The sequence below is a fragment of the Equus asinus genome, chromosome 17 (genome assembly GCF_041296235.1).
Source record: "Equus asinus isolate D_3611 breed Donkey chromosome 17, EquAss-T2T_v2, whole genome shotgun sequence".
Classification (NCBI taxonomy): Eukaryota; Metazoa; Chordata; class Mammalia; order Perissodactyla; family Equidae; genus Equus; species Equus asinus.
The window spans coordinates 49,487,354-49,627,681 of NC_091806.1; the positions used below are offsets into that span (position 1 = coordinate 49,487,354).

At 57.6% G+C, this 140,328-nt stretch overlaps 3 protein-coding genes and 1 pseudogene across 8 annotated transcripts; 1 reads left to right on the forward strand and 3 right to left on the reverse strand.

Moving 5' to 3' along the window:
• Nucleotides 1-4,671: 4,671 nt before the first annotated feature.
• On the reverse strand, nucleotides 4,672-26,822 carry LOC123277946 (tumor necrosis factor receptor superfamily member 22-like). Of its 4 annotated transcripts, none has more exons than XM_070488436.1 (9): nucleotides 26,538-26,822; nucleotides 21,474-21,594; nucleotides 18,939-19,067; nucleotides 17,032-17,143; nucleotides 15,479-15,552; nucleotides 11,941-12,045; nucleotides 11,382-11,407; nucleotides 10,725-11,004; nucleotides 4,672-9,592 (listed from the first exon to the last, which is right to left on the reverse strand). In XM_070488436.1, exons 1-8 carry the CDS (start codon nucleotides 26,580-26,582, stop codon nucleotides 10,747-10,749), a joined length of 870 nt encoding a protein of 289 aa, XP_070344537.1. In that variant the 5' UTR covers nucleotides 26,583-26,822; the 3' UTR covers nucleotides 4,672-9,592; nucleotides 10,725-10,746. The 4 variants fall into 4 exon arrangements, with proteins under 4 accessions (XP_070344537.1, XP_070344535.1, XP_070344536.1 ...); XM_070488434.1 differs by having other exon boundaries at nucleotides 11,917-12,045; nucleotides 26,538-26,756; XM_070488435.1 differs by having other exon boundaries at nucleotides 4,676-7,937; nucleotides 11,917-12,045; nucleotides 26,538-26,813.
• LOC139040850 (twinfilin-1 pseudogene) lies at nucleotides 22,827-25,203 on the forward strand (annotated as a pseudogene).
• Nucleotides 26,823-28,862: 2,040 nt separating the features above from the next.
• On the reverse strand, nucleotides 28,863-117,743 carry OSBPL5 (oxysterol binding protein like 5). 3 transcript variants are annotated; one of them, XM_070488432.1, is made up of 22 exons: nucleotides 115,563-117,743; nucleotides 68,112-68,268; nucleotides 65,704-65,786; nucleotides 60,137-60,217; nucleotides 59,782-59,883; nucleotides 58,443-58,646; nucleotides 57,549-57,633; nucleotides 54,699-54,870; nucleotides 54,168-54,360; nucleotides 51,745-51,929; nucleotides 51,048-51,129; nucleotides 49,463-49,561; nucleotides 48,960-49,056; nucleotides 47,874-47,972; nucleotides 36,711-36,808; nucleotides 36,144-36,233; nucleotides 35,910-36,046; nucleotides 35,260-35,445; nucleotides 34,825-34,951; nucleotides 32,963-33,101; nucleotides 32,263-32,365; nucleotides 28,863-30,068 (listed from the first exon to the last, which is right to left on the reverse strand). In XM_070488432.1, exons 2-22 carry the CDS (start codon nucleotides 68,245-68,247, stop codon nucleotides 29,930-29,932), a joined length of 2,637 nt encoding a protein of 878 aa, XP_070344533.1. In that variant the 5' UTR covers nucleotides 68,248-68,268; nucleotides 115,563-117,743; the 3' UTR covers nucleotides 28,863-29,929. The 3 variants fall into 3 exon arrangements, with proteins under 3 accessions (XP_070344533.1, XP_070344532.1, XP_070344534.1); XM_070488431.1 differs by lacking the exon at nucleotides 115,563-117,743 and adding an exon at nucleotides 101,373-101,501; XM_070488433.1 differs by lacking the exon at nucleotides 115,563-117,743 and adding an exon at nucleotides 80,927-81,056.
• A 21,159-nt stretch (nucleotides 117,744-138,902) lies between these two features.
• Nucleotides 138,903-139,857, reverse strand: MRGPRG (MAS related GPR family member G). The gene is given in 2 exon segments (XM_014833275.3): nucleotides 138,903-139,281; nucleotides 139,283-139,857. Coding segments are annotated over 2 exon segments (954 nt in total).
• Between the last annotated feature and the right edge of the window lie 471 nt (nucleotides 139,858-140,328).

Sequence of the window (140,328 nt, forward strand, 5' to 3'; positions counted from 1 at the left end):
CTGGCGAGGAGCGGGAGGTGGGGAGTCTGTGGGGGAGGATGCGGAAGGAGCGCCAGGCGGTGAGGCGATGGGGGACGATGGGGACAAGTGCGAAGCGATACGGGACGAAGGGGACGAGTCCGATGCGACCCGGGACGATGGGGATGAGCGGATGCTACGAGGGACAATGGGGACGAGTGCGATGCGGTGAGTGACGAGGCAGAGGATCGCGATCCGATGGGGGACGATGGGGACTAGTGCGATCCTACGATGGAGGTTTGGGACGCCTGGGATGAGATGAGGCTGTGAGGCGATGAGTCACGCTGGGGAGGAGCGGGAGGCGGGGAGTCTGTGGGGGAGGATGCGGAAGGAGCGCCAGGCGGTGAGGCGATGGAGAACGATGGGCACCAGCGCGATGCCTTGGGGGACGATGGGGACAAGTGCGATCCTACGATGGAGGTTTGGGACGCCTGCAATGGGATGAGGCTGTGAGGCGATGAGTCACGCTGGCGAGGAGCGGGAGGCGGGGAGTCTGTGAGGGACGATGGGGAAGGAGCGCCAGGCGGTGAGGCGATGGGGGACGATGGGGACGAATGCGATGCGATGAGGGACTATGGGGACAAGTGCGATGCTGTGAGGGAAGATGGGGACCAGTGCGAGGCGGGGAATCTTAGAGGGACGCTGCGGAAGGAGCGCGAGGCGGTGAGGCGATCGGGACGATGGGGATGAGTGAGATGCGGTGAAGGACGATGGGGACGGCTGCGATGCGATGAGGAGGTGAGACGAGGGACGATGGCGACGATTGCAATGTGGTGGACGATGGGGAGGCCTACGATGCGACGAGGCGGTGAGGCGATGAGTCAAGCTGGCGAGGAGCGGGAGGCGGGGAATCTGTGGAGGAGGATGCGGAAGGAGCGCGAGGCAGTGAGGCGATGAGGCGATGGGGAGGAGTGCGATGCGATGAGAGATTATGGGGACAAGCGCAATGCGATGGGGACGATGGGGACAAGTGTGACTCGAAGAGGGACGATGGGGACGCCTGCGAAGCGATGAGGCTGTGAGGCGTTGAGTGAAGATAGGGAGAAGAGGGAGGCAGGGAGTTTGTGAGGGACGATGCAGAAGGAGCGCCAGGCGCTGAGGCGATGGGGGACGATGGGGAAGAGCGCGATGCGGTGAGGGACGATGGGGAAGAGCGCGATGGGATGGGGGACGGTGGGGACGCCAGGGATGCGATGAGGCTGTGTGGCGATGAGTCATAATGGGGAGAAGCGAGAGGCGGGGAGTCTGTGAGGGAGGATGCGGAAGGAGCGCCAGGCGGTGAGGCGATGGGGACGATGGGGACGACTGCGATGGGACCCGGGACGATGCTGACGAGGGGATGCGATGAGGGACGATGGGGACGAGTGCGATTCGGTGAGGGACGATGGGGACGAGTCCGATGCGACCGGGGACCATATGGACGAGCGCGATGCGATGAGGGACAATGGGGACCAGTGCGATGCGATCGGGGACAATGAGGAGGAGCGCGATGCGGTGAGGGACTATGGGGACCAGTGCGATGCGATCGGGGACAATGAGGAGGAGCGCGATGCGGTGAGGGACTATGGGGACGAGTGCGATCCTACGATGGAGGTTTGGGACGCCTGCAATGGGATGAGGCTGTGAGGCGATGAGTCACGCTGGGGAGGAGCGGGAGGCGGGGAGTCTGTGAGGGACGATGGGGAAGGAGCGCCAGGCGGTGAGGCGATGGAGAACGATGGGCACCAGCGCGATGCCTTGGGGGACGATGGGGACAAGTGCGATCCTACGATGGAGGTTTGGGACGCCTGCAATGGGATGAGGCTGTGAGGCGATGAGTCACGCTGGGGAGGAGCGGGAGGCGGGGAGTCTGTGGGGGAGGATGCGGAAGGAGCGCCAGGCGGTGAGGCGATGGGGACGATGGGGACGACTGCGATGGGACCCGGGACGATGCTGACGAGGGGATGCGATGAGGGACGATGGGGACGAGTGCGATTCGGTGAGGGACGATGGGGACGAGTCCGATGCGACCGGGGACCATATGGACGAGCGCGATGCGATGAGGGACAATGGGGACCAGTGCGATGCGATCGGGGACAATGAGGAGGAGCGCGATGCGGTGAGGGACTATGGGGACGAGTGCGATCCTACGATGGAGGTTTGGGACGCCTGCAATGGGATGAGGCTGTGAGGCGATGAGTCACGCTGGGGAGGAGCGGGAGGCGGGGAGTCTGTGAGGGATGATGGGGAAGGAGCGCCAGGCGGTGAGGCGATGGAGAACGATGGGCACCAGCGCGATGCCTTGGGGGACGATGGGGACAAGTGCGATCCTACGATGGAGGTTTGGGACGCCTGCAATGGGATGAGGCTGTGAGGCGATGAGTCACGCTGGGGAGGAGCGGGAGGCGGGGAGTCTGTGGGGGAGGATGCGGAAGGAGCGCGAGGTGGTGAGGCGATGGGGGACGATGGGGACGAATGCGATGCGATGAGGGACTATGGGGAGGAGTGCGATGCTGTGAGGGATGATGGGGACCAGTGCGAGGCGGGGAATCTTAGAGGGACGCTGCGGAAGGAGCGCGAGGCGGTGCGGCGATCGGGACGATGGGGAGGAGTGAGATGCGGTGAAGGACGATGGGGACGGCTGCGATGCGATGAGGAGGTGAGACGAGGGACGATGGCGACGATTGCAATGTGGTGGACGATGGGGAGGCCTACGATGCGACGAGGCGGTGAGGCGATGAGTCAAGCTGGCGAGGAGCGGGAGGCGGGGAATCTGTGGAGGAGGATGCGGAAGGAGCGCGAGGCAGTGAGGCGATGAGGCGATGGGGAGGAGTGCGATGCGATGAGAGATTATGGGGACAAGCGCAATGCGATGGGGACGATGGGGACAAGTGTGACTCGAAGAGGGACGATGGGGACGCCTGCGAAGCGATGAGGCTGTGAGGCGATGAGTGAAGATGGGGAGAAGAGGGAGGCGGGGAGTTTGTGAGGGACGATGCGGAAGGAGCGCCAGGCGCTGAGGCGATGGGGGACGATGGGCTCGAGTGCGATGCGATGGGGGACGATGGGGACGAGAGCGCTGCGATGGGGTATGGTGGGGACGTCTGCAAAGCGATGAGGCTGTGCAGTCATGAGTCATAATGGGGAGAAGCGGGAGGCGGGGAGTCTGTGAGGGACGATGCGGTGAGGCGATGGGGACGATGGGGACGAGTGCGATCCAACGATGGAGGATGGGGACGCCAGCGATGCGATGAGGCTGTCAGGCGACGAGGCAAGCTGGCGAGGAGCGGGAGGTGGCGAGTCTGTGGGGGAGGATGCGGATGGAGCGCCAGGCGGTGAGGCGATGGGGGACGATGGGGACAAGTGCGAAGCGATACGGGACGAAGGGGACGAGTCCGATGCGACCCGGGACGATGGGGACGAGCGGATGCGACGAGGGACAATGGGGACGAGTGCGATGCGGTGAGTGACGAGGCAGAGGATCGCGATGCGATGGGGGACGATGGGGACTAGTGCGATCCTACGATGGAGGTTTGGGACGCCTGGGATGAGATGAGGCTGTGAGGCGATGAGTCACGCTGGGGAGGAGCGGGAGGCGGGGAATCTGTGGAGGAGGATGCGGAAGGAGCGCGAGGCAGTGAGGCGATGAGGCGATGGGGAGGAGTGCGATGCGATGAGAGATTATGGGGACAAGCGCAATGCGATGGGGACGATGGGGACAAGTGTGACTCGAAGAGGGACGATGGGGACGCCTGCGAAGCGATGAGGCTGTGAGGCGTTGAGTGAAGATAGGGAGAAGAGGGAGGCAGGGAGTTTGTGAGGGACGATGCGGAAGGAGCGCCAGGCGCTGAGGCGATGGGGGACGATGGGGAAGAGCGCGATGCGGTGAGGGACGATGGGGAAGAGCGCGATGGGATGGGGGACGGTGGGGACGCCAGGGATGCGATGAGGCTGTGTGGCGATGAGTCATAATGGGGAGAAGCGAGAGGCGGGGAGTCTGTGAGGGAGGATGCGGAAGGAGCGCCAGGCGGTGAGGCGATGGGGACGATGGGGACGACTGCGATGGGACCCGGGACGATGCTGACGAGGGGATGCGATGAGGGACGATGGGGACGAGTGCGATTCGGTGAGGGACGATGGGGACGAGTCCGATGCGACCGGGGACCATATGGACGAGCGCGATGCGATGAGGGACAATGGGGACCAGTGCGATGCGATCGGGGACAATGAGGAGGAGCGCGATGCGGTGAGGGACTATGGGGACGAGTGCGATCCTACGATGGAGGTTTGGGACGCCTGCAATGGGATGAGGCTGTGAGGCGATGAGTCACGCTGGGGAGGAGCGGGAGGCGGGGAGTCTGTGAGGGACGATGGGGAAGGAGCGCCAGGCGGTGAGGCGATGGAGAACGATGGGCACCAGCGCGATGCCTTGGGGGACGATGGGGACAAGTGCGATCCTACGATGGAGGTTTGGGACGCCTGCAATGGGATGAGGCTGTGAGGCGATGAGTCACGCTGGGGAGGAGCGGGAGGCGGGGAGTCTGTGAGGGACGATGGGGAAGGAGCGCCAGGCGGTGAGGCGATGGAGAACGATGGGCACCAGCGCGATGCCTTGGGGGACGATGGGGACAAGTGCGATCCTACGATGGAGGTTTGGGACGCCTACAATGGGATGAGGCTGTGAGGCGATGAGTCACGCTGGGGAGGAGCGGGAGGCGGGGAGTCTGTGGGGGAGGATGCGGAAGGAGCGCCAGGCGGTGAGGCGATGGGGACGATGGGGACGACTGCGATGGGACCCGGGACGATGCTGACGAGGGGATGCGATGAGGGACGATGGGGACGAGTGCGATTCGGTGAGGGACGATGGGGACGAGTCCGATGCGACCGGGGACCATATGGACGAGCGCGATGCGATGAGGGACAATGGGGACCAGTGCGATGCGATCGGGGACAATGAGGAGGAGCGCGATGCGGTGAGGGACTATGGGGACGAGTGCGATCCTACGATGGAGGTTTGGGACGCCTGCAATGGGATGAGGCTGTGAGGCGATGAGTCACGCTGGGGAGGAGCGGGAGGCGGGGAGTCTGTGAGAGAGGACGCGGAAGGAGCGCTGGGCAGTGAGGCGATGGGTACGATGGGCTCCAGTGGGATGCGATGGGGGAGGATGGGGACGAGCGCGATACAATGGGGAGGATGGGGACGCCTGCGATGCGATGAGGCGGTGAGGCGAGGAGGGACGAGGGAGACGAGTGCGATGTGATGAGGGAGGACGGAGACGCCTGCGTTGCCTTGAGGGAAGACGGGGCTGAGTTCGATGCGGTGAGGGACGATGGGGACGAGGGCGTTGGTGTTAGGACGGATGGGGACGCCTGCAAAGCTATGAGGCTGTGAGGCGATGAGTCAAGCTGGCGAGGAGCGGGAGGCGGGGAGTCTGTGGGGGGCGACGCGGAAGGAGCTCAAGGCGGTGAGGAGATGAGGCGATGGGGTCGATGGGGACGAATTCGATGCTGTGAGGGTCGATGGGGACGAACGCGAGGCAGGGAATCTGTGAGGGACGCTGCGGAAGGAGCGCCAGGAGGTGAGGCGATGGCGGACGATGGGGATGGGTGCGATGCATGAGACTGGGAGGGGACGAGGCGATGACTCACACCTGGGAGGAGCGGGAGGCGGGGAGTCTGTGAGGGACAAAGGGGAGGAGTGCTGTTGGTGAGGAGTCAAGTGAGGATGGCACGGAGGGTGAGGCGGTGCCAGGAGGAGCCGGCGGAGGCAGGAAGGATTCCCCCAGGGCCTCCGAAAGGGAGAGAATGAATTCCTGTGGCTTCAAGCTCCCTGTTTGTGGTCATTTGTTCTGGCAGCTCCAAGAAGTGAGCAAAGCAGCCATCCTGGCTTGTCCCTGCTGGAAGGGTTTCTGGGACAGGGGTGTTTCAGTGCTAAAAGCAGGAAATCCGCGGAGAGCCCAGATGAGTTGGGCTCTCCAGGCGCCCCTGCCTCAGGCTTGAACTTAGCATCTGGTGCGATAAGGAAGCAGGGACCGCCAGGGTCTGTCTGTGGGCTAGGAGCCTGTGCCCAGGTGGTGACCACAGTGCTCCTGACCGGGCTCTTAGGGGCAGCAGGCTGCAGGCCCTTGTGTGCAGGGCTGGCAGGGTGGTCGTGCAGGGCGTGCCATCCACACCTCACCTGTTCTGCGGTGTGAAGCTGACCTTCATCCTCACTGAGATTCTCCAGCCTGAAGCCCCAGCAATTCTGCCAACTGGCCGGTAGCACCTGAAGGAACGTCCTTCTGCTTAAATCGGTTGTGGGAGGAAGCTGTGTCTGCAGCAACCCTCTGGAACGAGGGGCCTGCCCCGCAGTGGAGAGACCGGGCCCGCAGGACACAGCTGCACCAGGGCGCATGGTACTGCCTTAGCACCGGGCACCTGCCACAGGGCGTGTCTTGAACCACATCAGGCCTGGGCAGCCAGGGAGGTCTTTTCCAGGAAAAGAATTCAGCCTCAGGAAGCTCCCACCCTGTCTGAAGGCCCAGATGGAGAGGAAGAGGCTGCTCAAATGATGAAATCACATCAGATCTGGAAGCTGGCTAAAAATAACCCAGGAAGGAGAACGGTAAAGAGATGGGGTGTAAGAGAATCGAGCTGCCTCCCTGATCTGGCACCTTCCTCAGACTGCCCCGTCCCCTGTCCTGAGGAAGGAGACGGCTGGACACCTTGGGTACGGGTCCCACACCTGCAGGCCAGAGATGTCATTCTCCTTGGTGCCACCAGCAGGAGCCCAGCCTGCTGGGGCCATAAGCTCCCTTCCCCTCTCCTCCCCACGGATCCACCTGAGAAAGGGAGGCTCTGGTTCCCTGCCAGCTCCTCCCTCCGGGGCAAGAGCCCAGAGCCACCCAGAGGCTTGCTTGGCCCCAAAGGTGAAAAGGGGGTCTGGCCAGAGGGGGCCCACGGCCTGCCCATGGAGGACACTTTCATCAACAGATGTAGTTATTTTTTTTTTGAGAGAAGCCATTCTGAGTGTTTTATTAATGATGCGTCTGTGGGGAGGGCTTTACTAGATATGAACTAGCGAATGCTAATGCTAGGAACAGAATGATAGAAGCATTTTCCTCCCTAAAAAGTTCTTCCTTTCAGGGGGCAAAGTTTTTGTAATACAAACACCTTTTGGCTCAGTTAAATTCGAGTAATGAGGAACTTTGATATTTCTGAGTTAATAATGCCTTGATTAATCCGTATCTGCATATGACTCAGATGTACTGATTTCTGCCATTTCTCGCTCAGCATGCTAACTCTGAGCAGGGGGTCTTGTTCACACTCAGTCGTTTTTCTCAGGAACTCCAGGGGGCAGTGACTTCACTGGAAATCGATATCAAAGCACCGAGTGGAAAGTGTTCCATCGCAGAAGCTCTTTTTAAAAGTTTTCTTTTTTCTTTCAGTTTTATTGGCATATAATTGACATACAGCATTGTATTACTTTCAGATGTACAACATGAACATTTGATTATGTACATCTTTGAAATATACAAAAGGGCGATATTAAATATACAAAATTTATATGTAAATATACAAAATTGACTATATTGAGCACACTGTGCATTAGAGTCCCAGAACTTATCTTATAAATAAAGATACCTTGTACTTTTTGACCCCTTTACTCATTTCCCCCCTCCCCCACCCCTTCCTCTGGCAGGCACCATTCAATTCTGTTTCTATGAGTTCATTTCTTTAAGATTCGACATATAAGTGATATCATACAGTATTTTTTCTCTGTCTGAATTATTTCACCTAGCATAATGCACCCAAGTGTATCCATGTTGTTGCAAATGCCAGGACTTCCTTTTTTATGGCTGAATAGTATTCCACTGTCTCTCTCTGTCACATTTTCTTTATCCTCTTGTCTGTTGAAGGTCCCTGAGGTCGTCTTCATGTCTTGGCTATTGTGAATAATGCTGCAATGAGCATGGGAGAGCAGATGTCTCTCAGAGGTAGTGATTTGGTTTCCTTTGGATTGATAAACAAATGGCTAACAATAGGATCTGTTGGAGTCTGTGAGGAAGCCATTTGGTCTAAACCTACTTCAGCCTGACATTGTTTTTTTCCCCAAAAGGTCCTAATATGGCCGTTGAGCATGCACTGTATGCCTGCTTTAAGCATTTGCTGTGTCCCAAAGACAAGAACAAGTGGCCTTAAGATAAAGGTGCAACTACCCCCACATTGGCATTTCCTTAAGGATGAGCATCTCTCCCTAGGCTAGAAATTGTTTGCTGTGCCCAGCCAGTGACCACCCACATTGAGACAAAAGTCGGGCTACCTGCTGTGTCCACCGAGACAGCTGACCTACTACCTGCTGTGTGAATAGCTGTGCTCACAGGGCAATCCCGAGACTCTTGTGAAAGGTAACTGTCAATCATATGTGATAGATGCTCTTTGACGGTACAGAACCACTCTGTACACTCCCTCTTCTTGGGGGCCCTTCCTTAGAGAAGGAAGGCCCAGGGCTAAGCTAATCCTCAGATCTGGCTCACAATAAACTCAGCCCAATTTTCATTTATACATCGGCTATGGATTATTTTCGTTGACATTTCTTGGCGTGATCACAGCAGGATTTCAGAGAAACCCACCGGAGAACACCCGGAATCTACACTGAACTGGCATTCGGTACCAACAGGGGCCCATTGAGCCCCCTGGATCACTGCATTCTTCAGGTGACCCTGGAGCGTTCTCCTGAAACCCGGATGTCCCTATTTCAGGTTGATGGTCCAAGAGGTTATATGAGCTGTTTCAAACCTTAAGACTAGGTGTCTTAGGGGCCCCAGGACACACCCTCGGTGAGAACCCTGAGGGAATGCCTAGGCCAGGGGAGCCTAGTGGGAACTTTGGAGTGAATGGGGCAGGCTGACCTGTTCAATTTAGCTTTAAATTGGAAAGAATTGTGTTTATCAAGTCTGAACAAACTGCTTGATAAAGAAATGAGAGTCTGAACGTGTTCAGCTCTGAAGAAAAGGGACACTGCTCCTCCAGGCTGAGAGGCGTTCTCAGGCAACTGAGGGCCTCAGCAGGAGGGCTGGAGGATCGAATGCCCCATGACGTGCAGCGGCCCCATAGGGAATGCCACCATCATTCACAGTAATTTATGACGGCTGGTTCAGGAAAGTGCACATAAGGGTTGGTCACTCACGCTCTGAGGCCCCACTGAGGTGCTAGACTGCCCGAGGGAGAAACCGAGGCACATAAGAGAGCGTTTATGACCTTTCTGTAGGGAGTAACACTCACAAACAGCATATTTCTGACCCATTACACTGGCCCTAGAAGTTGTTTGGACTTTATAGCAAAACGAAAATTTTCTTTTTTTTTTTAGATTGGCACCTAGGCTAACAACTGTTGCCAGTCTTTTTTTTTTCCTGCTTTATTTCCCGCAGGATAGGCCCCAGAGTCGGCCCTGATAGCAAAACAAAATGAAAAGAAACGCAGGAAATCGAGCTTCTAAAAAAGCCCGACCGGTTCCCCGAATGGGAAGCCTCTCCTCCAAACTCTGGTTGGCTTCATGCCCAGAGTTGCAAGTGCTTGACAAGAGTGGGAATGTTCTCATCCCAGAATCCTAAGACTGAAAGAAAGAAAACATGGGAAAAGAAGTTTTTTTCAGAAGCCATCTGCTATGAAAAGACCCCAGCCCAGAAATCTAAGGCTGAGAATCACAGCCCAGAATCACAGATGGGCCGATGGGTCCCAGACTCACAGCCACCCTGCACTCTCTGGGCTCCCACAGGGGGTCCCCCATGGAGGGCTAACGTCTAAGGCCCTGTGTCCGGCACCATGGGCTCCCTTCACCCTGCTCCCTGAGGGCCCATCTTGTTGATAGATCCATCCCCAAGCGCATCTCCTTGCAGCCCTCCAAGGCCTGCACAGCCAGCTCCCTCTACCTGCACTGGCCCTCCCTCTCTGCCCACATAACCAGTTTCTCTTTCTCCTGGAGGACCCTATTCCGTGGTCCCCACATCTGCAAAGACTCCTGTACTGGGTTGAAGAGTGTTTCCCCAAAATTCACGTCCACCGGAACCTCACAATGTGACTGCAGCTGGAAACAGGGCCTTTGCGTATGTAATCAGTTAAGGTGAGGTCACACTGGAGTAGGGTGGGCCCTAACTCCAAGTGACAGTGTCCTCATAAGGAGGAGAGAGACACACAGAGAGGAGGAGGCTGTGTGTCCATGGAGACAGAGAGCGGCGTGATGCATCTGGAAGCTGAGGACTGCCAGCCACCGTCAGAAGCTGACAGATGGGAGGACGGACACTCCCTCAGGCTCTGGAGGGAGCACGGCCCTGTGACACCTTGATCTTGGACTTCTGGGCTCCACACCATGAATGAATTCCCATGGTTTTAAGCCACTCACTTTGTAGTCATTTTTGACAGCAGCCATGGGAAACTGACACTCCTCCTTTGTACCCCCAGCCCTATGGGCGATGTCTCCTGGAGGACTGGCCGAGTGCCAGGGTGCGCTGTGCTGTGAGAGGAGGGCAAGTGCACACCTGGTCCAGGACCAGCTCTGGCGCTGACCAGTGGTGGGTGGGGCCGGCACAGGTGACCTCTCTGTGCTCAGGGTCCTCACCTGAGATCGGGGTACTGGTCCCCCCCACAGGACGCTCTGGTGACTAAAATAATGCTGGGCGAGGGGCTTGGCTGGGAGGGGCGATGTTGTTACTATTATTTTTCAGACTCACTCACAAATGACCGCCTACCTGTTCCAGATCTGTCAGGATCTCAGCGGGACCCTCGGCCCCAGGGGGACACAGAAGGGCCAGCTTGCGGTGACTGCTCTGGTGCCCGACTTCGTTCCCCTGCCACAAGCTGCGGGCCACAGACATCCACTGGGTTCTCCGGGGTCCTGGTGGGGGTTGAGGCCTCCGACACGATGTCTAGGCTGTCGTTACACAGGCTATGGTCTGCCATCGTGGGAAATGGAGATTCTGCATCTGGGTTCCCATTTAGTGGTGTGCCAGGGACTGAGTTCTCAGGCAACTAAACCAAGAAGAACATGGTTGGAGATGGGTGATTCAGCACACGAGCCCTGGGGAGGACAGGGGCCGAGCAACCTAAGGTGGCACCAACTCTGCCCTGACCGCCGGCTCGGCTGGCCTTGGGCAAGATGCCTTGAGGCCCTTTTGGTGCCTCAGTTTCCCCATTGTGAACCGAATCCTCCAGAGCCTGAAGCTCCTCCAGCTCAGGGCCCTTGGCTCCCTCTTGGCCACAGAATAATTACTGAGCTAATACTCAGGCAAGGACAGGGCCTCCTGGAGCCGGCCCGGCCACCTCCCGACTTGGGGGCTGGCTGCCCCTCACGGGGAGGCTGCGACAGGGCCACACTTCACGCCGCCTGTGGCCGTGGCTGCACTCACCATGCTCTCTCCTCCGTCACTGTATCCTGTGAAGACAGACAGTAGAGTGGTTAACGGTGGCAGGAGATCATACCCTGTGATGCTGCGGCTGGGGCAGCACCTGCACCCGGCTCCAGGCCAGGAAGCAGCAGTAGCAAGCCTGGCTGTGCCCCACTTCCCACATTATCCGGTTCCACAATTTCTGGGACCTTCCAAGAGGCCTGTGGCTCTCTGCACCAAGAGCACCACCTCTTAGCCCCACACTTGCTCTTCCCACCGAGCCTGTGGACACACCCTGCCCTGAGCCCAGGTCTGCCTCTAAGGCTGACCCGGGACTCTGTCACCAAGATGGCTTGGGGACCCTGTAATCTACCCAAGCCCGTCCCGCAGCCTCAGAGGCGGGCACTCAGCCGCCAACAGCATTGTAATCACCCCAGGCCGATGCCCCGGGTTACGAGGAGCCTCAGCTCATGAGGACCAGGGGCCCCCAGGAGCTGCCCCCCAGCCCAGGCTGGCGCTCGCTGTGTCCGGTGGTTCTCACGTCAACACTTCATACCGACAGCGAGACGATGGCACGCACCCCAGCATCCTTTTTCTTCTCGTTTTCGAGCATAAATATAGGTGACGATCATAATAACCAGGGAAGTTAGAAAGCTTCCAATCACACACCACCGGTGTCTCCCGCCTAAAACAGAGAAAGAGAAAATGTCTCCGGAAGGTCAACTGACCTATTTTCCCAGCAACCACAGGATAGAGAACAAATGAACACATCCAGCAATTCCACTTAAGGGAATGTACCTGAAGGAAACAAAAATACTATGCTGAAGAGAGATTTGCACACCCCGCGCCCCGCACCCTGCCCTGCCACGGCATTATTCACAACAGCCGTGACATGGAAACAAACCTAGGTGTGCGTCGACAGGTGCGTGGGTAAAAAAGATGTGGTCTATACATATAGTGGAATATTACTCAGCCATCAAAAAGAGCATCCTGCCATTTGCCATATGGATGGAGCTTGAGGGCACTATGCTGAGTGAGTTCAGTCAGCCAGAGAAAGACAAACACCGTATGATCTCACTCATATGTCAAATCCAAAACACAAAACAGAAACCAAGAAATCCAAACTCACAGAAAAAGAGATCAGACTTGTGGTTCCCAGAGGCAGGGGGTGGGGGTGGTGGAAACGGATGAAGGGGGTCAAGAGGTACAAATTTCCACCTATAACATCCTAAGTCCCAGGATGCAACGGGCAGCATGCCGAGTATGGTTAACAGTGCCGTGCGGGATATTTGAACGTTGTTTACACAGTAGATCCTAAGAGTTCTCATCACAAGGAAAAAAACATTTGTTTTCCTCTTTTTCTTTACTGTGCTATCCACATGAGACGATGGATGTGAACTAAACTTGCTGTGCTGATCATTTCACGATATATGCACGCCAAGTTAGGATGCTGTATGCCTGACACTTACATGGCACTATGTCAATTATATCTCAGCAAAACTGGGGAAAAAAACAACAAACAAACATCTCTGCTGGCTGGCCCGGCAGACCTTGCGCACCCCAGCGAAGAGGCCCCGTGAGCAGGCCTCCCCTGGCCTGGCCTGGCCTTTCCTGGAGGCTGGGCCCAGCACGTGGTGGGGGTGGGGAGGAGAGGCAGCCCCAGGCTGGCACGGCTGAGGGCAGGGAGTCGTGACCCCTTCCCAGGGTGTGTGCAGTGGCAGGTCTCCGATGGGCCTGCAAGATCCATTCTGCCACACGGGAGTCTGGGGCAAGGGTGCTCTCATGCCACCCCCTCAGGGGAGGTCCTGTGCCCGCCTGCCACCTCGGGACAGTCCCCTTAGGGGACAGGCATCTGGACAGCTCGGCTGGCATGGCTGGGCAGAGCCAGGCCATGCCTCTGGTGGCCAGTGAGGCACTGAAAGTCCTAGGCTGCAATATTAAGAAATGTGTGCCTCAGTCTCTGTCCCCGGTTCCTGTGAATATTTGGTCTTTGACCCCAGTTCCCGACACAGAGCTCCTAAAAGCTTGTAATTCCCCGAGTGATGGGAACATCTTGGCTTCCAATGAAGCGACGACTCTGGGTGGCTCCTGGACAGGGGCTGGGCACCAGAAGGGCCAAGCCTGATTAGAAGTTGGAACTTTCAGCCCCACCCGCCATCCTCCAGGGAGAGGATGACCCATCATGCCCACGCAAGGAAGCCTCCATAAGATTCCCAAAGGCGTGGCGTTTGGGGAGCTCCCGAGTCGCTGAACACAGGAGGGTGGTGCCCCCGCATCCATGGGGAAGGAAGCTCCTGGGCTCAGGACCCTTCTGACCCTCAGCCGGTGCACTTCTTCACCTGGCTGTGCACGGGCATCCTTTGCCACATCTTTCAGAATAACCACTGAGTCTAAGCAAGGGTTTCCCAGAGTTCCGGGAGCTGCTTTAGGAATGACCAAAGCCAAGGAGGGGGTGGTGGGAACCTCTGATTCGTAGCCCAGTCGGACAGAAGTCGCGCGCAACTTGGGGACCCACTACTTGCAATTGGCATCTGAAGTGGGGGGCCGTCTTGTGGGACTGAGCCCTTCACCTGGGGGGCTCTGGGCTATCTCTGCTTAGTTTCAGAATGAACTGAACTGCAAGACCCCAGCTAGTGTCGGAGAATTGGTCAGTGTGGGGAAGACCCCACAACTCTGGTATCAGAAGTAGTGTGAGAGCAAAGGAGAAACGGGCTTTTCCCTAGACCTCTGGGGAACCCATCGGCCTCCAGCCCACAGGACAGCCACGTGTGTCCCTCCCTTGGACACAGACCTAAGAACAGAGGCCCAAGGGGGTCACATAACACCTGGCTTTCCAATGCCTCGGCCCTCCAGGGATGAGAGGAAGCACGTTTCCCTCAAGGGTTTATTTGCTTGTTTTTAAATTGTAGCGAAATATGCATCACAGAAAATTGACCGTTAACCATTTTAAGTGCACAGTTCTGCCTTCTGTCTATACGTTTGCCTCTTCTGGACGTTTCATACAAATGGATTATATGACACGTGGTCTTTTGTGTCTGGCTTCTTTCACTCAGCACAATGTAGCATGTGACAGCACCTCATTCCTTTTCATGGCTAAATACTATTCTGATATGCATATATTGGAATATATTGCATTTTCTTAGTCATTCCTGCTAATAGACTTAATTCTTTTTTAATAACAAGCCCTTGAGCCAAGACCATGCTACGGGAAGGACAGTTTTTCAATAAATGGGGTTGGGGAAGCAGACTTCCACACACAGAGAACGAAGCTGGACCTCGCACCATACATGAAAATTAACTCAAAATGGATCCAAGACCCAAACACGAGAGCTAAAACTCTAAGAAAGAAACTATTTGAAGAAAACATAAGGGAAAAGCCTCATGAGACTGCATCGGGCAATGATTTCATGGATATGCCACCAAAGGCACAGGCAACAGAAGAAAAGTACACAAACGAGACAATCAAAATAGAAAACATCTGTGCTTCGAAGAATGCACAGCCAACAGAGTGAAGAGACAACCCACACAGTGGGAGAAACTATTTGCAAATCACGGACCTGAGAAAGGGTAAAGAACTCCTACAACTCAACCGCCACCACCACCAAGCCACACAACTTTTTCTTTTTTCTGAAGATTGGCACCTGAGCCAACATCTGTTGCCAATCTTTTTTCTTCTTCTTCTTCTTCTTCTTCCCCCAAAAGCTCCCAGCCCATAGTTGTATATTCTACTCATAGGCAATTTTTTTTGGTATGCATTTTGGTGAGGAAGATTGGCCCTGAGCTAACATCTGTTGCCAATCTTCCTCTTTCCCCCTGGCTGCTGAAGCGGAGTGTGGGAACTTAACCACTTAGCCAAGGGGCCTGCCCCCTGCGATTTTTAAAAGGTGTGTCTAGAGACAGAAGGCAGGTGAGTGTTTGCCAGGGGCTGAGGGAAGGAGAGAAGGGGCGCTACTGTGTCATGGGTACAGAGTCCTTTTGGGGGCACGTCCATGTTTTGGAACTAGATAGAGGCGGTGGTCCTAACTGGCACTAAATTGTTCACTTTAAAATGGGTGATTTCATAGTATGTGAATTTCATCTTAAACAATACACGTACTTTTAAAAAACAGCTGTCTTACCTGGACCGGCCAAGCCGCACACCGTGTCTGCTGTAGCGTTGCATTTCTGGAGGACCACGCTCCCTCTAGGACACCTGGGGGAGAGAGGCGCCCTCAGTGTTCCTCCCCCATGAATGCCCAGGGCCACCGGCACCCAGGTCCATGTCGCCATCAGCACATCATCTCCCTGGGCCCAGAAGGGGCCTGGCAGGCGGACGGGACACACCCCCAGCCGGCATTTGGGGAGCACTGCATGCTGTGGTCAGAGACCCCACAAAGGGTCCTGGCCACACAGAGAGCCACACGCTCTCCCCGCCCTGCACCAGCTCCTCCGATATCCTTGCTGTCACTTGGACCGAGAGGAAGGTGTCCTTATTTTCCTCCTCTATGGAGACCGATGGCCTGGTTGGTAGGCACGCGGACTGAAGGAAAGGCCTCTGTCTTGCTTCGAGCAGAGGCTCAGTAACTTAGGTCCCTTCCTAGTTGCTGCGGGTCTCAGCTCAGCGTCCCCTCTCATGCGTTTCATGGTTCTGAAGTGACAGGCAGGTTTGTTCAGGCCCAGGAGGAAGTATTTACTCACTAATGTGCCTCACAGACTCAGAGCCCTCTGCACTGCACTGAAGGGTGACAACCACAGACGTCCCTAAGGGCGTTTCATCAGCCCCATGCTTTCCACCATCACCCGGGGTTCGCCACCCTCTTCTGGGAATGAATGAGGTCTAGTCCAGAATCACAAAGCAGAAAACACTGGAGACGTCTCCGCCTCAGCCATCCTTAAAGGAAGAGAAAGCCCTGTCCAGCCTGTGGCTTTGCTTTCTTTTGACTGAACGCAGCCTCGGAGATGGTGGGCAGGCAAGTCCTGGGCCCCGGAGTGAGCCCTGGTCAGCAGCTCGGATGCCAGAGGACGCCACTGTGATGCCTCCAGAATTCTGAGGGGGTGCGTTCCCACCCTGCCCACAGCCGGTCCACAGAACGTGAGGGAAGGAAAAAGCCCTTTGAAAGGGCAATGATCCAGAGTGTACGTCCTGCATCCTTTCCTAGGGTGTGATATGAGGATGTGCTCCAGCAAAATGAAGGAGCAGACCAAGCCGGGGCACAGGGGGCAGTGCACAGAACCCAGGAGAGTGGGGACGGGAGGTCCCGCCCTGGCTGCTGGGAGCAGACCTTCAGGGCAGCGAGTCCATCTGGGGACTGCGGGATACAGGGCAGAGACGATGGGCAGAGGGGCAGATGGAGAGCTCAGAAAAAGCGAGGTGTGAAAAAGAAAGTGATGCATCAAGACAGGGAATGGCAACGGGGAACCTCTAAAGAGGAGAAAAGAACTATGTAAAGTAGAATCTGTCCAAATAAGAAATAACCTGAAACTTGGCATGTTTCTCCGGGCCTGGAGAGATAAGAAAAGAGAAAAGAGAACCACTCGGCTGGAGCCAGGAAGGTCTCTGCGCTGGAGCAGGGCTGTGCTCACCTGGTCGATGGTCACACGTCCTGCTGGTTCTCAGCCCCTCAAGAATAACCCCACACGAGCCCAGGGCCACCGCTGACCCCCCGAGGCACCCGCGCAGAGTGTCACCTACGTGCTGCACCGACTGCAGAATTCCAAGCCCCCCAGGGGGCGGTAGAAACGGCCCGTTTGGCACTGGCATGTCCGGTCTCGGGTGGAAGTGCACTCCGCCACCATTTCTTCATCTGCGGTTCAGGGAAGAGCGGGTCAGTGCACAGGGAGGCAGCGTGTCCTCGGGCGGACCCGTGGACCCACATCGCCATCCGGAACGGAAGCCCAGTGTGCGGAAGGAACTCAGCCGGCCACGTGGAAGCCCGGAGATGGCCCCAAGTGGCAGTGAACACCGGGAACACTGAGGGGATACCCTGACCATGTCTTCACACCCCCGTCTCCCACAGCAAATGCCTAGAACTGAGGTGCAGGCTCAAAAGGTTTGCACGGATAAATTCTGAACCACAGCTTCACCGTGCCCTCACAGGCCTCTGTCCAACATGTCTACCCCACTGCCAAGGCACAGGCCGCTCCCTGCCACCGCCTTCTCCATGGCCTGGCCACATGGCTAGCCATCTCCGGCGGCCTGTCCGTACTTAACTCATGTTTTCATTTGCTCCATCAGGCTCCTAGGGAATCTTTTCTTTTCTTTTCTTTTCCATGAGGAAGATTAGCCCTGAGTTAACATCTGTGCCAATCTTTCTCTATCTTGCCTGTGAGTTGGGGCCACAGCATGGCTGACGAGTAGTGTAGGTCTGTACCTGGGATCCAAACCTGTGAACCTGGGCTGCCGAAGTGGAGTTTGCTGAACTTAACCACCACACCACCAGGCCGGCCCCCAGGGAATTTGAACACCTTCTCACTCACTTCAAGGGGCCCTCCGCTCAGACTGCTTCCTTTCCTTAAACTAACTTGCCAGGCTTCTCCTCTGAATTGGCATTGTCACCCTCGGTGGCTTACAGAGAAAATGTCAATGTTTTTCCCATTGGGTGGTTCTCCTTTTAACCTTGTTTATGGAATCGGGGCCAACAGGAAACCCAAAGTTCTAGACGTCACATGTGGTGTAGCTCTGAGGTTAGGTACCCATCGTCTGACTGTGTGACAGAAAAATCTAGCCTCAGCTAAACCTTACGGGCTAAGGACTGTGGGGCCCCGTGGGGGCCGAGTTCTCGTCCTGTTCTCTGCTGATGGAGAATAGGGGAGATTTTCATGAAAACCGGATCACGGTAGATTTGGATATGGACCGGAGGCTAGATCATATTGGGGAATTACGCTTCATCTCCAGGATGCGGTCCCAGCACATGGTTCCGGAAAGGAATGTCTTGATTCTCAGGAAATGCACGCTGCAGTGTTCTGGGGTGAAACACTATGACTTCTGCAGCGCACTTGGAAACGGTTCATCCGCAGGCACACGCAGACACCCCCACGAACAAATGTGGGAAAACACAGGGATTGTTTAATCTTCGGTTGGAGACTCTATTCTTTCAACTCTTCTCCAAGTTTGAAAATTTTCATAATAAAAAATTGCTTCTTTCTTGAGGGGTGACTTTTATATGATGAGTTTGCTGTGTGCATGTCTTAAGTTTTCTAGACTGAATTTACTAATTTGCAATGTGAAGAAAATGATTAAAAGTGAAAAAAAAACTGCTGAGAAGTTTGAATCAGAGCGTAATCACAGTTTTCGTCACTTTTTTCTTACTCTCACAATACACAGGGAACAGTTTTTTATACCAATCAAGGTTCTCCAGCTACTTCTTTCTAGCACTTGCCTAGCTCTGGGCTTTGTGACCGCACCGTCTCTCCTCTACCCAAATGCTCGGTTAATATGCATCTGAGTTTTCCTGAATCATCATGGCTAAGCTGCAAACATCATTGTGGGGAAATATTTAGGCTCAACGTTAATGACATCTTTAGGGAACGTTCCGGGCCTGGTCACTGCCAGGTCAGGGGTTTCAAGGTCAAGAAAGGTGCCTGTGGCCGCAGACTCACTCTCAGAGCAGGTGGCACACACGTTGCAGGAATCCAGGCCGTTGGCGTGTGCCGTGAAGGTCCCTCTGTCACACGGCGTACACTTCCCACGGGTGTGGTGGCTCCTGCAGTGTTCCTCGACAAATGAGCCTGTGGAGGAGATCGGTGCTGTGGTCAGATCCCACACCAGGGCACACCTGGGGTCCCGGGCTGTGCAGCCTCCCTCCCAGCCCCTGGGGGCTTGCCTCTCCAATGAGCAAATACAGATGCTTATGTCTTGGGGTTTTAGATCAAAATAATCTCTGGATTGTTATGACCCCTTGGAGATGATAAGCGCCAAACTGCCATGGCTCCTGCCTCCGAGGGCTCTGGTCACCTGTCCTGCATTTGCTCCCCTAGACAGCTATGCTGGGGGCACGACAGGGGGCCCGAGCCCCTCTGAGCCCTCAGATACAGATGACGAGCACCTTGTCCAAGGTCAGTGGAAGGACTGGGACAACAGCCCCGCTCTCTGCCTGCCCAGCCCGGGCTCGCCACCCAACTGCCCCAGTGGGAGACAAGAGCGAGTGATGGGTGCATGAAGCTTCAGGGCTCGACGCCCTGCTGTGCGAGCACTGCCCAGCTTCCTTCTGAGGGGACTGGAGATGTGACACGTGTTCCATTCAACGTCCATAGACTTCACTCAGCCAGCTCGGGTCTCCTTTGCCAAGTTTGCTAAGGGCAGGTTGGTTCTTCCTTCTAGGTTTTCCCTCATCAGCCCTCTGCTAGCCTCCACCGCTGCCATGTGAGAGGCATTTAGGCGGCCCTGGGAACTGCCTTTCATGTTAACAGATCTGTGTTTATTCTATTGTATAGCCAGAAATATTGACAAGCACAGCGAACGTGTGACCTCACGGATGTGGCTGCTCGGGCGAGGCTGAAGGAGGCTGTGCAGAGGTTTGTCGATCTCCGCAGATGGCGGGGGTGCAGGTGCAGGACTCAGGAAGCCCACCCAGCACACCTTCCACGGCAGAACCGTCCCCCTCACCTCCCACGCTCAGCCCTCGGGAACTGGCTGGGCTGTGATGTGGCCCGCAAAGCCTGGTGCCCACTCATGGCGCTGTGCTCTTTATAAAGGCCCTGAAGGCCACTTCTAGAAGCTGACAATCGTGTAACATGCAAAGTCCACGTGAGAAGAGAGACCTGGGGGGAGACGGTCCTGAGGTCTGGCTGTCTTCTGTCATAAACAGGACTGAAAGCATCTGAAGGGACGTGGAGAGGGAAGCGTGATGGAATGGCTGACACGTCTTCGGTGGGTCTGGAATGAACGAAGCTAACACTTGTTCTGAAGCTTGGTTTATGGCTCCTGTCGCTTTACCATCATTGATACCGATTTCTCATTGATAGCAGCGATATACATTTCTTTCTTGAAATAGACTGATTTGAAATTTAAAAACAATTCAGCCTAAAGAATAATCTTAAAATCATTCCCTAAATGCCATTTCCATGAGTGGGCAACTTTTGGGGGCACAGAGCAGTGTCCATGTGGGTGACAGACCCCAAGTGGACATCCCTTGTCCAAGGCACCGTGTTCAAAACCTGACGATCCAGGAGGCTCAGTGTTACTACTGCTCTTACAGCTGAGGAGAGGCCATTGGTGGGGTGGGGGTGGGGGGGCAACTGAGGACGTGCCCCAGTCATCTGGCTGGTGAGCTGCCAATAGGACTGGTCCAGGTTCTTGGCTCTCCTCTCCTGGCAGGCGAGGACCCGCGGCCTGGGAGGCCGATCTCCCAGGCAGGGCTGTGCCCAGCCTCCCGCCATGCCCTCACTGCCCTGTCTGGGAGCTTGTCTCTTGGGAGGTGGCGGAGCCCAAGGCTTGGGGAACCCGTCTTGGAGTCTCCCTCTGTGCAGCGAAGGGTTAACTCAGCAGGTTTGGGGTGCTCGAACTCTGCACATCCCCAAGGTCTTCAGGACTGGCCCTTGACAACCTCCTGGGAGGTGCCCTCAGAGACCTCAGACCGTCCTGCCTGGGGCCTGGTAAGAGTGTCCTTACCTACCTGATCTTTATTTACACTGACTGATTTTAATCTTTCCAAAATCAACCATAACTGTGAATGGCACAGCTTTTCTGGATCCTGCAAGTCCTTCCAGACAACGTGGGTCTTGGGGACCCCCAACATAGGGACGCATGCCCGCTGCTGGCAGAGTGTGATGGGACTAGGATGGATGAGCCCGGGCTGAGCCACTAACAAGTGGTGTGACCTTGAGCAAGCCCCTTAACCGCTCTTGGCCCGACTTCCTCACCTGCCAGAGGAGACCCTGGCCTCTGCGGCAGGCGCCCAGGGAGTGATGGTAATCCTCCCGGTCCCCCTCTTTACTTCCTGTGCCCTCAGCTGGGTTCTGGGGCTCATCCATCATAGGGTGGGTGAATAGGAGACCCCAGATCGGGAGGAGCTTCTGGCCACTGCTGCCCACTCGGTACAGACAGACACACAAACCCTCTTTGTGGGGCGGGGTAGAGCTGGGGGACGTGGACGGGAGCCGAGGGCCCGCGTGTGGGATCCCGCCAGGACTCACCGGCAGGGCAGAGCTTGCAGCAGTGGCCGGCAGACCAGTACTCGTCGGGCCCGCAGGACTCAGGGCCAGGGGGCACCTGGCTCTGCTTGGAAACCAAGTTGGTCTCGGTGGTCACCTTCACCTGGAAAAGGACAAGAAATGTTTACTAACAGCCCACATTTAATGTCCCCTCTGACGTGGTGGGCGCTTTCTCAGCCGTCGCTAAGTTCTAGCTCAATTAATGTCAATGTTCACCCCGAGAGGCAGGTGCTATTAAAGCCTGGCTTTACGACACCAGCCCAAGGTCCCGGCTGGTCGGCACTGGGCCAGGACACTGTCCCAGCCCGGCTCACTGGAGAGCTGGGGCTCCTCACCATACATGCCCCAGCCTGCAAAGAAGACGACCACGCTGCGGAGGGCCCTGAACGCTGCCCTCAGGCTGTGCCTGCTGGACCGGGGCAGGGGAGCGCCACAGACCAACTGGCTCTATGGGTGATGAAATGAGACATTTCTCAGTCCATCTTCTGGGGCTGAACATGTTACAATGCACAGCTTTTACGGGTAGCAAGAATTCAGTGACAATAACACCAAGAAGAACAAAGAAACATCTGGGCTGGCGAAACACAGAAAGTGAGACAGCAGCCACCCCCTCACACTGGGGAATGGACAGGGGCAGAGGCGTCCTGGAGGAGGAGGGGCTCGGCCAGACATGGCAGAAACAGGAACAGATGGAATTGTCCCGAGCTGGTCAGAGGGGCCCCTCGAGCGGGTCTCCACCCTGCTGTTCCCTCTGCAGAGAGCAGCAGCCTGGGGGTGGCGATGGCATTGCTGCTGGATGGGGGCGGCGGCAGCAGCACGAGTGAAATGAGCTGCAGCCTGTGAGCATCCAGAGGGTCTCTGGGGATGCGACAATATTGTTGGGGGGCAGCATTTGCGTGGTGACTCTTCTCGGGCTTGATTTCAGGAGAGAAGGTGATGGGGGAGAGTGGCCATGAGCACCTGGATGCCCAAAGCTGGCGGCCTCCGGAGAGTATCCTAGACAATATCATGTAATTAAAATACGGAATAAATAGAGACGTGTGAATGCACTCTGTGATGTTCACACTGATGAAATTGCCTGACAACGCATTTCTCAGAACGTGCCCCTGACATTGGTGTTAAGCTGGTAGAAATTCCAGTCAGAGTGTAATAACTGTAGGATGTTAAATGTAATCTCTAACATAACTACAAAGAAAACAGTGATATGAACAAAAAGAAATGAGAAGGGATTTAAAACTTTTCACTACAAAAAGTAAACTAAACACATAAGAAGGCCGTGATGCAGAAAATGAGGGACAAAAACCGCCATTCGGGACATAGAAAGCGAATAGCACGATGTCAGAGGTAAGTCCTCCTTACGGCAATTCTTAAAATGTCAATGGATTACACTCTCCAGTCAAAAGGCAAAGACTGGGAGACAGAATTGCAGAAAATGGCCCGACTAAATGCTGTCGACAACAGGCTCACCTCAGATCCAAATCCTTACACAGGGTGAAAGCGAAAAGATAAACAAAGATATTCAAGGCACATAGCAACCAAAAGAGAGCTGGAGTAGCTATGCAAATATCAGACAAAATAGGGTTTAAATAAAAAACTCTTTCAGGAGACAGAGAAAACCTTATATTGATGAAACAGTCAATATAGCTAGAAGATATAACAGTCATAAACATTGATGCTCTAATAACAGGCCTTCAGAACTCGCAAAGCCAAATTGACAGGATGGAAGGGAGTAATAGACGGGTCTACTGTAACAGCTGGAGGGTTCAACAGTCCACTCTCAATAACGGACAGAAGAACCAGACAGAAGACGAGGAAGGAAACAGAGGACTCCCCCGGCATAGGCCACCACTCGATCGAACAGATACATGCAGAACACTCCACCCGACCACGACAGAATAAAGATTCTTCTGTAGTGGACACAGGATGCTCTCCAGGAGAGACCATAGGTTACGCTACAAAGAAGTGGGAAAGTGGGGAATCGCTATTGATTCCACAGACATAAAAAAGATTATCCGACTGTACTGTGAACAATAGGACAGCAACAAACTGGAGAACCTAGACGAAATGACAAATTCCTAGAAACACGAAACCTACCAAGATCGAATCATGAAGACATAGAAAATCTGAACGCACCTGTAACCAGCAAGGACATTGAATCAGCAATCAAAAACGTCTCCCAAGAAAGAAAAGCCCTGGATTAGATGGCTTTTCTGGTAAATTCTATCAAACATTGAAAGAAGAACTTACATCCATCCTTCTCAATGTAAAAAACTGAAAAAAATCCTAAAAAATTGAAAGGTGAGAACACTTCGTAATTCACCCTATGAGGCCAGCAACACCTGATACCAAAGATATCTGCCAGAGCAAGAAACGGAAAAGACAGGCTTCTGAAAATAGCCATTGGAAACGAGAAGCTGGGATTGGCTCACGTGGTCAGCCTCCGAGCCCTGGGGTGAGGATGCTGATTCCTCTGTTTCACCCCTGTCGGAGGACAAACGACTGTGCTATATTTGTCCAGCTTCGATTCTCAGAATGCTCGGGGACATGAACAGATACTCATTGCGTGGTCTCCAGGTCATTGTCACGTTCGTCAAAAAATGCTGTATGCCGTAACAAGGGCAACTCTGACAAAGGAGTCTGGAGGGGGCCACATTAAAGATGAAGCGTTTGGCCCAGTAAAGGAAGATGTATCATCGATCGCTCCACTGTCTGCAGCTGAGGAAGAATCAGGAGAGATTGTAATGAATGAGGTACCTACTGGTGTGGGGGTGGACACCCAGCATCACACACTACAAGGTGTAGCATGTTCTATTTCTCGAGAAGCTTTTTAGGCTTTGGAAAAACGGCACTCAACTATGCGCAATTGGAAATAGACTAAATTATGGAAAATATGGAAATAGATATAAAAGATAAAATTACAATTTTGGCCAACACAACAAATACAGAACTAAAAGATTGGCTGAAGAGGATTCCCAAGGATTCAGCACCCTACCGTCTCTCTCTGTATCAACGCTCCCATGAAGGAGACGGTTTGGAGCCTGCAGTTTTTACTTAGTCGATGCCTGGATACACACGCAGTGTGAGAGAACAGAGGCTGTGTTCTAGCTGCAAGAACTCTGCCAGAAAGACAGCTACAAACGGGTGTAGTTAGAAAGAAGGGGACAGAATGAGGACGAGTTGACGGCAGACTTCCTTTCTGAAGGAGTCCACCTCAAGCTGCAGCACGGGAGCCAAGTTTTGCAAAACCACGAAAGAGGAATTTGAAGACTAGTGAGGGGTCCAGCTGAAAGTGAAGCCACTGTTGATTAAAATCAGTATATTAACTACCACAATACCAGTGCAGCTGTGAGTACAGGAGAACGGAAATCATTTCCTGTTGATACAAAGTAGGGAAAAAAACCGTACTTCTTGGAAAACAGCACTTTTCGCTTCTGTGCGTTTTTAAAATTCATGTTCTAGAAGACATGATTTCTATTTTTGAATTAAAGTTAGAAAAGAGTTCGACAGAGTAACGTTTAATTTCGTGACTGTTCTCACAGAGCGATGATTCCACACTTTCACATCATTCCTAAAATTTTATACAGTTGGGCCCATTCCGCAAAGGCTAAGGTGTCAAAGGAAGACGCGCTTCTCCTTGCTCCTTAGTGAGACATCGAATCTTTTTCTCTCAAGGAGAGAGAAAGACCTGAAAATGATCACCCCGCCTAACGAAAATTACCAAGAGCCAGGTCGGTGATTTCCCAGCGCAACGCTGACTGTGCCGGGACACGGAAGCGGCAAAGTCTAAGGAGCAGCGCGGACTGTCACGTGGGGATGAGGGGGCGCATGCGCAGGACGGCGAGAGGGCTGGACCAGCGCGAGGCCGGGAGCGCGGGCGGGCGGGGGCGCGGGGGGGGCGCGGGCGCGCGGGGGCGCGCCGGCGCGGGGGGACATGGACGACTACGACAGTGTCTGAGGACATCGACAGACGCGTTTCATCAGCTCTAGTACATCCTCTCTCCAGGCCTTTAAAAACTTCCATCTCAAAGGGGAGTCATTTCGGTCTAAGAAGCGTGAGGCCAAATACGCTGTTCAAATTGAACGGGAAATCGATCTCATTCGAAAGCAAACAGAACCGAAGTCAACGACGCCGAAAAAGTTTGAAACATCCAGATTGATTTCTCTCCAAACCCTATATTCATAGGCAAATCGTGTTATCACTTTCATGCAAATATCCAGATTTAATGAAATTGGTTTGAAGTCCTGGTGCTCGTCAGCCCACCCACTTGAGCACTTAGGGATCTTGTTTCACTTTATATCTCATTTCAAACACGTTTAACTGTTTTCTAAAGGTTTGTCGATCAGTCTCTAGGGAGATGGCTCTTGGGGGCGGGGGGCGGGGGGTGGGGAGGGAGGGAGGGAGGGGTATCAAAGCGGCCCCGGGACGCTTCTGGGGGCCGTGCATGTGTCCGGCTCCCGATGGTGGCGGCTTCTCCAGTGCGCGCGTGTGTCACAGAGCCCCGCTGGTCACTCTGAACGTCCGCAGTGTCCTGAAGGTCGGTTATACCCCAACGACGCTGTTAAAACATCCCCCCGATTAAAACTGCTTCTTACTACCCCGCGGGCGTGGGTGACAGCGGAGCCGCGCGTCCAAGTCCAGAGGAAGAACGGCCCTGCCTCGGCCTCCCGGGGCTGACCACGCCGCTCAGCCCGCCGCGTTCACCATCGCGCCTTGCAGGAGATCCCGGACACGGGTGGCCGCGGGGACCCTGCCGCCGCCGCTCCCTGCGCTACCCGGCCGGCCGAGGACAGGAGAGAGATGCCGAGCGCTCGGCCCCGGCCGGGGTGGGACAAGTCCCCGCCGTGACCTGCTCCGGATCGGGGCGCTCGGGACACGGCTGGTTTCCCTCCTGCTCCGGGGCTCAGACTCTGTCCGAGTGTGCCGCCCCGTGCCAGCCGCGCTGTGCACGCGTGCCCCGGGCTCGGCGCCCTGCCCGGCTCTCTCTCAGGGTCCTCCCTCTCCCGAGCCCCCGCCGCAGCCTCCGAGCCCCGCCGCCGCACACCCACCTGCACCCGGAGCAGCAGCAACGCCAGCGCAGCTCTCCGCGCCATGGCGTCCTACGCCGGTAAGCACCTGGAGCGACGGCCAGCGACGCTCCCACTGGCCGACCTCGGCCCCAGCGAGGCTTTTATACTCCTCTGATGCTCCTCGGGCCGTCCGCGTCACCTCCGAGCGATGCCATTGGGCAGCAGGAAACACCGGAATGCTCCACCCCTATTGCAAACTTTAGCAGGCGTTTTCTCACCAGCCCAGCTGAGCTGCTGCCAAAGTGGCTCCTTGCCGCTGACTCCGCCCCCACCCCTATCTCCCCACCCCCTTCCTCCCACCCCCCCATCCCCCCACTCCCCACCCCCCCACTCCCCCCACCTCCACCTCCCCACCCCACCCCCACTCCCCGTCCACCAGCCACCAACCTTGTTGCCCCTGTCCTCTTCCAGATTCGCCCGGCTCCTGCTTCAGCCGTGGTGGCCAGCCTTAACCCCGCGTCTGTCCCTCCTCCCCCCTCATCCCACAGCATCTTGTTGGGATTGGGGCGGGGGGGGGGGGGCGGGGGGGCGTGGATGAGAGGGATTCAGGGGGAGAAGACGGCTCTTCCGGGTCCTTTCCTTCAGAGGATGGAGCTCCTTCCTTCGTGTGGGTGAACAGGCTACAGGTCAGGCACAGAAACAGGGGGCCCTACCCCCTTAATCTCCTAAACCTCCTCCAACGCCCCCCCCCCCCCGGGGTCCCACACTCCAGGAGGGACAGGCAGCTGCTTGAGTCTCCCAGCCCTGCCCGGGGCCCAGGTTGCTCCCACACAAGTTCTTTCTCCTAGAAGTTGTCTGTGGTTTAGCCCAGGAGGTGACGTGTGCAGTTTGACTGCTGACTGTCCCCCTGCCCCTGAGAAGCTGTATTTCCTCTGAATCACTCCCCATAGACTTCCTCTTTGGGCTCTGGGTCCCCTAGGGCAGGGCTGGAGGACAGGCCAACCCCCTCCCATGCAGACCCCTCCTGAGCCTCACTCTTCCAGTCCAGTCTGGCACTCTGCCACACCCTCTTCCCGCCCAGATGCCCCGGAGTCACCCCGGGACTGGGAAGAGGAGTACTGAGTGGGGGTGGGGGCACAGCTCTGGACACCCACATCTTGCTAAAATATCATCCTCAGCGTCTAGACACCCAACCATTGGCTGGATGGACCCAGAAATGATGTCCAGGTGGTGACTGTTTCAAGGTGTTGCATGGTGCCCTTGCAACTACCTATCTGGGCATTGGCCCAACTGTCCCCTTGGCACCCTGGCTTTCTTTTCCTTGTTGATTTAGAGTAGTTTTTGGCATACCAAAGACAAATAGAATTCTACAGGGGATTCCCAGGCTTCGGGGGCAGGGGGAGGGGGTGGAGCTGGTGAGTCAGGGTGTACCCAGGTGGACCAGTCTGGCTCAGAAAGGGCCCAGGGTGCAGGGTGCAAGACGCAGTGGTCTGGGGCTTCCTGTCCAGAGCAGCCTGCCCTGCTGTCAAGATACAGAAAACTACCCCCGGAGGGCGCCCACTCTCCAGCAGGGGGTGGCCTCCACATGGGGGTCCAAAGCCAGTCTTGGGGCTCTGCCCTCTGGGGGGCAGTCCAGTCCTGGGAGTCCGGTCTGCCTGAGGCAGGCACGACGGCTAGGATGGCAGTACCACCTGCCCCTCCTTCACCCTAGCCCCAGCTTCATCCTGCCCAGGGCCTTGGGGGGCCAAGGTGGAGAGGCCCAGGCCCCCTCTCATGGATACCGCTTGCCTATCTCTTGCCCTCTTTTATCAAACTTCACACACTGTTAGGGGTGGGCCACAGTGCTCCTTTGCCGGGGTGTGTGGGGTCTGTGGTCTGCTGCCCCTGCTCCCTCCTCCAGAGGCATCCTGGGCTGTCCCAGCAAAGGCAGGCCCACTCACTCTGGCCCTACGGCTGTGAGCGCTGAGACCAGTGGCCACAGTGGAATGGAAGCAGAGGCCACGCTGGGGCAACAGGGCAGGGAGGGAGACCTCAGTGGGGCCAAGAGGTCAGGCAAAATGGGCCTCGGGGCCACCCAGTCCCGCCGGCTCCCTGGAGTGCCCTGGTGGGCAGTGCCGCCCCTGTGTCCTCCGCTGGCTCATTGAACAGCGGACGGGAGCCCCCGCCTCTCGGCACTCGCTCCACAGGGTGGGCCTGCTTCCCAACGCTCCCTGCAAATGGCACCCCCATCCTCCCCAGACCCCCCCTTTCCAGCCTCATGGCCTCAGGCACCTCCCGCCCCAGACGGCCCCCTGCTGGCTGGCGCTGAGTCTCTCCTAGGAGGACACCTCACGTTTCCCGAAGTCCCCAAGAAGACAGCGCACAACGTGTGTGTCCGTTTATTTCAAGGTATGGAGCATAGACACGTCCCCAACTTGGGGTGGGGAGGACAAGAACATGGATACAAAAACTGGAAGATGAGACATTCAGCTCAGACGGGACCAGCACAACATGGTTTAAGGCTCCGTGTGTATCTGTATGTGCAGATGCTTACACACACGTACACACATGCACACACACACACGGTGGGGCGGCATTTGACACGGGAACCGAGGCCAGATGCCAGACGCTGCTTGCAGCCTGCCTCAAATATTGCAATTGCGTTTATTAAAAAAGTGTAAAGTGGGAAGACCGTGTATCAGTCTGAGCCACGTGTCCAACCCAGGCCTCCCTGACCTGGGGGGACGCCACGGCTCCCCGAGCCGCCCTCTGTGCATCAGTGCTGGACCTCGCACACCGGTGCTCAGGTGTGCCCACCCCATCTTGGGATGTCCGGGCTGTGGGAGGTGGGGCAGGTCACAGGCCGGGCTCCTGTCCAAACAGCGCAACGGCAGAATGAAACCCCAAAATGCCCTCTCAGAGCAGCGCCAGCCTGCCCCCGGAGCCCACCTGAGGCCTCTCCAGGGTGATGTGGGCAGGGCCTGAGGAAGGAGAGGCCTGTGCATCAGGACCAAGGAGGTCCTGGGGAACCCTGGGGACTCCCGGCCTGCTCCTCAAATCCTCACTCACCCCTGCTGGGGGGTGATTCTCCAACAATGGGCGGCCCTCTTCCCTTGCCTCCGTCAGTCTTGTTTGGCAAGTGGAAGGTGGACCAGGAATGACAGGCGAGATGACCAGGGAGAGGGGCGCACGACGAAAGCGGCATTTGGCTTTAGCATTAAGGCCGGCGCTGGGCGGAGGGCCCTGCATGAGAGGTTAGTGCCTCCCCAAGAGGAGCCCGTGCAGCCCCCCGGGGTCCCTCCTGCCGCCGTGGGCCCCTCTGTCCACAGCGGGTGTGCTGGCCGGGTTTCTCTGCTTCCCCGGGGCCGGCGTAAAGTGCTAGGTGCTCGGGAGGGAGGGCCGGGGCTGGCCGGAGTTCTGCCGACGATGCCCACGCTGCCTCCAACGGGTTCTTATTTGAGGATGTAGTTAATGAGCAGCTGACACGCCAGGAACACGCAGAGCAGGAACCAGGAGCGGGCGCTCTGCAGGAGGCCTGGGGCCGGCGCCTGCCTGGCCTGGGCCGTGGAGCTCAGCATGGCCGAGAGGTGCCTGCAACGACAGGGCACAGTGCCTAAGCCAGGCCAGCCTGGTGCAGCCACCCACAGCCGAGAGAGGGTGACCTCTGGGTGCCAGACCAGACAGGATGGCACATCCCCACCCTCCAGGGACATGGGTGCCAGTGAGGCGGGGCCCCAGAGCACAGTGGCTGCACTGCATTTCCCAGGCACACATTCCAGGGATGGGGGGCGGGGGCGGCGGTCAGGGCTGGGGGAGCTGTGCCTCTTGCATCCCCCCCTCCCACCCCTGGTGCGATGGGCTTGAGCTGTGTCTCCCCAGCCCCAAAGTTACATGTTGGAGTCCTGGCCCCCAGCACCTCAGATGTGACCAATTTGGACACGGGGCCTTTCAAGAGGTGATTAAGATAAAAAAGGGGTCATTGGGGTGGGCCCTAATCCAGTGTGCTGGGGTCCTTCTAAGAAGAGGAGATTAGGACACAGGGAGGAGACGGCATCTACACGCCAAGGAGAAAGGCCTCAGGGGGAACCAGCCCTGCCCACACCTGGACCTTGGACATGCAGCCTCCAGGACCGGGGGATAGTCAATGTCTGTGACTTAAGCCGCCCGGTCTGGGGGGCTTTGTTATGGCGGCCCAGGACACACTCGTGTCCTGCCCTGGACTCGGACATCACTGCGTGTCTGTGCTGCTGCAGAAGCTTCTGGCTGTCCCCCTGGCCACCTGCCCTGCAGCCAGCCTTCTTCTGTGGGGCCAGGTAGCTGCTCCGACCCGCCCCGGCTCCCGTGGCCTCCGGGGTCGCTCCAACATCTTGGCTCGCCCCTTCTCCCAGCAGCGGCCCTCCTGTGGCACCCACCACTCAGTACTGACCTCTGCTTTTCCCTCTTCTCCTCCTCCCCGCCCACCTACGGCCCCCTCCAGGAAGCCCTCCCTGACCACGCAGGCAGTATTTTCTCATTCTTCCAAGGTGCCAGCCTCCCTTCCCCTTGGCCCCACAAAGCCTCACAAAGGAGGAGATTATTAAAAGGGTGGGAAACACTTCTGTGCCAAGTGTCAGTCAGTCACAGGGGAGGCTGGGGTCAAAGAGAGGCCGTCCTCATCACGGGCCTGCTTATCCTGGGCTTCCTGACTGGCCTGGATGCTAACAGCCACCAAATGTCACTGGGTGCTGGGCACAGAGCTCAGCCCTCTGCACCATCTTCATCCCGCCCCAGGGACACTGCTATTGCCCCATTTCACAGAGGGGAGACCGAGGCATGAACAGCCCGAGCTCCCATGGCCAGTGAGTCCTGCAGCCTTGACTGGAGCCAGGAATGTGGCTTTGGAGCGGAGCTGGAAAGGATGGCTCTGCTCCGCCTCGGGGCTGTCTGCTGACGGACGTGGTGGCCCTGGTGGCCCGCACCCGCTAGAGGTCTCAGAGCGTGGGTCTCAGGGCTTCTCTGCTGGCTCGTGCTCGCTCACCCAGCCGTTCCCAAGGATCTACCCTGCACCGTGCTGTGGTCACAGCAGGGAGCCGGGAGCCGCCCAGCAGAAGGTGCTGCTCACAACACCTCCTCCCAGCTTCCGCGTGGCTGCTGGCTGCCATTGCCGCTGCCACCACCACCACCACCACCATCACTACCACCATCCCCATCACCACCACCACCACCACCACCATCACCATCCCCACCACCACCATCCCCACCACCACCACCACCACCACCATCACTACCACCATCACCATCACCACCACCACCACCACCATCACCACCACCATCCCCACCACCATCACTACCACCATCACCACCACCACCACCACCACCATCCCCACCACCATCACCACCATCACCACCACCACCATCCCCACCACCATCACTACCACCACCACCACCACCACCACTGGGCACTGCATTGAGCTACTGCACTGAGTTGCCTGGGGCTCCTCCCAGCCCAGGCCCTGGCTGGCATCCTCCTCTGCACTCCTCCCTCCCCAGCGTGGTGTCTACCGAGCATCATCAACTCAGGCTGCTCAAACAGAACTCCCTGCCGCCCGCCGCCCGCACAAAGGGCAGGACCCCAGGTCTCCTCCTGTCCTCACCCCAAAGCCAGACCCCTTGCACGTCCCCAGGCTTCTAGCTTCGAGTGACGTTCCAGATGCATGGCCTCCCTGGCCCCCTGCCCTGGTCCACTGGCTCTCCTGTGGAGAGCTCTCTGACCCGTGGTGCTGGTTGGACCCGGAGTGTGGCTCACCTGTGGAGCTCCTGCTGGGCCTCCCGGATGGACACGATGGCCTCGTGCAGCGCCTGCAGCCGCCATGCCTCCTTCCCACACCTCGGGCACGGGCTCTCGCAGCCTGGGCCAGCCAGCCCGCCAGTTGCAGGATGCCGGGACAAGGGGATACGGGATGGGGAGGGAGGGAGGGGAGAAGCCAGAATGAGCGAGGATGTCTGGGTAGCCAATATGAGGGGTCCCGGGGTCATGCCCAGCTCAGGCCACACCCCACCTTGCAGGAGCCTTCAGGACGAAGCTAAGGACACAGGCAAATGAGGGAGGCTGAGGAGGGTTTCGGGAGGGAGCCCTGGGCTCAGCTGGCCTCTAATAAGCTGTGGGTGACAGAAATGGCCAAGGTGTGGCTCGTCCTCTGCACAGGCGGGGACACAGTCGAAGAGACACAAACTTGCCCTGTGAGGGCAGCGGGCAGAGAGGCAGGAGCAGAACCAGAGGGTCACAGACAGACGGACACTGCCCAGCCCTGTCTCTCACACTGCCCCTGGCAGCCAGGGGAGGTGTCCTGGCCCTCTGAGTGCAGAGTTGGGAAACCCCTGCCCCTCCCACGCCCCTCATGGGCCCCTGGGATCAGGGAGGCCCGCAGGAGGACCCCTCAGAGGACTGGCTGGCTGCCTCTCCGGTCCTTCCCACCCCTCAGGGGGGCCGGTCGAGGAGGGCTCACCCGGAACGAAGCCACCATCCTCCTCCTCGTCTGAGAGCTCTGGGCAGGACTCGGGCGTGGAGCCGCTGCTCTCCGTGACCTGGCTGTGGCCGGAGGGCTGGTCACTGGCCTTGCGGAGCCGCCGGTCTGGGCCAGGCCCCTGGAGAGAGACAGAGCCGCTGTGGCCAGGAGCCCACCCACACCCACCGCACCATCGCTGGCCCGGAGGCCCAGCTGTGCCTGCTGGGAGCTGCTGGGTACTGCTAGCCTCAGGGACACGGTGGCACACTTGTGCCAGGTCAGCTCTAGAGAAGGAAGCTGATGGGCTCTGGGTGCACAGGAGGTCTGACCCCCAGCCCTGGCACGGACTGGAGTAGTCACACCCAGTTTCCTCATGGTAATGCAGGCTGTGACCCCCTTTGCAGCTGGGCTGGGGCCAGCAAGCCCGTGCAGACAGGCCTCCCTGTGCCTGTCGCAGGGTCGTGCCCAATACAAGCAGAGATGATGGCCATGGGGCCATAGGCCGTTCTGACCCGTGAGCCGTGAGGGGTGATCACAGCCCACCGTGTGAGCTGACAGTTGGGGTTCCCCCAACACTGAAGGGAAGTCTCTGGGGGAACCCCAGGCTCAGCTGGCTTCTAACAAGCCCCCAGGGTACACGAGTGGCCAAGATGCAGCTTAAGTTCACAAGGACCACAGGCATGGACTGATGCTCAGGGGACATTAGGGGCAAGAGCAGAACTGGGCTGCGGGCGCCGCCACCAGCAGCAGGTCTATGCTCTGACAGAGGGGCCCGGCTGGTGCCTGGACACCCTGCATCAGGCCCGCGTGGCCCTGAAGAGTATCAGCGATGGGGAGGTGGGGTCAGAGCTGGGACTGGTGGGGTCAGCGATAGAAGGGTAGGGGGTCAGAGATGAGACAGGTGGGAACAGACACATGACAGGTGGGGTCAGCGGTAGGAATGTGGGTGTCAGAGCCGGGACAGGTGGACTTGGCACAGGGTGATCCGTGGTGACCACCCCAGGGCAGGTTTGGAGGTGTGGTGGGGCTGGGCCGACTGGAGAGGCTGGGGAGGGTGAGGAGGAGGCAGAGGGGCATCAGGGTGGACGGAGGGGTGGGGCCATCTGGCCTGAGTCTGGGCTGAGGGCTGCAGCAGGTGAGGGAGGCGAGGGGGTGGGACACACGTGGGCGGTGAGATACTGTGGCCCCTGCTTGCTGGGAGGCTGGGGCCATCGGGCAAGAATGGCCCTTCCGAGTCTGGCCCAGGCCCCTGAGCTGGGGAGCACGCCCCTCCCCGCCCTGGGTGAGTGTCTGGCTGGGTGCACACCAGGCACCCAGTTGGTGCAGCAGGTGCTGTTGAGCACGTGGCAGCTGCAGCACGTGGGCGGGGCATCACCTGGTGGTCTGCCACCCTCCCTATGCCTCCTGGAGCCGCCCTGCCTCCCCTCCCACCCCTCGAGGCATCTGTGCAAGTGCTGGTTCCTCCTGTTTCTACCTGGGCAAGTCCCTGGGCTTCTCTGAGCTTTGGTTTCCTCGGCTGTAGAATTGGATAATGTGCTACTGACACCATAGACGGCAGCTTTGGGGAGCTATGGGCCAGGAGCCAGGGGACCGCAGCACAGTGCCCTGCACCTTTGGGTGCCTGGGAGCTGAGTGTCCTGCAAATCCAGGCATCTCAGGTCCCCTGCTGGGCAGGGCAGGGCATGGGATGAGGGGGCAGAGGAGGCCCTGCTGGGGGCGTTGGAGGGCAACTGGGCTGATGACCGACAGGAGGAGGGCCAGGTGGGTGGAAGCGAGGGTGGAGGTGGCGGCAACACCTGCAGCCTGACTATCCCTCCTACTGCTGAGGACCACCCTGGGCCAGGACCTGGGGGAGTGCTGACCTGGTGTCTGGGCTCCGGGCTACCCAGGAAGGTGGTCTGGCCGGCCATGGTCTCCCGCTGCAGGGTGTGCAGGACCCCATCTTGCTCAAACTGGGCGATGTCCTTCAGGGGGTCCCAGGGGCTGAGGCTGGAGAGTCCAGAGGGCATCCATTGGCAGGGGTAGGGGCCCTCGGGTTGAGGGGTCCCACCCTGGCCCAGCCTGCAGCCTCCCAGCGTGGCCAGAGACCCCAGGAGAATGGCTGTTGCCTGTACCCCTTGTGCAGGGTCCGGCTGGGGGAGCCTCTCTCTGACCGTCCCTCCGTACCACTCCCTTCCCTAGGGGAGCAGGAGCCCCCCATGGTGCTTCCCCAGGGCGGGGTGCAGCTGGGGGGGCAGTCTGCTGGTCCAGCCCACGCACAGCCCCCGGGGCTGCCGACCACCAGACCAGTTACTCACTTCTCATATAGGTAGCGCCACTCCTGAGTGGCGGGGTCCAGGTGGAACAGCTGTGGCTTCCAGGGCATGAGGCTCTGCTGGCGCTCGCGGGTCCGCTGCCGCTGGGCTTCCTCTAGTGAAAACTTCTCCTGCGTGGCCTTGTGCTGGTCACCCTCGCAGATGGCCCTAGTGACATGCTGCCAGAGCCTGTGGGCAGGGCACCCCCTCTGAGCTGGGGGACCTGGGCACTTGCGCCCCTCAGCACTGGAGGGAAGGCTCAGAGCAACCTCGATTTGATTGCCTCCAGTGACAGGGAGCTCACTGCCTCTCGAGGTGATTGTTTGTCCTGGGGTGCAGTTTATTCACCGTGAGAGAGTTCTTTCCTATGCTGAGCCCCCACCTCCCACCAGCAGGGACCTCCCTGTGGAGCAGCTGGTCATCTGCCAGCAGTGACGGGCTCCCAGGGCCAGCTCTTTCCCAGGCCTCATCTCCTCTCCCTCCAGCTGTCCCCGGAGGGACATCATCCACCATGAGGGGTCCATTCTCCCTGACGGGGACATCCTGGGGACGTGCTCACAGCATCATAATCCTGCCGACCTCGAGGGCAGCTGCCCGCCCAGCCACGCCAGGCTGTGGTCAGCAGGGTCCCCGGGTGCTGGGCGGGGCCTCACCTCTCTGACTCCAGCTCTGTCTGCTCCTCCAACAGCACCGTGTGCCGCTTCAGCCTCTGTCTGCGCACCTCCCCGCTTGGGTTCCAGAAGAGCTCGGTGCCTCCTCTCCCCTCCTCCTTGATAAACACTTCTCTGTCCTGCCCCAGACGGCCGGGAGGGGTCAGAGGTGCTGGCGTGATGGCCGTCCCGGTACCCAGGGGCCCGCCCATGCCTGCCCAGAGGGTGGCCTCTTACCCAGTGTCCAGAGAGACGCGCCAGGATCTCCTCCCCCGACATGATCTTCCCCGAGATCTGGTTGATGCTTGCGCTGCCTCCAAAGAAAGGCTGTGGGGACACACCCGGGACGGATGCCAGTGAGGGGCGGGGGCCTCCCCATGGACACCTAAACCCCTCGGTGGGCTGGGGAGTCAGAGGTGGCCCCTTCCTCATGGGGGGCAGGCTCTCGGCCCCTAGTGCACGGGAGCCCGGCTGGGAGGGGACCCAAAACTGGAGGAGGCCACACTTGTCCAACGGCTCAGCCTGAGCTCGAGGATGCAGTGTTCGCGCCAGGCGTGTGTGCCGCACGCGGGAAGGAGCCTCGGCCTGTCCTGGCTCTGCTGTGTGGCCTGCAGGCAGCCTCCTGCTCTCTCTGGGCCTGGCTGTACCACAGAACTGCTCCCCTCATGTGCATCTGCTCGAGAACCATCCCTGGGGCACAGAGAGGGCAGGAGGGGGTCTCCCAGGGCCTTGCTCCTCCCCAGCCTGATGCACGCCCCCCCCCAAGGCCCGCCAGGTGGCTGAGGGGGCTGCGGCCAGCGCTACCTTGAGCTTGAATTCCAGCTCAGCCTGGAGGTTGTTCTTCTCACACTCGATGGTCACTCTGCCGCCCAGCTCCATGGTCATGGTACCATACAGGATTCCTGAAACAGCCGGTCCTGGGGGTCAGGGGCTGCCCCTGGTCCTGCCGAGCCCCCAGGCCCCTGCTGAGGTCTGACCCAGTTGTGCTGATGCCTGGAGGCCTGTGTCAGGCCCTGGGAGGGCGAGAAGGGAGTGGGGAGGACAGGAGCTCCCGGGGCAGAGCCGGGGGCATGGGGAAGAGCTCGTCAAGGGAGCAGAGCCCGGGGGTCATGCCTGGCTCCTCAGTGACGGGCTTCCCCAGGGCACAGGGTCTCTGCCACCTGGGGCTTTGCTCCTGTGACATATGCTCTGTCCAGGAGACGTCCCCACCCTTTGCTGGGTCCCCTCCCTCAGGAACCCCTGTTCAAGGTCCCCATGAGACACTCGTTATGGTCTGTCATTTGGCTCTGAAGTTCCTGCCCCTGCGTGGGCTCCTCCGGGCAGACGTCCTCCCTGCTCACTGCTGTGTCCAGGACGGCCCCGCGTGGGGCGGCCCAGTGCCCGGGATGGCTGTGGGCCCAGGATGTTTTCTTAAATTAATACATAGTTTTCTCAATGAATGCAAGAAAGAATCAATCTTCCATTTCTGATCATAGGGAGGACTTAATCTAATGAAAGAAAGAAAAAAAGAACCATTTCCATTCTGAAACACTTAACCATAGGGCATAAAACAGCCTTCAAAAATGAAAAAGAAAAGACAAGCTAATTGAAATAGCAAAACGCCGGAAACCGCCCCAGAGCTGTCTGTGCTCACAACGGGCAAGCCCTGCAGAGGCTGGAGGGGGCCCTGCCCCCGGGCTCCCCGGGACACACCCCCTGAGGGAGAAAAGCCCAGCTGGGGCTGGGGGGGCCCCGAGAAACCCAAGAGTCTTCATACATTGCTTAGTAGGTTTGGCTTTGGAGCCAAGTAAATTTATATAATTATATATAACTTATATAATTACATAAATTTATGTAATTCTTTATATAATTATATATAACATATAATTATATAAACTTATGCAATTATTTATATAATTATAAATTATATAATTTGAAAAACATATAATGTATATATATAATATATATAAGTATAAAAAAATTAAAAAAGCAATTGCTAGAAATCAAAAGTAAAATGAACCAAGAGATCTGAAGTGGGTGTCATAACCATGGGGTGGCTTGACCTGGGAAGGGACCACTCCCGATGACCTCACGAGTCCCCGGTGGATGTGAACCATCACAGACGTCCAACCACACGACCCCACGCTGACTCCGGTCACCGCCTGTGGGGGGGCGGGCCGGTCAGCGTTATTCTGACATCTCTGTCATTTGATGTGGGGCAGACAGAAAGGAATCCTGGTGGTGTCCTGGAAAAGGGGGCTTTTTGGCGTGGGAGGAAGACGTTTCAGATGTCAGGTGTGACAAAAACCTGCCGTCCTGAATCTGGATCGGAAATGTAAGTATGAACTCATGATCCATTTTAATCTTAAAAAAAAAAAGAAAAAGATTTCTGTGTTCAGCTCACTGGAAAGCCCTAGAAACAACCCCCAAACCGCTTGTAGGACTCAGACGTGGCCTGCAGACTTGGTATCTAAGTACCGTTTCCTCCTGGAAGGACCTGGGCTCCCTGGAGAAAGGGACAGTTTGAGGTCTGGAGCAGGACATTAAGGTTTCATGGGGTCACAGCAGAATGAGGCAGACCATAGGCCTGGGTGGAGAGGACCCAGGAGCCAGTCTGACGGCTCCCACTGGCCAATGGCGGCACCACAAGTGTCCCTAGTGATACCAACAGGGGGTTCTGAAACGATCCTGTGTATTCTGATCAAACAACATTCAAAGCAACAATGACCTCACCAATGATCACTTCAGAGGATACCCGGGGGGGGGGGGGGGGGACTCATTTTGAAAAGAGAAAAAACCTGGCACTTATCCCATATGTCCTGAACCTACTGGAAAACCACATAGCCCACCAGGGATGTTTCCCTTTACAGACTTCCTGCCGGTCAGATGAAGAAGGAGCAACGGGACAGCAGCATCTGCAATGCCCAGCACGTCCACAGATCTGGGCCCTGGCAATCGACGTCCGCTAACACCGCAAACACAGAGACGACCCAACATTTTGCACCTCACGATGGAAAGACAGGACGCCGCCCACTGAGCATCTTGTTGGGAAAACTGCCTGAAGTGATCTGGCCTCTAGAGATGTGGTCAACTTCCAGTTGACAGAAAAGACCCAGGACAGGGGACATGCTCAGTGACAGCATGGAACACAGCCAGTCAGTCCAGACCAGAAGGAACACTACCAGGACACGACCTCGTTTCTTCGACAGCCACATTGTAAGAAAAAAAATGGTGGAGAGGACACAAAAGAGACTGAAGAGATCCAGCAGCGGGGACGAAGTATGAACCTTACTTGAATCCTGTCAGACAAATGCGTTGTAACACATATGTGTGTAGGTACATATATAAATATGCACGTCTATGTGACAACCAGGGACCTTTGAACACTGACTGTGCATCTGATGGTATCAAGGACCGAGACTTCACTTTTTTTTTTGGTGTAATGACAGTATCGTCGTTGCTGTTAAGAAAGGGAATCCTGGCGGAGCAAAATGGCAGGGTGAGCTGACCCGGGACTCTCTCCCCTCCAAAGTACAAGAAAGGACTGAGAAAAACCCCTGAATTTCAGCTAATGAACCTAATGCCAGGACTCAGAGACCTACAGTATCAAAAGACAGAGGACGGAGCCCCCGCTGCCCGCCTCAGAGGAGCTGGAACGGGGTAGGAGAGAACTTGGCTCCCTCCCCTAGAGACCAGGATCTCCCGCGGGTCCGGGAAGGAGCAGGGGAGGGGCCGCGCAGCCAGGGGATCATCCAGGACTCCCGCCACCAGTACAGTGGAAACCCGCTGATGGAGGAAGGCTTCTGTGCACGGGGACCCCATAAAGCCAGGGCCTGGGGAGACCAGAGAACAGAACTGATCCGAATCCGGATCGGCACGCGAGAGAAACCGCCCCTGCCCCCGCCCCAGCAAAGTGCACTGGGCGCCGCCATCTTGCCAGAAGGTGGAGAGGTCAGAACACGCGGCTCTCGACCCCCATCTAGTGGCGACAGGCTGTAACTGCAACCGAATTCTACCACCATGCGAAAAACCGCTCCTCTACCATCCAGCAATTTATAAAAGCCCCAGACCAGAAGGAAAACAATAAAAACATAGAATTAAGTCCTGAGGACTTGGAATTAGGTAAACTAAATGAAAATGAGTTCAGAGGAGCTATAATAAAAAAACTCAATGAGGTAGAGAGAAAGAGAGAGAAACAAGCCAAGTTCTGGAGTTACTTCACAAAAGAGATTGAAAAACACAATGGACCAGATAAAACAGAATACGGATTCCCTGAATGCCCGGGTAGACTCCATAGAAGAGAAGATTAGCATAATCGAAGATAGACAGGCTGAATGGCTCCAGACAGAGGAAGAAAGAGAACTAAGGATTAAAAGGAATGAGGAAAGTATTAGAGAGATAGCAGATTCAATGAGGAGAAAGAATTTAAGGATCATAGGAATTCCCGAGAACGTGGAAAAGGAAAATGGAGCAGAAAGTGTGCTTAATGAAATTATAGAAGAGAACTTCCCAAATCTAGGGATTGAGGGAGAAATGTGTGTAGAGGAAGCTTTCAGATCTCCTAGATTTGTCAATGTAAAAAGACCTACTGCAAGGCATATAGTAGTACAAATGGCAAAAATGAATGACAAAGAAAGAATACTCAGGGCTGCAAGACAAAAGAGAATAACCTACAAGGGCCTCCTATCAGACTTTCAGCGGATTTCTTTGCAGAAACCTTACAAGCTAGGAGAGAATGGAGTGACATATTCAAAGCTTTAGAAGATAAAAATCTTCAGCCAAGAATACTCTATCCAGCAAGAATATCCTTCAGATATGAGGGAGAAATTAAATCTTTTCCAGACAAACAAAAGTTAAGGGAATTTGTAACCAAAAGTCCTCCACTACAAGAAATCCTCAAGAAGGCTCTCATACCTGAAAAAAGAAAGAAGGGAGAAAGGGGTCACAAACACAGACTAGGGAGACAGATAAATAGAACCAGAACAGGATAGCAAATATTCAACTATAGCATTAGGATAAAGGTAAGGAAACTACCAAAGCAAGGACAATCTTATCACTCTAACTACAAACTCATAACACAAGTTGGAACAAGAAGTGAAAATAATAATTTAGGAGGGGAAGAGCAAAGGGACTACATTAGTCTAGGCCAAGTAAGTAAGAGACCACCAGAGAATAGACTATATTATACACGAGATTCTAAATACAAACTTCAGGGTAGACACTAAACTAAAAAACAGAACAGAGACACAAAACATAAATAAGCAAAAATCTAAGAAACCCAGCATAAGAAAGTGCAGTATCAAATGGGTAGGATAAAGCACACAGGAAGAGAAAAGCAGGAAAGCCAGATAAAGAGCAACAGATTGACAGCATTAAGTCCACATGCATCAATAATCACTCTCAATGTAAACGGATTGAACTCTCCAATAAAAAGACACAGAGTGGCAAAATGGATTAAAGAACAAGATCCAACAATTTGTTGCCTCCAGGAAACACACCTCAGCCCCAAGGACAAACACAGGCTCAGGGTGAAGGGGTGGAGGACAATACTTCAAGCTAATAGCAACAAAAAAAAAGGCAGGTGTTGCCATTCTTATACCAGACAAAGTGGATTTCAAAATAAGACAGGTAAAGAGAGACACACAGGGACAATATATAATGATCAAAGGGACAGTTCATCAAGAAGAAATAATGCTTATAAATGTCTATGCACCCAACACAGGAGCACCAAGATTCATAAAGCAACTATTAACAGACCTAAAGGAAGATGTTAAAAACAACACAATAATAGTAGGGGACCTCAACACCCCACTCACATCAATTGACAGATCATCCACACAGAAAATCAACAAGGAAATAGTGGAGCTAAACGAAAAACTAAAACAATTGGACTTAATAGACATATATAGATCACTTCACCCTAAAACAGCTGAATACACATTCTTCTCAAGTGCGCATGGAACATTCTCCAGGATAGACCATATGTTGGGAAACAAGGCAAGCCTCTACAAATTTAAAAAAATTGAAATAATAACAAGCATCTTCTCCGATCATAATGCTATAAAGCTAGAAATTAATTACAAGAAAAAAGCTGAGAAAGGCACAAAGATGTGGAGACTAAACAACACACTACTGAACAAGCAATGGATCATTGAAGAAATTAAAGAAGAAATAAAAAAATACCTGGAGACAAATGAAAATGATAGCATGCCATACCAATTCATATGGGATACAGCAAAAACTGTATTAAGAGGAAAATTCATCGCAATACAGGCACATCTTAACAAACAAGAAAAATCCCAAATCAGCAATCTTAAACTACACCTAACTGAACTAGAGAAAGAAGAACAAATAAAGCCCAAAGTCAGCAGAAGGAGAGAAATAATAAAAATCAGAGCAGAAATAAATACTATTGAAACGAAAAAGGCAGTAGAAAGGCTCAATGAAACAAAGAGCTGGTTCTTTGAAAAGATAAATAAAATTGACAAACCCTTAGTCAGACTTACAAAGAAAAAAAGGGAGAAAGCTCAAATAAACAAAATCAGAAATGAAAGAGGAGAAATAACAACAGACTCTGCAGAAATACAACAGATTATAAGAGAATACTACGAAAAACTCTATGCTAACAGAATGGATAACCTAGAGGAAATGGATAAATTCTTGGACTCCTACAATCTGCCAAAGCTCACTCAAGAAGAAGCAGACAATTTGAACAGACCAATCACAAGGAAAGAGATTGAAACAGCAATCAAAAACATCCCAAAGAATAAAACCCCAGGACCAGATGGCTTTCCTGGGGAATTCTACCAAACTTTCAGAGAGGATTTAATACCTATCCTTTTCAAGCTATTCCAAAAAATTAGGGAGGATGGAACACTTCCTAACACATTCTATGAGGCCAACATCACGCTGATACCAAACCCTGACAAGGACACCACGAAAAAAGAGAACTACAGGCCAATATCACTGATGAACATAGATGCAAAAATTCTAAAGAAAATTTTGGCAACCTGAATTCAGCAATTCATCAAAAGGATCATACATCATGATCAAGTGGGATTCATACCAGGGACACAGGGATGGTTCAACATCCGCAAATCAATCAACGTGATACACCACATCAACAAACTGAGGAATAAAAACCACATGATCATCTCAATAGACGCAGAGAAAGCATTTGACAAGATCCAACAGCCATTTATGATAAAAATTCTGAGCAAAATGGGGATAGAAGGGAACTACCTCAACATAATAAAGGCCATATATGACAAACCCACAGCCAACATCATACTCAACGGGCAAAAACTGAGTGCCATCCCCCTGAGAACAGGAACAAGACAAGGATGCCCTCTATCACCACTCTTATTTGACATAGTACTGGAGGTCCTGGCCACAACAATTAGGCAAGAAAAAGGAATAAAAGGAATCCAAATAGGGAAGGAAGAAGTGAAACTCTCGCTGTTTGCAGACGACATGATCTTATATATAGAAAACCCCAAAGAATCTATTGGAAAACTCTTAGAAGTAATCAACAACTACAGCAAAGTTTCAGGGCATAAAATCAATTTGCATAAATCAGTAGCATTTCTATATTCTAATAACAAACTAACAGAAAAAGAACTCAAGAACACAATACTATTCACAATCGCAACAAAAAGAATAAAATACCTCGTGGTAAATTTAACTAAGGAAGTGAAGGACCTATACAATGAAAATTACAAGGCCTTTCTGAGAGAATTGGATGACGACATAAGAAGATGGAAAGACATGGATTGGAAGAATAAACATAGTTAAAATGTCCGTTCTACCTAAAGCAACCTACAGATTCAACGCTATCCCAATCAGAATCCCAATGACATTCTTTGCAGAATTAGAACAAAGAATCCTAAAATTTATATGGGGCAACAAAAGACCCCGAATTGCTAAAGCAATCCTGAGAAAAAAAACAAAACGGGAGGCATCACAATCCCTGACTTCAAAACATACTGCAAAGCTACAGTAATCAAAACAGCATGGTACTGGTACAAAAACAGGTGCACAGATCAATGGAACAGAATTGAAAGCCCAGAAATAAAACCACACATCTATGGACAGCTTATCTTCGACAAAGGAGCTGAGGGCATACAATGGAGAGAAGAAAGTCTTTTCAACAAATGGTGCTGGGAAAACTGGACAGCCATATGTAAAAGAATGAAAATTGACCATTCTTTTTCACCATTCACCAAAATAAACTCAAAATGGATCAAAGACCTAAAGGTGAGACCTGAAACCATAAGGCTTCTAGAAGAAAATGTAGGCAGTACACTCTTTGACATCAGTATTAAAAGGACCTTTTCGGACACCGTGTCTTCTCAGAGAAGGGAAACAATAGAAAGAATAAACAAATGGGACTTCATCAGACTAAAGAGCTTCTTCAAGGCAAATGAAAACAGGATTGAAACAAAAAAAACAACCCACTAACTGGGAAAAAATATTTGCAAGTCATATATCTGACAAAGGCTTACTATCCATAATATATAAAGAACTCTCACAACTCAACAACAAAAAATCAAACAACCCGATCAAAAAATGGGCTGGAGAGATGAACAGACATTTCTCCAAAGAAGATATATGGATGGCCAATAGGCACATGAAAAGATGCTCATCACTGCTGATCATCAGGGAAATGCAAATCAAAACTACACTAAGATATCACCTTACACCCATTAGAATGACAAAAATATCTAAATCTAATAGTAACAAATGTTGGAGAGGTTGTGGAGAGAATGGAACCCTCATCCACTGCTGGTGGGAATGCAAACTGGTGCAGCCACTATGGAAAACAGTATGGAGATTCCTCAAAAAATTAAAAATAGAACTACCATACGATCCAGCCATTCCACTACTGGGTGTCTATCCAAAGAGCTTGAAGTCAGCAATTCCAAAAGTCCTATGCACCCCAATGTTCACTGCAGCATTATTTACAGTAGCCAAGACGTGGAAGCAACCTAAGTGCCCATCAACAGACGAATGGATAAAGAAGTTGTGGTATATATATACAATGGAATACTACTCAGCTGCAAAACAGAACAAAATCATCCCATTTGCAACAACATGGATGGACCTTGAGGGAATTATGTTAAGTGAAATAAGCCAGTTAGAGAAGGATAATCTCTGTATGACTCCACTCATATGAGGAATTTAAAAATGTGGACAAAGAGAACAGATTAGTGGCTACCAGGGGAAAGGTGGGGTGGGGGTGGGCACAAAGGGTGAAGTGGTGCACCTGCAACACGAATGACAAACATTAATGTACAACTGAAATTTCACAAGATTGTAACCTATCATTAACTCAATTACAAAAAAAAAAGAAAGAAAGAAACTTCTGGGCAAAAAGAGCCCAGGGGCTTAATGGTTAAAAAAAAAAAAAAAAGATATATGATTGCTATAAAATCTTACAGAAAGAAATTAAAGAAGATCTAAATAAATGGAGAGTATACCACGCTTGTGGATCGGAACACTTAGTGTTAGGATATCCAGGGGGCCTGCCCCATGGCCGAGTGGTTAAGTTCTGGAGCTCTGCTTCAGTGGCCCAGGGTTTTGCAGGTTCAGATCCTGGGCGTGGACATGGCACCACTCATCAGGCCATGCTGAAGCGGCATCCCACATGCCACCACTAGAAGGACCCACAAGTGAAATACACAACTATGTACTGGGGGGCTTTGGGGAGAAAAAGGAAAAATAAAAAATAAAAAAAAATAAAAATATTAGGAAAAAGAAAAAGAAGGGGAATCCTTATTTTTAAGTGATACACAATGAAATATATAGATGACATGATGTCTGGGATCTACTGCGAATTAACCAGGCAGGAGAACGCGTAGGGTACAAAGGAAACAAGACTGATGGCTTGCTATGTTGGGGGTATGTGGGGGGGTCACTGTAGTTTCATATGTGCTTGAAGTTTTCCATAATAAAATGATGATAAAATATATAATGTTCTTTTAAGTGCACTTATGAGCAGAAGGGCATGCACGAAAACAAGAGAAATTCCCGGTGAGAAAAAACAAACATGAAGGAGAAGAAAGGGAAGGAGGAGGGGGAGAAGGAGAAGGAAGAGGAGCGGGGGCAGGGAGAGGAGGAGGGGGAGGGGGCGGAGGAAGAGGAGGAAGGGGAGGAGGAAGAAAAGGAGAGGGAGGAGGAAGGAAGGGGAGGGGCAAGAAGAGCCTCAGCTGCCCGTTGGGCAGGGAGGGCATTTGCTGATCTGAGACTCTGGTTTCCGAGGAGGTTCCGTGGGGAGCAGGAGAGAGGCGCTGGGGCCAGAGCACTAAGGAGAGTGTGTTCTGAGACATTTCCAGAAAGCTGGCCTCTCCCATGGCTACACCCTCAGCACAAGGGACAGAGCCGCAGAAAGCCCCTCCATTGCACAGGGACAGCCAGGGAAACATGTGTACTGGGCAGGGCTCTGGGGGTTAAAGATAAAAGCAACCCCCATCCCATGAATTTGTAAGGTGAGTTTGGGACTCAGATCAACACTTCCTGGGCGGCCCAGAAACAACCAACTATACCTGAAAGCCAGAAAACCCCAGGAGAATTAGAATCCCAAGGTCTCAACACACAGCCATCAGTGAACAAGTCTGGATGGAGCATCGCCTAAGGGACTGCTGTGGGCGGTGGGGCCCGTTAGAAATACGAGAGAGAGAATACAGAGCAACTGTGTCTGCGTGTTTACAGATTTATACGAACGACTTGTACACATGACCGAGGAACAAGGTACAAGTATAAAAGAAACAGGCAGGTTTGAAATGGAACCAAGTAGAACTTTTAGGGAAAAAAATCCAAACCCTTGAACTTGAACTCAGTGGATGAGTTAAACATCAGGTTAATCAGAGTTTCAGGTAGCTCTGAAGAAATGCTCCAGAATGCAAAGGGCTAAAAGATGAGATGCAGAGCATAGAATGCGACAGTTTGACTGATGTCTAACCGGAGTTCTAGGAAAAAAAGGGAGAAATTGGGGTGAGGCAGTATGAAACAGATAATGGCTAAAAAATTTCCAGACTTGATTAAAGCCATGAAATCTCAGATTTAAAAAGTTGAAACAAACAAAAACCCTTAAGCAGCAAAAATAAAAAAGAAATCCAGAGCTTTTAAGGCACAAAAAAGGCACAGAGGAATCTTAAATGCTTAAATGCATGTTGCTTAGTGAAAGAAGCTAGTCTGAAAAGGCTACATACTCTGTGACTTCTGGAAAAGGCAAAACCATGGAGACAGTGAAAAGATCCATGGTTCCCAGGGGTTGGGGGGAGGGGAGAGGGAGGAATAAGGGAATTCACCTATTCCCGTCTGACCATAAGAGATGTTTAGGGCAGTGGAACTATTCTGTGATGCTGTAATGATGGAAACATGACATCATGCATTTTTCCAAATCTATAGAATGTACAGCACCAAGAGTGAACACTAGCGTAAACTCTGGACTTTAGTTAATAAGAAGTTATCAATACCGGCTAAGAAGTTATCAATACCGGCTCATCGAGTGCAACAAATGCAGCATACCAACGCCAGATGTTAATAACTGGGGATCCCTGTGTGTGTGTGGTGAGGGAAAGGGGGGAACTCTCTGCCTTCGGCTCAGTTTTTTGTAAATCTAAAACTTCTGTAAAAAAAAAAAAGTCTATTAATTAAAAAAGAAATCCAAACTTTGACATACTGTAGTGAGATTGCAGAACACCAAAGACAAGAGAAGACCTTAAAAGCAGCCACAGGAGAAAAGCCGATTACGTAACAAACAGGCCGATGGCCGACTGGTCACCACACAATGGAATCTGGAAGGTGATGAAACTTTTTCAAAGAAGAGAGAAGAGCAACCTGCCTGGAATTCTGTACCCAGCTGAGAAGTCACTGAAGAGTGAGGATGCAATTCAGATGCTTCAAACAGACAAGGGCCAGGGCACTCTCACCAAGGGAGCCAGCCCGGGCTCTGCCCCCCGGGACCAGGGCGGCATGGCCTCTCACCTTTGCAGTGGGCGTAGGGCATGGTGAGGGTGTAGTCCTCCGCCCGGCTCAGGAAGGTGAGTGTGGCCTTGCCATCCAGCAGAGCTGACAGGGAGTTCCCTGCAGAGATGGAGCAATGGGACCAGTCAGTGGAGATGGACCCTCAGGACCCCAGAGCCCACCACTAAGTCACAGGGTCTGAGCTTCCTTCCAACAGGTGGAAAGAGTCCCCAGCACCTCCAGCTGTGTGACTGTAGGTGGGTCACTTAAGCTCTCTGAGCCTCAGATTCTGTACAAGCCCTGTCCACGTGGCACACATCACCCATCCTAAACACTTATTTAACTTGTCACATAGTAACATTTCTTTCAGTTATTAAAGCAGGATTCTCGGTGGGGATAGGGAAGCTTTTCAAACTAGCCTGAGGCCCTGCTCCAATTTTAAACACCCTTAGAGGGGGTACAGCCCACTCTGGGCTGAGAGTCTCAGCCACGGTGAGTGATGGGAGCACGGAGGTGGGAGGGAGGGGCTGACCCTGCACGCCCTCTGCAGGCTTCTGAGCATGCAGAGGGATTCGGAGCACACCTGCCCGCCAAGAAGACGATGAAGAAATGCGGGAAAAATGGAAACGCTTCCGGAGCACCCGCGGTGCCCAGCCCGGAGCGTTGCTGCTCCTGGGGCTTCCTGTGACGGCGGAAACGTTCTGTCCTGCGCTGTCCGACCCGGGGCCCCAGATGCATGCGGCTCCCGAGCACTAGTGACGTGGCTGCACGTTAAGTTTTACTTCTTTTTAATCAATTTAAATGGCCACAAGCAGCGAGCAGCGCCAACAGGACAGCACGGCTCTAGACGGCACCTTTCCATGCAGGGGCTTCCCCGTGACCCTCACGGCATCCCTGCCAAGGGTGCCCACTCCGAGGCTGAGGGGCGGGGGCCCAGGGAGCTGACTCCAGGGTCTGGGCACTTTACCACCCGCACGGTCCCTGACTAGGAGAGGTGCGGAGGGACACACATGGCCACCACGTGAGGTCTGGTGACCACCGGCTCAGGAGCCCGGCCTGCCCCCATTTCCCCAGGCCCCATGGAGGACCCAGGGGAGCCCCCCTCACCGTAGAACCTGGACTTGGCCGTGATGCTGCCGCTGATGCAGAAGCCGTCCTTCCGGTTGCTGACGTGGAATGCGGACACGGGCGGGTGGTGCGACACCTGTGGGCAGAGCCGCGGCTCCTGAAATGGCCCCAGCAGTGGGCAGCCCCTGGGAGGCAAGAGCCTGACCTCCCGATGAGAAGCCCCCATCCAGGGCACTCCTCCCAGAGCCAGGAGCAGGCGTGGGCATTTCCAGCTCTCACTTGGGATCCCAGGGAAGCTGGGCCTGAGTCCCAGGGCCTGGGAGCACACTGGAATCCCCGGACCACCCCAGAGTGCCCCCTAAGAAAACGGGATGCCATGTCCCCCTCCTCAAGGAAACATTCTGTTGTCACAGCGGCATCGCTGTGTCTGCACCGCCTGGGAGAATCCCGGCTGGCTTTCGGGGTTGGATCCATCCCTGCTCTCTGCTGGGGTCCCACCCACTGCCCAGCCCAGCGTCCCCGGGTGCGGCCGGGGGCCTTGCCTGCTCAGCTATGTAGAAGGTGTGGCTGTTGGTCTGGGGGTGGAACCAGCAGCAGCGGAAGGTCTCCCCCAGGATGGGGTTGTAGGGCTTCTTGATTCCCTGCAGGCAACGAATGAAGAGGGTTGGTGAGGAACCAACCGGGCGGGCCACAGACCCCAGCCAGGGTGGGGCATGGACTGAGGGACAACACAGGGGGCGCTGCCCCTGCCCACAGCCCTGGGCATCTGCAGGGAGCAGGTCTCTAGATGGGCCTGGTTTGCTACCAGCCTCTGGGGACAGCACCCCACTTCTGCTCGTGACTTACATTCTGGGGGGACAGCCTAGGAGGTGTCCTGTCCACTCCTTGACTCTGAGGGGTACACGAGACCCCGACCAGGACCCACCTCCCTGGACTGTGGTGGAGCCAGTGCACGGCCCGCTCAAAGGCCCTAGTGGCTTCCAAAGACCTTTTAAGTGAAACGCCCAACCCTCTGGCCCAGGCCCCTGGCCTCACCCTCTCACTCTGCTTCAGCCATGCTCCCCACCTTTCTGCTCCCAACACGGCCCACGTCTGTCCCCACTGCAGGGGTACAAGTTCTCATCTGGAGAGTGCTCCTTCCAGGCCTCCGTGGGGTCCAGATCAGAACCTCTGATCTGATTTGAAGCAACTGGACCACCCCCTTCATGCGCCCCCGGATCTCCCTCACTTCCAGCTGTGTGTGTGTCTGCCTCACCCTGGGCGCTCCGTGAGTGATAAAGCTTGCAGGATGCCCTGGACGGACACCTGCCCCTGAGCCTCACCCGCAGCCTCCCATCAATTCTTCTGCTGAACTTCCCAGATCCATCTCTGAGCTGACCCTGCAGCGCCCGGCTGTCCCATCCCAGACAGCCTTCCAGAGCCTCCTCCTCTGAGAAGTCCTCCTGGAGAGGCCCCTTCTGCCCCCAGAGCCCACGCACTCAGTGAGCCTACCTGTGTGCACACCTGGCCCTGCCGAGGGCCAAGGGGCCCCTCTGCCGAGCCCAAGCCTGAGGCCGAACGCGGAAGACCCCAGCAGAGTCAGGAGACCTGGTTCCACTCCCCTAACCTGCTGTGTGACTCTGGTGACTCTGAGGCCATCCCTTTCCCTCCCTGAGCCTCAGTTTCCCCACCTGCACAATGATGAGGTGGAGCCGGAACTGTGGTTTCAAACTTGTGTCCCAGGGAACCCCAGAGTTCCAAGGTGGAGTCAGGGGAGTGGGTGGGGCTGCAGGCCCCTCCTGTCACTGCAACCAGAGCAGCCCTGCCCCCGCCTGAGCCCAGGTTTGGGGTCCTCAAAAGGGGTCCACGACTAAAAGACAAACAATGGAAACCCCAGGTCCCAGGGCCACTGAGGTTCAGGGTTGAAAACCCCTTTTGCGGCATGTGTGTGGCAGCCGTTTCCTTGATGGGGAGGAACACTCTTGGGGTCCTGACCCTCTGTGGGGAGTCAGCTCTGAGTGCCTGGGGCCACCGTGGGGACGATCTGGATCCTTCGGGGCCGCGTAGGGTAGGGGAGTGCCCAGGGACGCAGGGCGGGTGGGGGGACCCAGAAGGGACCACTCTCTCCCGGCTGCGGCTGCTTCTTACCTTGGGCTTCTTGTAGAAGCCGGACAGGTACCAGCGCAGCACGAGCTTGATGCGGCTATAGGCGTCCTCCTCCAGCGCAGCCCTGCGACAGGCGGGACCCCTGACTCCAGGCCGGGCCTGCACCACCTCCTCCCGTTCCCCAGCCCTCCCTCCCTCCATCCCAACCCCCATCCCCTCACTGGAAACAGGCCACATGGGCCCCTCTGGTCCTGCCCCGTCAGGGCGGCTCCAATGCTGGGGCAGAGAGGGTGCAGCTGGCTAGGGGCTGGCAGGGTGCTCCACCTCCATGAAGCCCCCCTGGTGTTCCCACCCTCACCCAGCTCCCTCTTGTGGGCTCCTGAGCCTGCATTCCCCTTTCCAGCCTCTGCAGCCCGCTGTGCTCAGCCTGAGGACGCCAAGGCCAGGGCTCAGGACTCGGGGAGCACTGAAGATGCTCAGGGTGGACCCCATGCTCACCTTTGAAGGCTCCAGCCCCGATCAGAGGGACATGGAGCCGCCCCCACTGTTCCTCGCCCCCAGCTCCTCCTGGGGCTGGTCTTGGAGACTGGCCCCCTCGGAGGGCTGAGCCGGCAGGGCCAGTGGACTGAGCTCAGCCCAGGGCCCCGGGGTCCTCCAGAAATCTCCATGGGGCGGGCAGGGGCTGAGGGAGGCTGGGGGTCTCGGGCGCATGTGGTGTGACGGCACCCCCCTGGCTCACCTGGAGAGCAGGTCGGCATGATAGTAGTAGTCAGAGAGCTTGTTGAGGAAGGAGCGGGGCTCCAGGACGAACGTGGGCAGCACCACGCGGGACAGGTCCATGCCCGGCCGCAGCTGCTTCAGCAGGACCCACATCAGGCTCTTGTTCTCCTCGGACACCGTCTCCACCTGGGACGCCTCGCCCAGCTGCCAGCAGAGGGGCTGTGGTCAGTCCCCCAGCTCTGTGCTGTCCAAGGCAGCCAGGAGGGGTGGGCAGGATAGTGGCAGCCAGCTCTGGCTAGAGGAGGCGTGACAGGAGGGGGCGGCTGCACCCCACCGCCCCCCGTCAGGCAAACCCCCTGGCTTGGCCCCATCTGGCCCCTGCACTTTCCAGAACGTGTCCCACCCCAGCCCAGAGGGACACCCACTGGGCCCTGGCTCCCTCCAGCCCGGCTGCCCTGGGCCCCGCCCTGGGTCTGGCAAACCCCACACTCTCCAAGTCCATGGGGGAGCCTCCCCCGCCCTGGCTGCTGAAACCCACCCGCGGACTTTGTAGGACTCTGTGCCCGTGGCAGGAGGCGCCACATGCATGGGGAGACCCCCCCCGGACCGCTCAATCTCCACGACTGCCTGCAACGTGGGTGCTTCATGCCTGCGCTCTCTTCAGAAAGGGCCCTCATTTGTCCCGGGTCCCACGGCTGGAGGGCTGCCCCGGGCCCCGTCCGCTTCGCCCTGAGCCGTCCACCACCGTGGCTGCCCCCTCACGTGCTGCAGAGGGACTGAGCCCGGAGGCAGCTTTGCCCGGCCAGGCCTGGGCAGGGGGCTCCACCTCCCACACCAACAGCAAACCCTCAGGTGGGCAGGATGACCTCTAAAGGGTCACAGAGGTGTCTGGGGATGGCCACCGAGAGGGCAGGTACCGGGGGGCAAGGCCAGCTCTGTGAAGTGCTCACGGGACAAGGCCATCCAGCGGGGACCCTCCCCTCACTCGTAGGAAGCCCCAAGCTGCAGCACCTGGGCGAACGCCAAGCCCACCTCCCCACCCCAGGGACCCCCACCCTCTGTGGCTCTAAGGCCTTGGGACTGGGGTGTGTTTGCACTTGACGGAGGAGTCCCCAACCCTCTAAGCCCCCAGGGAGGCCTGAAGCTGGATTTGGGCTGAAGAGGCAGCAGAGGGTCCCAGGCTGCTTGCTGGCACTCCTTGTCTTCCTTCCTAGATGCACTCCTCGCAGCAGCCCCAGGACACCCGCACTGCGGTCATCCTCGCTCTACAGAGGGACGAGTGACTTGCCCAGTGTCACGCAGCTTGTGTGAGGCAGAGGTGGGATCTGAACTCAGGCTGTCTGTGTTCTTGGCCTGGATGGCAGCCCCTCCCAGAGAGACAGAATGGGGTGCCAGCAGTCACCACCCTGCTGGGTTGCCTTAGACAAGTCACTTTGCCTCTCTGTGCCTGCACAGCTGTGGCCAAAACCTGGTGCTTGGATAAAACACCTGGGTACCTAGGGGATGGGGAGCCCCTGGGGGAGGGCCATGCCTGACCCTCGTGAGGGGACCAGCCAATGAGCGGCACGTGGAGCCCTGAGCATCCCTGGCTTCCAACTCCAGGCCAGCCTTCAGCTCACGGGGCAGCTGCGAACCCTCCGGCACCCCCACGTCCCACCCCTACTCCCTTTAGCCCTGCCCCTCCCTCCCCCCCAAGAATGCCCTGGTGAAGGCCACTACCTGTTACCTATCCTGTGGTCACCCCCTCTGTCCTCCTGCTCCACCTGTCAGCACAGCAGCCCCTGAGCCCCCTGCACTCTGGGCTCCCCTCCCACCGCCCTGGGGTCCCCTGCAGGGCCTCGTCTGTGCTCATCCTCTGAAGGCTGGGGTGCCCCTGCCCATGGGACCCTCAGGCTGCCCGCTCCTCGCCCTTATGCCCTGAGCCCTGGACCCTCCCAAGCAGCAGCATCTCCCCTGGATGTCCAAACTCGGACACAGTCCTGTCCCCACGCCCAGCCGCCAGCTCCTTCTCCCAGGGCGCCCACCTCGCAGGTGGCACCACTGTCTGGCCAGGACCTGCCCTGCCCGTCCGTCCACCTGCAATGCATCCACACCCCCAGTGCCCCTCCTCCATCGCTGCCAGGTCCAGGTGCCCCCGGCTTTCTACTGACAACAGCTCCTCCCCAGCAGGTCCCATTTCTCCCTCTGCCCCTCAGCCCTCGGAGAGTCTCCCCTGGACCTGGCAGGCCCCCACCTACCACCCTCTGTGGCCTCCCAACACGCTCAGCCCCAGCCCTACGGCCCTCCCCCGCTCTCCCCAAGTCCCACCATCCTGACCTTCCCGTGCCCTGAGGGCCTGCAGGCCCTCCGCCAGGGGACGGCCAGGCACGGCCACCACCACTTCAGGGACCAGGGGTGAGGTGAAGGGTGATGCCCGGGGCTCCAGGCGGGGCGGGCTCTCACCTCCCCCAGCTCCTCGTGGGCCTGCTCCACATATGTGGTCCCTCTCCGCACTGGGCGCCCTGGGGTCTCTGACTGGTCACTCCTGCTCTCGGTCTTCCGGCTGTGGTCCTGGGCCTCAGCGTCTGACTCCTCGGCGTTCTCTCTCTCCGACTTGTCTGAGAAAGCATCGTTCTCCAGGGAGGACCCGTTCAGCCTGGAAGGCAGGTGGTGCCCATGGGTCCCAGGAAACAGGTGAGGCCCAGGCACCCCCACCCAGGGCCCCCGTCATTGCTGGGCGCTTCACCCACATCCCTGGGTTTAATCGCCTTGGCAACTGGCATTTGACACTATTAGGCCAGTTCATAGACGAAGAAACTCAGGCTCCCAGGTCCACATGGAGTACCGGAGGCCAGCCTCCTGACCCAGGGCTCGGTGGCCCATGGGATATCGTGCTTGCCCCCATGTACGAGGAGACCCATGTGTCAGTGCCCTGGGAGTCCCCAGCCTCGAGCTCCCAGGAGGGGCCGACCCCGCCCTCCGCGCCCTGCTCACGGGAACAGGTCCTGGTCGTGGATGGCCGCTGAGGGGGGCAGGCCGCAGAGTGAGGAGGGCGACGCGTCTGGCGAGGACCCAGGCTCCCCGTCGCGGCCCTGCTTGCAGGCGCTGAGTCTCAGGAGGCTGGAGCAGCGCAGCGCCAGCTCCAGGGCGTCCAGCCAGCAGCGGCCTGTGGGGGAGCGTGGGCTGAGCCGGCCCGGCCCGGGAGCCCCTGCCTCCCGCCCCTCCACTGGGGACCTAGCCTGCCCCGCTCTCGCCCTTCCTAACCAAGGAGCCCCCCACAGCCTCCTACCGGGGAGCCCCCACATCGACCAGGATGCCCTTCCCCAAGGAGCTCCCACCCCACCATGGGGAGCCCTCCTCTGGCCCCTCTACAAGGGGTGTTCACCCCTTCCCCTCGGTGGGTCCTCACCAAAGACCCCCCTTATGTCCCCCTCAGGAAGCTCCCCCCCTTGTCCTGACACTTTAGGGATCCCCCCAAGCCCAGTAGACAGCCCCGCTCAGCCCTGCCCTTCCCCACCAGGGGTGCTGCCCCTGCCCCCCCAGCCCCCCCCACCCCGGTCCCAACAGAGATCCCCTTCCCTCTCCATCATCCACCCAGAGAGTCTGTCCTCCACAGGGACCTCTGCCATGTGTGTGTGTGAGCGTGGGGAGCAGACCTGAAGAGTCCCGTGGCCACGGACTTAGCGGGCAGGCCCTGATTCGGAGATGCATGTCCAGAGGAAGCTGCCGCTCAGACGGGCCTCAAAGGATGCTCACACACCCCCTCAAGGTCACATCCCAGCAAGACTCAGAGCTCCCTCCACCCAGACGCCCCTCAGGTTCCCACATATGGAGTGGGGAGGGGACCCTCCCTGACCGAACTGTCTGCCACAGGTTGGGGAACAGGAGCACGAGCGGGCCTCGGGGGCGAGGGCTCCTGCTGGCCTGGAGCACAGGGCAGGAGGGTGGGAGGCAGGCTGGGGAGGGGCTGCCAAGCCCAGGGAGCGTCCCAGTGGGAGGGCTGGCGATAGAGGGGCAGTTTATAGATGAGGAAACTGAGGCTTCCAGGCCCACACGGAGTGGAAGAGGCTGGCCTCCTGACCGGAGGCTTGGTGGCCAGTGGCACATCGTGCCTGCCCGCATGTGCAAGGAGACCTGTGTGTCAGTGCCCGTGACAGCCAGGGTCTGGGGGTCCCCAGCCCCGGGCTCCTGGGGGGGCTGAGCCCGCCCTCCTGGTGCCGGAACAGATCCAGGAGGGTGGGGAGGGAGGCCTGGGGTGCGCTGGACGGGAGAGCAGGTGGGCCTGGAGGGCAGAGTGGTGGCGGGCAGAGCCAGCCGGCTCCAATGCCCAGCCTTCATCCCTCATCCGTGCTGCCCTCCCGGTGGAGGCCACCAGCGGGTTAGACCAGCACCAGCCGCATGTCCCAGGGTGTTAACAGCTGTGGGGCGTGTGTCCACCAGATGACCCCTGATGTCTTGGTGTGATCACTAACAGTGGCCCTTCCACTCGCGAGAGCGTCTACAATGATATGCTGCGCTACTCGTGTTCCTCAGAGACAGGCTTTGGGGTCTTTGAGTGTGGGGGCGCCAGACTAAGGCACTTTCAGGAAGGTTCTTGTCGGAGCAGCTTCCTTCCCAATGATGAAAACCACAGAACGGGAATCGGGGGAGGGGCCTGCAGGGGTGGTGGCTCCTGCTTCTCAGGGGACACCTGGGATCCTGCCGGGGTTCCCTGCAGGCTGGCTCGGAGCCCGAGAGCCCCATGGCTGAACATGGGCTGGGCTGAACATTCACGGGGGACAAAGGTGGGGTCAGGGGAGCAGTACCTACCGAGTTGGAACTGGGGCCTGAATGCTCGTGTTCTCTGGTGGCCGCAAAGGACTGCACATCCTGAGCACTATGCATCCTTTGAGCCCATCCCAAGACCGGGCTGCCCCCCCCCAGGAAGCTCACCCTCATACCCATGGGGGCTGTGGATGCCCTTCCTCCCTGATCACGGCCCCCTGACCCCATCAGGGACTCAGCTCACACTCCAGCCCAACTGGCCTTGTCTGACAGTTCACTGCTCATGTCTCCCCCAAGACTGTAGGCTCCATGAGGGCATGGGCTGCCCTGTCCATCCCGGGCCCGTGCGGGGCCTGGCACAGAGTCGGGGGCTCAGGAAAAGTCAGTGGAATTCAGAGGACCGAAGGGCGTGGATGTGGAGTCTGACCACCAGGGGGCGGCGAGGCACCAGCAGGACCGCCACTCGTCTAGGACATCGAGCCGGAAGGGCGGGAGCCCTCGGGTCAGGCCAGGCTGCCTGAGGCAGGGCCCTGGCCGCCCTGGACCACCGGTGGGATGGCCTCCCCTCACCCCATCTCCAGGAGGTGCCCTCAGAGGGCTCAGCGGGAGGGGCAGCCGCATTTGCTCGGAGTGACCACTGGAGGGCACTCCATCAACGTGTGATGCACCGGGATGTGAGGAAATCAGTTCCTATCCAGGCTCCAGCACTTTCCTGTTGGCAGTCTGCCAGTGCCTCGGTTTTCTCATGTGTCAAATGTGGATGGTAACAGTAGAACCTATCGATTCAACGGTGCCTGGCGCTCAGTAACCTGGTTGCTTTATATAAGGTCACCTGGTTCTCGTAACTATTGGGGAGACAGGTGTTCTCACTCACGGTTTGCCCGTGGGGAAACTGAGGCTCAGAGAGGGGTACGAGTGAGTGGTGGCCTGCCTGGCCCAGGCCCGGGCTTGTCCCATGATTGCCTCCTTCCTGGGCGGTGGTGGAAGGGCCTGAACGGGGTCACGGGCACCTGCTCCACAACTTTGCCAGGGGGTCCCGGTTCCAGGTGGGGGAGACCCGTGGGGTGGGCGGAGACTCACCATCTGATTCGGAGGCGGCCCTGAAGATCAGGTAGCTGCTGGGGAGGGGCTGCGTGATGGAGCCGACACTCTCCCCTCTGGGACCCTGGAGAGGCAGAGACCCCTGTCACCCGAGGGAGCACCCAGAACAGGTGGAAACACGTCACTCAGGGCATGCAGACCCACAGGGAGACACGCATGGCACTTCTGGGGCCTCAGGGCCCCGCCGGCGCGGTCAGGCACCAGCCACATGGACACGGGAGGCAAAGAGGTGGGAGCTCGCTTTCCCCTCCTCAGCTGGTGGCTCTGTCCCCTCCTTTCCAGCTCTGAACTCCCCAATCCAGGGTGCCAGAATCAGCATCTGCAAACCCAGGATGCCCGATACAGTTCTAATTTCAGAGAAATAATAAATACTGTTTTTTTGGTATAAATATACCCGTGCAATATTTGAGACATACTTCTACTAAAAAACGATTTGATGTTTCTCTGAAATCCAAAGTTACCTGGGCACTCTGGGTTCGATCTGGCAACCTGACCCCAGTTAGTCCTGGGCTGGGCAGCCCCGGGGTCATGAGGGGTGAGGTCTGGGCAGCCACTCACATGGCCCTGTTCCCCCACCTCTGGGCAGGGCTCGAGGTGTCCTCTTGCTCCCATTGTGTCACCTCCGCATGGAGGGCCAGGGACCACATCTGATCCCCCGGCCACTGAGAGAATTAACCCAGGGCCCCTGCAGCTGGGCGGTGATGGGCCCATTTGGAACTGACAGCCTGTTTCTGGACCCCCCACCCCACCCCATTTCTGGGGCCCCAGGATGAGCCTCCTGCAGCCTGAAAGTGCTCTTCCACACGGCTCCCAGGGGGCCGCTCTCCTGGCCCCAGGCCTGGCCCTCCCGAGCCCCGGCTCCCACAGCAGTACCTTCACGGCCCACACGGACTGGTCCAGCGGGTGGAAGAGCTTGAAGCAGAAGCCATCCTTCTTGGAGGGCCGCTCGATGAGCTCGCAGCAGTGCAGCAGCACCGTGCCCACCCACTGGCCCACCTTGGGCGTCTTGTAGATGAGCAGCACCCCCGGCTTCAGCACGCACCACAGTTTGGTCCAGCTCTTCAGGGTCCCTCGGATCTGTGGGGACGGACACCGCTGCTGTTGACACCTTGGAGGCTGATGCCCCAGGGGCAGCCGGCTGGCTTCGGGGGAGGGGAGTGGGGGCAGAGCGGGTGGGGCTCTGGGCTGCGGGCAGATTTCTCTACCAGCTTTAAAAGGAGCTCATAAATTATAACGAATCTAAAGAAACACACCACAGCCAGGAACAGATTTACTCGTGAAGCTCGAGGCCAAGTTCAAGTTCAAGCTCACGTTCACGGTCCTCCAGGGTCCTGGGAGGAACCAGCAAGGAGCTGCGACTGTTGCAATTGTCAGCTTTGTAAATTCTGAAACTTGTCATTTCTTTTCTCATTCTAAATAAACATGCACTTTTGTGCACTTTTTGTGATGAAAAAAAAAGTTTCCCATGTGGTCCTGGGCTGTGCAATGACCAGGCCCCTGATGCACTTGTCTCATTTACACTTCACGGCAGACCCCGAATTCGGCAGCTTTACCCCACTGTGTGGAGCTGGAAACTGAGGCTCGGGGCTGCGGGAGCTGCCCACCGCCTCAGTGAGGTCTGAGCATGGCCTCTGACCCCAACCCCGGTCCTTTCCCGGGAAGCCTGAGTTTCGCCTCCTCCTGTGCCCAGCACAGGGCCCCACAGGCACGCTGGGACCCCCCACCCTGGGCCAGGGCCACCACCTCACTGGACAGAGGGTCTCTGCAGATGTCAGCAAGTGAACTCGAGGCCACACTGGATGAGGGTGGGCCCTGATCCAGCGACTGGGTCCTTACAAGAAGAGAAGAGGTCACAGAGAGACACGGGGAGGAGGCTGTGCGCGATGGAGGCAGAGACTGGGGTGATGTGGCCACCAGCCCAGGGACACCTGGACCCCAGAAGCTGGAAGAGGCAGGAAGGACCCTCCCTGGAACCACAGGAGGGAGCATAGCCCTGCTGACACCTTGATTTTGGCCTTTGGCCTCCGGACGCAGGAGAGAATCAATTTCTACGGTTTTCAGCTGCCAGCATGTGTTAGGGCAGCCCCAGGACACTGGCACAGACTTGAAGTAACGAACACACTGAACTATCTCCCGAGTGGCTGTGACTGCACCATCCTTGGGGGAGGCCTCCTGACTGAGCCCTGGACGACACGGTGCCCGGCACGCCTACCTTCAGGCTGTCGGCCATGATGACCACGCTGGGGTCCGTCAGGGCACTGAACAGCTGCTTGGTGGCCCGCTTCTTCTCCTGCCGGTATGTCTCCTTCTGCGCCTGCGCCCGGGGTACCCAGAGGACGGGTCAAGGGAGAAGGCCGGGGCTGACCAGCCCCCAGATCCTCCTGCCCTTGGGACCTCCGCTGTCCAGCCCGGGGAGTGAGGACAGGGGCAGGGTGAGGAGAGGGAGTGGGGGCACGGAGGTGGCCAGGGGGCGGTTTGTCCCCTCCCTTTGGCAGGCTGGGGGATGGTGGCCTCACTGGCCCAGGTGACCACTCACACCCATGCCCCCTCCTGGGGCCTGTGCCCACCTTGAGAGTCTCCTTCTTGGTGACCCTGGCTGTAGGGGACACACACTCCTTGTCAGACCCGTTGCACAGCCTGGACTCTGCCTGCAGGAGAGAGACTGAGGCTGGGGGAGAGGGCATCGGGGTGCGGCCTGGGGCTGCTGAGGGCCGTATGGGCCGACTGGTGGCCCAGGGTGTGCACCAGAGGCAGAGACAGGCGCCTGGTCCCTGCCCGCCCCTGTCCAGGTCACCAACACTTCTAGGGGGCGGGGCGGGGTATAGGATCAGGGTGGTCGAGGAGAGCATATGAATGGAGCCCGGAGGTGACCACCAGGCCTAGGGTTCAAGGTCAGCACCTCCCCGGGTGCCCGCACAGGGAAGCCAGCAATGACTCTCCTCACGGTGCCCAGGAAGCGTCCCTCTGAGCCGCTGCCACGTGACCAGCTCCGGACAAGGAGGGGCCCACACATGCTGGGGGGGCTCCCATCCCTGGTGCCCTGGGGACTACTGCACGGGAACCACCACCCGGGGCCTCTCCCGAGCCTGCCCTGGCTGCCGGCGAGAAGGCACTGCCTGCCAGGCCCACCGGGCAGCCCGCGGGGGCTGAGAGCAGCGACACAGGGCCCCAGGAGCTGGAGGGGCCGTGGTCCTCTCACCGGGAAAGGGGAAAGGGAGGTGGGGGAGGGGAGTAGGGAGAAAGAGCCAGGACTGAAGGCTACAGATGGGGGGATGGCAGGCTGCAGCCTGAAGCCCGGCCCCGCCTGAGAGCCTCGAGGGGTTTACATGTGTAAGTGGCTGAAAAAAATCAGAAGGATGATATTTTGTGAGATGTGTAAGTCCCACGATTTCAAATTTCGGCATCTGTAAATAAGGCTTTCCCGGCCCCAGCCATGCCCTTCCATTTCCACGTGGTCCACAGTGGCCGGGAAGCCTCAAATACTCCGATCCGGTCCTTTCCAGAAAGACTCCCGCCCCGCTCTGCTCTCCGGGCTGCGTGCCTGGGTGTTCTCGCCACCACCCCCCAGCCTCCATGCAAGGGAGGCAGGCCCGGCGGCCAGCGGCTCCCGCCCTGCGCAGGCGACAGGGTGAGATGACGCAGTGGAGACCAGTACCAGCCGACACCGTCGTCGCCTGGGTGGGTCTCAGGTGCTGTGCCTGGATTCGTTCACTTAATTCTCTCAACCGCCCACGAGGGGGCCTGGTTCTTGTCCCCGCTTAACTGACTAGGAAACAAAGGCACAGAGAGGTGGAGTAGCTCCTGGAGGCTGCAGAGTAGGCACGTGGCAGGGCTGGGACCTGAACTGTCTAGCGGAGCCACGTTCCCACAGGACTGCGTGCCAGGCGTGACTTCAGGCACTGGGGTTGGAAACGAGCCAGGCTGTCCACAAGCAAGAGGGGCTGTAGGACCCAGGGTCAGGGAGTGGAGAGCAGTGCACACATGAACTGCCACAGCCCAGGTCATCGTCATTATCTACGTCCTGCAGACAGGGGGACTGCGGCACAGAGAGGCTCGGGAACCTGCCCCCGGCCACACAGCTCACGTGGAGTGGAGCCGAGCTCCGACTGAACTCGGGCAGCCTCACTCTGGAGCTGTACTCTATGAGCCCACTGAGAACATTCCAGATCATAGGAAGACAGGGACATGGGACCGGGGTGCCCGGGGGACTCTGCTCTAGAAGCAGTCTTTGAGCTGAAGCAGGAGTGATAGAAGGAACCAGATCTGAGTGACGATACGTATGCTGGACCTTGACCGGGTGACAGGCCCCCAGGGGCCAGGCCTGACCGACAGGATGCCCCAGTTGCCTTCCTGAGGAGCTGGGGTTCTTGTGCAGTGTCCTCAGTGCACTTAGCACATGCTGTTCCCCTGGTATGGAATGCTCTTCCCTGTTGCCGAACAGCCTCTGCTCCTTCCTCAGGCCCCACTGAGCCGCTTCCCCGGAAGGAAGAAGGCTAAGACCGCCTTGCTGGCATCAGACCCCCTCGACACACACCCACCCTTGGTCCCCTAGCACCTCTGCAATTCCAGCCTCCCAGACGTTTCTGTTTAGTGTCTGGAGCGCCCGCCAGGGACACTTACATCCCAGCACCTCCTCGGCCCCGGCAGCCGGGAGCTCGGTAAGTGTCTTGAACGAACGCACAAAGCTGCTGCCAATTCCCCGTGGCCGGCTGTCCCCCAGCTGTGGCTGAACGGAGCTGTGCTTGTTTTAGGCAACAGAGGGAGAGAGAAGGCGAGATCCGGGGCGGTGGGCCTGGGGAGGAGTGGACAGGACGGAGCGTCTGACCCGAGCATCCCTCTGCTTCGAGGCCCAGCAAGGCCAGCCAGGGTCTGGTCACGGCAGCCCCGGCCCAGCACTGCAGGCAGTGCCCGCCGCGTCTGTCTTCCCGGGGCTGTGCTGGGCCCCTGCCCAGGCCCCCAGGGCCCTCTGCTCATGCCCGCATGCTGCCTGCCGCACGTCAGGGCCCGTGAGGTGGGGAAGCACCTCAGAGACGAGAGATGCTGCTCAGAACTGTGAACTCGAGCGTCTGACCAGAAAGGGGCCACCTATCATTTACTTAAGAAACTGACTTAGAACCACCAACAGGATGCGAGAAGGTAGCATTTGCAATCATATATCTGACAAGGTTCTAGTGTCCAGATTATATAAAGAACTCCCACAGCGACTCACAATAGAAAGACAAATAATCCAGTTAAAAAATGGGCAAAGGGCCTGAATAGACATTTCTCCAAAGAAGATACACAAATGGCCAAGAAGCACATGAAAAGATGCCCAACATCTCTAATCATTAGGGAAACACAAATCAAACCAGAATGAGACACCGGTTCACACCTACTGGGATTGCTAAACTAATGATTTAAAAAACCCAGAAAAACACAAGTGTTGGCGAGCGTGTGAGTGATGGGAGCCCTCACGCATGGCTCGTGGGATTGTAAAACAGTGCAGCTGCTGGCAGAAACAGTTTGGCAGCTTCTCAAAAAGTTAAACATAGAATTTTTGACAATTCCATGTTACTATAGACTATAGAATATTCTATACTATAGAACTACCACATAGCCCAGCAATTCCACTCATAAGTATGAACCCCAAAGAATTGAGATCAGAGATTCTAACAAATACACATCCATGTGTGTCCATGGCAGCATCGTCCACAGCAGCTGAAAAGTGGGAACAGCCTGACTGTCCACCAGCCAAGGAAGAGACAAGCCCACTGTGGCCCACCTACTCAGCGGAATATTACTCAGCCCTAAAAAGGAACAAAGCACCAACTCATGCCACCACATGGATGACTCCCAAAGCACTATGCTCAGTGACAGAGGCCAGTCACCAAAGACCACTCTGTGCAATCCGTTTATACGGAACGTCCAGAATGAGGCAAATCCATAGAGACGGAAAGTGGAGGAGAGGCTGCCAGGGGCTGGGGGAGCGGGAATGGGAGTGACGGCTCATGGGGCTTCAGTGTGGGATGATGAGAATGTTCTGGAACTAGACAGAGGTGGTGCTTGCACAGCATTGTGAATGCACTAAATCGTTCACTTAAAATGGTTAATTTCACGTTATTTGAATTTTATATCATTAAGAATATATAACACATTATATATACACACATACGTATCTATACACTCATGTGCGCACATATACACACACATATGTGTATTCGAGTTTGCATCTTTTCCCAAGCCGTGCCCCCTAAAGCAGCCCCAAGTTGCTTGCAAGAATCCGGGGGTGTGAGGAGCCTTCCTTCCTTCCCCCGTGGGCTCTGACGCGCTGCCGACGCCCTTGGTGTGTCTGGCGCCTGTCTCCGCCCCCGGGACGTGAGCTCCAGGAGAGCAGAGACTTGCTTCCTCCATGATTCCCTGCGGCATCTACAGCAGTGCGGGGCCTTGCGCACGCACAAGAGGCTCAGAAGACAACTACTGGCTGAATGAACAAAATCTGAAATTTGAACCAAATCGAGCGTTTCTGGCAACGCTTGTATGTTTTATTGGGTTGTAGAAGGACAGCCACGTCTCCGATGCTCTTATGCAATAAATCTGTATCTTAAAACAATGAACAACTCAAGTGTCCAACGACACGGGAATGGATACATGGTCCATCCACCCAGTGGAGGGTTGTTCACCCTTAAAGCCGAGGAATCCTGACTGACGTGGGTGAACCTAGAGGACACGCTGAGTGAAGTAAGCCAGACACGAAAGGCCCAATCCCGCGTGATTCCACTCACATGAGGTCCCTGGAGGAGTCAAGTCCACAGAGACAGAAAGTAGGGTGGTGGGCGCTGGGGGCTGGGGGAGGGGGAGTCAGTGTTTAACGGGGACAGAGTCTCAGTTTGGGAAGATGGAAAGTTCTGGAGATGGATGGTGGTGATGATTGCACCACAATGTGAATGTGCTTAACGCCACTGAGCTGTGAGCTTAGACATGGTTAGGGTGGTAAATTTTGTGTTACCTGTATTTTACTACGAATTAAACATTTAAAAAAAATTAAAAATAATTCCAAACATACACATATACACACACAGAGACACAAATGCTGGTGCTCCGACTGCTCACCCAGCAGCCGGCAGCCCTGGGGCTGGGGGGCACACAGGCTCCGGGGGTGGGGGACCCACCGAAAATCTGGCTGCTGCTTCGCCTGAGGTGGACACGGGCACAGCCGGTCAGAACCACCACTAACCCCTGTGTGACAGACCAGGACCTGGGGCCTGGAGAAGCAAGGCCGTTGCTCTGGGTCACACGGGGGCGCAGGGGGCAGGGCGGGGGAGAACCTGGCTCTCCCCGCGTAGCGCCCCAGACCCACCTCAGAACCCGGAGCCACCAAGCTGGGTCAGCGTCTGGGCTGTGGCTTCCCCGACCTGGGTGCCTCATGGAGGGGCAGGAAGGGTGTGCCCGAAACCCCACTGGTGGTGCCCGGCTTCCTCCCCTCCCCTGACTGAATCGAGCCTGCAGGGGCACAGCTGGGCCCAGCTGAGAGGGCTGGCCTGCGGAGCACATGGGGTGTGTGTGTCCATGGGTGTGTGTCTGTGTGAGTGTGAGTGTCTGAGTGTGTCTCTGTGTGTGAGTGTGTATCTGTGTGCCTGTGAGTGTGTGTGAGTATACGTATCTGTGTGTGTCTGTGTGTGTCCATGTGAGTGTGTTTATGTCTGTGTCTATGTGAATGTGTCTGTGGGTGTGTCTATGTCTATGTCTATGTGTGTGTGTGTGTGTCTCTGTGAGTGTGCATGTGTGTACGTGTGTGTGCTTTTCCAGATCGCGGCATCATGCTGGAGAGGGTGATCCTGGTGGAGGGAACAGCACAGGCAGAGGCAGAGGGAGGAAGAGCTCACCCCTCGACAGGGCTCTGGGGCCTCCTTTCGTCACTATTTTCTGTCCCCGAATGCCGCCTGCCCACGGCCTTTCTCTCGCCTCCGTCTCGCCAGGAAGGGGCTTTGATGAAGCGGCTGACCGGCTGTGTGGCCGCCCCTCCTGCCAGCGGCCTCCCTGGACTCGAAATCTGGATTCAGGGCTGACCCCCACGGAATGGACCAGTGCCCCTGCTGTCCCCTGCCCTGAGCCACTTCCTGTTGTCCCCTGGCAGGCTCCTACAGCCCGGTCTTACCGGTGGCACCTTTGTGGCAGAGCCTGGGGTCGGAGGCCCTTCATCTCTCGGCAGCGATGGGCCGTTGGGCTCCATGTCCTTCCCTGCAAGAGAGCAGCGGGGGGTGAGGGCCGGGGCATGGTGGGTCGGCCGGCCTGGGCTGGCTGCCAGTGTGGCAGGCGAGGGTGGGCGAGGGTGGCCTGGGTGGGGCAGGAAGCCAGCCCGAGGCCGCTGGGACTCTGCCCCGAGAGAGCTGAGCACCACCAGCTGGCGTCACGGCTGGGGGAGTGTCAGGCAGGGAGGAGCCCGGGCACCCTGAGCACTGTGGTGGCGTGTCCTTTGGGCTTCTGTAAAGACAGGCCCACCTGTTTTCAGGCAAAGATTGTGGCGTCCAGGCCCAGAGGCACGCGGCCGGTTCAGGGCCGGCACCACCCCCCGGCCTCCTTCCACACCCGAACCCTCGGGCCAGAATCCCCTCGCCCCTGAGCGCTGGACTCTGGAGGGGGTAGCCAGACAGCATTCCTGCACCAGCCCGGGCAGGTGCCCATGTCCCTCTCCAGCTTGGCTGAGGTGGAGGGACAGGAATGCGAGGTGTCAGCATCCGATCCTGGGGCATCGGTCACCCTCCCTTGCTCCGTGTGCTGTGAAGTGGGTTTCCAAAGCTGGGGGTCCCGGCCGGAGCAAGGAGGGGACGGTCTCGGAGGAGGCCACCTGATGGCCACTCCAGCTCGCTTCCCAGGGCCGGTGGTTTACTGCTGGGGGCGGTGGGACAGGCACCCGAGAACCAGCCCGGGCAGGGGCTCTGCAGACCCGCTCCCCGGAGCCCTGGGCAGGGGCTGGGGGCTGAGAGCCATCTCTGCAGAAAGCTGGCTTGGTGACCTGAGAATGTGATGCTGGCTCCAGGGCCCAGGTTCCCCTGGGGCAGGAAAGGCCCTGGACCAGCGGTCACTCGAGGTCACACGGCACCCCTGCCCTCGGCCCCGCCTCGCTGCCTCCCCGTCCACATAGCACCCCGAGCCCTGACCCAAAGCCTGGGCTGGGGGTGAGCAGGGCTTCCTCCACTCCCCAGGGGCCCTCCTCCAGGTCCTCTTGATTACACAGCTGTTTTGGGGGCTTGTTCACAGCTGTCAGAAGGCAGTGGCCCAGGGTGGGTGCCGCCTGCTGGGCTGGGCGGATTTGGGTCCTCAGAGCATCTGAGGGAGCAGGCGCCGGCGCTCCCCTCCTCTCGGCCTGTTCACACCCGCCTTCCTTCTCTGCCCCCCAACCTGCCACCTCCTCTGCTCCCTGGAGAAGGCCCTCACCCCACGTGGGGCCTGCACTGCCTGGGCCAGCCGCGCTGGGGACCAAATCCCTCTGAAACTGACCGCCAACTGGGACCCACCCCTCCCCTCCCACCCTGCTCCCCAGGGGAGTGGCAGGAGAGCAGAAGGTTGGATTTATTTCCCCAGGTGTCCTGCCGTGTGACTTCGACAGGCCCTCCCCATGCAGCCTCAGTTTCCCCATCTGTTTGATGGGTCCCCAGAGGCCCCTGCCAGCGTGTGGGCTTCACGCTCTCCCGGTCTCCTCCAGGGGCAGGACAGACGCTGTGGACAGAAGGGTACTGGCTCCTCTCTCCTCACTCCCAAAGCAGGCGGGGCGTAAGGGCGGGCAGGCCGGAGGAGGCCGGCCAGGCCCAGGGAGGAGGGAGGGGCTGCTGTGCCCCTACACAAGGGCACCAGGAAGGAAGGGCTGGGCTGGGGGGACAGCAGTCACAGACACGGCCGAGAGAGCTCAGCCCAGACGTGGGAGAGGTGGGAGATGGGGGCGCCTGGAGCCGCGAAAGCAGCAGCAGGTACAGGTGACCCAGGGGTCTACGTCCTTAGCGCTTTACCCCCGAGCTGCACGAGAGCAGCCCCGTCTGAAGCTTCCCCCCCAGAGCCAGGATGCCTCTGAAGCTGGGAGCAGGTACTAATGTTATCTCCACTTTACAGATGAGCAAACTGAGGCCCAGAGAGGTCCTGCCACTGGCCCAGGGTCACCCAGCCAGGAGAGCTGGGGCTGGAACTCAGGCTGCCTGTCCCGGGGCCTGTGTTTGGGACCAGTGCACCACACTGTCTCTTCAAGGATGACGAGCTGCCCCCTGAGCCTGGACTGGGGAGCCCCCTGCTTGAGCTCCAGATGGGCTTCACCTGATCCCACTGGCCACGGCTCTTTACTGCTTGGCAAGGCCTCTGTTCGTCCGTCCCGCACAGCACCCAGCATTGGGGTGGGCGGAAGCAGAGCAAGGCTATCGACCCCACTGACAGGGACAGCACAGAGAGGGGAAGCGACCTGCCTAAGATCACACAGCCAGGCTGCAAAGCCAGGGAGGACCCAGGCCCTGGCGGCTGCCCAGCCCCCACCCCTCGCCCTCGCCCCAGCTGCCGGGGGCCGCCTGGGCCAGCACTGACCTGGGCTGAGAGGGTAGAGCTCATTCTCTCCCCCAAAGAGCAGGTTGCGGGTGAGTTTCCGGGGGTCGACTTTCTGAGGGGTAGAGGAAGGCGGGCACAGTGAGAAGCGGCGCCGGAGAAAGGCCTCCTCCTTCATGGCCTGGGCGCTGGGGGGCTTCTGGAAGGGAGAAGAGCATGGGTCACACCGCGCCAGAGACCACGGGCGGCCCTGGGGCCTGGATGCAGGCAGCCATCCTCCCCTACCCTGGCCAGGGGGCCAAAGACACTCCAGAAGGTCAGGGGTGAGTGGTGGGGGCCACCGTGTCTTATGCTCAGGTCCCCACTCAGGGGACATCTCAGAAATGGGACGAGCAGGGCCCAAGGGGCCTGCAGTTAGCAGGGGCGGTCGGCCCGGGGGGGGCTGCCCGGCCGAGCTCAGGCTTTCCAGGGCTGATGAGTGAGGATGGGCTGTGACAAAGCCCTCGTCAGAAGCCAGGCTGGACCAGCCCCCCGGGTAAGGACTGCAGTCCACCCCAGGTGTGGAGCTACCTCTTTCTGAGAACCCCGCCTCCCAGGCCCAGTGCTCAACTGGCTCCCTAAGACCCTGGCCACAGCCCAGTGGCCCTGGGGTGGGCCCCTGACCCATGCTGGGCCACCAGGTTTTCCCTCCCAGGTGACGGAGCTCCATGGTGGGGAGACAGCACTGATGCACGCGGGGTGGGGGGGGGGCCGGCCAAGAGCTGCCCCAAGAGAGGGGATGCAGGCAGGCGGGACAGGTGGCCCCAGAGTGCAGGGAGGTGGTGGTGCTGGGGCCATCCCTGAGCCTGGCCTGCCCATCCCGTCCAAGGACGCCAGGAGCCCCTCCTCTCCGCGCTCCTTCAGTCTGTCTTCCCGGCTGCAGTTCCCAGGGCACCTTCCTTACACGCAGAGAAAGCACAGGGGTGCCAAGGCGAGGTGCACCCGGCTTCACACACCCGCCCCAAGACATTGCGTCCCTGGATGAGCTGCCTTACTCCCTCCCTCCCAGGACCGCCTGAGACAGCGCCTGGGGGCCCCACAGAAGGAGCAGCCACGGGGAGTTCCATGTCTGTCCTCCCGCCGCCTGTCACGCCCTCCCGGGCCCTGCCACTGCCAGGCCTCCTTCCCTCTCTCCTGTCCCCCTCACAGCCCTACCCCAAGCAGGGCTGGGGCACGCGGTTGACAGCTGACGACACCGGCCCCGCCGCCGTCAGCCCCCTTTATAGATGAGCAGATCGTGGCTCCGAGAGCCGAAGGCCTCGCCCTGTGGGCACAGCCGGGAGGCGCTGGCAGAGCCGGACTCCAGCCCCTAGTCCTGCGCTCCGTCCTCTCCCCGAGGACGCGCTCCACAAGGGCTGACCGACCTCTCCTCCAGGCCCGGGGCTGTGCCTGCCGTCTCCCTGGGTGGGTGGAGGGCTGCCTGCCAAGCTCTGGACAAAGGCTACTTTCTCCTGTGGCCCGGGGCCTTCCTGGGCGGGCCGCAGACACGCAGCGCCCTTCCTGAGGTGACCGGGTGGCTTCAGGAGTGGGCAGGGGGCCTGGGGCCTCTGTCTACAGCCCTAGAACCTCCTCTGTGCCCCCTGCCCAGGGTTCCGAGAGAGGGGCTCCCAGGCTGCATCTGGGCTGGGCGGCCCCTCCGGCCTCTCTTCCTGCTCCCTCTCGTGTCACCTGGCTAAGCTTGTTACCTTTGCCATTTCAGGGGTGGGGACACTGGTGTCAGAGGGGTTGGGGTTTTTGGTCCGACGTCACACACTAATAAGCAGCAAGGCCTGTGCTTGAGCCATGTTGGAGTCTAAAACCTGGCTCCCGAGGAGTCTACCCTCTCCCCGTCTCAGCTGGGCCTCCAGCAAACCCCCTGCTGGGGGAGAGAGTGGCACCTGGGCAGCCCAGACCTGCTTATCGGAGTCCCAGTGGACACGTGCTGCCAGCACCGGTGTGCCTCAGGCCAGAGAGCCAGAGCCTGAGAGGAGGCCTGGCTCACTCAACATCCAGCCGAGACATTCCAAGCACCAGGCTGGCAGCCAAGGTGAGTCAGACGCCATCCTGCCCTGGGGGCTGCTGGGGAGAGTGATGCGCGATGCGGGCACAGGCAGGCCTCCTCTACCTGGAGCCTCATTTCTCTCAGGGGTTGAGTCTTGCAGACTCGGGGCAGGTAGAGGGGCTCTTGCTCATAGCTCTGTCTCAGCTCCCCCATCTGGCCATCTGGCCTGGCTCTACCAGGGCAGGGTGGGAGGGCCTGGGGATCACTGACTGCCTTTCTCCTCAGATCCCATTCCATGCCTTCTCCAAGCACTGCTAAGGCCCAGTGATGCTCATTAGTCTGTGAGTTCCGCCATCCACTCACTACACCATCCTCTCTCTTTCTCCCCTCCCTCCCTCCCTTCCATCTATTTATCCATTCACCCTCCATCCATCCACCTATCCTTCCATCTTTCCATTAGCCTATCTATCCATCTACCCAATCTCCCAGCCATCCACTCATCTATTTATCCATCCATTCACCTGCCCACACACCCACCCACCCACCCATCCATCCACCCACCCATCCATCTATCCATCCATCCATCTATCTATCTTGCCACCTGCCTAGGTATCCATCCATCCAACCTCCTATCCATCCAAACATCCAATCATTTCTCCATCCACCCATCTGCCCGTCTGTCTGTCTATCCATCCATCCACTAACTATCCAACCAAGCTCTCATCTCTCCACCCCCTCCCTCCTCCATGAATCTTTCTAGCCAGTCAGCTGAGCAGCCAGGTTTTCCTTCCTCCCTTCCCCACTTCCTTCCTATTCACCCACAGATCAGACACATCAGAGGTGACATTCTAATGACTGAACTGCTGGTATGGAACAGACACCCACCAATCTGAATGCAATACAGGTGTGTACCAGTGACTGTCGCTCTGTTTACCGACACCCCAGACCAGTGCACGAGCCCCAGCAAGCCACCTCGGATTCAGTAGGTCTTGGGGTCTACACAGCTCTCCTGAAGACACCCCTCCCTTGGTCTTCCCAGTGCCCATCCCTGGCTGCTGTTTCCAGCTGCCGACTGCAGGTCAGGGGTTATCTCAGTGGGGGTCAAGCCTGGGGAAAGTTTTGTTCATTGCAAAGGGAAATCCACTTCCCCAGTGGCTCCTCACTGCATTTAGAACGCAGTCCCGACTCACTGTCCTTGTCCACGGCCCTGCCCGCCCTGCCACCTCATTCCCCATCCACTCTCTCATCCACTCGGCCCAGCCACACTGGCCCCTTATGTTCCTCGAAAATGCTGAGCCCATCCTGCCGGGAGGCCCCTGCTCGGGAACTCCTCCAGGAATGCCCTCGCCCACATCTTCTCGCATTCCACACTCAGCTTGAATGCCACTTCCCAGAGGGTCGCAGTCCTCGTGTCTCATGCTATGTGAATTCCCCACATAACGCTTGAGGTTCCTGGAGCTGTCTCTTTTGCCTTCCTCTCTTCTGTGTTAACTCTCTTCCCTCCACAGGATGCAAGTTTTAGGAGAGGGGATGTGCGTGTCCTGTTCACTGCGTCTTCCCAGCACTGGGAGCAGGGAGCAGGGACACAGGGCTGGGCACCCCAGAAGCTCCTGGGGGGATAGAGGCAAAAACCCAGGGCAAATGCCCCCAGGCTTCACTCCTCCTCATCTGCGGGTCACGGGAGGGTCCTCGGAGAGGTGGCCAGAGCCAGTTTCCACCGTAACCCTGGTGAACTTCCCTCTCCAGGCCGCCTGCCACCCAGGTATAGTAAAGATCAGAGAGCCCGGGGCAGTGGGGGATGGAGGCGCTGGCAGGAGGCGGGGGGACTCTGGCACCGAGAGGCTCTCCAGGCCCTTGGAGGCCGAGAGCTGGGAGGACCGTCCACCTGATGTTGGGCTGACAGCGCCCGTGGTCCATGGCCCTCTTCCTCCCCCTGACCACTGAAGGCTCGCAGGTCCTGGGTGTGCAGCCCCCACGGGAGCCCACTCATGAGGGGAGGGAGGGAGGGAGGGAGCACGGAGGAGGAGGATGAAGCGATGGGAGGGAGGGAGGGAAAGAGGAAAGGATGGATGAGGAAACAGACTCCCTGGTGAGCCAGCAGCAACCTGGGACAGTACCCACGGCGGGCAGCAACCCTGCTCCGTCCTGCACTGCCTGCTGCGAAGACCCCGGGCCTGGGCTCCAGCCACCCAAGAGCTGGGGGGGTGCTCTCTGGGCCCAGCCCCGGGGTCCTGGGGCGCTGGTTTCTGCCTGCCTGAGCTGCCAAGGGCTGACATGTGCCTGCCCTTGTTGGCCTCCCTGACCTCCGGGTGCTGGTCTGTGCCCCCCATGCCAGTAACGCCCCCTCCTGCTACCCCTAGTCACTGGGCCAGCTGCTCATCTGCACATGGCTGGCCGTTGGCCAACAGGTGTCCAGGTCCTTTTCCTGCCAGCGTCAATGAGGCTGTTTCTACTTTCAGCTGTGGCTTCACCTGCTCCTTATTATCACAAAGTCCAAGTGTCCGAGGGGACGCTGTGGGGCCTGGAGGAAGGAGCCCAGGGCGCCCCCCACGTCGAGACTGTCCCCAGCACAGCATGTGTGTGGACACACCTGCACGTGAGGGGGCCATGACAGCTGGCACGGGGGCCTGGGGCAATGCTGATCCGAAAGGTCCAGTGTTTCTCTACAAGCAAGACCCCAGCCCAGAGACCCCCAGGCCCCTTAAGGCTCATACTGGAGGCCAGGAAGCAGGAGAAGGGGCAGTGGCTGGAGTGGCGTCACTGGGTGTATGTGGCCCGGTACTGCCTGGCTCTGGCGACCCTCAGACAAAGGGGTTTGCAGGCCTAGAATGCAGCAGGCAAGCCACGGCGGCCTGCTCCTTGCACCCAAGGCCACACCAGCCTCCTAAGTCCGGGAGGGAATGGCAGCATTTTCCAGACTGGCCCACGGGGTTTAGGGCCATGGTTCTCCTTTGCCAGAGCCCCAGGTGTGAGCAGCTTCCGTTCCTGGAAGGCTCGGTGGCTCCCTCGGTCTCAGGAAGCTGTCTCTTCTGCCTCTGTGGCAGGCGGGGCTGGTTCTGCAGGGGACAGTAGCCCCATGGTTTGCTGTTGGAGCCCTCAGCTGGCCCAGCCAGCAAGCAGGGATCCCAGCGCTGGGGGACGCACGTGCCCCTGGGAACCAGGTCCCCAGGTGCCCCTGCTCAGGGAGCACCGGGTTTGTGCAGCTGTTGCCACGGCCCTGGTTGGGGTGGTCTGGGGGTGGGAACGGGTGGGGGTATTCTTTCCCGTCAGGGTGCTGGCGCAGCCGGCGGGGCAGGCCAGCCCCAGATCCCCGAGTTCAACTTGCTTGGGCACCTGACAGGTGACAAGCTCTCTGATCCCTTGCCAAGGCCGATGGGCCAACAGCAAGGCGTGGAGGGTGGGCACGGAGCCCACCCCACTGGTGACGCCCCACCCTGGAGCTGGCCCCCTCCCCGCCCCTCTCCCACCGCAAGTCGCCTTCCAAGCATTTCTGCCTCCAAACGCTCCCCCCGCTCCCCCTCAAACGCCCACCTTTGGGCCAGAACAATGGGATCCTTGTAAGGAAAGGTCACTGGTGCCTTATCAGGGCCGCACAGGCGGGATGCAGGGCCTCGCTATCCGGGGCCAGAATCCACCAAGCCTCAGCTCTCGGTGGGCACGGCTGAGGCTGGGACGGAAGCCGGGAGAAACCGGACTCACTTCGCGTCCCACCTGCAGGCCTGGGAGCGGGAGGGCGATGCTGACCGCATTCCTCCCCGTCCTCTGGCAGAGGTCTGGGGCCCATGCAGAGCCAGGGACGTGTCCAGCCTGCCTCTGATGGCTGTGTGGCCTCAGCCAGCCACATTCGTCTCTGAGCCCCTAGCTGTAAATGGGGGTTTTCTCTGAGTGGGGGTGGCAGAGTCCCAGGCCCAGATGGGCCCGGGGAGGGGCCTGTAAAGGCCAAGACAGCGAGCAAAGTGTGAGCCCACCCTGTGCCCACCATGCCTGGTCAGCTTTCTTGCCAGTGGCCCAGCGGGACGGGGCCAGCCCGGCTGTGCTGAGGGGAGGAGGGTCAGGCTGGGGAGATGAGCCAGGGCTCTCTATTAATTGGTGGGAGCAGGAGAAGCAGGCAGTTGCTGTCTGGCCATCAGCAAACCTGCCTGCACTCATATTTCTGCCAGAAACAAACAGGTTCTAGAAGGCTTTGAGGAAAAAATGCTCTGAAATCACAGATAAGCTGAGGGATGAAGCAACATCAGCCCACTTGCTTGGCTCTCCATCAGCACACCTGATGGAGAAGTCAGAAGGCCCCAGGGAAGGACAGCAGCCATCAGTTAAAGATAGCAGCCACCAGCAGCCATCAGTTAAAGGACAGCAGCCTCCATGTCAACACCACATACACGCCAAGGTCCCAGGGCCAGAGATCATGAAGATCCCGTGCAGAGGAAACCACCCAGGCCTTCTGAGCCACCCTGTGCCCTGCCCCAGAAACAGCTGCCCTCTCCAATAGCAAACACCAGCATGAGGGTCCAGAAATGTGCCAGGCTGCTGGTGCCAGGCTGGATCAACTGCCTGGGGCTCAAACTGGGGAGTGCAAACAGCCCCCATGGGAGCAGTGGCCTCTTCAGAGCACCTGGTGTGCATATGGGCCTGTGGGAGTGTCCCCGGCGTGTCCAGGGGTTCAGGCCCTGAGGGGCTTTGGGGCGGAGGCTCCTCCTACAGGAGCCCCAGGCCCTTCGCACGGTCCCTCCCACCCGATGGGGTTCCCGTGATGCCCGAGGGGTGAGGGAAGCAGATCTCACACCCCCTTTCAAAGATGCAGACACCAAGGCCCCAAGAGGGGAAATGACCAGCCACGGTTGCGCGGCTCGAGGCACACCTTGTTCCGCGATGCAGCTTCAAGCCCCTGCCCCCCTGCACTTGGGAGATGGCTGAGGGCAGGGACAGAAAGGAAGGCAGGGGCCCGGCTCCAAGGGGAGCCAGGCCTCCCCCAGCGAGATATTTCCCAGGCTGGGCCACGGCCACAGGGTGTCTGAGCCCTGAGGAGACAGGCAGGAAGTGGCTTGCCCTGCTCAGAGGAGGGCGTAGGCCACGCCTCGGTGACTCAGCTGGGTCATGTGGCTGTGGGTTAGGGCCGGCCCTGGCACCCACCCCCTGGCCTCCTGACCGACATGGAGCCAACCGCGCTCAGGGCCATGGTTGGCTGGCCTGGGTGCCGCCCACCGAGCGCTTCCCACAGCAGACACTCCCTGGCCGGCTCTAGGACACAGCAGATCCCTGTGGTCCCACTGCGGGCCTGATGCCACCACGTCCCACCCAGGCCCTGCCTGCAGGCCCAACTGAAGGGAAACTCTGATTTTCAGCTGCAAACTGCTGCCTGGTGGTGGCGCTGTCGGGGGAGTGCCACCAGGCAGGAGCTAGGGCAGAGGACGACGGGGAGAAGGGGTACCTGGGCCAGCAGGAGACGGGGTCCCTGCCCCACTCTCGGGCCAGCACCGGGCCTCAGTGTCCACATCTGCAACAGGGAGGCAGATGGGCCCCAGAGTGACCCCACCTCCACTTCTAGACGAGATGCTTGCCACCCGCGCTGTGGGGCTGGCCTCTGTCCCGAAGTCCTCCACACGCCTGGGGGCTCTCCCCCACGGGCAGACGGTGCCATAGGCTGTGCCTGCCTGGTGGTGGGGCTGACCGACAAGCAGTCAGGCGGCGGCCACGGGGGCACTCGGCCAAAGCTGGGTGCACCGCCGTCCAGAGCCCACGGTCGTGTCGTCCCTTATTACGGGGCTGCCTGGAGCCTCAAGCGTGGGTGGGAAACTCTGACAAGAAAACTAGGGGGGCCGGCGGGCCAGGGCGGCTGGGGCCTCAGCTTACATCTGTCTGGTTCCCTCCCGGCAGGGCTGCAACCCTGTGGCTCCAGGAGGCAGGGAGGGGCGGTGGGGTGGCAGGACACTGCTGACCCCGAGGGGGAGACTCAGCGCTCAAGCAAGCCTGATCTCCTCCAGACCCCTCCAGCTTCAGTCTCTCCCACTGCCCACCCCCCACCCCCCGATGTGACCTTCTGCAGCTGCTCCCCCTCAGCTGACTCTGGGGTGGGCATCAGGCAGTGGCCCCAAGGCTGGCACTGAGTGGGCCTGAAAACCAGGTAAGTAAGGCCACCAGCCCCAGAGGAGCACACGGCAGTTGGCCAGCAAACAGAGGGAACCAAGGCCAGGAGGGTCGCCACTGGATGGGTGGAGCCAGGGGCTGGGGCCAAAGCCTGCTGGGGAACTTGGGAGGGGCACATCAGCCCTCAGCTGTTCAGTGAGAGAGTGGGCACAGGCAGGATCCACCTCACAGCATCTCTTCCCAGGATCTCCCTCTGTAGAGGAGAACCTAGCCCAGGTTCCCTGAACAGCAGCCATCATCTTGGGCTGTATCAACAGAGGTTGAGCCCTCAGAAGGAAGAAGGGGATGATGGGTCCTCTCTGGTCAGACTGCTGGGTTCCTCTCCACACATCTCAGGAAGAGGCAAACCACAGGAATGCTCTCTGCAAAGGGTCAGGGTGGTGCCACCTGGGAGTGGTGCCACTTGAGAGCGGTGCCACCCAGGAGGGGCATGCACAGCTGAGCTCTCCGCTGCGTCCCTCAGGTGACTGATGGGGTGAGCTCCAGGCAAGGCGGGGCTCATGGTGGGGCCTGAGACCACGGCCATCTGAGGAAGTGGAGGCGCGTGCCCACAGCCCGGGAAAGGCAGCAAGTGGCCTCCTCCTTGAGGCTTTCTGAGGACCATCGGCTGAAAGTGGCAGACCACGAACTGGGGGCGCTCCTCAAAGCACCCAGAAGCTCCCGAGGAGACTCAGTGACGTGGCACTCCCACAACTCGGGTGGGGACACCCCTGGGGCCCCAAGGGCTTAGGTCTCCCCAGGGGTCACAGTGGTGGGATCCGTGGGTGTGGCTGCAGCTAAGGCTCCCTGTGTCTCCTCTTTGTATCATGCCCACCCTGCCCACCCCCCTGGCGAGGTCCCAGCTGAGCGGGGTACGGCAACCCCAGGGAATCCAGGCCCCAGCCACACCGCAGCCGGCCCCACTGTGGGTCCTGCAGGGAGGGGCCTGCCCCGTTTGCCGGCCAGGGACACTGAGGCACGGCTTGGCAGGAGGGCCGTGAAACCCACATAGAACCCCTCATGGACAGCCAGGAGCTCAGCCCACGCAGCCTCGGCCTCCTCCCTCCCTCAGGTTCTGCGTCCAGGACAAGCCACCCCTCTCTCCGAGCAAAGGTGCGCTCGCTCACACGCCACCGCCGGGGCTCTGTCGCAGGTCATCTGAAGTGCCCTCCCATCCGGCCCAGGCTGCTTGGTGCTGCGTGGGGGGCGTGCCCGGGCCCACGCTGGGGAGATGAGGCCCTGGTCTCGCAGGACCCACTCTTAACAGCCTCTAGTCCTGTGCTCCAGGGTGTGTGGGGCCTCCAGAGCCCCGGGCCTGGCTGCAGGGTCCTCCCTAAAAAGAAAGAGGGGCACCCAAGACCCAGGGGAGCCTAGACCTGGGGGGGCCAATGTTCTCGCTGACCCCCAACTGCGGCATCAAGCCAGTGACTGAGGGCCTCCTGGCTGGGGCGCCCCGGGTCCCTTCTCCCACAAACGTGGCCCTGCCTGAGCACGACTGGCTGTGGGTCCTTGTTTCTGAGACCAAGGCGGTCTCATGAAGGTATCCACTGCCCACCCCTCCAACCCCAGGCCCCCCCAGGATCTGGGGGAGCCCCGGGCAGTCCCTCATGTCCAGAGCTGAGGGGACAGCAAGGCCAGGTTGCCCCAGCGCCTAGGGCCCAAGGTGAGGGGACAGGCCCACCCCCTGCCCGTCCACTGTCCAATCCTGGCTGGTCCACGGAGTGTGGGTGCCACAGAGCCCAGCCCCCGCCAGAGGGCCCTGGGGACCAGAGGCCGCTGGAGACAGACACCCCAGAGCCACCAATCCTTCCCCAACTCCACCTGCCAAGGGTCAAGGGTCACCAAGGCCAGAAGACACTAAGCCCAGAACGTGGGACGCTGGGGGCACTGACTTGAGGGGGTCAGCCCGTCGCCTGTACAGAGAGGCCTGCAGACAAGGACTAAAATGACGCAGACAACAAAAACAGCAAAGTCACCCCTCAGAGTTTCCGTCCCAGGCTGTTTCAGGGGCTCTGCTTCCGTCCCCACTCTCCACCCTCACCCCCTGCACAGGAAGTGCTGTCATTATCCCAGAGGGACGGAGGAGGGCACCGAGGCACAGAGAAGGGAAGAAACCCGCCCAAGGTAACACAGCTGCTGAGTGGGGGTGGTGGGATTCACACCCAGGCTGCCCAGCTTCAGGGCCCGTGAGCTTCACCTGGTATGATGGCTAATTTTGCGTCAACCTGACTGGGCCATGACATTTGGTCAAACATGATTATGGGCGTGTGTGTGAGGGTGTTTCTGGATGAGATTAGCATCTGATTGGTGGACTGAGTCAAGCAGACTGCTCTCCGCGGTGTGGGTGGGCCTCGTCCAATCAGTTGAAGACATGGATAGAGGAAAAGGCTGACCCTCCTGCAGTAAGAGGAAATCCCTCCTGCCTGACAGCTTCTGAACTGGGACATCGGCTTTCCTCCTGCCTTTGGACCCAAACTGAGACATCTGCCCTCCTGAGTCTTGAGCCTGCCGGTGTTTGGACTTGAACTACACCATCAGCTGCCCCAATGGGAGGTCATCAGACTTCTCAGCCTCCATAACCGTGTGAGGCAATTCCTTATAGTAAAGCTCTCTCCACACACACACACACACAATACACACATACACACAATACACACATACACACACACACACACACAAACACAGAGAACCCTGACCAACACACCTGCACATCCCGCTATTCTCTCTTCTGGCTACAGTCATTGGCAACGGCTCAGGGGACCTCGATGAGAGCACAAAGGTCACAAGTGGGAGGCCCTAGGGGAGACTGGCCACCCAACTTCTCTGTGCCTCGATTTCCTCGTCTGTAACAGGCTAACGGTAGTTCCCACTCGTAGGGTTATTGCAGAGACTGAGGGAGAAAAGGCTCCTAAAGGGTTCGAACAGCAGCCGTGACCGGCTCACGGATCAGCGTGGACTGTGACCGTCTGTGGCACTCGGCCCTGAGGAGACAGGCCTGATGCGTCAGGAGTGCCGGGGCACTGCGGCGGGAGGAGACGGCAGACTCCTCTTTCCTGGGGAGGCACCCACTGAAACCAACACCCTCCGGCAGGACGAGGCTGAGAGGTGACAGAGCCGGGACGACCGGAGTGACTGCAAACACCGTCCGCGGGGGCCACAGATGAGAAGCTTGAAAGTCAGCCACACACGTGGGGCCCTCGCTCGGCTGGCGCATCAGCTGCAGGATGTGGGCATCATGCTCTGGGTGGTCCCAGATCCAGCCTGGGGGTGCATCCAGGGGGATTTACCTCCACGATGTGGGAAGCTGGGCGTCGGGTCTCTGCTCCCTTCCCTCCCACATGCGGCCGCCCCCTTCCCAGTGAGCCTTTATTTTGGCGTCTACACTCTGACCCCAGGAGGGCTGAGGTAGAGAGAAGAACGATCACATGTCTGGGCCAAAATAACTGAATTTACACCAAGAACCAACGATGTAAAACACACAACAGAAAATGCATCCAAGGCCCCCACTTAACAGACAATTCGCCACAAAACTGCTCCCTGGTCTCGCCCCCCCAGTGGGGGTGAGGCCTCCTCTCCTACCCACCCTGATCCCTCCCCTGCAGGGAACAGGGCTTCCGATGGGGCTGGGCCCCTCCAGCCCTGGACGGCCGCCCAGCCGCTCTGTCCCCCGACGCTGGACGGAAACAGAGCCCTCGGGACCCATGTGCCTCTCGGCCCCTTGAGGCCTGGCTGAGTCTGTCCAGCTCAGCAGGAGCCTACGGGGACTCGGTAAGTGGCAGAAGGCCACCCCGAGTCCTCCCTGCTCCTGGTGACGTCAGACGCTTCTCTCGACCGACGTGCGGGAGCGGGGAAAGCCCCTGCGTCTTGCTTTCCTGGGAACGGCCGGGCGCCCGCTTCCCCCATGCGGACCTGCACTGGGGGAGACACCCTCCCACCCAGCACGTGGTCCAGCCCAGACCTTCCAGAAGGGCTCGAGCTCTTTCTTACCCAACGTGGAGGTGGAAGGCTCACCCAGGTCTTCAGGACACGGGTTTAGGGGGTTTCATCATATGAGCTGCACAGAGGGGACAGGAGGGGGCCCGGCTTCACTGATGTCAAGGGGGGATCCTTGGACAAACTGGCAACTCCCTCCTTGCTCTCTGGGTCCCAATCCCCACCCTGCTCAGCACTGCACCCGTGTGCGCACCACCCCACCCTGCACCGCGGCCCCCCCGGCCCCCAACGCTGACTGAGCCGGCAGGTGGGTGGCAGGCACCCCCCGCTCCATCTGCCTCCCACCCTGTCCAGGGCCTGGAGGATCCTAAGTCTTGGAAGCAAAGCAGACCCCAAGCGTTTAAGTGCTCCATTTTCCTGCCTTCTCTCCATTCTACAGATGCACTAACTGAGTCCCCGAGTGAGTGACTCGCCCAGGGTCACATGGCTGGTTAGTGCTGGTCCCCTGACCACCAGCTGTCCTGGGGAAGGCAGTGCTGAGCCCCCGGTGCCCCCATGTCTGAGGACCCATCTGGGTGGACGAACCACCCTCAGGTCCTGCACACAGTGGGTCAGCACGGGGCTGTGAGAACCAGCTATGGCTGACTCTTGCAGCCTGGTCCATTGAACACCTACTGTGCGCTGTTTCTCCAGAAGCCCAAACCTGCAGGTTTCCATTCCTGGAGTCTCGAATGGCTCCAGGCCCCCCTCCCCTCAGCCTCCAGCATGAGGCCGTACTCACCCGCTGACCAGCTGGGAGGGAAGCTGCTGGGTGCAAGTGGGAGCCCTCTCTTCTGGGTCCTTCTGGGATAACCAGCTGTGGCAGCCCCCAGGGACCCCATGTCAGGCTGTGGGCGGCCCGCAGGCACGGCCTCCCCCTGCTCCTCCCTGGTGGTTTATGGGGAAACTGGTTCTGTCAGTGTCTGGCAGAGAAAGTGGTCCTGCCAGTTGGACGGGACCAGGTTGGCACCGGGCCGTCTCTCCACGTCCTGCCATGAAGGGGACAGTCCAGGTAGGTGACGTTTCAAGGATGTGGTGACCAGTCTGCAGGCCCCCAGGCCCTGCCACCAGCCCCCTAGGCTCACTGGACCCTCCAGCCCACTGACGTGGCCTGGAGCCCACGGCCCCGGCCTGAACAAATCCCACACGAGGGCACCCAGCTTCCTGGTGAGCGAGTGTCAGCATGAGAACGGCCTGACGCATGAGACACGGAGGCCACGCTGAGGGCTTCCCCCTGCTCTGGAGCCCAGGACCCCAGGGCCAGCCCCATCACGGTCCCCACAGAGGAACTCGGCACACATCTGGGGAACGGGAGCCTGGTCTGGTTGCCTGGGGCCTAGGGCCGGCTGTCCAGAGCCCCACCTGCCCTCCCTTGGGCTCCAGCTGTTCTCTCACCCACCCTGTCCCTGCCCTAGCCTGAGCCCCGCAGCCTGAGCACCCCCTGGGTACTCAGCTTCCCCAGGACAAGACAAAAACCCTGGCAGAGGGAAAGGAGAGGCATTCCTGGGGCTGGGCATTCCCAGAAGGCTTCTTGGGGGAGGCAGCTTCGACTGATGAGGGAGAGGAGAGGAGGTGGTCAGCCTCATGACATTGTGGCTGGCCTCTCCTTGTTGGCACCCGATACCCGCACCCCAAACCCTCTGGGGGGCCGGGAGGGGCACCACAGGACTTCTTCACCCCTCTCCTGGACGGCACCTGTAGGTCTGTGCTCTGCAGTCACCCTCCGCCACCAACCGGGGGTCTGCAATAACCAGAATCGTCTGCATGACATGCACTGGGCCCTTGCGGTGCCGCTGACCACCTCCTTCCGGAAAGCTTTCTCTACCTTCTCGCAGACGTCAGACCTGGACCCAGCCCCTCCCGTGAGGAGAGGTCGGAATGCACATCCATCGACACTATTTCTCCTTTCATGTCTCCTCCCCAAGCCCCCATCATAAGGTCTGCCGAGCGGGGACTTGTCTCTGCCTGCCTCAGTTTCCCCAGGGCCTGGCAGGAGGCGGGCTGGAAGAGCGACAGGACTTTCCCTCCCCCGGGGACACCCGAGAGCCCCACAGCAGCCCTGCAGGTGGGAAGGGCACTGACCATCTGCCCACTTCACACACAGGGAGCATGAGCCTGGGGGGCATGGGGTGGAAAGGACCCAGACAAGCCACCCAGGACGTCCGCAATGGGGCCCTGCAGCGCTCGGCTCTGACTGTGCCGGTGGGGAGAGTGGAGACCGCGAGAGGCTGCCACTAAGTCTGGTTGTGCCTGGGCAGCTGAAGAACAGGGGCAGGGGGGCCGGGCCTCAAGGGGCCCCCGGGAGCCCACACAGCAACATGCACGCGTGTCCACAACAGCCGAAAGGGGGGGCCGATGGATGGGGAAGCCGGCTGTGGTCTGTCCGCACAATGGAATATTATTCAGCCACAAAAAGGATCAAAGCTCTGAAGCACACCGCCAACAGGAAACATCGGTTTTGAGTCTGTTCCCTGACACATTGGTTGCACCATGAAATGACAAGTCCCGAGGCAGGAAGCACCACTGGCCCCTCGGGAGCAGCAGGTGACAGCAGGTGACAGCTAAAAATGAGACTGAGAGCGACGGGAGGGCAGTGAGCGCCTGGGGGCTGGACCTGGGTCCAACATGTCCCCCTGGGTCAGGACTGGCTTTATGATACCCACCTTGAGGTTGGGTCCTAACAGGCGGCCCCCACCCCACCAGACCTGGCAGCGGTCGTCCCAGTGCTCAGCTTGGCATCACCCCTACATGGAACCTCCCGGCGGGCCAGCACCACCCCCTGCATGCCAGGCCCAGCCTCGGCTTCTGCGGGGCTGGGAGGGTCCGATCTCACTCCAGCCTGGAGCTGGCTCAGGACCCCGAGGCTGGGAAGGGCCACGTCCGAGAGGGACAGGGACAGGGGTCTGTGATCAGGCGCCGACTTACGGAGGGGATATCACAGACTTGAGCCCTCAGACCCCAAACCAGCAAAAACTGAGCATCATTTAGAGCAAAGTGTGCATTTTACAGACGAGGAGACCAAGGCTGCGGCACAGAGCGGGCACGAGGCCGACCAAGTCTGAACTGGAACCCAGGCCTGTCCACCTTCTGGAACGGTTGGTGGTCCATCAGGCACTTTCTTTATGTTGTCGCTGGAGGAGGTCATGGCACCCAGCGGGGCTCCCAGGTGACGGGAGTGGGCTAAGCTGCCTGGGCAGGGCAGACCAGACCTCAGCTGGCCCAGGGTGACAGACAGAACGACGGCCTGTGGTTTGGTGGGGAGTTCTCTGCTTTTGGGCTCCCCTCTTGTACCCTGTGGGTCAGCCTGGCGGACATCCCGTTGGCACAGAGCCCTGCGCTGGCACGGCTGAGAAGCAGGCCCCGTGGACAGAGGGAGGGGGGAAGGGAAGGCAGCTTGCGAATGAGTCAAAACGTCGACTGCATGCGCCCTTTAAGCCAATGATCCGACTCCCGGGAATTTACTATTGGGGAATAAAATCCTGTGCAATCGACATCTGTGCAGAGACGTGGGGGAGGATGCACCACACGGAGCTATTTATAGGACTGAAGACACCCATCGACAGGTAGGAGGGAGGTAAATAAGGGAGCTGCAGGGCGGGGGGGAACGCTAGTCGTGGCCATGCAGAGGGTGACAGAGATCTCTGTTTATAACAGAAGGGAGCTCAGAGCAGGCTGCAAGAGCAGGCTGCAACACGGCACGCTCGCAGGGCCTCGCTGGGGAAAATAGCAGCATCTGCGTGTGCGTAGGTGAGCATGTGTGACAAGGGCCTTCTCGGTCTCGTCTGGGTCTCCATAGCCAGTGTGTCGCTATCACTGTCGGAAAAGGCACCCAGCACAGCCATGGGCAGGCTGAAAATGAGTAAGACGTGAGAGATGTTCTGCTCCCAGGGGGATGAAGGGAGCTTTTGGGGGGCCTGGTGACTTGGGAGAAGACCATCTTGCAAGAGGCAGGTGGCCTGAGGGTGCTGGAGGAGTGCAGAGAGGCCTGGGGTCCAGCCTGCCTGGGCCCCCATGCCCAGCCAACAGTCAGCAAGCAGTAGGCGCCAATGAATGCTTCCCGGGAGTCCCACCAACTGGGATGTGTATACATGAGGAGCTCAGGGACCAGACTGGGCTGACTGCATAAGTGACCTCTTTCTCACCTTTAGAGCCGCTCCTCGGGCAGCCCCGAGGGGCCCAGAACAGACAGTGGGGATACCGGGGGGCGCTGGTGGAGGCAGAGGCTGGGGACCCACGCCCCAGAGGCCCACCCTGGTCTCTGCCAGGCAGGGGTGATACAGCGCCTGGAGTGTCTCCTGGGCATCTTTCGGGAGGGTGGGATTGACCCCACTGGGAGGTCAAGGTCATGAAGGGTGTCCATGTGACCTTCCAGGAGCTTCCCCATGGCCTTCTGCCCTCCAACGCTGGCATGAGGGTCACTGTGTGAGAACAGTCACGGGACCCTGTCCTAGGGACCCTGCACAGACCTGGAGGAAGCCCGGGGAGCCCCCGCCCCTCCCGTGACACATGCTCTACCGGTGGTGCCCCTCCCGATGGCTCCCTGCTGGCAGGTATGAGGGCCAGTGACAAAAGGAGGAAAGGTCAGGGGTGGGGACCCGGAGACGAGCACAGGGGTCTATTTTAAGCCACTGTTCGGGCAGATGAGACGCAGCCACGTGGGGGGCTGGCTTTGATGACAGCAGGGCATCAAGGGGCCGCAAACAGTCCACCGTCCTCTCTTGTATATTTGACATTTTCCATGATACAGAGTGAAAAAGGAGAGGCTTACAGCTTTCTCCTGGAGGTAAAGGGAGCGTTCGTAAAAGCCTTAAAGCAACGGGAGAAGTCTCACATCAGAGGTCCATCTCCCCAAACAGGGCTCAGAGTCTAGAAGATGGAGAACAAAGGAGGCGCCTGTGAGCGGGGGAAGGTGCCGGCTCGATCAGAGGCTTCCGACAGGAGAGGCCAGGGTGCCCTTCACAAGCAGGGGAAGGTCAAAGATACCAGGTCAGCTGGGAAAATAAGCAGGAAGAGGGGCCGTGGGGCCATTGCCGAGGGGCCCAGCCTCTGGTGATCTGCCCAGCCCGGCTCCTGCCCGGCCCACCGCAGAGGCACCTGCCGGTGAGCAGTAGGTCAGGAGCTCTGGCTCTGTGACACGGCTCCCTGGCTTTCCAGGGCGTATGTGATCACAGCAGCACCCCTGCAGGTCAACAACAGCCCCCCAGAGACCCCGAGGCCAGGCAGGTGGCAGAGGGCAGGAGCCAGGGCCCCCAGTGCTGCCCTCGGCTGCCAGGCAAGGCTGGGTGCCCACCCCCTCGGAGACCACCTCTTCCAAGCGTCCCACCCTACTGGGCGGGCTGGAGAGGGGCTGCGATGGTGAGCTTGGCCAGGTGAGGCTTCCAGCAGGCCCTGCAACTGTGGCTGCCCCTCATCATCCTCCCCCACCACCATCACCACCACCATCACCACAGAACGCTGCTCCTCGGTTCTCCCCACCCGTCAGGCTGCAGCACGGCCAGTCCCCAACCTTGGTGCCCTTGCAGACCATGGGGATGGCTCAAGGTCCAATGGCAGGAGGCACCTGGACCCACTTCTGCCAGGTGTGCACCGCGGCCTCACCCAGGCTCTGCAACCTCCTGGGAGGCAGCCCAGTGAACAAGACGAGGAGCCAGGTGCCTGAGCCCCTCAGTCCCTGCTTGGTGCACAGCGATGTCCTCGCAAGGCAAGGGCAGCCTCTCCTCCCTTTCTGCCTCTTTGATCGTCAAAGCCACCCACCTCTCACTGATGTGTCAATGGCGGTCACTGTCCTGGCCAGGAGCCGGGCAGCTTGGGGCACACTGGCCACTGGGCACTGCAGAGTGTGCTTGCTCTGAGTGCTGAGGGCTGGCACACGCCTGTGTGAGGTCCTGCACTCGCTTTTCCACACTGAGACCTCGCCACCCTTCCCCAGACACACGCCACGAAGACACGCATGTACACACACACGTGTACACAGACACACATGGACACATACACGCAGCAGATCTGAACCCGATCAGCAGCCGTTCTCCCGTTAGTGTCACCCTGGCCTCCTGAGAGGGCACTGTCAGCGCCCGGGGTCCGGGAAGCCGGGGGTGGCAGGACTGGGGAGGGGTGTGCCCGGGACGCGCCCAACGCAGAGAGGCAGTGAGTAGGAGCCCGAGGCCCGAGGCCTCGGGCAAGGAGAGGCCCTTTTTTCTCTTTTATCTTTTAGACGGCTCTCTAAAGAATGATTTTTGGTTCCCAGGTAAACACATGTGATGCAATCACAGCTGTGGTCCCCAGCTTCTCTCCTCAGGGCCTGGGGGCACTGAGAGCCTTGCCAGGAGGCACGAGGGCGGACAACCCGGTGGGTCACGTCCAATGAGCCCAGGCCTGGCTGGTCGCTTTGGCAGGACTCAGGGAGCCATGGGCCATGAGGGGCTCATGTCCCAGGGGCAGGTCAGCAGCCAGGAGGCCGAGGACCATGGTCTCCCGCCCCCTGGGCTCCGGGGCCAGGGGCCTGTGCCCAGCGGGTGTTTGTGCCACGAAAGCTCCCTGCAGCAATGCCAGTCTGGGGGGAGTCAGGACGCATGCCTGCCTGTGGGAGGAGTCTCCCCAGTGGTCACACCCGGGGTCCATTCCCAGCTGGGCCCCGACTGCCTGGGCACGCAGGTGGCTCCTTGCTTCTCTGGAGACCTAAACAGTCTCATCTATAAAATGAGGCAGCCCCCCTACCTGCCTCAAGCCCAGTGTTGCTGGGAAGACAAAGTGGGTCTGTGATGTCACCCTCATCTTCCCAGAATGCCACTCCCTCTCCTTTCCACCACGCCAGTCAGCCAGAGCCCGGCCCTTAACCATCTCCTCTCCAGGAGCCACAGCAAGCTTCCAGCCAACGCCCACCGGGGTGACTCCCCCCTGGGTCCAGGGGGTTGAATGGTGGCCTCCAAAGATATATCCAAGTCCTAACTCCCAGGGCCTGTGACTGTGAACCTATTTGGAAAGAAGGTGCTGTGGATGCTGGGTCAAGTGAAGAGGAGGTCACAGTGGAGTAGGGTGGGCCCTGATCCGATGACTGTGTCCTTATGGGAAAAGAAAGAGACTCAGAGAGCAGGCCATGTGATGACTGAGGCAGAGACTGGAGTGATGCGGCCACAAGCCCAGGAACACCTGGAGCCCCAGAAGCTGGAGGAGACAGGAAGGACTCACCCCTGGAGCTTCCAGAGGGAGCACGGCCCTGCAACCCCTCGATTTTGGACTTCTGGCATCCAGAACTGGAAGGGAATAAGTTTCTGTTGTTTGAAGCGGCCCTGTGTGCGGTCCTTTGTTACGGCCGCCCCAGGACACACACACTCAGGGTTCAGAGCTGGAAGCCAGAATGGCCTGAACCAGAGGGAAGTGGGTGCTCCCTTCCTTCACCCCAAGGACGAGGCTGAAGGACTCTCTGCCACTGGGCATGACTGAGACAGGAGGAAAGTGAGCGCTCTGCACAGCCGGCGGGAGAACTGGGCAGACCAAAGCTGACCCGGCTGCTTTGCTCAACTACGACCATCTTCCCTGTTCCCCGTCTGGAGCACATCCAAACTAGCCCCTGGCCCTGTCCCCCCACAAGAAGCCAGGGGGCCGAGGGTGAAGCCCCACGCGCCCCTCCCGGCCCCATGCAGCTGAGCTCACCGTCCCAGCATGAACCCAACAGAGAACTCCGGCTGCTCCTCAGAGAACAGCCCACAACTCTGCAGACACCGCCTGTCCCCTGGGGTGGGGTCTCCAGACAACACAGCAACACTGCTGGGCACCCAGGCGGCCCCATCACTGGGGGCACCTCGCAGTCTCCAAGCGCAGGCTCTCTGTCCCACTCCGCCCGCTCCTAGAGATGGGCCGGCTCTCAAAGACCCTGGAATGGGCCCCGCAAGCCCCCTCTACCCCTAGAGCCAGACTCCAAGGGAGTATATCACCTGTGCTTCCCGAAACGTGGGTGACACCAGGTGACACAGGGCAGCATTACTCATCATTGGTCTCAATGAGAAAATTCCTCTTTCTTAAATTCTCTTTCCAGCCTCCTGATTACGTCAAGGCAGAAGAGACTGGGTCTTTCTCGCGGCTCCATCACGACCACTCTCTAGGTAGCGGAGGCAGGGTGCCCGGGCCACAAAGCTACAGCTGAGACAACCAGCTGGCAAGGCAGAGCGTCCAGCAGCTACACTGTAGCCAGTGTTTTCTGTTCCTGTATCTTTCGAGTTAGCTGCTCTTTATTACAAGTGAGGATGACTTTTTAACCACAGTGACCTTTAAAGTTTCTTTTAGAAACAAATTAACTTATGTAAAAATAACTGAGTGGATGTCAAGAACCATGCTTTAAAATAACGGGACAGGCGGTGCTGGACAGAGCACACCACAGAGCGGGTCCGCGGGCGCTGGCAGCTATTCCGAAAAAGCCAGAAGCCGCTCAGAATGTGGGCCCTGTCTTGGCTGGGAGGGCCCCATGCTTCCTTCAACTGAGGGCAGGGACCAGGCCTCTGTGGCCACCAAGGCTGTCCGTTGGTGGCCAAGGCTGATGCCTTCTCGGGGTTCCGCCCAGAGTGGCTTCTTTTAAAAACTTTTATAGAAAATAAAATGGAAATTTAGAAAACTACCCGGACATCTGCATAATGAGCTCTTCTAAACAAACACTATAACCACCACCCAGGTCCAAACCCCAGCCGTCCAGCTGCCCCGAGCCCTCGGACGCAGGTCCCAGTCACGGTTCGCCCCCCGCCCCCCCCCCCCCGGCCCCACCCTCCCAGCAAACTGCCCTGCCAATCCTCACTTCCTTCTCCTGCACGGTTTCACCATCCAGGTGCATCCCTGGGGGCCAGGCTGGAGTCCTGCCCACTTGAAGCAGGCGTCCTGCCTGCCCCCCTGGGTCTGTCCACCTGCAGCTCCCCCCTCCTTCGCTTCCTTTTTCTTACAATCTATCCGAAGCGCCACCATCTGACCCGTGAGGGGCCTCTGGACTAGCTGCCTGCCAGCTGGCTGGGCAGACAAGACCCAGACCATTCCTAAGACTAGGTTCCACACCTGAAATGGCACTGCCAGGCACCTGGCGGCTTGTCCTGAGCTGGAACAGAGCAGACGCCTGTATGGTACCCTGGAGGTCTGGGTTCCAGGGGGGGCTTGGTACCCACTGGCTATTGCTAGATGAAGGTCCCTACTGGACTTTGAACGAGAAGGCAGAACTCAGCCAAGAACACAGAAAGAAGAAAGCCTCTAGCAGTTAAATCCAGCATCATAACACAGGTCCATCAGCGCTCTCACTCATGACCCACAGACGGATCTCAGGTCCTCCTTCTGCACCCACTCGCTCTTGGTTTGCACACATTTCTAACAACCTTATCATATGCTTTTCCAGGTAAGAGTGGACTAGAAGCAGAAATGATTTTTTTTTTAAGAGGAAGTAACTGACAACCCCTCCACCAAGAAGTTTAAGAAAAGGAGTCTGGGGCCATTTAGTACATCAACAAACAGCCCTGTGGGGGGAAGGCAGTGGCGCTCCAGGGCGTCAGGGTGTCACAGCAGCAGCATCAGGTGGGAGCCCACTGGCGAGCTGTTCCAGCCCCGGCCCTGTCACATGCTGGTGGGTGACTCTGGGCAGGTTTCTTCCCCTCTCTGAGCCTTAGTGTTCCCATCTATAAGACGGGGATGATACTGGGGCCTACTGCTCAGGGCTGTTTTAAGGACTAAAGGAGACAAGTCATTTAAAAAGCCTTCAATAAAAGGGTAATCATTATTACAATTAATTGTTGCAATGACCCAAGTCACCAGGAAAAGGATTAAATTCTTTCTCATTTATACTTTAAGGTTGCAAGGCATTGTGTGTGCGATGCATCTTGGAAAGATTTCCACTGAACACAGGAATGTCCTTAAAGGGGGAGGTGAGCTGCCCCCAGCAGAGAAAGCCCCCTGTGGTCTAAAGGAGTGGGTCCTGGAGGGCCATGTGTCCCCCAGGGTTATTCCTGCCCCAGGAGGCCAACTGGGGCCAGCCCAGGAAGTGATGAAAGGCCACATCGAGGGGAACAGGCTCGCGGACACAAACAGCATGTTCCTTGTGCTCTTGAGATTTAAAAATAAACTGAAAGCAGACACAGTTTAAAAATAATGAACAGGGCAGAGGACACTCATTTGCTGTGTCCTCCTCCCATCATTCGTTAAACCGCAGTGTGAAAACCGAACGACAGCCCGGGCTGCAGCTTGCAGACGGCGGGAGCAGGAGCTGGTGGGGGCCGCCCCAGCAGGGCTGGTGGCCCCCAGTGGGGGAAGCTCCCAAGGGACCCACTTGGCTGCACCGAGAGTGATGGACAGAAGCCCAGTTTAGCTGTGTGGAAAAGGTCTTTTTTCCCTTTTTTGCAGCATTTGGAGTTCTCAGCAGGGCTCCAGATATGAAAGCCACATACAGTGCGCCTGTCTGGGACTCCTGGCATCACTTCCCCTCCTCAACAGCAGCTGCTCTGCACAGCTGAGTCCTCCCCACCTCCTGAGTACGGGGTGGAGGGCTCCACGAGCCCCACACCACCTGGCAAGGACGGCACACAGAGGGCACCCCTCAGGTCTGGGGGGACCCCTGGGGAAGATCCCCCAGCTTGCATTCTAGAGCGCAGGGCAGGAGGGCAGACCTGGCAGGCTCTGAGGACTCCGTGCACAGTTGTCGGCACAGAAGGTCTGTGAGCATCAGAACCAACGCCCACTGGTGTGGTGTCCCCTTTCTTCACCCAGCCTGAGGGAAAGGTCACCTTTGGTTTCCAGGGGCCACTGTGGAGGGGGTGTTTGCTGGACTGGAGCAGAGGCAAGAGTGACGGGGAAGCAGATCCGGGCCTGGGATGCTGGGGCCGAGAGGGGATGGCCCTGTGGGCAGGTGGCCAGTGAGCAGCAGGACGTGACGGCCAAAGGCTTGCTGGCCCTACAAGTGCTGGACAGATGCCTGACTGGACTTCCGGCCACAGGGGGAGCTCAGACCGAGGGAGCAAGCCGGTGGTTCTGTGCATGTGAACGGCAGAGGGCAGGGGCCTGTAGGGCACCATCCTGGGCCCTGGCGGTGGAAATGCTGGCTGAGCCAGGGCGCCCAGGCGGATATAAAACCGTCAAGATTCAGGGACTGGAATCCAAAAACGTTTTCACACATTCATGGGTACCAAAGGCTCTGAGCACATTAAAATCTTACCCCCTGCAAGCTTTTGGTCCTCATGGGAAATAAAAACAGAACCACAGTCCGGGACTCCACCGATGAGCCTGCTTGCCGTGCTGGGGACTGTGGTCAGTCTGGCCGCTTGTTGCCCACTGTGATGGGCCGAACTGTGTCCCCCAAATTCATATACTGAAGTCCTAACTCCAGCACCTCAGAATGTGACTGTATTTGGAGATGTGGCCTTTAAAGAGGTGATTAAGTTAAAATGAGGTCACTAGGGTGGGCCCGAATCCAGTGTGACTGGGGTCCTTATAAGAAGAGGCAATCAGGACACAGACACACATAGAGGGACGACCATGTGAGGACACAGGGAGGAGACGGTGTCTACATGCCAAGGAGGAACCAGCCCTGCCCACACCTGGATCTCGGCCGTCCACCCTCCAGGACTGGAAGAAAGTCAGTGTTGTTCAAGCTGCCCGTCATGATACTTGTGACAGCTGCCTGAGCTGACTGACACACTCACACAACCAGGCCTCCCCAAGGTGGACAGGTCAGCACCAAGGACCCTTGGGAGAAGGGGACACCTTCCTGGCCACACCCAGATGACTGGGGGAAACAAGGCTTCTCTCCCAGGACGGATGCCCAGCACAGGAGCCCGAATCCTGCCTGGGCCATTTCCCAGCCAGAGCTGATGACTGGACACTTCTGGGGTGGCGTCGAGCACCCAGCAGAGCTGGTCACCAGCCTCATAATGGCACGTGGCCCTTGTGCCCCAGGAGACCACACAAGCCACGCAGCAGCCACGTGACCCACGTCATGACCACGTGGAAACACCACTCTGGGACTGGCCGCCAGACGCCCCTCTGTGTCCCATCTCTGGCAGGGCGGTTGTGTGTGTTTTCAACCTGGTGCTGTAACCAGCTCCCAGCAGAACCTGCAGACCCGCCCCCCGCCCCCCGGAGCCCACGCTCCCCGGACCCTGGTCATCCCAGGAGAAGCCTATTTGTTTCTCAGCTTTATTGAGGCATAATTGACAAATAAAACCATAAGACATTTAAGGTGTGCATCATGACGGCTTGCTATACTATTACACATTGTGAAAGGACCCCTCCCATCTAGTTAATTAACACATCCATCGCCTCACATATTTATCTCTTTTTTTGGTGAGAACATTTAAGTTCTATTCTCTCAGCGTATTTCAGTGACGCAATACAGTGTCATCAACTAGAGTCACCATGTTACAGATTTTTTTGTTTTTAATTAACAAAATGTGCTGGTCACTGGGAAACCCGGGGGACCCTGGAAAACCTCTCTGCATGGCACACCCCGTGGGAGCAGCTGCGCAGCCTGTAGCCTGGAGGACCTCACCCTCCAGCAGGATGCTGGAACCTGTGATCTTTCCAGAGGACAGATCGGCAGGTGGGCCTCCAAGGCCAGGAAAGTCAACGCACTTGCTAAGAAAGTTCATCTTGACCCCAGACAACACGGCGAGCCCAGGACCCTCGCCCCACCAGGAGACGCAGTCCTTGCCCACCCACCCTGGGCCCGGGGCCTGGGAAGATCTCCCAGTGCAGGAAGCTCTGTGACTTAAGCTCCGTGCTCGCTGTGGTGCTTCTTCCCCATCTATTCGAGGGGACAGGCCGACGTCCAGCTGGGCTGCTGAGGTCTGCGCCCTGGGACCCCAAGATCCCACTCCAGGCTGAAACCCCAGAGGAGCTCCCATCCACGTGCCCCAGGAGACCAGACACACAACGCGCTCCAAGGATAAGATGGAAACAACCCGAATGTCCCTCCACAGGAGAACGGAAAAAAAATTGTGACACACTTATACAAAGCAAGCAAAATGGACCAGGAATACTCACTTGTGACCACACAGCACACAGAGGTTGCAAAAGGTCACGTGCAAGTGTTTCTGCAACTTCTCTGTAACTCCAAAATGATGAGAAATAAGAAAGGACACAACGGGAACATTAGTCATGTAACATTTGTCAAGAAGCCAAAGGAGCTGCATTTGTTTGTGGATTCATCCATATATGGTAAAAGCATAAAAACACGCCTGAGAGCATCAGCGGCGTGGAAACCCTCCGGGAAGCAGGGCGAATGGAGGCTCGGGACGGCAGGCAGGGGCTCGCGCGCTGGGACTTTCAGCTCTTAAATGGGAAGCAGAGAGGGCCAGGTGTCACCACCTGATAAAGTGGGGATCGGTTCTGTTCTTCTGGCTGGTTCCCCTGTTTAATCTTCCACAATCATTAGTCAAAGTTTTAATTAACCATCAGGCGAGAGTCCCTCCCTGCTCCAAGAGCTAAGTGGCTTGGCAGAGCCTAACCCAGCCCGAGGCCCGCTGATCCAGCACTCCCTGGGGGCCAGCTCTGCGCTCCACGCACATCCTCCTGCCTGGGAGGCTGGCACCGCGATGCCAGATGGGAGAACCGAGAACGGGAGCATAAGGGACTTGCCCATGGCCCTGTGGCTGGTGAAGTGTCAGAGTCGGGGGAGTCCCACCGCTGTGCCCGCGTTCTAACCACCACGCGGCTTGGAGTCCCTGTGGTCAGACGGGTCACTCCCGGACCCCCCCACCCCCACCCCGAGGAAGCCGGGAGCACCTTTCACAGGGGACTGTTTACAGACCAGGGCATCCAGCTTCACGTGGGAGAGATCCACCTGCCTCTGTGTAAAACAAAACACCCAAACCAAACAGAGAGAAGCAGCTGCTCACTGACGCTGGAGGAGAAACAAGTGACACGTCCTCATCGATTGGGGAGGAGGAGCCGGTGACCGGAAAGAAGAAGGGAAAAGATGGAGAGGGGTTGGGGAGCCAGCAAGGTCACCCTGAAGAGACTGCTGCCTGGAGCTGAGCTCCCCAGACCTCGGGTGCTCCGTGCAGACCCAGTGAGTACGGCTGCCGTCGGGGCTGAGTCAGCGCACCAAACAGAGTCCGAGGAAGGGCTTCCCAGGCAGGGAACAGCATACACTAAGGCAGAGTGACATCAGAGTGAGCGCCCCGGCAGTCGGGGAGAGCAGAGCAGAAGGCAGGGCATGCCCCAGGACTGACTCCCTCACTTCCCCCTGAGCTGATGAAGGAAAAACCAGCCCAGCCTGCCCACTGGCGCCAGCTGGAAGGTGCTCCTGCAGGACGGGCACTGGCTGTGCTGCTGATGGCGGGACCCCAATGCTGGGGTGGGGCTGCACTGGAAAGAGGCTGCAAGGCCGCATGCAGGGCAGGGCTGAGGGCGGGCGGCCCAGCGGCGGCAGGCCTCAGAGCCGAAGCACATGCTCTTAGCGGTTCATGTCAGAGACTGACCCTAGAGGGGACACTTCTGTCCCCCTCTCCAAAAGAGCCTCCATGAGCCAGCCTGCCGGACTAGCAAGGCTGGTCCACACAGTGGCCACCTGGATGGACCAGCAGCCAGGCCCTGTTCCCGAGGGGCCTCGCTCTTAGGAGTACACACTGGGGATGAATTCTTACGTTTCTGGGTCAAAGTGTCATCTTCTTGCACACCCCTACACTCCCAGCCTCGTGGGACCACGCACCAGGTCTCTTCCCAGCAGCCCCACTCTGCCCTTCGGGGACCTGCCCTTCAGGGCGGGCTGCTGGGTCCAGAGGCAGATGGAAGCCTCAGAGCAGGGGCCACCTCTGCCCTCTCGCAGGAGCCCCAAGCGAAAACCGAGCACCTCTCTGCCTGTGGGGGGCAGGAGTGGCGAGGGTTCCCCTCACGGTGGGATGCTCTCTCCCTCTGCTCCAGGAGAAGGGGGTCGAGGATGCCACGAGGCGACATCCGGCCATTCTTGGGGCCCAGCTTCCTCCCTTCTCCAGTGGGAGATGGGCAGACGCTGTGAGCCCCGGGGGCTGACCACCCTCACAGGGGAGGGGCGGCAGGAGGGCTCAGGTGACAGCCTGCACGAGCGAGAAGGGAACCCAAGGCCGAGGCTTGCTGGGGCTCAGTTTTCGCTCAGCAGACAGGGCACCTTCTACAGTCAGCTGGCATCGCAGCTCTCAGGCCAGGTCGGGGTGTGGGGGGGCTTCTCACTACACTTGCGGTTTAGTCCCAGCTCTTCTCCCCCCAGCACCCCCAAAGCCCTACTGTGCGCCCCACCTTGGGGGTCCGGTTCCCCACCCACAGGAGCTATGCCAGAGTCACCAACATGCAGCTGAGGCTCGCCCAACATGCATGGATGGGACCATCTCGTGACTTCTCAGGGACTGCTGTGGGCCCAGATTCACAGACAGGGAAACGGAGGTTTAGGAGGCAGAGAAACTGCTGGTGCCCCCGCCCGGGGTCAAGAATTCCTGAGCATCTTCCTGGGCCAGGCCTCTGAACCCACCGTGCTCCCTGAATCCATCAGTCCCTCAGAGCCCGGACCAGCCTCCCCACTGTCCCACAGCCCTGGGTCTGCCTCAGGGCCTGGGGGGGCGGGTCAGCCACCTCTCTGCCCAGCTCAGCCCAGGCCTGGCCAGCAAAGGGGGGCTCGCCAGGATCAGGGTTATGCAAGAGAGGCCGTCCTGTCCCTCTAGGGGACAGCTGGATGCTGCTAACCCAGAGCCCTGAGTGGGCCTCGTTCAAGGGCCCCTGCAGAGACGGCGGAACAGGACTCAGTGGGCGAGGGCTCTGTCCACACCATCCCTGGCCGTGGTTCTCAGTGTCCCCCACCCCAGAGGGCCACTCTGGCCTTCAGGTTCCAACCGGGAGGTGTGAGGGTCCGCCCACTCTGTATCCTAGGGTTGGGGCGAGAAGCCCACCGCAGGACAGGGCTGGCAAGCGGCTCCCAGATCGCAGAGCATCCTGAAGGCCTCCCCCACCCCATGTCCATGAAACCCTCCCCCACGCTCAGTCCCATGAGCGCTGAACGCTGGCTCCCTCACTTCCCTGGAAGCAGCAAAGCCATAAAAACACACACTCCACAGACAGGTCAATAAACCACAACAAAGGGCTTCCTCCCTGGGCTCTCTGACAGCGGAATGTTACCACGGTTCCCCTGGTAACGGAGCACGTCCTCAGCGTCTGCGGACCTCTGGTAGAAGCGCCCCTGCCCCGCCCTCCTTGGCGAATCTGCTGGATCTGGGTGACTCCAGACCCAGGAGTGCGGGGGGAGGGGAGAAAGTTCACCCTATAAGGCAGGACAGGGCCTTCCTGTCCGGCTTCTGGGTGCGCCCACTGGTCACCCCTCGGGTCCCCTCCCTCCTGGGGAAGGGGCTTTCCCACGAGGCGGGAGGCGGGACAAAAGCCACCAGGAGCCGCCCTCTATCCTGAGTGCCGCTGGAGACCTTCCGCTTGACTGGCCCTTTAAGTGACTCTCCGCCGCATTCACTCCAATAGGCGGGCATCCACAGCCCGCCACCGCCAGCGCAGCCCAGAGACCAGCCGCGCAGCCGCGAGCCCTTTAATAGACTCTCTGCCGTATTCACCTCAATAGGCGGGCACTACACGCCACCGCCTGGCCTCCGGCGGCCTTCGTGCTCCCTCCTTCCGCAAGAACCGCCCTTCCCCGCGTGGAGGCGGCTGAGGACCGGCTCATGGCAGTCACGGAGCCAGCGAAGTAAGGGACAAAGGCGCTGCCTCTGCCTGCTGGCCTGCGGAGGACTGGGAGGCCTCACCCTCTCCTGGCTCAGAATCGCGTCTGCTGGGGCCTGGCCCATCCCGCAGGCCATCCCTCCCTCTGCCCTCCCGGGGACTTGCCTGTCTCAGACGGCAGAGCTGGTCTCCACCTGGGAAGCAAACTCCCCTGGCCTTGGACAAGGAAAGTGACTGGTCACAAGGAGCAGCCTGGCCAGCAGCCTGTGGGATGGGGTGTCCCCAGATCCCTTCCTTGCGCTCTCATTAAACCTTGTAAAAATCTGTATCAAGAGTTGTGGAGCCTCACCTTTCAGCCCTTCAGCCCTTCAGCCCTTCAGCCCTTCAGCCCTTCAGCCCTTCAGCCCAGCCCGGGTCAGAGGGCCCAGGCCATTCAGGCCACTCTGTTTGCCAAATAAAATATTAGGCATTCCTCCCAGGTAAGCCACTCTGCCTGTTCCCCTTCTAATTCGGGAACAACAGGACCCCTGGGAAGGGTGGCAAGCTGGGTCCTTCGCATCCTAGGATGGGAGGGGAGGAGGTGGTCGGGTCTCCTGCCTGCCAGTGCTGGTGAAGCTGGAGATTGGGGATGGGAGACGCAGGATGGGCCATCCCGTCTCAAGCCACTGACTTCCCCTGGGTGAAGACAATGCCATGGCTTCACATGAGCAGAGCACCTCCTGTGTGTCCAGCCCCGGGAACAGAGCCCTGAGCAGACAGTCAGGCAACAAGTGAACGATGACCACTTGTGTGAACGGTGCCCGCCATGGGCCTGACTCTGGTCCAGCTGCTTCCTCCATATTCAATCATTCAATTAAACAAATACAGGAGAGAGATAATTTCACATACGGATCAATGCACCTAAGAAAACAAAACACAGCCACTTAGAATGGGCACCTTAGCCAGGTGCAGAGGGTCTCTTGGAGAAGTGACATCTGACCTGAGATCTGAATTAGCATCCTGGGCAGAGGGTACATCGAGTGCAAAGGCCCCAGGGTAAGGAGAGCCGGGCCTGGGGCTGGAGGCCTGTGAGCATGAGTGAGGAGGTGGGGTGAGCTGACAGTGGCTGGCAGGGACCTGGATGCCCAGGACCTTGTGGGGCATGGAAGGAGTCTGGGCTTATTCTGAGGTCAGTGTGAATCCTGAAGGCCTCTAAGCGGATGAGTTACATGATGTGGTTTATATTTTTAAAGATCATGCTGGCTGCTGGCTAGAGAAGGACTGGAGGAGGCAAGAATGGAGAGCCTGTTTTGGATGGCTAGTGTGGTCCTCCAGGCAGGAGCGGGTGGCAGCTGGAGGAGAGCGGAGGCCGGGCCTGGAGAGAAGAGTGGATGTGAGGTAAGCGTGGGAGGCTAAGCAGAGCACTGGCTCTGAGATTTGTAACAAAGGCCCAGTGGGTCTCCTGGATCCCTTAGAGCTGGTCAGCCAGGCGCATGTCCTGAGCACTGGGGACTGTCTCACTGGCTGGATGACCTAGATAACCTTGGCAATTCTCTGATGGCTGGATGGTTCCAAGGTCCCTCCTGATGGTCATCAAGCCCTCCCTGCCTCCTCCCACGTCCCGCGGGTCTCTGATCCTGGTTGCAGGGTTTCCTTCCTTGGGGGTCGCTGAAGCACTTCCAGGCTGCCCCACATCTTGGTCCTGCAACATTCCTTTACTGTGGATGGCTTATTCCCCAACTACCTCGCTGGACAAGGAACTCTAAGCTGGGGTCAATGTTGTGTCCTGCCCCCCAGGCCCATCCCAAGCCTTGGCTTTCAATTGGGCAGGTCCTGACCACACAGCTGGTGCCCACTCCCCTCAGCGTAGGTGCCAGCACAGGCCAACTCCACACCCACGTGCACACGTTCCCAGGGGTCCTGGCTCGGAGCACCTGTGATGCTGGGAGAACACCAGGACCCAAAGTCCAAGTTCTCTGTGCTTGACTGCACTCCCCTCCTGGAGAAGTCTCAGCATCTGCTCACACATCCCCCCACGAGCAGAGGCACAGGGAAGGTCACGAGCCAGCCGAGGCTGGAGGCAGACCCTGAGAGCTCATCCTCTGGTCTAAGTCCTGTTTCCTTGATCTGCAGGTTCCGTAGCCATGGGGCAGACCTGGCACTGAGAGCAATAGTGTTCCTTGGTGACGGCTGGGAGTGGCAAAAGAACCTCCCAGGGCAGCATTGTCCTTCTGCACCAACCAACGTCTGGCCCCAACACACGACAGTACCCACCCGGGCTCCCCTGCCACCCAGCGAGCAGCCAGGCAGTTCCACCTCCCTGATCCGTGGAGCCCATGGTGGGAACTGCACCTCAGGCTTCCTTCATGTCAAAATGACTGGCATCTTTGTTTCACACACTGTGCACTGCTGTGGCTTGGTTCTCTACGGCCCTCTGTCCTGGCGGCATAGCTTCAAGAGCGTCAGGCTCCCTCGTATAACTGTGAGCTGGGTCTGCATGGTTTCTCAGCTGCCACGAACACCTGCCCCTTGAACAATGAATGCGAATGGGGCGGGGCAAGTTTCCATCACCTTGGTGAGTTCTCCTCCTGTAGGCTCTGTGTGCACACGCACGGGTGCGCACGGCCTTAACCACGGAATGAGCAGAAAGCACAAGTCCCCAAAACACAGCTGCCAGAGACACCCAAGTGTCTGCAAACCAGTGGCTTGTCAAAGACTTTCTCTTCTCTCCCCCAAGCGCAGCATGTCAGATTACTCTCACAGCTCGGGAAGCTTCGAGGAAGAGAGATTTAAACTGATCCTGGACGTTCTTAGCACATAAGGACCATGGCGGGGGGCGGGGAGGGGGGGGTGGGCACAGCATTCGTAAAGAGCCAGGAGCAGACCTTCCAAGACTTAACCGATTCATGGCCCAACTCGGGGTGGCTGGACCCCCAGGGCCAAGGAAGGAGAGGACCTTCCACTTGGCGTCCAGGAGGCTCTGTCCGGGGTTCCACATCTGCACAGCAGCCTCCCCAAGACAAGGGCCCAGGACTTGGGTCGGAGGGCCCTCCCTTGGCTCGTCTGCTTTGTCATCTTTTCTAAACACAGCCTGGCAAGGCAGGGCCCACAGACGCGCTCAGTGCCCGCCTCCCCGGCGCCCCGGGCCCTGCCCCACACACGTGCGGGCGGACAATAAGATCTGCAGATCTGGAGCTTGAAGCCCGAGGGGAGCCGTCACACACCCCTGAACGAATGGCCTGCTGCCTGCAAAGCCGTCAAGTTCAAGGAGCGGCTAGGCCCCCCAGTTAAAAACGCTGCCGCAGATCACTCAGCCCGCTGCTGTTGAGGGCGGGGTTTCTGCTGTCTGGGACCTGGATCCACTCAGTGCACACAGATCCAAGGGCGGACGGGTCCAATCTGAGGGCTGTGCCCACATCCCCTGCCTGTGATGCCTTGCGCCTGCCCCTGGCCTGGGAGCTGCCCCCTGGGGGACGATCACAGAGGTCTGCCTGTAAAGGGCACCTTGAAGGGACTCAGGCAGACAGATAGACACACATAAATTATTTATTGTGTAGACAGAATAGCAAGTTAGTAAAACCCCAGGATGGCAAAAGAGCAGAAATCCAACCAGCTGCTCCAGCAAGGCCAGGCCTGGCCCAGCCCAAGGATGGGTGGGGGCAGGAGGGACCTGTCCACACCCCCAGGAGCCTCTCAAAATCCTAACTCAGGCTGGCTTCTGACAGCACACAGCCCAGCGATGGGGGAGGGGATGGGGGCGGTGCCCAGGGAGTCCAGGCTGCAGGTGGCCCCCAAGGGCTGCTGATAGCCCCCCCACGTCCCACCCATCCCCTAACTCCCAGGAGTCCTCGAGTGCACAAGGCCCTCCTGTAGACTCATGTCCCCAGATCAATTCCTGGGGCTCCATATCTTTCGGGGACCAGTCGCCTAGAGATGCAGGCTGTGGGGCTGTGTGAAGACAAGGGTCCTTCCCTCAGCCCAGACAGCCCCTCACTCTGTGGCCCCAGACAGCCCCCCTCAGAACCAAGCCCAGAGCTGGGACGCCAGACACCGGATCCCAGACCCGGATCCAGACGCAGCACGCACCCCACTGCACACTCCGCCCCTTCTAGACCCCCAGGTCGGCTGAGCTGGGAGCACAGACCTGGCTGTTCCAGGCAGCTGGACCCAGCCACCTTCCCTCCGGGTCCCCACTCCTTCAAACCCCACCAAGTGGGGAGCCCAGCTGCGCGCGCGCAGCTCCCCGCACCCGGGCCCCGCCCGCGCCTGGAACCGTCCTCGCGCCACCCCGGGGCTCCCGGGAGCGATGGGCAGGGACGGGCTTCCCCAGCGCCGGCCACTGTCGGCGTCCGCGGGGCTGCGCCCCAGTCCCTAAGGTCCGGGGGCCTGCGGCACGGGGCGCCGCCCGACCCCCGCAGCCGGCAGCCGGCGGCCCACTGGACGCTCCGGGCCCTCTCGGCCCCGCCGCAGCCCCTCCGGCCCCCTCTCCAGGTTCCTCCTGGGCCCCTCTCCGCCCCCTCCCCCGCCTCCTCTCTGGGACCCCTCCCCGCCCGCCGCGCCCCTACCGTGCGGCGAGCTCGGGGCGCCGGCCCGGCCGGGCGCGCAGGGGCTCAGCTGGCGGCACGGCCCGGCTGCAGGAAATGCCAGAAGACTGATCCAACCGCGTTCGCGGAGGGAGGGAGTGGGCAGGCGGGAGGAGGGAGAAGATGGGGGGAGGGAGGAGGGCGCGGCGGTCGCAAAACCCGGGCGGGATCTGCCGCGCTGGAGCGGGCGCACCCGGGACCCCAGTCCCTGCCTGGCGCTCGGCCTTTCCTCGCCCCCCTCTCCCTGACACACTGAGGCTCACGCCCACCCTGGCCTGGACGCCACTCAGAAAATGGGCAGGAGGCTGGGCCACATGGGTGGTGTCAAGTGGGGTCAGCCTGAGGGGAGCAGGGGGGGTCTCACATTTAGGGGTGCAGAGGAGTACCACGGTCACACATGCACCCGCACCTCCAGCCCACCCTAGCCAGAGTGCCAGGTGCCCCTCTCCCTTTCTGAACCCAAGAAACTGTCACCATTTCTCCCTCAGTCACGGAAGCCACGAGAACACAAGAGGAACCCCAGAAATCCGAGGCTTTTGTCCTTGTCCCATGTGTGTCCTAGGAAGGACCTCTCGACACACCCCACGCTTCTGACTCCTCTTTCTCAGGACTTTCCCTCGGAGTCCACCCTCCTGTGTGTCCCCTTCATCCCTTCTGCCCACCAGGGAACTTTTCAGACCTGCACAACCTCTTGCACAGAAAAGACATTCTGATTCCACCAAACACCCCCAGACAGGAGCTGAGGAGGTGAGGGGTGTCCCCCGGTCCCTTGGCCATAGGCTGTAAAGTGGCGTGAGCTCCTGGCTGGCTCCAGGGCCTCAGGAGCATCCCTGGGCCTCCATCGTTAGACCCTTTCTCTAGCATCTGTCCCCAGAGGCCAGGCAAGCTGGAGCCGGTCCCACCTCCAGGCATCCCCAGACCAGGTAGGTCATGTGAGGGTGAGGGCACGGAGCCTCTTCCAAACGGAACCTCTCAGTCTGTTCCCGCCCAAGGGATGGGCCTCACCCTCCACAGCCGCTGGCCAACTAGTGCCTTTTCGGTGCTTTCCCTTTATGCTGGGTCTAGAGTGCCTCGAGGGCAGCCCCTAAGCCTGGTGGCATGCTGGGCTGTGGGGGCCGCTACCCATAAGGCCCCTTCATGCCCTGGAGCTGGAGCAAGTTGTCTTGGGGAGCAGCGAGTAGCAGTGCCTACGTTGGCTCTGTCCCCAACCAGCCGGGTGGGCGGCCTCTCCCAAATCCCTTCGTCCTGGCCTCAGCATCATGCCCACCCTGTTAGGCCGATAGTGGTCTCCCCTGGGACACAGAAGCACCAGCCCCTCGTGTTTATCAGAGGGGGCCACGGGTTAAGGAGGGGGCGTGCAGCCACAGCTTGCTCCGAACTCATCCCCAGGACTAGCCCAGTCCCACCCCACAGTCACCTTGCGAGGCCTTTGGATGCAGAAGTGCTTAGACAAGATGCTTGTGGCCATGGTGGGTCCCACTCTGAGAGGCCCGGCAGGGTGGACGCCGCTCTGAGGAGGGGTCTGTGCAGGGTGGGCGGAGGGAGACCAGCTGGCACCACTCTCCCGTGCCTCACATGAAGGCTGCCAGGAGCCTGGCAAATTGCTGGTTGCCAGGGCCAACCCACAGGGGACTGAGGAAGAAAACAGCCCTGTCTCCTGGGGCGGAGGTCTCAGGGCCCCAGGTGGGGAGCTTTTCCAGTCTCTGCTGAGGCAGGCCATGTGGGGCCGCCTTGATTTCATGAAATGACACTGAAAAGGCAGAGGTTGAAGGGGCACCTGGCAAGGGTAGTGGAGGGGCAGGAAGGGCCCAGAGTATGACAGAGGGTGGGCGACAAGAGGATGGGGTCTGGACCTGGCTTGACCCCCTCACTAGGGTGGGCCACCAGACAGCCACGTGGGAAATGAGGAACGTGCCACCTGCACTGGTGTCGGGTGCCCTGTCCAACTGCACACCGACCCCCCAGAAAGCCCCTCTTCCAGCTTCTTGCCCGGTTTTGGAGAGGCAGCGTGACGAAAGGGGCCTCGGCGTCCCCACCTGTCAGATGGAGGGGGCGTGTGCGTGTTGGTCAGCGTGGGAAGGCAAGTGCGGAAGGCTCATGGATGGGCAGAGCAGGGAGCTGACCTCGCCGACTCTGGGGACACACTCGGTGGGCAAGTTTGTGCAACTCTGTGCCTCAGTTTCCCCATCTGTAATGGACGAGAGTAGCTTCGCCCTCTGAGCTGCCACGAGTCCCCAGTGAGGACACAGACTTCTAGAGTGCCAACTGCGGAGTGGACTCAGGGAAGAAGTGGCTTGCACTGTCCCTGATCAGCCACTGACTTCTTACTCAGCTACTGGCTTCCAGTGGGTGGAGGCCAGGGCGGGATGGCTCCCCACAACAGGAATGACCCAGACCCAAATGTCAACAGTGCCAAGGCTGAGATACCCTGTTCTAGAATATTCTAGAATGAATGCACTTTTTTTTCTTGGTGAGGAAAATTGGCCCTGAGCTAACATCTGTGCTAGTCTTCCTCTATTTCATATGTGGGACGCTGCCACAGAATCACCCGACGAGCGGTGTGTTGGTCCATGCCCGGGATCCGAACCCACAAACCCAGGCTGCCAAAGTGGAGCACACGAACCCAACTACTATGCCACCGGGCTGGCCCATAGAATGAATACACTTTTATGGTTGGAATCACTCTTTAGTTCAGGGTGGTCGGTCCATGGGGATCGCAGGAGCCCCCCGAGGCCTCCAGTTGACAGAGCCCAGACTGTCCCAGGCTCTAGGCCAAGGATTCTAGACACATTGACTCAGTTTATCCACCCAGAAATCCTATGAGGCAGGTGCTGTCATGATCAACTGATTCCACTTTACAGATGGGGAAACTGAGTCACAGAGCAGGGAAGAAAGTCGCCAAGCTCTGGCAGTGAGCAGGGACTCACTCCCCGCATTCTGCTCCAGAGCTGTGCTTGGAGCCTCCTCAGAGGAGGATCCACAGGCTCAGAGGGGAACCCTCGGGAGCCCTGCCCTTCCAGGGCACCTGCTGCCTCCCTGGGAGGGGCTGGGGTAGCCAGGACACGTTGGCACACACCTGGGCCCGCTTCAGAGAGGGCGGGCGCCTCTGGGGATGGGCTGCTGGCAGCTCCAGCCACTGCCTCTGCAGGGCCAGCGCCAGCCGGGTCGGGCATGGTGACTGGGGAGGAGAGCCTGAGCCAGGTGGGGGCCAGGCGCTTTCACACCTGTCGTCTCCTTCAGTTCTCTCCAAGCCAGCGAGGCGGCAGCAACTAGTTCTCCAATTTCTCAGGTGAGGAAACTGAGGCCCGGGTAGTAAGCTGTGCAGCTGGACTCAGGCAGGATCCAGACTCCAGTTGGGCCCTGGTGCTGTTGTCTGGGTAACAGTGGGGTGGCCCAGAGGTTTGGCCGGGGCATATGAGCCTGGCCCCCAGTGCCTTCCCTGCCGCCCCGAGGCAGATGCCTCCCAGGTACAGGGCCTGTGGAATTTGCCGGACGCTCAGGGACAAGTCCAGAAATGTCTTACTGGGGGACCCTTTGTTCCTGAGTCTCGGTTTTCTTGCCTGGGCCGTGGGGCTGAGATAACGCCCCGTGAGGCGTCCGGGAATTTCGAAGCCCCAGCACGGTCTCCAGAACACCACAGCCGGTCATAAAAACAATGCCGCATTTATCCATCTCGTTGCTTGGCACCGTGTCCCCCCATCCATGTGCGACTTGACCGCCCCAGCCTCCACCCAGAGGCGGGTTGTCCTTCTCTCCATCGCCCCAGCTCCAAGCCAGGCAGCTGGGGTGGCCAAGGCAGGACGCCACGCCAGGCCTGCTCAGCTCGCAAGCTGGAGCTGTACCCAGGGTGCAGGGGCGGGCTCTCCCTCTCGGCCTGCCCCTCGGGACTGGGCGGGACAGGGAAGAGCCATCCTCCAGCCTGTCCCTGAGCCTCAACCCCCACAGGGTTGGTGCAGGAGGCAGGGGTGGCCCCAGACACGGCCTGCCTCCTGTCCCCGGGGAGACTGCTCGCCGTTTGGTGAAGTCTTCCCGGGCTGAGTCACCCACCAGGTGTATGGGGCCAAGCAGCGGCTGTTGTCTGTTCTTTCTCAGGGAAACCTGTGAAATGTCAGCGGCAGAATCTCCTTTTGAATCCTGAGTGGCCCTGGCCCCCGTGCTGGGGCTTCCTGAAGAGGCTGCTGTCTGGATGGCTCTCTCTCTGTCTCTGTTTCTCTTACACAAACACCCCCACCCCCACAGATACATGCAGGTCCTCCAGAAAGGGACGAGAAGGTGCTATTTATAGGGCAGGACCCCCCCCCCCCACCGTCGGACTCTATGGGAGGCTGAAGGGGCGTTTAGGGCCTGTGGGGAGCATGCCGCGCCGAATGCTGTTGGACGTGCCTGCCGATGTCCCCGCGCCTGGACCTCCTCACAGTTACGGAGTCAGTTCCTGGAGGTGAAATTGGGGCCAGCGGGCTCTGCCTCCACCCTCCCGTGTGGGCTTAACGCCTGCAGCGTCCTCCACGGTACTTGGCATGGAGGATGGAGAAGGGCCTCGGTGGGCACCGCATGAGGTGGGGTAACGGGCATGGGGAATTCCCCGGGGTGACAAAGAGGCGCAGAGGCCCCCCATGCTGGACAGTGCCGGAAGCCGATGCGCAGAATGCTGCTCTTTGTCCCTGGCCTTGGGCTCCTGCGGGACCGTCTGGAGTTTGGCTGGATTGTCTCCTGCCTGGCAGTGGCCTCTTCCACCCGCGGGCGAGAGCAGCGTTCCACTCAGAAGCTGGGATTCTGCTGGAGGAGGTGTGGGTAATCTTTGGTGTTCCTTGGCTTGTGGACACATGCCTCCAATCTCTGCCACTGTTGTCCCATGGCCTTGTCCCCTGGGTGTCCGTGTCTCCAATCTCCCTCTCATTTCTCTTATAAGGACACAGTCATTGGATTTAAGTCCCACCAAGATAATCCTGGATGATCTCATCTGGAAATCCTTAACTTAGTTACTTCTGCAAAGACCCTATGTGCAAATAAGGTCACATTCACAGGTCCTGGGGGTTTGGACGTGGACATATCTTTTGGGGGGACGCAATTCGCCCACAACAGCAAATAACTTTGGGGATCCGGCTTTTGTTTCCCCTTGAACACCTGCGGTGTCGGTGCTGGTGTTGGTGAGCCGGCCCCCTGCACGCTGAGCTTCTCTCCTGTTCTGAATGCTTCTGTTCTGAGTCCCCATTTGAGGACGCAGCTTGGGGACCTGAAAGCCGGGGACTAGAGCTGATCGGGGTTCTGCCCCTTCCTGTCTCTGAGCCCCAAGCTGGATGCCCATCCCTGCCCTCAGTTACGGAGAGGATGGAGCGGGCAGCAAGGGCTTTCTCCGCAGCGCCGGGGGCCTGAGGCTTCTCTGGGGGCTGCCCCTCGGTTTGCTGATCACTGGCCAGCCTGGAACAACGTGACGTCCCCGAGGTGCAGAGTTTTGGTGAACCCCCTCTGGGATGGAGGGCTGGCTTCCTACAGCCTGCCTTGGGAGAGGACTCTGGCACATTCTCTCCTCCGTGTGCCTGGGGGAGGGCCTGGCGCTGCTGCCTGGTGCCACATGGACAGTGAGTGCTAAAAGGAAAGGCGCAGAGGCAGGATCTGCCGGCGGGGAGCTGCGTGCAGAGCGGCCACTGGGCATGTGTGCATGGGAGAGACGCTGCCCTCTCTTCCAGGGGTGTGGAAACTCTGCGGGTCCTCGGGACTGAAGTTGGCATGGTCTCAGATCCTGTTCCCACCCACTGGGTCGCTGCCGACCAGTTACTCTCTTGTGGGGCCGGGTTTTCGTGTGCACGCATAACTAGTTCACCGAGAGGCAGACGGAGAAGCCCAGCACATCACATAAAGGTGACCGAGAGCTCAGGGAGGGAAGGTCACCCAGGGCACAAGCCAATCTGTGCTGGAGCCCGCGTGGACTCGGGGGGGCTTCCGTTGTCCTTGCAGACACTCCAGACACACTGAAGCTGAGACTGTCTACACTCGCTGTGGAGGATCTGGAGCAGTGGTTCTCAAAGTGTGAACCTGGAACCATCCCTGGGCACCCCTGAGGCCATTTCAGGCTTCCAAGACATGAAGGCTATTGTTATCATGATACTAGAATGCTATTTGCCTTTGTCACCTTTATTTTCTTAAAACTTACAGTGGAGTTTTCTGGAGGCTGCGTACACGTGACGTCGCGATAGATTGAGTACAGAAGCAGACATGCGAGTCCAGCTGGCTTCTATTAAGCTGGACATTAAAGAGACTCTCAAAAAATGTAAAATAATGCCACTCTTTTCACTAAATATTTTTACTTTGGAAAATATACTTGATTTTCATAAATAATGTGTTATTTGTGTTAAAAATGTAATGGGTTTATCATTGTTATTTTTAAATGAATAATTAAATAAATATTCTTTAAAACTTAGAGTAAATATTGATAGACTAACCTACAGAAACAAATGTCCTTTGTGGTCTCCAATAATTTGTTTTTTAATAGAGGGATCCTGGGACTAAAAGGTTTGAAAATCACTTATGTGGAGGATGCTGGGAGGTGGAGTAAAAAGACTCCAGTGCGGTGTGTGCAAAGAGCCTGGGGTCTGGAGTCAGAATAGGATGTGGATCTAGGCTTTGCGATCCTCACTCATTCCTCTACTACCATCGTTTTCATTGCCATGGTCATCATCACCCCTTCATCACTGTCATCGCCACCATCATCGTTATCATCACCCCCATCCTCCCCATCCCCATCATCATCACCATCAGGGCCCGGCCCCGTAGCCAAGTGGTTAAAGTTCTGCACGCTCCAATTGGGCAGTCCCTGTTCGTGGGTTTGGATCCCGGGTGCAGACCTACACCACTCACCAGCCACACTGTGGAGGTGTCCCACACACGAAAAAAATAGAGGAAGGCTGGCACAGATGTTAGCTCAGGGCAAATCCTCCTCAACAACAACAACAACAAAATCACCACCATCATCGTCTCCATCACCACGGTCACCATCACCATCACCATGATCATCACCGTCATCACCATCACCATTGACATCACCACCACGACCACCACCATCACCATCATCATCACCATCCTTACTATCATCACCACCATCACCGTCACGTCACCCTCTACCCTCAGTTGAGCATGTGCTATGTACCAGACACTGTATGAGGTGCCTTATAGTCATTATGTCTAATCGCTGTAGAACTCTATGAGGTAGGTATTTTCATCCATACTTACAGGAGAGGAAACTGAGGCTTATAAAAGTTAAGTAAAGCCGCCTGGCAGAGCAGACTCTGAACATCAGTCTATTTGGCTCCACACTCTTTTCTCTCTGACCCTGGGAAGTGGCTCAAGCTTGCTTAGTCCCCATTTGTTAGCTGCTAGCTGGGAATGCTACTAATGATAATAGTCACAATTGCTGGACTTGTGTCGAGCCCCGGGGACTGGGCTAGATGCCTGTCAACGTTGTCTTGATCCTCTCAGTGGAGTAGAGCAGGCATTGAAGTAACCCCCATCTTGGGCTGGTGAGTCACATGTGAAAAGCATCGGCTCCAGGGCCTGGCACAGCGGGGCACCGGGTGAGTGCTCACCCCTACCCTCACATCCTCCCCAGAGTGTGCGGCCGAGGCTTCTGGGACTGAAGACTTGCACAGGGAGGGCGAGCCAGCCCCGTGTGGAAGACAGCGGAGGTGGGCACGGCAGGGTGGGGCGCAGGCGGGCGAGAGTGCGGTCTGTACCACCACTCAGCTCTGTCCCTTGGGCTCGGCGTGCTCACAGCAGGCCCGCCCCTGCCTCCTCTCCCTCATCGCATGTTCCGGGAGCATCTGTTAGGTGCTAGGTGGTGTTCCAGGCACAGGCGGCATGGCAATGAATGGGACAAGCAAGCTCCTGCCTGCATGCTGCTCACTCAAAGACAGAAAACGAGTGCGTGCGGCGGACTCCAGCAGTGCAACGCCCTGGTCTGACACGTGCCAGGAAGGATGGGGGAATCCCTGTAGGGTGCTGGGGTCAGGCAGCGCTCGGTAGGGGGCTCTTTGGAGAGGGTGGCTGGGGGCACTTTCCAAGAAGAGGACATTGGAGCAGGAAACTGTGTGAAGGAAGGCGCGAGCCCTGGCACCTCAGTCTCCGCGCATTCCAGGCAGAGGAACAGGGGGCCCAGGCGTGAGCTTGGTGTGTTCACGTAATGGCCAGAGGTCAGCGTGGTGGGGGCGGCGTGAGGGAGAGAGGGCACCAGGGGAGGTCAGGGACCTGGCGGGCGCCTCTCACGCACGGCTCTCTGTGCCACAGGTGGAGTTTCATTTTATTTTATTTTGATCGTGATGAAAACCACTCAGAGGGGGTTGGAGAAGGGAATACTGTCGTCTTATTTTTGTTTAAAAAGATTTCTGTAGCTCTAGAGCCACAGGACTGGAGGCTGGGTGTCGTGGAGGATTTGGTGACATCCAGGCTGATTTTAACACGGTAGAAGGGCAGGTCGGGAGAAGGGGGCAGATTCAGGAGTATTTTGCAGGTAACCAAAGCTGGTAGCCACCCAAGCCGGGGGCCTTAGGATGGGGAGGGAAGGGTCTTAGACCATTCAGACTGCTATGACAAAGCACCATAGACTGGGCGGCTTATAAAAGCGGCATAGACACAACAGAAATTTACTGCTCACAGTTCTGGAGGCTGGAACTCTGAGATGAGGGGGCCAGCACGGTCAGGGTCAGGGAAGGGCTCCCTTCCTGGGTTACAGACTGCTGCCTGCTCAGTGTGTCCTCGCACGGTGGAAAGAGGGAGAGAGCTCTCTGGGGTCTCTTTTATAAGGGTATCATCTCATTCATAAGGGCCTCACCGTTGTGGCCTAGTCACCTCCCAAAGTCCCCACCTCCTAAAACCATCATGTTGGGTTAGGGTTTCAACATATTCATTTGGGAGGACATAAGCATTCAGCCCATAACAGAAGGTTTCCAATCGAAGGCAGTGAAGTCAGCAGGGGCTGAGACAGGAGTCAGGTTTCTAGCTGGCTTTGCCCCTAGCTAGACGATTTTGATTTCTTGGTGCCTCAGTTTCCCCCCTTGTCCTTAAATAATAATGGACTTCCCAGCTCTCAAGGGAGTACTGAGGCTCCAGGGAGGTAGTATATGGGAAACATACTTTCCTGTCTGAACCACTTCATCCTCTGCGATGTGGTCAGATGGTGTGTGTGACCCTTGAGGTCAGACGTGAGCTCCTTGAGGTCAGAATCCATCTCGCCACCCCCACCCCCAGCAGGTCTCCTCATGCTTTGTTCAAAGTAGGTGCTTCAAATGTGAGTGAAATCATGAGCTCTCATGAACACAGATGCAACAATCCTCAAGAAACTACTGTCAAATCAAATCCAGCAACATGTAGAAAGGGTAATACATCACGCCCAGGTGGGGTTTACCATAGGAATGCAAGGCTGGTTCAACATTTGAAAACTGATCCATGTAATTTACTGTAGCAACAGAAGAAAAACCATACGATCATCTCAGGATGCAGGAAAAGCATTTGACAAAATCCAACATCCATTCGTGATAACAACTCTTGGAAAATCGGGTATTAGAAACTTCCTCAACCTGATAAACGGGCGTCTCTGAAAAGTTCACAGCTACCGTCATACTTCATGGTGACAGACTGGATGGATTTCCACACAGATTGGGAATGAGGCAAAGATGTCCACTCTCTCCACTCCTATTCAGCAGTTTGCTGGAAGTCCTAACTAGTTCAATAATACAGGAAAAAGAAATAAAAGGATATGGATTGGAAGAAAGAAATAAGATTGTTTTTGTCCGCAAGAGACACTTGTCTATGTAGAAAATCCTAAAGGACAGATAGAAAAGCTACTACAACTAGTGACTGAGTTGAACACGATGTCAGGACACAAGGTCTATATGTAAAGATGAATTGTAGTTCTGTGTATTATCAGTGAACGCTAAGAAATGAAATAAAATAAACAAAAACCCAGTACTATAACCCTATTAAAATAACACCAAAATACATGAAATACTGAGATTTAATCTAACAAAATACGCAAAAAGTCTGTTTGCTGAAAATACAAAACACTGATGAGAGAAATTAAATAAGACCAAAATGAATGGAGAAATATACCATGTTCATGAATTGGAACATTGAATATTCTTAAGATGTTAATTTGCCCCAAACTGATCAATAGATTTGATGCAATCTCAACCAAAATCCCAGAAGGATTTTTGGGGATAGAAATGGACAAGCTGATTATAAAATTTATGTGGAAAGGCAAAGTAACTAGAACAGCCTAAACGATTTTGAAAACGAAGAAAATTGGAGGACTCATACTACTTGATTTCAAGACTCACTTTAAAGTTACAGAAATAAGATTGTGCAGCATTGGCAAAAGAACTGACACAGGGATCAACGGAACAGAACAGAGCCCAGAAATGGACCCACACGTATCCGGTCAATGATTTTTGACAGAGATGCCAAGGCAATTCAATGGAGAAAGGATAGTCTTTCAATAAATGGTGTTGGAATAATTTGACGTCCACATGCAAAACAAATAAACCTATAAAGACTCAGATACACAAATAGATGCATCAGCCTTGACCCATACCCTGCGCCCCAAACAAAAATTACTCAAAATGGATCATAGACCTAAATGTAAAACGTAAAACTATAACACTTCTAGAAAAAACATAGGAGAAAAATCTTTGTGACTTTGGGTTAGGTAATGGTTTCTTAGACATAATACCCAAAGCATAATCCATAATGAAACGGTAAATTGGACTTCACCAAAATTGAAAACTGCTCCTCTCTCACAGACACTGTTAAGAGAAAGAAAAGACAGTTCACAGACCTGGAGAACATGTTTGTAAAACAGATCTGATAAAGGACTGGTATCCAGAATATATACAGACCTCTCAAAACTCGATAATAAGAAAAGAAACAACTCAATAAAAGATGGTTAAAAGATTTGAGCACTCATTTCACCAGAGAAGATATCCCAGTGGCAAATAAGCCCGTGAAAAGATGCCCCGCATCGTCTGTCATTAGGGCCTTGCAGACGAAACCACAAGCAGACACAGTACGTGCCCATCAGAACATCTGGGACGGCCACCACCAGCACCACAATCCACACCCGGTGCTGGCCAGGGTGTGCGGCTCAGAGGCCTCCCACGTTGGTGGAAAATGGTGCAGACACTTTGGATGACAGTGTGGCGGTTTCTTGTAAAGGAAAGTGTACACTGGCCACGGGACCAGGCACTCCCCTCCTGGGCGTTCACCCCAGTGGATGAAATTTATGTGCACGCCACCCCTGTGTTAAAGGGTTTCTAGGGCCTTCCTTCATCATCGCCCACGACTGAAACCGCTCACGTGTCCTTCAGCGCGACGGGATAAAGAAGGTGTGTGGCCCACTCGGTGGGAGACTACTCAATAACCAAAGAAACAACCTGCAGACACTGGGCAACACGGACGAGTCTCAAACGTGTTCTGCTAAGGGAAAGCCGTGGACAGGAGGCTGCGCACTGCGGGACTCCTCCCAGCTGCTGGGAGAGGCAGACACGGAGGGGAGCAAACACGTCGGTTTTGCCAAGGGCTCGGGGTGGGGGTGGACTGACTGCAAAGAGACACCGGGAGGTTCTGGGTGTCGGAGCTGTTCTTTCTCTGGTGGTAGTTACACAGCTGCATGCATTTGTCAAAACGCGTGGAGCCATACGCAGAAAACGGCGAACTTCACAGAATACAGTTACACCCCAAAAAAGCATAACAACGGAGCAATGGAAAAAGCACATCTAAGTGGTTAGCAGTAATTTGACAGTAAGTAAATTTGGTCTGTTCATTAAAAAGGACGTGAGTGTGGAACCGGCTTGGCTTGCAGGTGTTGCGAACTCTCTCGGAGAAGACCCAGTGTGTGGGGACCAGACCTGGCACCTTCCAGAGATGCTTCTGGTCCCAGTGCACCTGGGGTCTTGTCACTGGGACTGGGCCGGGGGACACAAGCCCTTGAATGTATGGCTCTCAGGACGTGGGCTGGGCCCACAGATGTTGGTCATCAGCCCAGGCTGCTGTGACAGACCCGTCAGGCCAGCTCAGGACAAGGGAGCCATTGATGCCACAGGCCGGGGAGGTCGGCTCGTGGGCTCCTGCGGGCAGGGCAGGAGCTGGACGAGCATGGATGCTGGGCATCTGCAGAATCTCTGAAAGTGTACCCAGAACATGGCCTTGTCCCAGGCTGGGAGGGGAGCTGCTGCTGTCACTGCAGTCCCAGGGGGTCCTCTCTCTGGCCCTCTGCAGATGAGTTGGCAGCGTTTGTGGGGCAGCTCCTGGCTGGGGCTCTGGCACTGTTCCCAGGCGCAGGTGCCTGCGGACAGAGGCTGGGAGGTCAGGCCCTGAGCAGACATCACTCTCCTGAGCTGTCCGGGGCCAGGAGTGTCCTGGGACAGGCCCCAGCCTGCAGCACTGCAACTCACACCTTATATTTCCGGCCAAAGAGGAAAGGGTGTGGGGAGGGCCTGGGGGGCCAGAGGAGGACAGAGGGTCCTCATTCATTCATTCGCTGAAGGCAGAGGAGACTAAGGTGGGGCTGTTGAGGATGGCCTTTACGGGGAGGACAGGGCCAGGGGCTCCCAGCCTGGCTGCACGCGGGCGGGGCTGCGGTCTACAGCTCCTGTCTCTGCCTTGATCTACACGGGGTGGGAGGCGGACTCCAGGGAAGGCCTTGCCTGGGCACCAGCAACGTCCCCCACACCCTCTCCTTCCTTCCTGCTTCCTGAAAACACTGGTGGTCCTTGAAGTCCACACCATCCATCCAACAGAACCATAACCCTGCCTTCCAACAACCAACCGTAACACCTTGCTTTCTATCCGAGGTCCTATTTTTTGGAAACAGTCTTGGCCCATTCAGATTTGCGTTTTTACATTTCCACTTTGGGCCTCTTGTAATTTAAGAAAGTCTGAGACATCACCGAACCAAGTGAACTTTCTGAGATGACGGAAGTGTCTGATAAGTTCCGTGGCCCAACGTGGTCGCCACCGGCCACGTATGGCTGCCATGCACCCAGGATGTGGCTCATGCATCTGACGAACTGAGTTTTAACTAGTTTAGGTGTTAGTTTAAATAGCCCGGCATGGCTAGTGGCTGCCGTAACGGACAGATCAGGTCTAGACTCTGAAAAGTGCTTTATCTGCCATTCTGCGGTGACCTCTATCTCTCAGATACTCCGCTGGTTAGCGGGTGGAAAGGGTCCAGGCAGAAAGGCATTGCCCATCAAGGTGTGCACACTACTCAAAGAAATCCACAGAGCCAAGACCATCGCCATCAAAATCCCAATGACGTTTTTGCAGAAACAGAAAAATCCATCCCAAAATCCATCCAGAATCTCAAGGGACCCTGAGTAGATGAAACAATGTTGAAAAAGAAGAACAAAGCTGGAGGAGCCACGCTTCCTGATTTCAAAATTTATTACAAAGCTACAGTAACCCAAACAGTGTGGTAGCGGCATAAAGGAGACCAATGGAACAGAACAGCCAGAAATACACCCTCACATCTACGGTCAAGTGATTTTCAACAAGGGCACTAAGGCCATCTGATGGCAAAAGGACAGTCTGCAACAAATGGTGTTGGCAGAACTGGACGTCCACAGGCAAAACGGAGCTGGCCCTTTACCTTCTACTATATCCAAAAATTAACTCAAAATGGATCAAAGACCTAAACGTAAGAGCTTAAACTATGAAACTCCTAGAAGAAAACATAGGGGAAAAGCTCAATGACACTGGATCGGGCAATGGTTTCTTGGATATGACACCAAAAATTCAGGGAACAAAAGGAAAAAATAGATAAATTGCACCTCATCAAAATTAAAAACATTTGAGCATCAAAGGATAATATCAACAGAATAAAAAGGCAGCCCACAGAAGGAGAAAATATTTGCAAATCCTATATCCGATAAGGGATTGATACCCAGAATATATAAAGAACTCCTACAACTCAACAACAATAAACTCGATTCGAAAATGGGCAAAGGCCTTGAATGGACACTTCTCCAAAGACGATGTAGAATGGACAATAGACACTTGAGAAGATGTTCAGCATCACTAATTGTCAGGGAAATGCCCATCAGGACCCCAGCGAGACCCGCCTCCCCCAGCAGGACGGCGGCCGTGGGGGAAACAGCACCTTCCCTGCCCCCAGCGTCGCGGGCATACCTGTCGTGGAACGCGTGTAAACCACTGCCACCACGTCTTTGCACACGTGTGTGTCCTTTGTGCCTCCCTTCGTGGCTCATTGCTCTGTGCACATTAGCAGTGAGGCCCAGCACAGTCCTCAGGGCGTCTCAGGCCGAGCCAGGGAAGAAAGAACTGTTCACCGAGCCCACTGATGGCTGATTTCCCATGTCAACTTGACTGGCCTGAGGGCGGCCCAGAGGGCTGGGAAACACTGTTTCTGGCTGTGTCCACGAGGATATTTCTGGAAGAGATGAGTGTTTGTTTCCGCCCACTGAGTAAGGATGGTCCTCACCAACGCGGGCTGGCGTCATCCAGTCCATCGGCCGAAGGAAAGAAAAAGATGGAGCGAGGGCAAATTCATGCTCTCCTCTCCAGCTGGGCAGGCCAACTTCTCCCGCCCTCGGGCATCAGAGCGCCTGGTCCCTTGGCCTTGGGACTTCGGATTGACCGGGCTTCCTGGTCTCCAGCTGGCAGACGGCAGATCGTGGGGCTTCTCCGCCTCCCTAAGTGCGTGAGCCGATTTCTGTAGCATGTCTCCTCTCACTTGGACCCCTGTGTGTCCCGCCGGCTCCGCTGCCCCGGAGAACCCTGACCAGTACGCCCACCGCTCAGGGGCGCGGAGACGAGCCCGGAGAGGAGCGCAGGCGTCCCTGCGAAGCCACCAGGAAGGCTCCGTGGAAGGCGGTCCACCCAGGGCGCGGCGCCCTCTGCTCAGACCTCCAGTCTGGGGGAGGCCCGGGAGGGAGGTCGGGGTGAGGTCCTTTGAGAGCAGCTCGGAGGAGACCAGGCGCCTCCTGGCCCGTCGCAGCCCTCCCCGTGGCTGAGTCTGACCAGGGGACGGGGCGACACAGACGTCCCGCGCGCTCGCCGCGGCATCCTCTGCCATCTCTGAATCTGACCAATTGCTTTTGGCGCCGGGAGGCGAGTGACCCTCTGCCGGGTCGTCGGACAGGTGCTGCTGGCCCAGGCAGCGCCGTTCATCTCGGTGTGGGAGGAGCGGGCTTTGGAATTCAATTCAAAGGGGAAGTAACTCGGGCCGGGAGACCAGGATTGCTCGGAAATCCCCGATTAACTCAGCTCCCGGAGGCGCCCAGCCCACGGCCCCCAGGAGCCACACCCAAGCTGCCCAGGTTTCTGTCCCTTGCATCTTCCTTTCCATCGTGGTGGGGGTGACAGACACCTCTTGCTTGCTGCTGGTCACCCCTGGGACCCCATTGCCGCTGAGAGCTGAAGAGTGGTCAAGTCTACAGCAGTGACGTGGCCCAGGAGCCCAGAAGGACAGGCCACTTATGGAGAGGGCCCTATGTGCCCACCTGGCTGCACACCGCCACCGTGGTCCTCAGCACAGCCTGTGCCATTGCTAGTTTACAGATGAGGACTTGAGGCTCAGAGAGGTTCGGTGACTTCCCTGAGGTCCCACAGCCCCAAATGACAGAGGAGGAATTCAACTCCAGATGTGTCTGAGGCACTTTCCTAGGCACTGGGGCAGCCAACCCTGCAAGCACACAGGTGAACGTGAACATTGTGATGGGGACAGGTGAGCTGAGAAGCCTGGACGCTGGCAGCTACGTGCTCCCAAATCCCCCAGACACTGACCCTCAGGCCAGGACCTACCCAGGGCCCTCTGTAAACGCAAATATTGCCTGAAGGACAACCTCATTAAATTGTTATTACTCGGGTGGCCTTAACAGACGTACAGTGTACATATTACAGGAGGTGATGATCCCAGTGTATTATAACCTGCTCAAGCCACACCTGAACTCCTGAGATCAGTAGTGGGCACAAAGAAAGACACAGATAATAGGGGTGAACTCAGAAGAGAGTGACTGGTGAGGGGTCACATGGTCCGGTCCTGTAGGGGGAATGTGAAGGAAATGGGATGCTTGAAATTGCTGCCCTGTTTTGAGTGACCCCAGGGCAGACCCAGGGTCCAGTGTGCTCTTCAGGACTCAGAGGCCGCAACCAGGCTCGGAGGAAGGAATTCCAGTGTTGACCTTGATGTCTGTGTGGACAAGCTGGGAACCATCAGCTTCTGCGTCGCCCCTGTTCAGGGGACCCCGACGTCTGGGATGGGACGACAGCCCAGGACTTCCAACTCCAGGAGGTGATGATGAAGCCATAGATAAGGGGGAGTTTCTTCACTATTAACTCAAATAAACCTGGCCTAAAACGGAATCTTGGGTTTCAAGGGCTTCAGATCCACGACGAGCGTGCGATGTGGCTGACGGAGAAGGACATGGGAGCGTCAGGGCTGGAAAACACGGCAGCGAAGTACGGTTTTTGGAGGAGATGGCGATTTTATAAGAAAATGGGCAAATCACGGAAAATCCGCGCATCTGCCTCACGAGGGGTTGAGCGTGGGGGGCCGAGGTCATGCCGCGGTGGGAGGGGCCGGCGGCCAGGTGGCTCTGCACTGTCGCTGTCACAGAGGAGCCGGTGTCGCCCGTGAAGAGTGTGGCTGTTCCGTGAGTTTTCGGGCAGCAGCTCCGCGTCTCTCCGCACAGCGGCACGAGGGCCCGGGCTCGGCACTGGGGCGTCTCCGGGGTCCGTCCCCACCTGCCAGTGGGGCCCTGGGGTCTGCATGCAGGCAGGGGCCACCTCCGTTCACGGCCCCGCTTCCTCAGAAGGGCTGTTGCTCGTGGGTCCCCGGATGCGCCCTGATGGGGGCTCTCCTGTCACCCAGGCAGGGCCGTGATGCACCTCTGTTACAGGACGGGGGCCACCGGAGACGGCAAACGCAGACGCCAGGGTCCCAGTGGAGACCACTGGCTCCAGGAGTGGCCAGGGCATCGTCTCCCAGCTGATTCTTATGCTTATTCATCTAAGAACCAGGGCTCCAGAGGGCAGTGGAGCCAGAAAGGGAAGGTTCCGGAAGGAAGGAAGGGCGGACTGGGGGCTCTGAGACAGGAAGGGAGAGCTGCCTGGGAACCGCAACTTCTAGAATGAAGCCAAGGGGTGTGAACTCGAGCTAACTCCCAGGGCCTGGGGCCAAGAGTATCTGGGGAAGCAGAATCAGACAAGGGGAAGTCAGGCCTTCGGCCCGGCCTGAGCCTGACCACGCTCCCAGCGACAGCTGTCCCAGCCTGCACACTTCTGCTCATAAGCTCGCTCCTCCTCCAGCCCTGGGCCCCCCACCTTGCCGCCTTCTGGAAGCCCTCTGGGACGGCTCCCGGCTCACTCACCTCCCGTGAGCCCCCTGGAGCTGCATAGGTGTGGCCGTGAGCCCGGGGAGGAGGCCCCCGATCTGTCTGGCTTTGTCTGTCAGGGTCTGGAAAGCACAGGATGGCGGTAGGGTGGGGTGAGCAGGGCTCTGTGTCCAGTGGCCACAGGGGAGAGTGATGAGTCAGAGGGGACGCTCCTGTCCTGGTCCTGGGATGTTTCACCCTCCTCTGCTCCAGTCTGATCTGTCCTTCTAATCATGCCTGTTGTGTGATGTGAATCTGCTGTCTGTGGCGGGTTGGCACGAGGGTCCCCAGGCACAGGGATCACACGGTGGGGACGCCTGGCTCCCTGCAACTGTGCAGTGTCTCTCCAGGACCTGCCTCCCCCCACATCTCACCTGCCCCCTTGGGGACGTGGCTCAGGCCTGTAGCTTGGCAGCCGGGCGGTCTCTGGACCTTGAGTGAGGGGGCTAGAGGAGGCAGGATGTGGCACAGGGTGGGGGCACAGACGCTGCATGGCCTGGTGGCCAGCATGGGGACGGCCCCCTGTGTTGGCTGCTGGCTCCTCCTTATTTCCAGCCTGGTTTCCCCGTCGGTCACGGGCCTCCGGTGCTCTGGGAGCCCCCTCTTTCCGCAAGCCCCCTCTCCTTAACAGCCTCAGCCCCTCTAGGAGCCCCGCCCCCCAGGGACCCCCTACTGAACTGGCAGTGGGCTGGTGTGGGAGGGGGCGCCAGGTGATGCTGACGCACGGGAGGGCCAGAGCTTGCGAGGACGGATTGGGTCCCTCGGGGCAGCTCCCAATCCCCAAACGCAGCAGGCAGGTCGCGAACAACTCAGTTCGGACAGCCCATTTGCGGAGCCAGGGCCCAGCAGGCCCAGGGAACCGGGTAATGGACGCTCGAAGGTTTTGGGGTGAGAAGGTCTCACCCGCCTCTGAAGGGTCATGAAAGGGGAGGAGCTGGGAGGGAGGGACGGCTCAGCTGCTGTCCTTTCCCAGAAGCGGCCGATCTGGTGGGCGCAGGTACATGACCCCCATGCGCACAAATGCCTCTATTTTATAAACGGGTCACTCAGAGGCAAGTGCTGTGAATGGTGGTCCTCCCACCCCTGAGGCCGCCGGCATTCAAGCTCCAGGCTCAACAAGGGGAATGAAGGGGTGAGTCGGGGGGACCCTCTGGGGGTCCATCAACCCAGGCCTGTGCCAGCTACCCCCTCTCCCACTGGCCCATTTGCTCTTTCTGGCACTTTCTGGTTCTTTCCGGCCGGGGTGGATCTTTGGGGACCCTGGTTGAGATCCTTCCTGACACACAGGAGGCTGAAGGAAGAGGGGAGGAGGTCCTGGAACCCCTGCCTGCCCCCCGCCCTCCAAGGTTCGACCATGCTCTCCCGGCGAGTGGGAGCAGTGGACCGTCCTGCAGGGCACATCCACCTGGGCCCGGGGTGGCCTCTGGGGATGGAGCCACCTCCGTGGCAGGCCCGGCAGGTCCTCGTGTCTGTGAGTGCCCTGGTTGCTTCGCAGCACCCTCCCTCACCTCTCTGCCCCCTTGGTCCTCTCTCTTTCTGGGTAGGAACCGGGGGCAGAACCAGGGGCCCATCCCTGCAGCCCTGCTGGGTGCTCCCTTGTTTTGTGCTGGGCAGGGTTGAGGGAGGGTATTCCTCTTTGCTGCCTTCTGGGGCACTCCTGCAGGGTGCACCCCTTTCCCTAGAGCACCCCCCCCTAAACCCAGGATGAAGTCCTCTGTTTATGCTTAATGGCTTCTGGATACCCACTGCACTCCATCCTATTCTGCTGTGAACTTGTCCTAACAGCTTTCTCTGCTAATTCATACTAGGGTGTGAGTGATTGCTAGTAGCTTATCTTGAGTCTTTCATTAAGAAGCTTTGCATTCCTACTGGGAAATGAAACCTTAGCTGTCTTGATCCAAAAGGAATGCGTGATAATCACCTCCCTCGAAGAGCTACTGAGAGAGGGGAGGTAGAAAACAGGAATGATTCATCAAAAGATCTCTCTGAAATTTCAGTCTGGTAGACAACTCAGCAGGTTGTTCAGCCTTCCAGAGCCTCAGCCTCCCCTTCTGTACGATGGAGATTTTAATAACACCTGCTGGTCCAGGCGTGTAGGAGGACTGAACGAGAGGGCCTGTGGACGGTAGGGTCCTACGCCTGGGATGCAGTAGCTGCTCCATTAATGCTCAGTGGTCAGGGTGGGTGAGCGCCAGTGCTGGGATGGCCCTGGTCCTGCACAGCAGACCTTTCTCATGAACTCAGCTGCCTGTGCGCAGGCGGTCCCATCGTGGACCTGGGAGGCCTGGCCCCAGCACAGCTCCTGGCTCATCTCTCTCCTGCCGATCCTCCTCCGGTACCCGCTGAAGGAGTGGGGATCCTACAGCGTCCTCCAGGGGCGATTCAAACCTTTAGCCCATAGTGACCCCTGCTGGGAAGGAAGGAGGTTGCTCTGCAGAGAAAAAATGCGTCGCACATCCCCAGGGGCGGGAGCAAGCCAGGCTGGACCCCGGCCCGGCCCGCGGGCTGGGCTACCCAGAGGCCTCCCAAATGGGCAAGGCTTTTGTTCTTGTTATAACCAGCTGGAAGGCCCCCTGTGGGTGTGTGGGGCGGGGGCTGGCAGAGGGCAGCCCACAGGAAGACCCCGGGGGCAGCTGACTCCTGCTCGCTCTGCACCTGCAACACCAGGTGGAGATCAGGCTGATGCCTCTACAAGCCTAGGACCCCAGAGGTCGCCAGCACAGCCCCAGAAGGAGGGGAGGGCCTGGCCGGATGCTCCCTCACAGCCCAGGAGGAACCAGCCCTGCCGACACCGCAATCTCGGAGCTGCAGCCTCCCGGTCGGGGAAACAGGAGGCAGCTGGTCTGTGGCGCTTGGTCACGCGGCCCCAGGAGACTCACGCACGCCCATCGTGCAGGTGGGAAGACCGAGGCAGTCCAGGCCTCAGGTGGGCTGGTGGGTGGATGACGGGCGAGAGCAGGCGCCTGAAGGGCACTGATGCCCCGCGGGCAGAGGAGGAACTCCGGCCTCTGATCACACAGCCAGTGACCTGCCAAACTGAAGGAGGCCCTTCTCCATCTCAGAGAAAAAGGAAAATCCTCTCAGGTACAGAAGGAGAAAGGGGCCAGGCCTGGCTCGCCAGCTCGGGATCTCACCCGGCCTTGGAGCCCAGGCTTCCGCCTCCTCCGGGGAGCCCTCCTGGCAGCTTCCTGCTTGGCCCCCATTTCCCACCCCTCCAGCTCCTGGTGGTTTGGGTGGTCTTCCCGCTTGACCAGGAGCCCCTCCAGGCTGCTCTCCAGTCTGCCTCCCCGTACATTTCCTGGCCTGGGCACAAAGGCGGTTGGGCTGCATGTGCAGTGATGGGCTGGGCACCACGAAAGGCCTCCGTGGGGGGTGCTGGACCAGCGATCCCTGCCCTCGCCCACACCCTACCCAGTGTGGGAGCTTCTGAGGAGGTGGGCAACGTTCTCTGGGGGAAGCCGCCCCTTGTGTCGGTGCCCTCTGGACAAAGCAGAGAGCCCAGCGGGGCGGAGAGAGATGGGCAAGAGCCACAGCATGCCGAGAGCAGGGTGGGGCAAGCGTAATTTAAGGCAGCTGACAGGCCCATCTGTGCTAGGAGGCCTGTGCCACCTGCCTTTCTCCTTCACACACCTGACAAGGACGGCTCAGGATGGGCCTGCGGCTGCTGCGGACTGCAGAGTGCCAGGCACGGTGACGGGGGCGGCCCCCAGGCCCGGGCAGGAGGCTCAGTCTCTGGCCGTGACCTCCACTGTGCCAGGGCGTGGGGGCTGTCAGAGCTCAGGCCCAAGACAGAACTGGCCCTGTCTGCTGGCTTTCCTCTGCCTGGGAGGGGTCCTGGGAGCCCCGTGTGCTCTGCGGGTGGGCCAGTGGTTGGTGGCCTCCCAGTCAGCCAGTCCCGGTGTCATTCTGTGGCTGCCCTGGGCCACGTACTGCCAGGCACCTTGGGAACCCCGAGGTTAGCAAAGCAGAGACAGTCCCACCTTCCAGGGCTGCCATTTGGGCGGACAGACAGAAAACCTGCAGACAAACCAGCTCATCCAAGGGCAGGCCAGCCCGAGACCCTCACTCAGCACCCCTCCCCACAGCCCCAAACTCTGGCAGCAGATGGGAATGCCTCTCATCAGTCTGGGCTCTGGCCCCCCGGCAGCTGCCCTCGCGGGGTGGGACCCTCCCTGGCCTGCAAACACCAGCCCCCGACCTGAGCCTCCCACCCCAGCACGCAGGGCTCTCCCTTCCTTAGAGGCCAACAGTGGAGGCACCCAGACCTCCCCATGGAGCTACCAGCTCCCGTGGCAAGGGGACAGCTCTCTTCAGCACTCCTAAGCCCTGAAGGTGCCCTGGGCTGGGCCGGCCCCCCGCCCCCCCCCCCCCCCCCCCCCCCCCCGCCCAGGAGACTCTGTCTGCTGGTCCTGGAGGCCAGACCCCACCCACTGCCCCTCAGGCTCCCAGTTCCTCGACATCCCCACTGCCTCTGGCTGGCTCCTCGCCTTGGCCAGTGGTGGAGAAGAGAGGAATACTGATCCGAGTGGAATATCAAAACATCAAATGCTCAGGCTCATCTCCTGCAGCCAGGGAAGGAGCGAGCAGCAGGGGAGCGAGGTGCTGCGCACAGGCCCCTGCCCCAAGGTGGAGCCTGCACCCCAGGGCTGCCCCTCACATGCTGCCCTGCCCACTGGATCTCTCCCTGCGGGGAGGGCCCGCAGCCCCACGGGACACATCCTTTCAAAGCTTTGGTTGAAGCCTCTGGCTGGTGAGGTTCAGTGAAAGACTCTCTCTCCTCCAGGGAACCCCGTGGTGATGGGGGCGGGGGGGGGCCGGGAGCTGCAGGAGCCAGGAGAAGGCAGCAACTATGTGTTAGCTACTTTGGGGGTGCGATTGGGCTTATCGGGGGGTGGGGAACTGAGCGGGGGCTGGGCAGCCCCAAACCAAGCCCACTGGCTGGGCTCCCACCTCCCTTCCCGAGGAGCCCCCACGGGCCCACAGGTCCACAGAGGTCCCCGGGCCGGGACAAGCTGCATGGGATGTCCCACATCACTGCCTCTTCCTTCCACCCTGGGGGTTCTCTCCAACCCCAGGCCCCCAACCAGACCCCCACTGCCTCCTGCCTCTCCCAGCCCCCCAGTGCACTGGGGCTCACAGAGGGCCCCCCCCCACACTCCCCTGGGTGGGGCTGGGCAGGGACAGGGACGCCCAGACCTGCCAGCCAGGGGAGCCCGCTGGGTGGCCAGCGCCAGGGTGACCAGGATGTGTCCTGGGCCCCTTCAGAGCCTTCATTTCCCGTGGGCAAATTCCACACCTCAGCTGGCTAGCAGAGTTAGGAGCCGGCATTTTCCAGATGGCAGTCCACGGCCATCCCATAATTCATCCTTGTCACACAAGTGTCGTCTTCCAGTCTCCTGCCCACCCCGGGAGTCTACAGCCCCTCCCGCCCCTCAGGTCTCCCTGGCTGCCGCATCTGCTGTCTCCTTCTCCAGGCCAGTGCTGGCCCTGAGAACTGACTCAGGGAGGACGGCTGAGGGATGTGCAGCTGGGATGCACCAGGGACGCGAACCCCCGCCCTGTGACCATGACCCTGCCCTGCCGAGCCTCAGCACAGTCCCCATCCATTCAACCAGCTGGGCTGACACTGCTCTTCACCGGACGGCTATGAGCTCCCGCCCCGCGGCCTCGCCCCTAGGGTCCACTGAGGGTCGTGAGCTGGCCACCGCAGCACTGACCCAGCCTTCCTCTGCCTCATCCCGAAACAGCGCCCAGGGCCGAAGTGGTGGCTCATTGCGTGAATGCTGGAGGAGAGAGGGCGGTGGTGGCAGGGTCCAGTGGGCCTCGGACCACTGACCTTCCTGGGCCCCCGGGGGGCGCGGGCCTGTGGAGCAGCGGCACATGCCACATCCATTGTCTCCTGGGGCTCAATCCCCATTCTCACAAGAGAGAGAATTTCAGAAAAGTGAGGACCTCACCAAAGACACGGAGCCAGAGGAGGCAGCCGGAATTCACCCCCACACCTGCCCCTTCCCACAGCACCCGAAGGGGATCCACAGCTCCCCACACCGACCGCTGACGGGGACGGGCGGAGTTGGTCCAGCCACGCTGCCCCTGATGCGCCCCACAGGGAACTCTCTAGAGCCAGGGCGGGGGCCGACCCTCCTTTCTCGGGAGCCTTCAGTCCCAAGAGCTAACACTGTCCCCCACAACGCCAGGGACCCCAGACGGCAGGCCTGAGGGTGGCCTCCCTTGAGACGTCTGGGCCTGGCATTGTGTCCCGGGGGCTCAGCTTTTCAAAGGCTCTGCTGGCCTCCGGGGGGGCCTGGGAAGCAGGGTCCTGTGGGCCTCACCTTCTGCTCCCAGGACCCCTGTGTGCACCCAAAACTCTGGCGGAGGTCTTCATCGCAGCCTGAGTACCTCTCCACTGTGTCCTCCATTCTGCCAATGCAGAAATTTAGAAATATCCCTTTTCAGGTCTGTTCTTTTTTACAAAAAGAAAGTGCTGTGGGCCAACGACGCCAGAAATCAAAGGCACTGACCAGGTGAGAGGGGCTTTGGGAGTGACCGCGCAAGGGGCAACCGTCTGCTCCAATGTCTGGAAGCTCCTGCCCTGCCAGGCTTCCCCGCCCCTGGAGATGGGCGCCGTCCCCTGGGGTGTTGCTGGCGCGAGCCTGCCAGAGGGGGCCGCGGCACCGGGACGTGTGTGCAATGCAGCACCGCGTGCTGCCCTGGGACCCGCGGCCCTCCGGGTGGCTCCACTCGCCGGCTTCGATTGCCTGGGCAGTGCGGGGGGCCCGGGGGACAGAGCCAGTGCCCGCCGCCCGTGGGCCAGCCCCCGGGGACCGTGGAACAAGTCAGCAGAAAACCAACTCGCTCCCGCCACCTGCTGCTCTCCGCCCCTTCCCCGCGCGACTCCAGAACCCAAGCGCAGCCTCCACAACGCCCACTGCCACCACCCGCAGTGGGGCCCCTGCTCCACGGACCCAGCGGAGGCCCCTCCCGGGCGCGGGGCCGGCCGCGCGTGCGCGCGGGACACTCACGGTGCAGCAGGGCATGCGGGCGTGCGGCTCCCTCCTCCAGGCGTGCGCGCTGTCTCCGCCGAGGCTGCCCTGGGCGGGCTGTCAGCCGGTGGACGCTCGGCCAATGCCGCGGACCCAGGCCGCCCAAGCCGGGGACCCTGCAGCTCCGGAGCTGGCCGAGGTGCGAGGGGAGCTGCCGAGTGGTGGCCGGGGATGGGGCCCCGGGTAGGTGTTGCAGGGGCTGTGCGGGTGGGCTGGCCAGAGCCAGGGGGTCACTGCAGGGGACGGCAGCTCCCAGGGGGTGTGGAGGAGACTAATGTCCCAGCTTTTCTCAGGCCTGCCCCTGTGTGCGCTTCACCAGAGTCTGCAGCTGTCCCCTTCAGCCCCGAGCTGCCACCAGCAGGACCAGCTGCTGCGGCTGCCTCCAGGGTGCCAGGCAGATCTGGATCCAGCCTGGCCTGCGGTCCCAGGTGCACGCTGGGGTGTTACCTAACGTCCCAGGGCAGCTGCGCCTTCTCTCTGGCAGGTTTGCTGAGGGATAATAGGGGAAACAGATGGTTCATTGTTCAACAGCCAGCAGACCCTCCTGACAGGGCACCCCGTGACCTCCCATGGCCTCTCTATGCAGTAAGAGGTGGGGCAGTGCCTGCGGCACAGAGGGGGTGGGTGATGGCCCAGAGCCACACAGCAAGTTAGGGGCACTGGGGATTCAGCCCCGTCTTCCTGTTTTCTAGTGTAATTTCCTATCCCCTTGGGTAACCAGCTCCCCACCAGCCCAGCCCGGCCCAGCCCAGCCCTGCGCGCCCCTCCCTCCTGGCCCCGCCCCTGGCAGCACCTGCAGCAGTGGGGGAGCAGCAGCTCACAAGTCCCTTTCAGGAAGCTGGGAGAACTGCAGGTCCCCAAACACAGGCGACTCCTCATGGGGCTGCAGAGGGAGACAGTTGGACAGACAGTCTTTCCCCGGAACGTGTCAGCAGCACTGTCCAGGCCCTCCGCTGAGGGTGTCTCTGCCTCTTGGATGGTAGCCTCCCCTTAACACCCCCTACTCTGCCGCTGGCCCAGAGTGGCCCACGGGCTGCGGGATTCAGGGCTCAGAGGGCTGCCCGGGTGGCTAGAGCTGCCCCTGTCCACCTCTGCCCTGCAGGGTCTGGTAAACATGACCCTCGGATTGCTCCTTTGTCACGGGGAGGGAGAGGCAGAAGACCGTGGAGGTCCACAGCCTGGGCTTTGTCCTTCGGCCTCTCTGTGCCTCAGTTTACCCGACCTCATGGGGATCCGGGGTGGTGATCTCTATAGGGGGACGGTAGCTGAGTTCAGGGCATGCGGTCCGTGCTCAGCAAACACATTGTGACCCGTCCTTTCCCATCCGACCTCACAAGAACGCCTCCTGGTGGCCTCTGCTCCCATTTCACAGACACAGACGCTGTGTCTCCACCAGGCTCACTGCCTTGTCCTGGTCACAGAGGACGGACGGCTCAGAGGCCTAGAGCCGGAGTCTGCACCAGCGTCCCCTGAGGGGAGGGGCAGCTACGGCTGAAGGAGACTCACGGAGACCTTCGTGGGGCAGGGTGCAGGGGGCAAGTGAGTGTGTGCACACGTGTGCACGTGTGTGTGCAGGCAGAGGGGCCGGCAGACGAGGGAGCCAAGCTGGAGCAGGTGAGGCCAGTGACCCCCCCACTTCCTGAGACCAGGGAGGACGGAGGCCAGCCGGGCAGGGCGGGAGTGGGAAAGTGGGTTTGAACCTGAGCGAGGAGCTCACTCTCTGACTTAGCAACGAGGGTGCAGGAGCTGAGTTACCTCCAGAGGCAGAGAGTGCCAGGAATTTCTGCCTGTCGTCACCAATTCTGTGGCTGTGATCCCCCCAGACCCCTCCTGGGGGGACACCCCCGGACTGGCTGTGCCTTGGTGCTGCAAAGTGGCCTCCAGACCTAGGACAGGCTCCAGTGAAGGCAGGGCTCTGTGAGTGCCCTGCCTGCAGCCTCCAAGTCCCGGTGTGTGCTGGGACCTTTGCCAGAAGCTTCTCCAGTGGAGAGTGATACTCAGGGTCCCTGGGACGACCCTGACATCATGACAGCTGGAATCGCAGGAACGGGGGTGGGCATCCCATGCCCAGCCCTGAGAAGTCAACACTGATGATCCCCTACCCGGCCCCATAGCAAGACAACTCCCAAACCGACACCCGGCAGCACTGTCCCCGCTTCAGAGATGCTCGTCCGTGGGTGTAATCTGTCGTGGTCATTTCCATTTGCTTCATCTTGTGGGCTCTTGGCATTCTAGGGTATTCTGCACGCACCAGCCAGAGCCAGGGGCCCCCAGCTTCTACCCCTGAGGACTCTGTGTACGTCCCGGCATGTCCTTCATCAACAGAGACGCGAGCAGAGCAGACGCCCTGCCTGCCTCAGATAGAGGCCCGGGAGGAGCCAGCTGGAGCCTTCCAGATGTCATGATTACACAGTGGGGAACAGGGCTGTCACTGATGTCCCACCCCCACCAAGCGAGGAGGCACAGCTCAAGCGAGTCTGAGGGGCAGGGGGTCTGATCACACTCTTCGGGCCGGAGCTCAGCCGAGCAGCCCGATTCTGCGTCCTTCAAGCTCACGGCAAACATCAGAATTTTGCGGGAGGTCTGAGGCCTCCTCTGGGACCCAGACCTTGTTGTGATGCAGCCCGTGGGGCCTGCCCCAGGGCTTGTCAACCCTGAGCCCGGGGCCTTTGGGGTGGAGTTTGGCTGACCACAGTCACCTTGTTCCGAGGGACACTGAGGATGCTGTTAGTTTTCAGAGGAACAGGAAGCCTGCCAGCCTGATGGCACGGAGGGCAAGGAGATGCATTTTCATTTTGATTTCCTTTTATTGCAAAGGGCAGACATTTTATCCTTTCTGGGGAACGGAACAGAACCTACTTCAGAGAAGCACAGGGTTTGGCAGTGACCCGCAACCAAAGTGCATGCGGCCTGGGAAGTTTTCATTTTGCAGGGAATTTGTGAGTCTCAGCCAAGAGTGAAAATTCCTCTTATTCTTCAGGTTTCCTTCCGTCTCTCCCTCCTCTCTCCTCGCCCTCTCCTCCTTCCTGGCCCATTCCCTCCCCCCCTTCCTCCCCCATCTCTGCCCCTTCTCCCTCCCTCTCTTCTTCTCAGTGTTTACTGAGCCCCTAGCAGGCCTGTGCCCAACACAGGGAGAATCAAGTGAGAAACACGGCTTCTGATCCCCATGCTCCCGAGCTTGCAAACAGGTGAGTACACCTGCCGAGGAGGCTGCTGTCAGGGTAGGGTTTAGAGACTGCTGAGGTCAAGTCTGGGGAACTTAGAGACCGGCCCAATGGAGGAAGCTATGTGTGCGCATGAGGCTGGGGAGAGAGGCAAGATGCATGGAGGTGGGTGTAGGGCAGGCCATGAGGGGTGGCTTTCTTCCTCCCACCTTCCTTCATCTTTGGCAAGGAGTTGGGGATGCCCTGAGGAGGAGGAGGAGCAATGATGGTGATGAAGATGGTGATGATGGTGATGATGATGGTGGTGGTGATGACGATCGTGATGATGATGATGAAGATGGTGATGATGGTGATGGTGACGGTGATGGTGATGGAGGTGGTGATGACGATGGTGATGAGGATGATGGTGATGATGGTGATATAGCAGTGATGATGGTGATGATGGTGATGATGATGGTGATGATGGTGATGATGATGATGATGGTGATGATGGTGATGATGATGGTGGTGGTGATGACGATCGTGATGATGATGATGAAGATGGTGATGATGATGATGGTGACGGTGATGGTGATGGAGGTGGTGATGACGATGGTGATGAGGATGATGGTGATGATGGTGATGATGGTGATGATGGTGATGGAGATATAACAGAACAACAGAAACGGGTACTGTTCCAGGCACCTGGTGTGAAGTGGCATCACTGACCCCGGGCTCTCCTGGAGCCTATTGGGTCCCCCACATCCTCTCGCCTGGCAGCTGGGGCCATATTTAACCTTGAAAACCTGCTCTTCCCACTTTGTGGTTTCTGGCCAGCCCTGGTCCCAGCCCAGCCCTTGGAGCTGTCTCCACTCTGCCATTTCCCTCTCTAATTTTGGCAAATCAGTTTATTCCACCTTACCCCCAAAGTGTGGTGCTAATGCTACAGTTTCGGACCCTGTGAGGGGCAGTGGAGGCAATATTTTGGAGCAGGGAGTAACCCGGTCCTCAAATCCCCTCCAGAAAGCCTGCCCTATGAGGGGGTCGGCCTCCTACCTGCTCACAGATGCTGAGCGACCTCCTAATGAGACGCTAATGAGGAGGAGGCACGGCCAGGCTAGCCTCGCTGGCTGTAGGAGGACCTTTCCATCTGTCTGCTCTGGGCTCCCTGGTGCGACGGGGCCTGGCTCCCCACGGAAAGCCGCCAAATGTCCTTAATTGGTGTCTCTGCAGCCACCACCCCCCACTGCAGGCCAGATCTTCCAGGCCATTAGCTCGGCTGGTGGCAGGCCTCCTGCCGCCCCCTTGCTGGAAGGCTCGCACGCTTGTCTGCGAGGCAGCTGGGAAGTCGTCTCCCAGGCCTGAGCCCACCCTGGCTCCTCAGGCCCTGTGGGCTGAGACGCGGAGGGTCCACATCAGATCCCCCAAGGCATGTGGCTCCCAGTGCGGTAGATGTGTTCACGCAGCTGTTGGAGGAGGCCTGGCTTTGCTGCTGCCCAGCTGTGTGGGCCGATGCAGGCCCCACTTTGTCTGGGCCTCAGTTTCTCCATCTGCAGGATGAAGGGGTCCAGTTGCGGTGGGGACGAGTTCTCACCCTGCAGGAGAGTTCAGTGCCACCGACATTTTGTTGCATGTTAGACATGAAGGAGTGTTCATCACATCCACAAAGAAATGAGCTCTCTCCCATTTTTCTTGAAACATGGGGCTCCTTGGGTCTGTTTTCTCCCATTCACGTTCCTCTTCAATCTAGAAAACACCAGTGCAGTGCAGCAAGGGGTGTCCTGGGCTCAGGGCCACAGCAGAGGGGGGCCCTCAGAGGGGCGTGAGGCACGCCTGCCAGAAGCCAGTCCCTCCACACCCCTTCTTTGTGGCCAGGCGGCAACGGGGGCCGGGTGTGCCAGCCTCTGACACCCAGGAGATGCCAGAAGTCTGGATGTCGATGTGGAATTTCCCAGTTGTTAAGTGCTGGCCACTGATTAGAAAAGATTCAACCCCTGAGAAGCAGCAAAGGTGCCTCTCTGGGGCTTGCAGGCCACTCGCTGCTGAGCCCTGGCCCAGGGGGTGACCGGCAGAGCCTGCCCCGTGTTGTGTCTGGTGAGCTCTTGGGCTGAGCAGGGTCCCTGGGGCCCGCTGGAGATGCCAGGCAGTCTCCAGGGTGTGAAGCATTCTTGTCGGCAGCTCCAAAGGATGAGTTTGGGGGAGCTGGGTCTCTCCACAGAGCCCCCACCCTGGCATCTGGGCAGCTGGGGGGACATCAAATGCAGACAGATGGGTCCCCGGAAATTCTGGCTGGCAAAGGTCGGCTGCAGGAGGGGTGCAGGGATGCTGCACAAGGGTGGGGAAGGAAGACGGCCCAGGCCAAGGGTCCCCCTGAACCTCAGAGCAGTTTTGCATTCAACCTATTTGTGCCTTTGACTCTAACGTGTATCTCTAATAGGCAGCATATAGTTGTATCATTAAAAAAAAATCCATTCTGGTAATCTATGCTTTCGTACGGACTGTGTAACTTACAAAGGGTATAGACATCGTTGGGGGAGCATTATTCAGCCTGGGAGCATTATCTCTCCTGGGAGAAAGGAGACAAATGATGTGAGCTCCACATGGACCTAGCTTTTCTCCTGTGGTGCACTGGAGAATGGAGCTCAAGCAGAAAGTGGTTAGTCTGACTGGGCTGGAAGACAGAGGCTGAAATTTGGGGCTGCCAGAGGGACTGGAAATTGAAGAAGAAAAAATTCCAGAATTGAGGGACACACAGAGAGGAGAGCCCTCGAATTTGCATACAAACACCCCTCAAATCCTTGGCAGCTCCTAAACGGTGAAAGCACAGGGAGAGACTCCAAGGAGGCGGGGATGGAGGGCCTGGGAGGTCAAGCTGCTGAGCAGAGACTGTAGCAGCTGCCAAGTGCTGGGAGACAGAGTCTGGAGTTCAAGTCTGTCCAGGTTAGAGAGGCTTTGCAAACACCTCAGATTTTCCATGGCAATACCAGGAAAGCCACACTTTAGGAACATAGACCACAAACCAGGAGGATTTAGGGCTATATTTAAAACCAAGGGCAAACCAGAATGAGCCTACCCTAACAAACCCTAAAGCCTGGTCTCCATAGGATCAAGGGGATCCGCGAGTAATTTAATTGTCTGCCAGAACAGAGCTTAACATTCTTTGGAGGAAGATATTATAATTCAGAATATTTAAAATGTATTGGCCACAATAAAAAATATGACTGCACATAAGAAGAAGCAGATAAATGTGACCCATAATCAAGAGAAAAAGTAGTCAATATTGGCAGACTCACAGATGACCCAGATATTGGAATACCAGACTTTTAAACAGCTACTATAAATATGTTTAAGGATTTACAGGAAAAGATGGAGAGAATGAGTAAATAGATGGGAAATGTCAACCAAGAAATGGAAACTAAAAACATCAAATAGGAATTCAAGTACTGAAAACCACAATAACAGAAATAAAAATGTCCGTGGATGGGCTTAACAGCTGCATGGAGACAGTAGAAGGAAAGATCAATGAATCTGAAAATAAGTCAATGGAAATCATCCAATTTGGAGTATAGAGAGATTTAATAATTATATCAAGCATCATCATCATCATCGTCGAGCGTGGCACCATATCAAATGCTCTAACATAAGTGTAACTGGAATCTCAGAAGGATGAGAGGGAGACAAGAGGACAGAAAAAATATTTACAGAGATAGATGGTAAAAACTTGACAAAGTGGTTGACAGACACGAACCCATACATTGGGGAAGCTCAGTGAATCCCAAGCAGAATAAATACCAAACAACCCCAACTAAGCACTTCATGGTCCATCTCCTAAAACGCAGAGGTAAAAATTTCAAAAGCACCCAGAGAAAAAAGACACGTCATGTTGAGAGAATCCATGATAAGAATGAACTTTGACTTACCATCTGAAATAATAGGAACCAAATATCATGGGATGATATCTTTAAAATGCTGGGAAAGTAATCTGGTCAATGTAGAATTTTAGATTCAGTGAAATTATGTTTAAAGATGAAGGGAAAGTAAAGACATTTTCAGACAGACAGAAGCTAATAGAAATTGTGATCATTAGACCGAAAGTACTAAAGGAGGTTTTTCAGGCTGAAGAGTGGTGATTCAGATCTGAAAGCACAAATGAAGAGTGCAGGAAATGATAAATATGTGGGTAATTATAAATGGATATTTTCTCCTTAATTTATTTAAAATACTCCCGATTGTTTAAAGTAAGAGCAACAAAACCATATACTAGGGTTTATAACAGATGTAGAACAAAATATATAACAATAACCCAAAGGGCTGGAGAAGGGTAAATGGACTTATACTGTTGTGAGGTGTTCGTATTATATGTGAAGCTGTACACTATTAATTGTGATAAGTTAAAGGGGCTTGTTATAACCTCTGGAGAAACCTGCCAGAATATAAAACAAAGAGCTATATATGCTAAAAGCCAATAGGGAAGATAAAATGGAACACTAAAGATTATTTGATTAATCCAAAAGAAGGCAAGAAATGAAGAACAACGGGACAATGAACATAAGTGATAAATAGAAAACAAATAACAACATGGTAGACTTACACTCAACCGTGTCGATAATTACATTAAACGTAAAGGGACTGAATGCTCTGATTAAAAAGTAGAGATTTTGACATTGGGTAAAAAAATACTACCCAATAATACTGCTATTTACAAGAGACACACTTTAAATATAAAGATGCAGATAGATTAAAAGAAAAGAATGAAAAAATATGCCATTGAAACAATAATCACAAGATAGTGCAGCTATATTAATTTCAAATAGAGGAGATTTCAAGGAATGGAATATTACCAGAGATCAAGAGGGACATTTCATAATCATTGTATTAGTAACCGATTGCTTCATAACAAATTTCTCTAAAACTTAGCAGCTTAAAACAATAAACTTTTATTATCTTATAGCTTCTGTAGGTCAGGAATTTGGGAATGAATTACCTGGGTGGTTCTGGCTCAGGATCTGTCACATTGTTGCAATCCAAATGTTGACCAGGGCTGCGGTCATCTGAAGTCTTGACCGGGCTGGAGGATCCGCTTCCAAGTTTCACATGGCTGCTGGCTGGAAACCACGATTCCTTGCTGGCTGTGGGTAGGAGGCCTTAGTTCATGGCTATGTGGGCATCTTCACAGGTCGCTGACATGGCAGATGGCCTCCCCCAGAACGAATGATCTGAGCGAGAGCAGGAGGAAGCCGCAGTGCTTTTTGTGACCCGTCTATGCAGTCACGCATCATCACGTCTGCTTTAATCCATCCGTTAGGGAGATTTACTTCATCCCTTCCTCAAGGTGAAGCGAATCAGCCTCCATCTTTTGAAGGGAGGAATAAAGAATAATTTGTGGGTGTATTTTAAATTCATCACGTGATAAAGTGGTCAATGCATCAGAAGCACATAATAATTCTAAATAGATATGGGTCTAATAACACAGTGTCAAAATACATAAAGCAAAAACTGATAGAAATAAAAGGAGAAATCGACAAATCTATAATCATAGTTGGGCAGTCTAACACTCTTCTCAGTAATTAAATATAACAAACAGATAAAAACAAATCAGTAAGAATATAGAAAAATTGAACGTTATTTAAAAAATGGACCTAGTTGGAAACTTTAGAACACTGCATCTAAGGACTGAAAATACACATGATTTTCAAGTGCATATAGAGCATTTCTTACAATAGATCATATGCTGGGCCATAAAGTAAGTTTCAACAGACTCAGAAGGATTGAAGGATATAAAGCATATTTTCAGACCACAGAGGAATTATATGAGAAATCAATAACAAAAAGATAAATAGAAAATCCCTCAGTATTTGGAAATCCAGTAACATATTTTTAAAAGAAATCACAAAGAAAATTAGAAAATATTTTGAACTGAATGATAATGAAAGTTCAACATATCAAGATGTGTAGGAGGCAGATGGAGCTGAGCCTGAAGGGGAAACCGAGGCTTTCAATGCCTGTTATTAGAAAATAGGTGAGACTCAGAAGAAATGTCGAAGCTGCTTAACTCAAGAAGCTAGAAAAAGGAGAGCAAATTAAACGCCCATGAAGCAGAAGGAAAGACATAATAAAGACAAGCAGAAATCGGTGAAACAGAAAACAGATGAACACTAGAGAAAAAGCAACAAAACGAAAAGCTGGTTCTCTCAAAAAGATTAATAAAATTGATAAACGCTTAACAAGGATGATCAAGAGAAAACACAAATTACCTACACTAGAAATAAAAAAGAGACAGCACACAGACTGGACAGACAAGGAAAGGGATAAGGGGACATCATGGCCAACTTTATGCTAAATTCAAACTTAGTGAAATGGAAAAATTCCTTGAAAAGCAAGACTTTCTGAAACCGATGCAAGAAGAAAAAGAGAACTGAATAGCCCGAGGTTTGTTAGAGAAACTGAAACTGTATTTTAAACTCCTTTCACAAAAACTCTAGAGCCAGACGGCTTCTCTAGTGAAATGATACTGGTTTCACCCAAATTCTTACAGAGAATAGAGCAAGATCCCCAAACTGACAAGGACATTATGAGAAAATAAGAAACCAACACTAGTGGTGACCATAAATGCAAATACTCTCACCAAAATATCAGCAAATCGAATTCATCAAACTGTAAGAAGAATAGTACACTAGGGGCAAGTGGGGTTTGCGCAAGGAACACAAGGTCAGCATTGGAGAATAAGTCAGTGTCATTCACCACATCAACAGAGAAGAGGAGCAAAACTGTATAATTATCTTAATAAATGAAGAAAAACATTCGGTACAATTCAATACCTAGGCATAATTAAAAAACAACTACTAACATGGTATGCCCATTGTCCCCCGGGCGTCCTCTGCCCCATGTCTGGAGCATGCCCGTTCCCATCCCAAGGCCCCGCTGCCACACCCTTCTCTGTGGTCCCTGTTTTCTCCTCTTCTCGGGAGGTGCCCAGGTGTCAGAGCTCTCATTAGCGGCGGTTAGTCCCTCCGCACCCACACCACCTTTGTAAGGCTCCGTGCAGCCACTCCTTCTCCAGGAAGCACCCCCACCCCTGTTCTCTGAGTGGGGATGCCTGGCCCTCCTCCCTACTTCCCTAACATTAAGGTGACCAGAGGATCTGTCACCTGCACTGGGACACGCGAGCAGAAGGGGGCACTAATGACGCTAGGACAGAGGTTATAAACTGGGACTGTCAAGGGCAAATGGGGACGTGGGGAGCCTCCCTAAGCCTTCCTCACACTCCGTGCGCCCTCACACACTGCCTTTGAATTGTGTTTATGCGCCTGTCCCTTCTCCAGACACCAGGCCCCTTGGGGACAGGGGTCATACTACGGCGTGTCCACATCTGGAGCTCCTGCTCGGTGCCCAGCACGGAGTTGGCCCTAATGATGTTTGTTGGCTGAAAGGGGAGAGTGTGGCCAAGGGAGGACGAGGGGTCTGGGGTGGCTGGACTCTACCGGGAGCAAACCTGGGCCCCTCCCTTATCTGACATCTGCACAAGCTTTTGGTCAGTGGTCAGGACTCGGGCTGGCTGGGAAGGTTCCAGAACCCAGGACCAGCCTAGTCTGATTCCATTCAGTTGCACTCCATTTTGGCCTTATCATTGATTTACTTGACCATATCATTCATGCAATGACCTCCTCACCCGTCCACCTGTGCATCCATTCAACCAGTGCTCGTCAAGCCCCTTCTCCTGGTCATCCCCGTCCTCAGCACAGGGGGGACAGTGATGGGGAAGGCTGCCCGGCTCCCCACCCTCAAGGAGCTCTCCTTCTAGCTAGAGACATGGGCCCTAACAGGCGAGCAAATAAGTGAGGAACGCAGGAAGTGAAGCACGCGGTGGGGGCGGCCGCGTGGGCGAGGTGGTCGCCTCGGGTGCTCAGCCGGGGCAGGTGTACACCAGAGGAGCTGAGAACGCTGCATCCACTGCCAGGAAGCCCCCCGAGTCACAGGACAGACAGCCATGAGGACAGACACTGATGGCTGTGCAGGACTCGCCAAGAGCAGGAATGCCAGCAGGCATGGCAGTGGGTATGCCGAGGTCAGGGCGGGCTGGGGACATCTGGAGCTCTGCCCGGAGACAGAGAGGGGAGAGGTGATGCAGTGGCCTTGAAGGTCAGGACGGCGACAGCACGGTTTGTCCTCTGCCGCCGCCTGGCTCCTGCCTTTGTTCCTCCTGCAATCCCAGGAAGGAAATATTGCTCCATCTCCTGGTGCAGACTGGGATCTGAGCTGTCAGGTGACTTGCTGGAGGTCACCCAGCTAAAGAGGTGCCAGCAGGATGGGGGTCCAGCCCTGTAACAGCCCCGTCCCTCCAGCTGGCCGCACGCTTCTCCAGGACCAGGGACACTCGCTGGCTCTTTTGGACTCAGGCTGGCGTCCCCACACCCCAGCAGCGGGTTCCAGGGCTGGAGGTCCCTGGCCTCCTCATCGGTCTAGACTGAGCTGTTTATCATGCTCCCCAGACACCGTCAGCTGCCTGGCTGCCTGCCTGTCCTGCTGGCGCACAGATGGACAGCTCCACAGGCCCCATTCCCTGGGGCTGATCCCAGGATACCCCATCTCTGAAACCACCCCACCCTCATCCCATTCCAGGCCTTCCAGGAAGGAGGCCACACCCCTCCTTGGGGTCTGGCATGTAGTGTCTCAAGAATGAATGGCCCCTCTTCACCCTAAAGCCAAGCCCTCCCACCTACCACGCCTGGGGGGTCTTCACGCCCTCTCCCCGAGCCCCCAGGACGTCCTTTAGACTGACAGCCCTTGCCTCCCTTGTTGGAATCACCCAGACATAAGGGCACAGTCCGGGAGACCACGCGGTGGGGCATGGTGTGGACAGAACCATGTCCCTCCCTGGGGGTGGCGGTGAGGATAGAATCCTGCAAAGGAGGGTGTCTCTGCGCTGGTGGCCCTGACAGGCGAGTCTTCTTTCCCATAGTGAGCAACACATTACTTTTCCAGTGAAAAAAGTGACAAATTTTTTGAACAATTCTCCCGTAGTTGTAAAAAGCTTCGTGGTAAGAGATTTCACATCGCGTGTCCAGAATGTCTTCAATTCTGGGAAAAGCTGAAACTTCTGTGGATCTCTACTAAAAGAACAGACATGACCGCAGGGGTCTACACCCAAAATGTCTCCCTCTGAGTCCAAATAGTTTGGTGATTTATCTGCTCAATATTTTCGGAAGGCCTTGAATGTCTTTACAATGAACATGAACTATCTTCTTCTTTTGTAATTATCAAAAAACATAAAATGATTTGTGCTTTGAAAGCTGAAAGGCATGCTTCAGTTTTCCCTCCTCCTCTCCCCTCCTGCTCCTGCCCCTCCTCCTCCTTCCTCACTCTGTCCCTGACTCTCTCTTTCTTCTCAAGGAGACCCATCCCGCGCCCCAGGCAAACACTGGGGGGCAGGGTCTGCAAGGCCGGCAGGGCTGAGGGCACTGGCTGAGCAAAGGGTTCTGGGAGGAGGGGAAGTCGAGGATGGGTTGGGGGCAGGAGCGCGCTCCAGGCAGCAGGTGCCCAGGACGCAAGTGCGGGCGGGCAGCGGGGCTGGACAGGTGGGGAGCGCCCAGCAGGCCAGTCGTTCTGCAGGAGCCCACGTTTGGGCGCATTTGGCGAAGAAGCAGCGCCATCTGCTGGCCTGTGCGGGGACTGCTGGGAGGGCCCTGGGTGGGGTCCCCTGGGTTTGGGGATGTGCAGGTGGGCAGGGCAGGAGCAACAGCGGGTTCCCCCGGACCCTTGGGTGGGAGAGGCCAGAGCACGGCCTTGGTGCACAGCGGGCGGAACCCACGTGGCCTCTCCCCGCAGCCCGCCCACGGGTGATGCGGGGCCGGCTGGCTGGGCCGTGGACTGTGCGGGCACGGTGCCATCCTCGCCCAGGTCCGGGCAGCTCCCTCATGCCTCCCTTGGCCCTTAGGCTCAGCACGGGAGTCAGGACCCCGGCTCACACTCTGTCCTCTGTGCTGGGGTCCCCAGAGCAAGGGAGTGGGAGTGGGGTGGGGTCACTTCTGGTCCTGGAAAGGTCTGGCAAGGGCGGGCGCGGCAGGGAGGCCCAGGGCAGACAGCAGGCCCAGGGGCAGTGGCGCCCTCCCCCAGGGCCCTCCGGAGGACGGCCCACAGCGGCCTACGCTTCCCCGGCAGCCAGGCCAAGTGCAGGAGCAGCCTGCAGCTGCCACGGACGTAGACCAGCAGCGCGGGCAGTGGGGCGAGCGCGGGCAGCAGGATGCTCAGGAGCGGCTGCAGGCTCCAGCAGAAGACAAGCGGCAGGCCGCAGAAGAAGAGCAGGCGCTCCAAGCCCAGGACAGTGCCCGGAGCAGCAGGTCACCCAGAGGAAGAGGATGAGGCCGGCCCCGCAGGCCCCGCAGGCCCCGCAGGCCCCGCAGGCAAGGGACAGCAGCCACTTGGCGCAGGCCGCCTGGTGGCGCAGGGAGGCCATTGGGCTGGCACCAGCACGCAGCAGGCTGCACGCGTGGGCTGGCAGCAGCACAGTCAGCAGGGCCAGGGCCCAGCCGAGGCCTCAGACAACACCCGAGGTGTGCCGTGGCTGGCAGTGCCCGTAGCAGGAGGGGACGATGGTGGAGAGGCAGAGCTCGGTGCTGAAAGCCGCCAGCAGCCAGAGCCCCACGGAGAACGCGGTGAAGGTGATGGCAAAGTAGAGGGTATCATCGGAGCCCAGGGTGACATGGATGATGGAGAAGGCCATCTGGCAGGCAAGGAACAGGAAGTCCACAGCCGCCAGGTAGAGCACATAGAGGAAGAAGGGGCCCTTCTTTATGTGGCAGCCGAGGTGCCAGAGGACGAGCCTGTTCCCCACCAGCTCCCCAAGGCCAACGTCCAGCGTGAGGTAGAAAACCACGCTGTTGAAGGTTCTCCAGAGCCTGAACATCCTGGCAGGCAGTCAGGCAGGCAGGTCCCTGAGAGGAGGTGACAGATGTTGTTGCTGGCATCGCCACCTGGGAGGGCAGAGGCCTCAGCTGGTGTTTGCAGGGTGTTGTCCAAAGCAGCCCGACAGACACTGCTCAGGGGCCACCCTTCCAGGCCAGTGCCTAAGCCTCCTGCCTCACGGACCTCCGTAGGAGGGGTACGCCACAAGACTGCCTGAGGCATCGTGGGTGATGATGGCCCAACAGGCGGGAGCAGGACCCTGCCCTCCCCGGCTCCGTGGGCAGACTAAATGCACCAAAGATCACAGGGCCCTGCGTGTGAAGTGTGATGTGGCCGAGGTCGGCCATGGGCTGGACAGGTCTCTGCAGGCCCTGGGCACACGCGTGTGGACCACACGTGTAGGGGCCTCCTCCCTTCTCCATCAGGGACCCTGCATAGGGCCTCCCTCCCCAAAGGGCCTGGACCAGACTCC

Coding starts and splice junctions, on each gene's coding strand:
- LOC123277946 (XM_070488434.1), bottom strand. CDS start 26,582: ATGGCGCGGAGAGCTGCGCTGGCGTTGCTGCTGCTCCGGGTGCAG. Junction 17,144..18,938: donor GTGTGCCACCTGCTCTGAGA/GTGAGTCTGCGG, acceptor CCTGAACCGCAG/ATGAAGAAATGGTGGCGGAG. Junction 12,046..15,478: donor GTGCGGCTTGGCCGGTCCAG/GTAAGACAGCTG, acceptor TCTCTGTTTTAG/GCGGGAGACACCGGTGGTGT.
- OSBPL5 (XM_070488432.1), bottom strand. CDS start 68,247: ATGAAGGAGGAGGCCTTTCTCCGGCGCCGCTTCTCACTGTGCCCGCCT. Junction 54,871..57,548: donor GGCCGCCTCCGAATCAGATG/GTGAGTCTCCGC, acceptor GCTCCCCCACAG/GCCGCTGCTGGCTGGACGCC. Junction 49,057..49,462: donor CCTTCTACATAGCTGAGCAG/GCAAGGCCCCCG, acceptor CTCTGCCCACAG/GTGTCGCACCACCCGCCCGT.